Genomic DNA, 144179 nt, shown 5'->3' with positions numbered 1-144179 from the left:
ATGACTCAGGCATATTCCTAGCTATCTCTCACATCTTAAACTAACACGTATCTATTAATCTATGCATCATCATGACACTGTGGCTTACCGGTAATGTTCTGGCGTGTTTCTCCTTTGTCAGCTACATGGCGTCTCCTTGACTCTGCCTATTCTCTCTATATTTCTGTTTGGATGTCCTGCCTGCCTTTACTTTGCTAAGCCATTGACCAAAACAGCTTTATTCATCAACCAATAAAAGCACCGTATACACTGAAAGACATCCCACATCGGATACAATGCAGTGCTGGTTCTGAGAACCAAATCCTTCAACCTGTATCTCAATAACAGGCTTGAATGCTACATGAATGTTTCCAAAAACCAGTGATCTGGTTTCTAATAAACACAACATAATTAGATAACTCACTTTCTATTTCTGCTTTTAGAAATTCAGGTAATTCATCTGAGTTGTCCAATATAATAGCCTGGTAAGGAATGTGGACTAATAGTTTCTATTTGAAAACATTATTTTTCTCCTCTTGACTGACACTTATAAAAGTAAGTTAGAGACCTGGACTAGTGTGATGGATCAGCTTTATCTTAGCCATGCAAGCCTGACAACCCAAGTTCAACCCCAGAGTCCATGTAGAAAAAAAAAAAAAATGCAGGACCCACCTCAGCAAGGTGGAAAAAAGAACCAGTTTCTGAAAGCTGCACACGAACACGGCTCACTCTCAGAACATAAATAAACAATTTCAAAAGAGGATGGAGGAGCCAGGAATAGTGGCGTGAACCTTTAATCCCAGTACCCAGGACATAGAAGCAGGCAGATCTCTGTGAACTCTAGACCAGCCTGATCCACAGAGCAACTCTTAGGCCAACCACAGATACAAGACCCTTCTTTAAAAAAAAAAAAATCTTTTGGCCTGGAGATAGTAATTTAAAACTCAGCAATTAAGATCACTTGTTGATTTTGCTGGGGACCTGGGTGTGGATCACAGTGTAAACAAAGTAAAAATCTTTATTTATTTTTTTTTCCAAGAAAGAGTTTCCAAGAAAGAGTATCCCTGACCATCCTGGAACTATCTCCATAAGCCAGGCTGGCCTCAAACTCACAGAGATCTGTCCGGTTCTGCTTCTTTAGTGCTGGGATTAAAGGTTGCACCACCACTGCCTGGCAAAATCTTTTAAAATTTTTAAAAGAAAATCTTATGGGATGTAATATAGTGATATTTCATTTGTGCTTTAATAAATAAAGCTTGCCTGGAGATCAGAGTAAAACAGCCACCCTGGTCAGTCTTACAGAAACACACCTTTATTCCCAATAGCCACACTAGTTGTCATAGAAACCGAGGCGGAGTGGTGCATGCCTTTAAACCCAGCCCTAGAGAGGAATATAAAACAGAAGAAGACAGCTCTCACACACAGTGTCGTTTTGAGGATTTCTGGAGGCAGGATCGCCATTTTGGACTGAGGTAGAAGTAAGAAACAGTGGCTGGCTGGGTTGCTTTTCTGATCTTCAGGTTGAACCCCAATATCTGTCTCTGGGTTTTTATTAATCGTGCTACAATGGGGTGGTGGCTCAAGGGTTAAATATGAAACATTTGTCACTTTTCAATCCTCAGAAACCAAATGAAAGCCAGGCACGGAAGCACACATCTGTAATCTCAGTGCTCATACAGCAGGATGGACGGCAGAGATTGCAGGATCCCAGAACCCCCAGGCCAGGCAGACCAACATCCATAGCCAGCAACAGTAATAAACAACATAGAAGAGAAGGCCTGACCCCAGGAGTTACCCTCTGTCTTCCATAAGTGCCATGGAAGGTGTGTCCACACTCACACACAGGAACATGCACACACACACATGCAAATATATACATCATACACATAACAAAAAAAAATTTTAACAGGGAGACTTCAGGGCTGAAATACAGCTCACTGGTAGAACATTTTTTTCTAGCATGCCCAAGGCCCTGAGTTTGATGTACAAGACAGGAATAAAATAAAATAATAGTGGTAATAGCAAATACAGTTAACTAAATAAAAACAGCAGGCCTTCAAGAATGTCCAAGCAAATAAAACCAGCTAAATTTAACTTTAGCCAAGTAAGTACCGGCATTTTTAAGAATTAAATACCTACAGCCACACAACTCCACTTTCTAATCAAGCCAACTGCACAATTGCCACCAGCTGAATGTTATCTTCACTTTATCTCTGTCCTTGACTTTCCTGTGTTGGAGCAAAGGATCTATTTCTGGTTTGGAGTCCCCCATTATGGAAAGCATTGTTTGCCCAAATAAACGCTAATAAATTAACCTTTACTGCACCTTGCTTTATTTTTTAAACACACTGAAAAAGTTTTTTAAGTTAAAATATTTTAAAGATTTTTTTCTTTTTTGTAATTTCGCTGGGATGGCTGGATATTACTCACATGTAATCCTAGCATTCATTCCAGTGGTTGCGGCAGGAGGATCACCACAAACTCCAGGTCAGCCTGGGCTGTGTTAGGCACGACCTTGTCTCAAAAACCATCAGGCGCTAGAGAGACAGCTAAGTGGTCGAGACTGCTTACTATGAGCATGACCTGAGTTCAGACTCCAGCACTGACTTAGCAGGCTAGGAATGGTCTTGTAGGCACCCGAAAACCCAGAACTGTGGAGGATAGAAACAACTGAGTCACAGTGGCTTGCTGGCCCCCAACCTTGTCAAAAATCAAGCTCTAGTCTCAGGATGAGACTTTGCCTTACAGGAAGCACGCACATACATACATACATACATACATACATACACATACATAACACACACACATACACATATATAATCCATATGAAGACTGACCGTCGGTTTAAAAAAGAAAAAAAAAACGTATACACATAAAACAGCTTAATTAATTCGCAGCAAATAAAAGCAAAGGAATTTTAAATCATGGATACTTGAGTTCAGCTTGGATTAAATTCAAGCTAAAACCTCATTAGGCAAAGGATTCCAAAGGGAACTGAAATTGCTGGAACACTTGGTTCTGAGCAGGCAGCGGCTGGGAGAGTCACCGCTAGGAGCTGCAGGAGCAGGACGAGGAAGGCGTGCAGGACGAGGAAGGCGTGACCCTTACTTAGTTACCTACTTTCCTAAACTCAGAGTCTCCACCAGTTGGCTAGGAGAGCGGCTCCCTCCTGATGTTCAAATTGTGTATTCTGGGCATATGGATTAGCAGCGAGTTTCATTAACTATGTTCTGGGTATTGCTGACCCAGGACATCATTTGGTTTATGGAAACTAATATTTGTTTTAGAGAGCTGTATTTGTTTGCTTATGGTATGAATGGTGTTTGCCCAAGAGGTTGAAGTCCCTCATCAGTCTTGTGATCTGTGACTTCATTGATCCTGTCATAGCTAACTTGGCCAACTGAAGATAAAGGTTTGAGTCATTCAGGACAGAGTGTCCTGAGCTCTTACTCTATAATACATTGGTTTGCAAGTTCCGCATACACAGAGCTTCTTCTAAGCACAGGTTGGCTGGTCTTGTCTCATTCATCCAGTGTGTATGTGTATGTGTAGGTACCTTCAGAGGCTAAAAGAGGGCTTTTAGTCCCTTGAAGCTGGAGTTTTACAGACATCTGTGGGCCAGCTGGCATGAGTGTGGGGATCAAATCTAGTTCTCATGGCTGGTCAGCAAGTCCTCTTGACTAATGAGTTACTTCTTTAGGCCCATGCAAACTTTCAGAATACCCAATATTTCAAAAAGAGTTGTGACATTTTCAGTATCAGCATGGGGTTTTGGAAGTCCCTCTCCAACTAAATCCTTCAACACCATCAATCACAGGAGCACCCAAGGCATAGTCTATTCAAATCCCAGTCTAGTTTTAACTTTCAACAGCTTCAGAAGAATGAGGTCATAAATAAACACAAATCATTTGCAAACTTGAATTAATGATACTGCATCCTTCCTGTGTACTTAGATTAATTATAATACACGACTTCTTGTCCTTCACTTTGGTCTTGGCAGATGCGGTCCTGATGCAGATGCTCAGAGGAGCCCCCTCCTCCCAGTCCTCCCCATCCTCTAGGAACTCATTCTGTCTGTGCAGACCAGGGACCCGCTAGTTCTTGGGAACTCCTTCCAGTTTTTCCTTCCATCCCATCTCCAGCTCTCTATGACTCTGTCCGCCCATAGAACTTTATTCTAGCAAGGATTACATCAGGGTAAAGGAATGAAAAAAAAATGGTATTCCAAGCAAATGGACCCCAGAAGCAAGCAGGTGTAGCCATTCAACTGACAAAACAGACTTCAAACCAAAACTAATCAGGAGAGGTGGTCATTAAAGTAAACACCGTGGAGTAAAGCTTTATATTAAATACAACAACAGAAAACATACAAACTCGTGGAAACTGAACAACTCATTACTATGAAAATTAGGTCCAGAGGGAAACCAACAAGAAAATTAAAAACTCTTTAGAACTGAATGCAAATGAAAATACAGTGTACCAAACTCATGAGACGCAATGAAGGCAAGTCCATAGCACTAAGCGCCTACACTAAAAATAGGAGAAATCCCATAGTAATAATGTGATAACACACTTGAAAACTCTAAAATAAAATAAGAAAAAAATAATATTCAGAGTAGAGAAGAAGAAATTCACAATCCCAGAGAACCTAGACAACAAAGAGAGCCCTAAGACCTAATCTACTTGGGAAGTAGAAAAAGACAAGATCACCTGAGTAAATTGGGAACATGGAGACCATGGGAGAGGGTAGAAAGGGAAGGGAGGGAAAGGGTGGGGAGCAGAGACAAATATTTAGCTCAATAAACAATAAAAAAAAGAAAAAGAAAAAAATGTGCTTGTGTGGCTGCCAGATTGTTCCCCTGTCAACGGATAAAACTCAGCTCTGAATTTCTCTGGAGTGTAAATGAGTATCCAAAAATACCAGCGTTCCCCTGGCTTTTGATCTCACTGGAGTCCCCATTAGCTGGCAGCTACAGGCAGAGTCAGAGAACTAAAGAGCGTTCAGAACGAAGCAGCTACCGCGTGCAATGGTCGCAGCTCCGAAAGGTTAAGCGGTTCGTTTCCTTCCTGGAAATCATATGGATGCTCTGAGTGGGACATGAATAATTAAGTAGCAACGTTTAATTAAGGCTTTGTAGTGAAAGGAGTTTTGTGCAAAATTAAGTGCTTTTTAATAACTAGCTTCCAAACTGCCCTTTCAGCCTGAGTTTGTCATCCGGGGAAACTGAACAAATGGTTAATTTTAGCAGCTTTGCTCTCCCATGACGCACAGGACTCAGTTCCTTCTTGCAAACGAACGCTTTACACGAGCTGTAGGAATTTGCTGACGTTGCCATTACTTCTCACCTCGGGGAGATAATGGCTTTTGCTATTTTTTCTCGTGGCTGTGACAAAATATTTGAAAGAAACAACTTACAGAAATTTCTGTGCTCACCGGTTAGGGATTTTGGCTATTGTGGAGAGGAACACGTGCTGGCAAGAGCAGCTCCAGCTCTCGTGGCAGGAGCGTGAGGCAGCTGCTCCGCCAGAAAGCCAAGGGATGAAGGCTTTCTCCTTTTTCCCTTCTTAATTAGTCCATCCCGTGGAGTGGTGTCACCTACATTGGGGTGCATCTCTTCCCAGTTAAGACTCTCCCATCGACAAACTCAGAAGAATGTCTCCTAGGTGATTCTAAACTCAAGCAGACTGACAATGTAGATCAACCATCTGTTCTACACACCTCTTTTTATTTTATAGCTGGTAAAGTTTAAGAGGGTTATCGGGATTTAATTACGCACCCTACCTATCCATATAGTGAAGTCTTAGCCCCAATTCGTACAATGTGATTATTTGGAAGGAGTCGTAGATGTTGAGACAAGATGGTAGTAGACTACAGTGAGCTTCTACCCCAAGGTAACTACAAGGGGAACTCTCGGTGGTTCTGAGGGCAGAGACTGGAGTGTTGCAGCAGAGTTAAGGAACACTAACGAAAAACAAAAGTGGTGTGGAACAGATTGTCCCCTGTACCCTTCCTTAGCAACCATCTCTAAGGATCTGTTAATTCTAGACCTCCAGATTCTATAATTACAATATAATAAATTTATGTTGTTTGAATTTCTTAATCTGTGGTGCATTGTCATGCCAACCCTAGTCAAGTATTATGGGGTGCATGCTTGTGTCGCTCTGAAATCAATCTCTTGATATTCCAACAAGGTGATGGTACTTGGAGGTAGGGCCTTTGAGCAGAATTAGATTTAGACCCTATGTGGGGTGACTCTTCTTTTAAGGTAGCAAGAAATCCATTATGGCAAACAAGGGAAAGAGCCCCTACCATGGCCGAATCACATTGGCATCCTGCTCTTTAACTTCCCAGCTTCCAAAGCTGTGAGTGATGCATGTTGCTGTTCAGGTTACCCAGGATACGGTTTGTTGTCATAGCAACGTGAGGGAAGAAATCAGTTAGGAGACTGTGTACCTCTAAGGGAATTCAATGATGAACAACGGGCACAAAGAGCTCTCTTCTGGTTGCTAAAGTTAAATTTACCAAAAAAAAAAATGTATTTCAAATATTCAAGATAATTTTGATTACATGTCTAATTTGCAAGCATTCTAAAGCTGATCACAAATTGTTCTTGCAGGCAGATGAATAGATTAAGAACGACTGCGGTAGTTTGAATGACAAATGTCCCCGTAGGCTCTGGTTTTTGAATACTTGATCCCCAGTCAGTGATATTTAGGAAAGTTTAGGCAACAAAACCTTGCTGGGGGAAGTATGCCCTGGGGGTGGGCCTTGAGAGTGCATAGCCTCGCTGTGATGGAGTCTTGTCCCCCTGGAACCGTAAGCCAAAACAAGCTCTTTCTTCCAGAAGATGCTTTGAGTCGCGCGATGTTTTATCAGAACAACAGAAAGCAATTAGTACAACTGCTAAATACGCACTGTCTGCCCAGAGAGCTGGATCACCAGGTCAAGCTGTTCGCCACTACGACAGATGATCTGATTCAGTCCCTGGGACCTGCTGTCCTCTGGCCTCCACATATGTGATGTGGCCTGTGCATGCCCTCTCCCACACACAAAATAAAAAATAATAAAACAATTTAAAAATAACATCAAGCCCAAGAATGTCTCAGTTTTCCTGGGCATGGTTGCTTGGGCTTATAATCCCAGCACTCAGGGTTCTACAGGTTTCACCAGTTGTGTTGAGGCTAATAAGGGCTACTTGGTAAAACCTTTTCTCGAACAGGGGAAGGGGGGAATGTGTTAGCATCGTGACTCATGCACTCAGATCTATTTTAACTACTTGCCATATTTAAAAGATAATAATCAAATAAATACACAGATTTCTGTGTAACTTGACAGATACAATTTTCGTTTCAGCAATTATTCTTAATTTTCTCTGGCAAACAAAAGAAATACAATTTTTTTATTGTAAATATGAGCTTGTAGAGCAAGCAATAATTGGGCTTCACTACTAACGGTGCTTCTGGCAGAGCTGAGTCTCTCATGTTTTATCAGTAACAAGTCACAGAAGCCTGACTTTCAGGCCTCTTACATGCTCCAGTGCCCTTAATCAAAGCACATAATTTCAGTACAAATTCTGAGCTTGTTTGTCATATAATAATATTGTTTCAATATTTTAAAAATATTTTGTGTGTGTGTGTGGAAAGCAGAGTACAGATAATTTGTGGGCCCAAGGATTGAACTCAGGTAATCTAGCCTGGCTCCTCTACCTGTTCAACCATCTCTCTAGGCCTAGTAAAATGTTTTAAAACGAATGTCCTTGGAATGTACTACCACTGAATGTTAACTCTGCTTTGTATGTGACTATACTAAAGTACACTTAAATATGTTAGCTCAGTGGGATTTTTTTTTATTTAAGTAGATAAAGACAAAATATGAACTCAGTAGAAATCTTGTTTCCTTGGGCTTGTAAAATAATTAAGATCTGTCTCCGAATTTTCTATCTAGTATTTGGCAAATTATATTAATTGTAATTATTAACATGTTTTACAAAGTATAGATTAGTACTGATTATGGCGATTCAGTAGACTATTGGTGTTGAGGCTGAAGCCTGTAATCTTGTGTTAGGTTGGAGTTCTGTCTTTCCCTACCAATTTCATTGGAACATGTTCTTCCCCTTTCAAAAAAATTTATTTTAAAAATTGTATGTATGTGCGTACATCTGTGTAGGAGTGGGTGCATGCGTAGAGTCGAGAAGAGAGCATCTGATCCCCCGGAGCGGGAGTTGCAGGGGTTTGGAAGCCACCTGACTTGGGTGCTAGGACCAGACTCTGAAGAGGAAAATGAGCGTCTTCTTAACCACTGAGTCATCTCTCCAGCTCTCTTCTGCTCTGAATGAATCTTAAATACAACTTCCACAGTCCTTCCTTTTCCATAAATGTTCCCAGAGCCTCTGTGGTGGTTTGAATAAGAATGGTCGCCATAAAGTAATATTTGAATTTTTATGGAGGACATGGGAGGTGTGGCCTTGTTGGAGTAGGTCTGTCCTTGCTGGAGAAAGTGTATCACTGGGGGTGGATTTTGGGGTTTCAAATGCCCAAGCCAGGACATAGAATTCTCAGCTATTTCTCTGGCACCATGTCTGCCTGCCTGCTACCAGACTTCCCACCATTAAGATAAGGCACTAAATCTCTGAACTGTAAGTCAGCCCCAATTAAATGTTTTCCTTTAATGAGAATTGCCATGGTCATGGAGTCTCTTCACAACAACAAAACCCTACCTAAGACTTTTACTGTATAAAGTCTTCATTAAAAACTCATTAATTTCTCATAGGGTTGTTGGCACAGTTCAATGGGATGGTTAAAGTTACTTCAGAGCACAGGTTATCTCTTGTGCATATACAACTTACTTGGCCTCTCTACAACTTACTTGGCTCTTCCTGAACCACAATGCTGGTCTCTGTGGTGAATGACTCTTTGGGCGGACCACTCTGAAACTACTTGCTGTGAAATAATTGCTAAATGACTACATTTCACTAATGGTGGGTCGTACCTGGAAGCCTAGACATAGGGGCAGTAGGGGGAGGATTGTTGTAGGTGTACATAGCGAATCTCAAAATCGTAAAAGAAACACAAACAACAAAGGCCATGGTATTACAACTAGTAGGCCCTCAGACCTTAGCACAACTAGATACTGTGATGAACAGACCTTAGAACCCATCACATAGGCAGGAACCCTGCTAAAATGAGAGCAAAGACCTAGTCCATCAAAGTCCATAGCTCTAGGAAAGTTCCAAGATGTACTAACCTGACCCTTTGGCTCTGTAGTTACATTTCTGGCTAACTGTTCCTGTTAACTGAAGTATGTCAACCCAAGACACAGTTTCTGTGCTTAAGAGCTCACCCTGAGAAAGGCTTGGGACTGCACATGGGTCCCAACACCCAGTGTAGTTGTCAACTAGTAAAGTCATTTTATTGACTTGGTCCTGAGTCTGAGTGGTCTTCCTTGGTGGGTACTTCACAACAATATTCAATGTCTGGATGGATGAGTGTTATAAATCGGCATGAGTCTTTCTCATGTTTGTAGCACTGTTTGGGAACTCTAGAGCCTAGTTAACCATGCCATTGTCAAAAGGCTGCACCCAGAGATGCAGGCAACCTGTCTGTCCTGCTCCTCTCCTCTGGGTACTGTGGTTTCACTACTCTTTTCATTGACTGCCTTAAACAGTTGTTTGTTGACTGTGCTGGAAATCAAACTGAGGACTTTGTAGGTGCTTTACCTGTGGCTTGTGCACAGGTAAAATTATCCACAGATAATTTTTATTGGTGTCTCTGTCGCTGAATTATTCAAAACAAAACAAAACAAAACAAAAACATTGCCACAAGTACAAGAGGTTACTCAACAATGAAGAATAGATCGCTCTTTGTTCTGTTTTGTTTTGTTGGTTTTTTGAGACAGAGTATATACATATATATATATATATATATATATAATTTAGAAATGACTGTATGATGTGCAGTAACTATTGCTCAGATTGTGAAGCTATTCAAGGACCTGGGGACTGAACAGGAGGTTTCCAGTGCTAGAAATCTAAGATTTACTAGTGTTAATGATTGACTTTTATTGTTACCCAGTAAATTGAAGTTTCCTTTGGTAGGTCCTTAGTTTAATTAATAAAAGGTATTAAAACAGATTCAGACGGTAACTTGAGGACAATGTTATTAGCGTTTGAGAGAAATACAGTTGGGCAGGCAACTTATCAGTCTCAGTAACTGCTGAGAGGAGGGAGATGGAAAGGAAGAGAGGAAACCTTGGGGGGGCACTTGTTAGTTCCTGGCTGCTCAGCCCCGAAATAATCACACAGAAACTATATTATTTAAATCACTGCTTGGCCAATCACTTAAGCGTATTGCTAGCTAGCTCTTATATCTTTGGTTAACACATTTCTATTAACCTGTGTATCGTCACGTAGCTATGGCTTACTAGCAAGTTTCAGGCACATCTCTCTCAGATGGCAGGCTACATGGCTTCTCATTGACTCCAGCTTCTTTCTCCCAGCATTCAGTTTAGTTTTCCCCACCTTGCTCTATTTTGCCCTGTCTATAGCTCAAAGCATCTTCTTTATTAACCAATGGTATTCACAGTATACAGAGGGAAATCCCACATCAGAGTTAGCATTCAAGAAAGCAAGCATGTTCAGCAATAGAGGTCAGCCATTCCCTGTATAATAAGAAAGGGGGGGGGGTGGGTGTGTTTGGAGAGAAAGAGAGAGAGCCCAGCCAGTGTGATAAGGAAAGTGTGCTTAGGTGTTTGACCATTATCTGAAAGAGAAAGAGATGGAAAGAAGGAAAAAGCAACTTTAAACTTTGTGAGTTAATCAAGCAGGCTTATCACTGCTGGACTGTGGAATCTACGAGGAGCTTCACTGGGGGAGGGGCTTCTGAAAGGATAAACACGTTATCTAATTATAGAGATAATTATTCCTCTCATCTCCTTAATTTGTCTTCCAGTGAATTTTATTTGCTGTGGGATGTTCTATTGGCTAGGTAATTGACAGACCAAGATGGATTAACTCTTATTTTGTATTTTTAAGTTAATTCTTTTATGTTTACTAGTGTTATGTCTTCATGTTTGTATGTGCATCCTGCGTGTGCTTGGAACTGAATCTGGACCATTTGCAACAGCAACAAGGGCTCTTACCTGCTGAGCCACCATTCTAGCCCCTGGGTTAACTCTGAAGGGAAGAGACAACAAAGATCAGAATGCCATTTCTGTACCAAGAGCCAGATGTATTTCATCCGTTTAACCAGGAGACCCGAGGAAGGGCAGTTGTGATTCTTGGCGTTAAATGGAATGTGAGGTCTACACCTGAGCTTGAAGAAATGTGCTATTCAATGTCCTCCAAGGCTACCTTACAAACATTCCCTCCTCAAGAGCTGAGACTGCAAAATCATTTAGGTGATGTGCTAAAATTGGAGCATAGCAGGGCTTAGGATTTCCAGCACTGTTGACACTCAGCCTTAAAGGGCGATCACAAGGACCCAGACAGAAAGAATTAGATCAAAGAAAGGCACATTCTACAGAGGCTAGCCCCAGAAAGAGATCAGAAGGGCGTGGCCTGTCCCCCTCCTCCTTCACGGTCTGAAAGAAGTTATTTCCTACTGGGTTGGCTCCCAAGGCTTTTCAAGGGCAACCAGTCAAAACTAAAGCTAAAGAATTTAGGATTAGTCTTTAATCAGTAAATTAGCAACTCAAAGGTCAAAGATCGTAGTCTTCCCAGAAGGCTCCTACGTCTCTGTAGCTGTCTTAGCTCAGGTTTCGCTTTCTGGTTCTTTCTTTCCCACCTTTCAGCCCTGGTAACTCTACCCACCTCTGGACCCCTACAGATTTAAGAACACGTTGTTTCTTTGTCTTGGGCATCATTCTGGGATTGCCTTTTCTCATTTTCTCTGCCAGTTCACCCACCCTGCCTTCTAGTACTCCCTATAAACAAACGTTTATTTAATTTTTAGTTTGTTTGGCTCTGTGACAAGTCCTGGATCTCAAACAGAAAATAAAAAGTATGATCCTTAGACCCATATGCATATCTGTAAGGTGGCTGAATTTCCTGTCCTCACTAGCCTGTCTGGTACTTCTCTTTCACTTTCTTTTTATTTGTTTGATCTCTGCTAAATGGGAATAATATTGAATTAAATTTCTAAAAAGATCCCTCACACACAAATGTATGAATGCTAAGTTTAACTCATATCATTCTCCTCACATTTGAATGATTTTTTTTCTTCGAAATTCTAACCAAGACAATAACCCAGCAAACTAGTAGGTGGATGTGCAGATTGCCAATGCTTCCCAGTATTGAGATACTCAGCCGTCCTCATCACCTCCACGAAACCCAGTATGGACAAGTTCAACAGAGCCACCGTCTACGGGCTGCCCATGCGTGCTTCGGCATTGCCAGGGCATAAACTTCATTCAAATTTCATAATGAAGTGACCTATGGTAGTACATTCTTAGGTCTGGGAAGAGCCAGCTTCACGTGTTGACGTATGTGCTTGGGATCTTATGACTAGAACATTGGCATGATGCTATCAACCGGAAAATCTCCACAGTCACCAGCTCTGATGTGTTTCTTTTTCTCCTTGGCTTTTGCTATTGACTTAGAACATTTCTTTTTTTTCTCCTTTCCCAGATTCTTAAAGGACGGTTGCCCATCTTCAATCTCTGACTCATGTAACAATATTCAAGAATTAAAAATACTACTTTCATGAGTGACACCTAACAAATGCCCGGACCCAGTAGCAAATCTGGGACAAGATGCCCAACATATTATCTGACACAGAAAAGAAGAGTTAATTTACCACGGACAGAAAACTAACATGAGCCAAACAGAGTATGCTAGGGGAGAATTAGCACGAACTGGATGTTATCTTTGGAGCGTGGTTGATATTACACATTGTGTGTTGTTGTGGAAACAGATTTTAAAATAAAATCTTTTCTGAAATCTCCGCAAAGGTAACAGGCAAAGGGGGGAAACTGCTGAGAAAGAATTGTCCAGGGCTGGAGAGATGGCTCAGCGGTTAAGAGCATTGCGTGTTCTTCCAGAGGACCCGAGTTCAATTCCCAGCATCCACATGGTGGCTCACAACCATCTGTAATGAGGTCTGGTGCCCTCTTCTAGCAGGCATATATGCAAACAGAATATTGTATCCAAAATAACATAAATAAATAAATAAATATTAAAAAAAAAGAATTGTCCAGAATGTAGCACACAGCACAGGCCGTCCACTAAGAGAACACAAAGACAAAACCAAATTCTCTACAGCTACTATATAGCCTCTCCGTGTTTACCTTGTTGTTACTATAAATACTTGAATATATGATATATTTTTATATAGCTAGCTAATATAAATACTAGGTTTTTTTTCCCCAGGGGATTAAGAAACTGTTTTTCTCTGAGTAGGGCATCAAGCTGGCAAAATATCAATCTATTTTTCAAAAAAAAAATTATATGCATTTCCAACAGAAAAGAAAGTATTGCCCATTACAAGCTTAAAGTAAATGCTATTTACTTACAAATGGAGAGGAAGGAAATTGCTTTCTGATTGTAGCAGAGAGTTTTTAGTTGAATTTGTCCACATACAAGGCATACAGTTTGCTTTTAGAGACCAAGAAAATAATTTAAGTGAAATTTCAATCAACCAATACTTCCAAGCTGATTTACTCTTTAAATAATTAATTGATTGATTGATTATTTATTTATTTAATTGACTGTTTATTTACTTACTTGTTTATTTTGGTTTTTCAAGACAGGGTTTCCCTGTGTAACAGCTCTGGCTATCCTGGAACTTACGGAGATCCGCCTGCCTCTGCCTCCTGAGCACAGGGATTAAAGTGCACCACCACTGCCTAGCTTGCTATGTAATTTATTAAGATGTCTTTGATGACACCTAGGAGAACACTTGACTCAAGGGCCTTAGGAAGAGACTTGGTTGTCTGCTTACAAGGACACAGAAGCAACCCATTCACAGTCCCAGCATGAGTGACACGGGAATTCACAGGGCCCTGGCTCTAGCTGAGTTTCATAATTCCTTCAGGCTGTTAGCAGTTGGTGGCTGCTGGGGAAAGGCCAGCCAATTTCCTTCAGGGGCATGGCCCCCAAGAGGCTGCTCATGTTCAAGTGGATGGCCCCACAGGTGTGGGCATACAGGCAGCACCGATTAGACTCAGTGAATTATGATTTATTTTTGAGGACATGAACTTGAGTATAGTAGTACATGCCTTTAATCCCAGCACCCAGGGTGCTGGGGTACATAGGGTTCTGTGAGTTTAAGGCCTGGTGGTCTACATAGTGAGATCCAGGAGAGCCACAGTTCCACCATGAAATCTGGGGCAAACAAAAAAGGTCGTGAAGTTAGGAAGTTGGGAGAAGAACACAGTGAGTGGGAAAGAGGCCTGGAAGGAGCTGGAAGTGGACAGCGGGGGTGGATATGATCAAATATATTATATACACGTGCGAAGTCCTCAAAGAATAAATATATATAAAAAGAATTTAAACACAAAGACCACTACCTAAAGAAAGGGCACACATTCAACAATCAGGGACAGACAGTTATCTGTTTCTAGGGCTCTCCCCCCAGTGGCGTCCCGGTGGGATACACTTAATTCTCCTAGAAATGATATGTGGCAACTCCTGCAAAATACAGGCGTTCATAAATGTTCATCCCGGCTGTGAGAGCCAGCATTTTGCCGGAGGTCACACATGTATCCTGGCAGCAGTCGTATAGTAGTAACGGCAGCTGTTCAGATTCTTATCCATCCCCTTCAGCTCTCCCCAGAGCGGTAGGCATCCTCCAGAAATACAGCGTGGCCCAAGACTTCAGGCATGCAAAGCACTTCACACTTGTCTGTGTAGAGGACTCCAAAGGAGCTGGCCCACTGCCCCCACCTCAAGACTGGCCTTCCTCCGGAATGTGTAGAGTTCTAGAGACTCAAAGGCCTGCTGAGACAGTGAAAGGGAGCTGGCCTGAGAATTCAGCCGTTCTGCTGGGCAGCCAGTGATAAAGATTCTGAGCCCCCAGCCTCAGTTTCACCATCTTTAAAGCAGAGTTAGCAATGTAAGAAACCACACCATTCTCATCAAGGAAGAATAAAAAATGGGTAGTCAGTAGTCAGGGTGGGACACGCCTGTAACTCTCGCACCTGGGAAGACGAGACCGGAAGATGATCTTCATTCCGTGGCCAGTCTGGGCTATTCATCTAAGCCCTGTCAAAATCGAAGCAAACCCCAAACTTCTTTGGCCATAGCTCAGTGGTAGACCCCAGCGTAATAAAACAGAACAAATGAAGGAGAAAGGAAAGGAAAGGAAAGGAAAGGAAAGGAAAGGAAAGGAAAGGAAAGGAAAGGAAAGGAAAGGCTATAGATAACCTTTATGGTTTACTCAGATGGTTATGGTAAGCTGAAGCCGAGTGTTGTAACCACATCTGCCAATTTCAATATTGTATTTATTTGTTCATTCAGTAAACATCCATTAGCTACTTAAACCTTGATGGGGACTGGAAGGGAACAAAATGTTTAAGTGTGCAAATATAGTTTCATCCTGTGGAATTTTCTATATACTAGTAAATGGTGAAAGCCCAGGGAAATAGGTGTGTCAGGGTGGAAGAGAGATTGGTAGGTGCAGTGAGGAGCTGGGTGTGACCACCAGGTCATTACCCATTTTTCCAGCCAACTTGGTGTTCTTTGTTTGTTTGCTTTTGTTTTGTGGTGGTGGTGTTTGTTTTATCAATGCCAGGTCTCACTGTGTAACCCAGTCTTGTCTCGCACTTCCCTGTATGGGCCAGGCTGGTTTGAACTGCCCCATGTCCTGCTAGTCCAGCTTCCTGAGGACCAGGACTACGTTTGTGCTCACCACACTGTGTTGATCCATTTGACTCATTCTAGCCAATGATCAGAAGCTGCATAGATCTAATTTCTTTCCAGCGTTTAGGGTCGAACCCAGAGCCTTATAGATGCTACATAATGACTAACCACTGAGCATACTCCAGCCCTCAGGGACAGTTCTGAGCGGAGGGTTGAGAGCGTGTTCCCCAGGTACACTCCACCTCCTGGTGAAATAGAAGCTACTTGGGTTGCTGGCTAGCACACAGCGGACAGCTGCCCAGACTCAATGCTCCGCTTGCTCGAATAAACATTCGCACTATTTCAATTATGCAACCTCAGAATCAAATTTCCTACTAAAGTACGGTTTGCCTTGTCTGCCCGGCACACTGCCTGCACGGACCTCAACGTTGGCAAGGATCAGATGAGAAGATATCAGGATCAAAGAGCAGCAGAAGGTCAATAGGAAGAGAATTTGAACTTTGGAAAGAGTTAGATCACAGTAAGGAACATTTAGGATGGCAAATGCTGTTGAGGATAGAACGGCAATCAGGTTGCATTTATACTTTAAAGTGGCCAGTTCTGATCCTGGATAGGGAATAGAGAGGAGGGATTAAAATCTTGCCTAAGGGACGTAGCTACAGAGGCTGGAGGTAGAGGGCCGCTGGCAGAGTATTATCAGGTAGGTCTCTTACAAGGTCTTGGAGGAATTCTACAAGTGTGTTTCCGTCGTCCAATGTTTTTGTGAAAATCTGCAAATATCAGGGTGTGTCTGTGTGTCTGTGTGTGTGTGTGTGTGTGTGTGTGTGGTGTATAAGCATGTGTGGAAGCCACAATCAGGAAGTCGAGTTCTGCTCTGTCACCCCCTGTGTCTCCTGGTTCTCACAGTCCTTTCTCCTTCCCTTCCATCTGTGCTGGCTGTTGATTGGATAATTGGGTGACGTCATGGAGCTCTTTAGAACACGTGATGCTGAGAAAGCAAGATACCACTTAGTGAGCTCAATCCCATGGTCTCGCTGAGCTGGGAGGAAGCTTAAGTCATCAAACGCCAACCTTTCCCAACTGTTTTAGCCATCCTGGTTGAGGCTTCGGGAGAATGTGAGGAAGCTGTCTTGTAAGGGGAGCCTCGAGAGTCAGTCTTCACGCCTCCAATCCTAGCCTCTTTCCCAGTGCTGCAGTTTTAACTGTGCGGGGCTGGTTCACTAGGTAGCAATGAAGGACTGGAATAGAGTAATCGTGGAGTTAATGATAGTAGCCACAAACCAGCGAGAGGTGGGTTCTTATGAGAAGGTACCATAGTTGCACTGAGAGGCTGAAAAGGAAAGATCACAAGTTCAAGGTCAGGCTAGTCTATGTAACACAACCTTGTCTCAAAAAAGAGAGGGACTAGGACATAATGAAAAGGCGGGAGTTTAAGTCGCTCTGTAAGTAAGCATTTTTGCCTGGCATATATATGGCCCATGTTCCAGCCTGAGCATCTGCAGTCATAAATAGTTGTGCAGTTCAGTGGGTGAGTACTTACCCAGCACACACAGACTCTGGGTTTGATGCCTAGTACTACTAAATAAATAACACGTCATTTTCTTTTTCTTTCTTTTTTTTTTTTTTAAAAATTTGGTCTGTCTATCCTGGAATGTGGGCATTGGGAGAGGTGGCGGGCTGTTGTAGTTTAGCGTTGCGTGAGAATGCAGGAGTTTATTGATGGGCTGGGGAGGCTGAAAGAGAAAGTCCTGCTGGTTAAGGGGGAAAAGAAAGTGAGGCGAAGAGAGCCGGAATTGATGGAGCTCACTTTTAAAGGAGCCTTGGCACACAGCCTTACAGCAGCAACGCATGACACAGGGACATTCGGCCATAGGCTGGCTAGACCTTTGTCTGATTACGGACAAGCGTGTGTAAGGCCGTGGGATCCTGGCTCTGGCTAGGCATTTGCTTAAACACTGACAGGTGCATCTTACGAGGAGACGGGGGCCGGCCAGCACAATGCCTGAATGCTTACACGGGGGTCCACTGGAGACACAGTTCCCACTCCACAGCTGATGCCAGAGACCCCCACTCAGACCTCACTGCAGAGGAATTTCAGGATGAGGCAGTGTGAAGCAAAGCTTAGGCTTATGAAAGTGGATTTTATTTATTTATTTTTATTTTTTTATGATTCAAATACAATTTAATTTAAGGGAAAAAGGAGAAAATAGAAAGCAGATAAAGACTCAGTCTGAGAAAGGAAATAAAAGGGGGAGAGGAGAAGAAAGGAAAAGAATAAGAAAGCTGGCAATAAGGATTTTAGCATCAACTTAGACACGAGGGTTAATAGAAAGAGAAGCGTTCAGGGAAAGATTAAGACACACCCGAGAGAAGACGGATGTGGGCTCCCTGGTGTCATTGTCTTTACAACAGCCTTGGTTAGAACTATGGGAGGCGCTGAAGTTACTATCGTTAAAGTGTTGCTAAGAAGTTCACAGGTGATCACAAGCCAGCTCCTGAGGTGGACCAAGTAGGGTTACAGTTGGTGAGGTAATTCCCTAGGTCACAAGACTTGCAGGGAAAGTTAAGCTGCTTTCATTGTAAACAAAAGCTGATAGTCTTGTTGAAGTGATCTGGAAAAAGGTGGAAGGCCACAGTGAATGTCACACATACTCAGCCTTAAGCGTGGATCATTTCCAATTTGACGTTTTTATTTGAAAGTGTCTTTATATGAAACGGATATGGCTTCAATGCAGGCAGTCCTCGCGGCAAACACTAGTTGTGCTAAAATTCTTGATCCTTGGTTGGCAAAAGGCTTCCCCCAGACTTTGGAGTAAAGGGTTCCTTTTCTTTCCCTGTCCTTAGCATTTTCTGTATTTTTCCATCTTGACTCACGATGGCTCCTCTGTCTTTATCTATCGTATTTTCCATCTGGGGCAATCCTAGCAATGGCCAGTCTCCGGCTAGAAAAGGAAAGCCTTCAGAGCCCTTTCTGTCCCTCTGCATTGAATTCTGCCTTGCAGCTCCCCCAGCCTCTAAGTGGATACCAGGCTCTGGCTCTCTCAGAGCTCACTCTGCAGGTTGTTCCTCAAACAAAGGACTGAACTGCCGGAAGTCGCCGGGTCCCTTGTTTGTCTTCCCTTCTTGCACAGAGGTCCTGAGAATACATGGAAGACCAGAACATTGTGATGGCTCCCTGCAGGTGAGGTTGGCCCCCCCAGGAAACAGAGCAACAAGACAGTCACGTCTGGCTGAAAATTGAGAGCCATAATAGAGTGGTTGCTGCCTGAAGCTGTGAAATTTGGAGATCATTGTAATGGATAAGTGATGGAGACTTCCCAAATGTATATGACATCATCTATAGAGATGCAGCTCCAAATTGTAAGGGCAGAAAGACGCTAACCTAAGTTATTGATAAGAATTAAAGGGATTTGATGTATTTCAGTGGCAGAGGACATATGCAGACTCCTAGGTTTAACCGCTAATACTCTAATAATAATAATAATAATAATTGTTAGCCACACGTGGTAGCATGTATTTGCAGTCCCAGTACGTGTGTGTGTGTATGTGTGTGTGTGTGTACAGTGGGGGGGTGAGGCAAAAGACCATCAAATTAGCATGTGCGTTCCAGGAAGGAATAGCAGCTCAGGCCAGGAAAGTAGCTGTTGCAACATGCAGTCCAACATGCAATGCAGGGTTGCAACAGCCAGTCAGAAAGGAAACGTTTTGATTTGAAAAACAGAAACCAACAGCAACAACGAAACACCCTGTATCACATTCTTCAGGGCTTTTGAAGATTTATAGTTTTTAATCACTCACTTGCAAAAATTTCTTGTTTGTTGTTATTGTTTTTTCATTTAAGTATTTACAGTTGTGCCCAATCTTGTTTGGTACATCATAAAGAGTTTCTAAAAAATTCCAGTATTTTCAGTCAAAGACGAGGTTGTAAGCTTCCAATAGAGAAGACAATAAATTGACAAAACAGAGTCTCAGCCATCACAATACCTTTGAGTTGATAAACAAGAAGGCTGCCAGTTCCTAAGAGATAATTTTCAACCTAGAAGCTGGGTATACTGCAGAATTCACAGGGAAACGAGGAGGAGGCTAAATATAGTTAAAACTTCTGCCATGCACTGGGTTTGGAGACAGTAATAAACAATGCGTTCTAGTACATTTGAGGTTAGAATGTTTCATTTGTTCAGAGATAAAAGGCAGAAAGATACATTTTTAAAATTTCTTTTAAAAATATATCTTTCTTAAATTTTGAAAAAAATTCTTTAAGAAATTTTAAGTGTCTAATCATTTTTTAACAAGTGCCAGGCTTACTTAAACAGGACCGCACATGGATCAACTTGATTGCATTTCCCCCTCATTTTCCTTTTAAAGGCAGTGAGAGTCTCCTGTAGCCCAGACTGGCCTGGAATGCACCGAGGAGCCAGGGATGACGTCTTAGCATTTCCATGGCTGTGATGAACACCATGACCAAAAAGTAAGAGGGGGAGGAAAGGGTCTTTTTGGCACACATGTCCATTTCGATGTTCATCACTGAAGCAAGTCAGGACAGGAACTCCAACAGGCAGGAACCTGGAAGTGGGGGCTGATGCATGGGCCATGGAGGGGTGTTGCTTACTGGCTTGCTCCCCATACCATGCTCAGCCTGCTTCCTTATAGAACACAGAACCATTCCTCCAGGCACAGAACAGCTCACAATAAGCTGGACTCTCTGCCATCAATAACTCCTTTCAGAGACCTTTAGTTTGTGTGTCAGGCTGACACAAGACTAGTCGGCACAAATGACTTTGAGGTTTTACATCCTTCTGCTTCTGCCTCCAGAAGGCTGGAATTACAGGCTTGCACTATGACACTTGGTTTATGTGGCGCTGAAGACTGAACTTAGGACCTTGTACATGCTAAGCATACATTCTATCACAGAGCCACATACCCAATTCCAAATAATGTTTTATTTCTCTCTGATATATGTGAATGAAGCTTGTGATTAAAGAATCTAGGTATTTTCTGAAATTTCTATCGGATAAAGGAATTTAATAAATATTATCTTACACATGGTACATGCCTGTAATCCTAGTACTCAGGAGACAGAATACAAGAAGATTTCTAAGAGTTTGAAGCTAGCCTGGTCTATAGAGCGAGTTCCAGGCAAGTGTTGGGGATGGAGCCAGTGGTAGAACATTTGCCTAGCATACATGAGGCCCAAGACTCAGTTCCTAGAAACATAATAAGTTAAGAAAACAAATCAACAAATGGAAACAGACTTAGGTCTCAGGATTCAAATGCGGTAGGTTTGTAGGAAATATTGAGAATATTTCCAGTTCACTCTAGCTAGTAATCTCATGAGTGCACTGTTGGCAAGAACAGAGAAGAACCTCCGTTTGGGAAGGGACGATGCAGAGACGAGATAAAAGTACACAAGGATTTACCTGTTTGATATTCAGGCTACTCCCCTCATCAGTGGATCAGCCAGATCAGTGACCTGGCTGCCTTTGTCTGTTCATGAAGCTCCACTTGCCCACTGATCCCTTAAATTGCAAGTAATGCTTCAGCAGTTAGGATGCCACTAAAACTTCCCACCCCCAAATTCAGAAGTGAGATGTTCATGCTGACACCACACAGCAAGATAGTCATACATAATGGATTTAGTTCCACTGGCAAAAAGAGAGCCATTTACATATGACAAATTGTGCAAGAAGAAAGAAAAAAAAACCTTGACATTTAATTTGTGCTTGGAAGAAAACCATTTTTAAAAACAAAGTTCTGGACTGAAGCATTCTGGCATGAATGGTGAGCCATCTTGTTTGGCAGCAGGAGAGAGAACGCTGTTGTAGGGATGGGGTAGTCCACATCTAATTGCTGAAACTGGTACACGTCAGAAAGAATAGGCTGCTGGACTGGAGAGAGAGCTCAGTGGGCAAGAGTACTCTCTGCTCTGTAGAAGACCAGAGTAAGATCCCCAGTACCCATGAGGCTGGAGAGATGGCTCAGCAGTAAGAACATGTGTTGCTCTTGCAGAGGACCTGGGTTTGAGTCTCCGCACCCACATGGTGCTCAAAACCGTCTGCACCTCCAATTCTAAGGGATCCCATGTATGGATGAGTTCTAGCATTCCTACACATACAATGAAATAAAGCACACTTAACTAATAAATAAGATTCCAAGTACCCACATCTGGTGGCTCATAAACTCCTGTTACGCCAGCTACGGAGAATGCAATGCTTTCTTCTGGATTTTTAAGTCATCGTACACAGGCACAACTATAAATAAAAATAAGACAAACCTTAAAAAAAAAAAGGAGAGATAGGATACCTGAAATTAGACGAGATGTGGGAGGAGGCGGCTGCTGCTGGTTAGGTTTGTGCTTCAGTGTTGGGCAAGAAAGTCCCCACTGGTGTTTCATTCAGTATGCAAGCAGTTGGGTGGTGGCACACACCTTTAATCCCAGCACTTGGGAGGCAGAGACAGACAGGTCTCTGTGAGTTCAAGGCCAGCCTGTACAGGGTGAGTTCCAGGACAGTTGGGGTCACCCCCCAAAAAAACAGCAATAAAATGAATGAATGAATGAATGAATGAATAAAAGAGAGAGGGAGAAAGGAAGAAAGAGAAAAAGAAAGAAAGCTTGCAAGGTTTCATATTCTCTTTTGTTTGCTTAATAGGCTATCAGAGGAATAATGGCCTCCAAATTGTAATGAAGTTGTTATTAGAAATAATTTAACTGTATCAATTGTACTTAAAACATTGAAAGTGTAAAGATTGGTAATTGACATATTAATAATATTTTATGGGTTATGGAACTAGCACACTGGGATTAGGCTTAGCACAATAGACTTTAGGTGAAACAATCTGGAGTTACTTATGCATTGACACCTTGTGTGACTACAAACTGTGTGTGAATAATTTTATGCTTACCTAATTTGTGTTGAGACTGAGAAGCCTAGAAAGCATTGCTGTGTCATGGGTACCACTGCTGGAGGGGTCTGTGGGTGCTGTTTTCTTACCATCTATTTATTAACTAAAGTGTGTGTGTGTGTGTGTGTGTGTGTGTGTGTGTGTGCATGTACTTGTGTACGCACGTGGAAGTCGGGGGTCTCCCTCCATAGTGTGGGTCCTGGGGGACTGCACTCAGCTCATCACTGGAGGCAGGCACCTTTACCCACTGAGACATCTCACTGGCTCTTCCTAGGACAAACTGAGCATAAATAAATTTTGGGGCTGAATTCTTTAAAACAAACTGTGTAAAAGCTGGAGAGATGGCTCAGGCAACCAACCAAATGAAATGTTTACCTTAAGCTCAAATAATAATTATTAAAATATTTTGTGATCACGTCAGGCTAAATCTAAACGATGAAAAGCTTTAGGTAAGGACTACTGACTTCTGAATTACCCAAGATCACGGGATCCTTCCCTCATAAAAGCGCAGTGACAAAAAGGAATGAAAGTCTGAAATGTGGCCATGTTTGCAGTGTATGCACATGATAACACGACCTTATTTTTCTAGAAAATGAACTCCTTAGACCCGTGTGGGTAGGCTGAGGAGATGGACCAATGCTCTGACTTGAAGTTAGTTATAGACAGCACTGGCTTACTCACTGCAGAGAGGTGCATGGGATTGTGGAGGCGACATTCTGTTGGCCTTGGTAGTCATTCATTCTCTGTACCAGTCACATGATGCCATAGACTGGGTGAGTTTTAGCAGACGAGTTTACTTTGATAATTTCATGTATGTACATAAAGTATATAATGCATTCTGGTCATCCCCTTCCCCGTACTGTCTCCCTCCCCGCCCGCCGTTCCCACTTCTCCTGCTGAGCCCCTCATTTCTTTAAACAAGTCCCCTCCTACATTCATGTCTTTTTTGTTGCTGAAGTTGTGCCCACTGAGTTCATTTTATTTGTTATAATTATTATTTATTTTGTTTCAGTTGCCTTTAATTTAGAGTTGCTTGCACAAGCATGAGCAGTGTGTGCGTGTTTACTGGATCAAGGCATTTGCCATTGAATATTATGATTTTCCCTCCCCCAGCAACTATTAACTGCCAATAGCTCCATAGAGAGCCCTCTCCCACCCGTGGAGGAATGTTGATGGGGCCCCACTTGAGCATGTCACAGCCGCTGTTGCGAGTGAGTGCTAGAGCCGTGTTATATCCAGATATCGGTGTTTTGCAGCACCACCCGCCATCTTCTGGCTCTTACATTCTTTCTGCCCCCTCTTCTGTGACATTCTCTGAGCCTAGAAGTGGGTGACATGTTTTCCTTTAGGGCTGAGAACTCAACTGTCACTTCTTCTCACACCTTCGACCAGTTATCAATCTCTGCAGTAACTGTCAAGCGCAGCAGAAAGCAGCTTCTCTGACCAACCTTAGAGCGGCGTGCTCTATGGGTATCAACTGAGAAGGCATTCGGTCTCGTGTCCATTTCACGAAGCTACAGCTGCAGGGCATCTCCCCTTCAGGGCCTATGATCTCCACAGCCTCAGGTATATAATACAAGGCACATATTCCCTCCTATGGAGAGTGGGCCCCAAATCCACAACGCAGAGTACTAACCACTATACGATCACGGCAGGGCCCCAAATCCAAACAGAACGTCGTCGTTTTCTTCCACAACAGTCATGCCACTATTACACCTGTGGATACACGGACCATCTTGCCTGGCATATTGGTCACATAGCTCACAGGGTTCACAGTTGTGTAAGATCGCTGATGCCTTTTCTTCCCCAGGAACCAGCAGAGCACTTTCTGGCTCCATGGAAGCTATCCAGCAGAAAGATTCCTGGTCCATTGAACTTGAGTTCTTTATGTCCTGCAACCAAAGTGCCTCACTCTTTTAATAATACCATCAAGGTACAAGCACGGGGGCTCCACCGCAGTGATGCTATCTAATCTGAATCATATCCCAAAGGTGACGTCACATTATGTTTCTGACTTCTTCATACCTCACAATGGAGAGTCGGTTTAAATGCACGACATCTTGGGGAGACGCGAAAGTGTATTCAAATTGCAGCAGGCTCTGCAGATCTTCAACTTGTGTCACACTCAGACGGCTTTCTTTCTCTCTGGCCTTTCTGCCCCTCCCCCTCTTCTCCCTGCTCTTGCACAGGCTCACTTGCCTGGGTGGTCGACTAGAATCTCCAGACTCCTCTCGCTTCCTGGGTCCCACACTGAGGTTTTCTCCTCCCATGAACATCCTGCACGTTTAACTCACTCGGTCCTGGCATTTAGACTCTTAGGAGGTCTGGAAAGAGTCACAAGACTTTGTCTTTGCCATGGCTTAGAATTACATCACAAACAGCTGGGTATTGTGGCCCATGTCTGCATTTGCAACACCTGGAAGCTGAGGCAGGCTGATCCAGCATGGAGTTAGCTTGGGCAAGATGTGTATTGTGTGTTTATACACGGAGAGATAAACATACATACACATCTCTCTCCCTTTGTCTCTATCTCCTCTCTATATATTCTGTTAGAAAAACAATAACAATAATGACAAAAACTAGACAGGAAGGAAGAACAAAGAGGAGGTATATGGCAAAGAAGAAAGTGAGGAAGGAAATGGGGCAGGAAGGAGGCAGAGGAGAGCAGAGAGAGCGTAGAAGTGAGTTCAGCAATCTCAATTGTTTGTCTTCTTTTTATTCTGTTAACAAAACGGTTATCTTTTAAAAATACTTCCTACCAGTTCTGATTCTGTAAGAGACTAAGCCGAGCCATGCTACAGAAGGATATCTGGGATCAGATCTATGGGACAGGGGCTCTGCCACCACAGGTTTTCACTGCTCTACTGAGAGCGGCATATTCACGTCTTCATGAAAGGCTCGTGTGCTTCCTACCAAAACACATTTTCAAAGCCTGCCTTCAGTTTCGCTTAACAACTCACTGACATAAAACATGCCAGTTTTAAACAGTAGCCAAACAATGACTTAAAACAGGTTTTCTTTTTTGTGTATGTGTACTTCTGTGTGAGCGTGCATGCACGGTGGTGTGCTGGAGCATGCGCGTGTGCAGGTGCTCACGCACAAGTGGGCATGCACGTGGAGGCCAGAGGACAACCTCAGGTATACTCCTCGGTCACCATCCATCTCCTTAGACTTAGTGACCTCATTTACTATGCGGGCAGACTGGCTGACTCGTGAGCCCCAGGAATCCATCTGCCTGTCTCTACCTGCCAAGTGCCAAGGTGAATTTCCTTTTAGTACACTTTTGTTTGATCTGTGCTATTTTTAGCTATGTGATCGTGTGTATGTATAAGCATGTGCACTTGAACGCAGGTGTCCACGGAAGCCAGAGGCAATGGATCCCTGGAGCTGGAGTTACAGGTGGTTATGAGTGCTGGGAACCTGATCCTGTCCTCTGCAAGAGTCGTGTGCACTCTTCACTGCTGAGTCAACCTCTTCTTTCTTTTTTGGAGATCGATTCTGTTACTTAGGATAGTCTCCAAGTCATAATGCGCCTGACTTTGCTTCCCCAGAGCTGAGATTACAGGTATGTACTACCAAGACTGGCTTCTAAATACAAATCTTTCCAAATTTTTAAATTATGTGTGAAATATGTAGAGAAGGTTGAGACTGAAGTAGATATTTACTTCTAGAAAATTGTTTACCCTTCATTTTGATTGGTATCTCAGATTTTCTTGATACTTCTTTGCAAACTTCTGGATTCTATCTATCTATCTATCTATCTATCTATCTATCTATCATCTATCTATCTATCTATCTATCATCTATCTATCTATCTATCTATCTATCTATCTTCTATCTATCTATCTATCTTTTTTTTTTTTATCTATCTATCTATCATCTATCTATCTATCATCTATCTATCTATCATCTATCTATCATCTATCATCTATCTATCTATCATCTATCTTCTATCAGAAGACGAGGAACCCATGAGGTTTGTGTGTGAGGCCGAAGGACGTGTGAAGACGCTAGAAGAGAGAGCAGAGGGAAGCTATTTTCATTAACTTGTTTAAATCAATGTTTTTTGACCCATACATTCATGTAATGGTGTGAAGCTTTAGGCTCAAAATATACAGTAAATTTGAAAATATTTCATTTTTATATTTATTGGAGGATTTTATGTTTGAGTGTTTTGTCTGCATGTGTGTGTGTGTACCACGAGCACGCCTGATGCCCGCTGAGGTCAAAAGAGGGCATTGGATTCCCTGGGACTGGAGTTACAGCTGGGAGTGATATTTGGGTGCTGGGGTCCCTGCAAGAGCAGTAGGTGCCGCTCTTAACCGCTGAGCCAACTCTTAAGGCCCTTGAAAGTCTCTTTATGAAATCCTCTCTTGGCAGAAAGCGCTATGAAATAGCCAAGCCTTTACTACCAGCTACGTTAACAGCGAGAACACAGCAGCGGCGCTTAAAACACATTAGCTGTGAACCGAGAGCATCTGACGTGACATTTTATTCTGTGCAATGGTCTGTCAAAAAGTGCTTGCTATACTTCTCATATTCTAGTTAGAGGCAAGGAACCAGAATTCTAGATGCTGCAAATAACGTGAAAATAAACGAACTGCATCTGTTATTGAAAGCCTTCCGCAGCTCTTATTTATGCAAAACGCATTTTAAAATTCAGGACGCTACCGCACGAATAGCGAATGATTCTCGATTGCTTTTGCACATATGTATTCATAAGGCTTATTATGGTTTCTCAGATCCCTAGAAGAATAAGTCCTCTTGACCTGAAATCTGTCACAGTTCTAGGCCACATTTCTTACCTACGTTGAGAGAAACAGGTTTTTGTTTGTTCCTTTTAGACTTCCACTTATTTTTTTTTCCCTCTCATTGCTTCACCCTCATTCTCTGTAAATCTTTCATTCTTGCCCTCTTTTTTCATTCAAACGACGCCAGGTGCTTCGGTTTTTGTTTTTTTTTTTAATTATCTCATTCAAAATGGTGCCACGTCACCCACCGGGCAAGCGTGGAGAGAGGTGCTGTCATTTCTCCTGCCAGCGTGGAGCCCCGCCCTCTGCTGCTCACCTGCTCCGGGGTGGAAAAGACACAGAGGCCACTGTCACGAGCCCGGGGCCCGGTTCCCTGCGGGACGGTCCAGACCCCCTCCCCCTCCGCAGAGCTGCCCCGCCCCTCCCGGATCCGGGTCGGCCGAGCGCATTGATTTGCATATTTCTACCTTTGTTCCCGGGCTCTGGCCAATCAGAGTGTGGGACGAGGCGGGGCGGAGAGGCGGGGCGTACGCTCGGCGGAGCTGCGGCGGCCCGCAGGTTGCAGAGTGGGTGGGAGCCGCTGCGGGCGCGGCACTGCAGCCCCAATCCTGAACCCCGAACCCCGAGCCCAGCACCCAGCCCCGGCCGCAGGCCCCGGAGGCTAGGATCCAGCGGGTACCTTCCCGGCCCAGCCGAGGACGTTTCGACCCCCAAGGCGCCCACCAACCCACGCGCCACGATGGTGTGCGGGGGCTTCTCGTGCTCCAAGAACTGCCTGTGCGCGCTCAACCTGCTGTACACCGTGAGTAGCCCCGCGCCCGGGTGGCACCTGCGGGGCCCGCCAGCCTCCTCCCGGCCAGGCTGGCCAACTGCACCCCATCCCTCGCCCCTTGCAGGCTTCCCACGCCCACAGGCTCGCCCGCGCCCCCCCTCTCCCCCGCCCAGGACCCCGATCCCTGCTTGTCGCAGTCTCCGCCCGTCCTTCATTGTGGCGCTCGCCCCTCGCCCGACTCTCTGCAGCCCTTCCCGCTCACGCATCTCTCCCCAGGATCCCATCCCCATCCCTCCAACCGCACGCTCCCGGCTGGCTATGCCATCTGGAAGCGTGATCGGAGGCTGGAGAACAGCCCGAGCTTGGAGGACAGTTTGGGGGGTGGGATAACGTGGCCTGGGGTGGAGCAGGCGGCCTGTGGATGGCGCGCTTCTGGCTCAGCTCTGAGCGCTGTGGTTTGAATGGAGGCTGCCAAGGGGGTTCACAGGATATCCGTGGCTTCCGAAGTTTGTTTCGTGCTTACATAAAGTCTCTTTGTTGATGTTCCTGCCAGTGAGGTTCCAGCTTGATGCTTTTCCCATGCCTTCTTCCCATCTCCCTCTTTATCAATATTCAAACTCCATTTCAGGCGAAGTCCTTTAGCACACACACACACACACACACACACACACGCACGCACACTCACACTCCACCACGTAAGTCGTTTGTTCTTTTTTTTTTCTCCCTGCTTATTAGCGCATACCTCCCAGTTTTCACGTTGAAAGCTCGTTTTGATTTTTGAGGCGTAATTTTAGCTGAACAGGAGGAAGACGAGGTGACGTTTATTGAAACCCGTCTACACCCCAGCCTTCTCCATGTACGTTTGCCATTCTGTTATTTTTCTGTGTCTACGTTTTCTAACGGTAAAGACCAAAATATATTTTCATAGCTGGTAGTCGGTGGGTCTGGAGTGGAACCGAGCTGTGGAATCTCGATTTTCCCATAAGCTGTCTCCACTGCGTGGACGAAACTTCCTCTCGGCCATCTCACGCCGTCGCAGACTTGCTGCTCCCTTCTATAAATACACCTGGTGCTTGCAGCACCCACTCTGAAAACAAACCCGGCTCCCCTGTGTTAGCTGAGCCAGGCCATCTGGGGCAGCTTAGGTTACATCTATGGGCAAGAGAGGCTGACTGCTTGGGCTTAAGAGCAGACACAACCGTTCATTTTTCCCTTTCTTCTTTTGGTGTGTGTCTGAACATGATGTCAGGGCTTTGAAGGTAGGCCAGAAATAGACATCAATGGCGTAAGCTTTTCTGGCTAGCTCTGAGGCATCTAGACAACGCGTTCAGAAATGGTGGACTCGGCAGAAAGGGTCTAGAACAGGGGGTGATACAGCTCCTTGTAATTGGAGCTTCATGTCAAGGCGCGCATCGAAATCCACAAGTCTCACGCGAGGCATGCTTACCATGTTGCTAATTAAGTAAATTCCCATCCGTTCTTCCACCGTTTTCTCCGCTTAGCATGGACGACATGCGTCACATTCTATTTTGTGCCCCACCCCCTCCTGCTTCGGTGATTCAGTCATGTGTTTACCTGCTTCTCCATCTTCCTGTGCCTGCGTACACACAGTGCAGTGGCCGCTTCTGTGCTGCCCTGGCTGCCTGTGTGCATCAGTGTGCATTATATACGTTTTTTAAAGCAGGAAGGGTTTTTCAATGCCAAGTGCCGCTGCTTTCAGGATGCACTGTTTTAGCTGTCACGTCATGAACGCCAGGAGAATGAAAAGCTAACCAGAAAGGGATATGTTACGATTATTTAATATATGTCTTAAACTATTGACCTCCAAAATGTGTTTTATTGAATTTTTTAACAGGTGTGCAGTAAAATTTAATTAATTGGAATTCATAGGACTATAAATGTGGTTAGCGTTTTAAAATCCTAACTATTTTAAACAAAGAGACAGTTCTTAAAATAAATTATTATCTGCCTGTCTCGTAGACATTGCAAATAGGTTATAATACAGTAAGTTCAAGGGGAGGTGAATGAGAGGGAGAGAGGGGCGAGATCTTAACCAGTAGAAAAACCTCCTGCAGCTATCGGTTAAGTTCTGTGTCCTCAGCAGCTCCCTCCACATTTTAAGAAGTTAAAAAAAAATGTGGTAGCCATGGAGTTGAGCTTGGTCTCTGGGAGGTGTTTTTTTTTTTTTAGGGCAGGAATAAAAAGATCCTTTGTAGGTTCGCCTCCGGCCCTGGTAACTGCCTCTAAGGTCTGCTCAATGCTGCGGGATTAAATATGAGGTCATTTCTCCAAGTGTTCGAACCAGGCCTGCCGGTGGGAGTGGCAGGTGGAAGGTTCCTGGCTGTGTTAGCCGTCACTGCCTCACTGCTGTTGTTCTGAAGCATTTCCTGAGGAACCTGGGGTCTAGCAAAGCCGTGTGTATCCTCAAGGGATCCAGCTAGCCAGACCTCGGTCACTATGGCCACTTCAGAAAGAGAAAGCTGGTCCCTAAAACAACTTGGAAGGAACATCGCCTCATTTGCCTCGGGAATTCAGTGACCCTCTGGAGGCTAATGGTGGGTTTTTGTGCCTTTCTGCCGGTTCCTCAGTGCTGGAACAACCAAGGGTTAATGTGCTGTATGTAAACAACCTGTAGTGTTGATGAAAAGGGGAAGCCCAGCCGTGTTGTAAGGCGAGGGCCCCTTGCAGCAGGACTTCCTGTAAGTAAAGATGACCAGCTTCTGTATCCACAGTGTTGCTGTGTGTTGTCATTAGCCCGGAAATGCGGTGGCCAACAAAATAGGGCTCTCCAGTAAGGATGCTTTAGTGAAGACTGTGTTTCACTTTCTGCGTACGGTTGAGGACGGCAAATGGATCTAGAAGCCCTGTGTGAATACGTACTTGCCCTGTATGAAGGCTCGATTTGGGCATGTCACATGGTGTGTAAGAGCCGAGACACCTTAAACTTTAGGACCGAGTGAAGTCTTGCTGAGCTAGGAATCAAGAAGGGGTGTTTGAACTGAGGAAACGAAAAAGTAGCTTGCGAGTCTCTTTCATTTCTTCAGGACATACATATAAATTAAAATTAGTTTGGGAAATTAATTGCTTTATTTATTTATTTTGAGACAGAGTACTGACCAGTCTGGTCTTGATCTATGTAGCTCCGGCTGCCCTCAAACTTGGAGTCTTCCTGCCTCAGCTTCTTTTTCCATTCAAATTATTTAGCCGTTTATGAAATAGTTAATCAAATACATAACCTCCTACTAATGCAGAATTCCAAAAGTTCAAGGGTGGCAGGGTAAGTTTTGCTTTCGGTTATGAAACAGTTATGAATCGCTTATTTTATCTCATTCAAATGACTGTCTCCAGGTTCCCTTGCAAGACCAGGAGAGGTTTCAGATATTTATGTATGATGTTGGCCGTTCAGAATACCCACTGAAAAGCACAATTTCAGATTCCCTAGAATCTAAAGTTCCTGATGCTTCATTTTGGGGCAATGAATCTCACTTGAACCTCACTGAAACCCTCACTCCAATGCTTGTGTTCAAAACCACTGACTCGGGTTCTGGAGTGCCAGGGTAGAAATCTACAGCCACGCTCTAAAATAGGATGCATTTTTACATTCATGAATTTATTTATTTACTTTTATGTGTCTGAGTGTTTCTGGGCATGTATGTCTGTGTATCATGTATGTGCTCAGTGCCTGAAGAGGCACGGGGTCCCCTGGAACCGCAGTTGCACATGGTTGGAGCCACCATGTTGGGTGCTGGGAATTGAACCTGGATCCTCTGCAAGAGGAGCCAGTGCCTTCAACCACTAAGCCATCTCTCTAGCCTCTGAATATGTTATAGCTGAAAATATTTTGATAAGTGTTGAAAAACAGTCTCTAAAAAATACACATTGTTATTTGTGGGAAATTGTAAGAAAGGTGAAGTGACTGTATTAAAATACATAATATATTGGAAATTTTTCCCCACGGTACTGGCAACTAATTCCAGGGCTTAAAACATTAAGTAATTGGATAGATGATTTTGTAAAATAGAATCAAACAGAAAAATATGACAGAAAGTGTTTTTATTATACTCTGGCCTTTCAGAGATGCCCTACTGTGCTGACAAGATGCCTCAGCAGATAAAGGAAGGCACCTGACGGTCAGAGCTTGATCCCCGGAACCCACGTGGTGGACGGAACTCCTATAGTCTATAGGAGTGGTGTAGTATCGTTAGTAATCATATTGTGGTTGAAATTATAGGTGGCATGGTTTGATATATAATATAAATGGTTTAATATATATGGGTTTTAACTTCAGAAAGTAGCATGAAGTTAAAATCAGAAAGAAATTTTGTAAGTTGTGTGTGTGTGTGCGCGCACGCGTGTGTGCGTGTGTGTTCTTCTAAAATCTTCCCAGGTTTTTCTCTTTTACCGTTTCTTAATTTGCGAGTCTTGACTGCTTAGCTCAGGGTGGCCTTGCAACTGGCCGCCATCCCCCTGCCTCAGCCTCCCGTGGGATTGCCACCGTTCCTTGCCATGCCCAGGTGAGTTCTTTTACTTACTTTCCTTGGTAAGTAGCCCACTTCACAGTTTTCCCTTCTACGTCTTTGCTTGTTTAGAGAAGAGTTCCCCTGACATATCAGACAGTATACTGGTTGTCGTAGCATGTCTAACATGAGTGCTGGCTTAGCAGAGCCCGAGGACCTGAGTGTGGTCCCTGGGACGCTGGCCCTGGAGCGAGAGAACCCATTCCTGCCCGTTGTCCTCTTCTGACCTCCTCCGACCTCCACGTGTGCTCCGCGGCACGTGTGCACTCTGTCCGCCCCACACAATGGATGGATGAATGAATAGATGTAATTAAGAAATAAAATTGAGATCTATCTTATAATAGAATGGAAAAAGTTCGTAAACGGGAGGAGAAAAGTGTTACCTGGTTTATTTAGGAGGCCAGCTCGTCCAGCGCTACCCTAAACCACACAGCTTTTTTGTTTTATTTTTTGTTGTTTTATCTGCAGCCTCTTCATTTGCAAATTGATGATGATTTCGTTCTTCGCTCACGGAACTGTGACGGTAAAATAGCGTAGACCGTGTGAAACACTTAGTCGTGGTAAAGAAATAGAACTAAGTCCTTACAGCTTCCAGAATGAAAGGTGAATTATTCAAAACTTTTGAACTATAGACCTGTGCGCTATAACGAAGGATTTTTCAAGGCATTGGGTTTTGACACATAAGTCAGTGTGCTCCAGGGAAGCAATTCATAGCCTCAAATAAAAACAAGGGTCTTTTACTTGTAAGAAGATAACGGCTGGTATGTGTTGGCTATAAACATAGAATTACACTTTGTAGATTATTTTTTTTCTTTAAATGTGTATTATGTGCGCCTCATGTTTGCAAGGCAAGTATTCTACCAGCTGAGCTCTACCCCCAGCTTTTGGGGTTTATATTTAGCTATATTTAATTAAACATATATTTAAATATTTAATATAAACTTATATTTAATATAAAATATACCTAGATATATTTTACATTTAGTATAGATTTTAGTGCCATTCTAGTAATTAGAATTCTGGCAAATGGTAGTTTTTATTTCCAAGTAAAATTATTACTTCAGCTAAGGAGAGTCTTAACTGAAATTGCTTTGAAATGTTTGCATTTAGCATTTTTCAAAATTCCGATCATTTAAAAAATGACTCTAATTTGTTTATTTTGCTTTGCGTATTTATTTTTTTCAAAATATTTATTTATTTATTTATTTATTTATTATGTATACAATATTCTGTCTGTGTGTATGTCTGCAGGCCAGAAGAGGGCACCAGACCTCATTACAGATGGTTGTGAGCCACCATGTGGTTGCCAGGAATTGAATTCAGGACCTTTGGAAGAGCAGGCAATGCTCTCAACCACTGAGCCATCTCTCCAGCCCTGCTAATTTATTTATTTATTTATTTAGAGACCAGGTCTCACTGTGCAGTCTTGGCTGGCCTACAACTCATTATGTAGAGCAAGGTGGCTTCCAGCTCAGAGTTGCCTGCCTCTGACTCCCCAGTGCTGGGATTAAAGGTGTGAGCCACCACCATACCCAGCCTCAATTTTCACTTATGAATCAGGGTCTTGAGCCATTCAAATTTAATTTTTTCTGGCTTCTGCTGTTCATGCTGATTTATAGGCATGTGATACCACACTTGGCTCTTCAGATTACTCTGATATTTTGATTTATGATTAGGTGTGTGTAATAATACCCTATTATTCAAGCCACTATAGGCCCACCTGGTCCTTGACACTCACCAATGAGAAGTTCAGAGTGAAGCAAAGTTACTCTGTTCATTAAATTGCAAAGACAAGATGTACTCGACAAGAGTCAAGTGTGAGTGAGGAGAGGGCTGTACCTAAGTGCATTACCTGTACGTGATTCGGGGCTTTGAAGCCACGGAGTCTGCCACTAAGTTCAGTTTGTTCTTTTGGACTCATTTTCCTTACCCACACAATTCTGTTCTTGAGGAGTTTTAGGTATTTTGTTAGGCTTACACACAAAAGATCTAGGAAGATAGTTCATTTATCCTTAGGTCACAAGGACATTGGACTTCAGGCATAGGCCATTAGTCATTGTAACTGTCTTGTTTGTGTAGTTTCTGAAAAAGGGGAGTGCAATTCTTTTGTAGTATTCTGGTTAGAGATGCCAGAATTCCTGGCTGTCAGCCAGCCAGAAACAGCAATCAGAATCAGGAGAGGAACAGAGAGGGTTTTTCTTTTCTCATGGCCACCTGCTTCCGAACCAGTAGTCTCCTCAGAGTAAAATGGGTACAGTTGTGCCTGCAGAAGCACTGAGGGTCTCCTCAGAGTGAAACAGGGTACAGATGTGTACACAGAAGACCGAGGGTCTCCTCAGAGTGAAACAGGGTACAGATGTGTACACAAGCACACCGAGGGTCTCCTCTGAGTGAAACAGGTTACAGATGTGCACGCAGAAGCACACAGGGTCTCCTCAGAGTGAAACAGGTTACAGATGTGTACACAGAAGCACACAGGGTCTCCTCAGTGTGAAAGAGGTTACAGATGTGCATGCAGAAGCGCTGAGGGTCTCCTCAGAGTGAAACAGGTTACAGATGTGCACACAGAGGCACCGAGGGTCTCCTCAGAGTGAAACAGGTTACAGATGTGCACGCAAAAGCACGGAGGAAATTCACAAAGCTATTGCTGAAACAGAAGCTTGGGATAAACATGTTTTCAGCCAAAGTGAAAGAATAAATTCTGGGCATGCTTTGAGGGTGGGGCCAAGATGATTTCTCATGGATTGACAGTGGGGTACCAGAGAATGAGGCAAGTGACAGAGGCCAAGTGGTTGTGGCCCAGACCCTGCCAAGATGGCATTGGGTTGGCAGGACCAGAGAAGGTTCAGTATTAGGTGTGAGGTCAGAGATTCTCAGGCAGTTGTTAACGAGCCTTTGAGACTCAGCACCGGACTCAGCGGAGAGGGCTACCAGGAGGTACCCCTTAAGGTACCATGAGCATCAGAGTGGCCTTAGCAGAGCCGCCATGGGATGAAGGCAGTCAAGTGGGTGGACTCTGGGAAGGAGCCGGGAAAGGAAGAGCTGGAGGAGACTGTGGTGGAGTTAGTCACTGGAGAGGCCGAGAGGCGTGCTTGAGCCTGTGTGTCAGGTGGTGCTGATAAGGAATTAAACCTAAATTAGCTGTCATTTTGTGCCTTCCTGACACCCTTGGATGACTTGGTGCTGGGGATTGAGCCTGGGGCTGGCTGTGTCTGAACTGTGGTGCATGCTAGACAGCTCCTCTCCCAACTGTGCTCTGCCCCGGGCACTAATTATTGTATTTAACACGAAGAAGTCATCCCCTCCTTCTCTTACAATAACAACAGTAAGCCCACGTGGCCACCATTTCTTAGCTGACCGCACAGTGCAGCCCAGCATTAGTTACGGATCACAGAGGTCAACAAGGGGCTGTTTTGCCAGTATCCCCACCTCTGTTTTGTAACCGCTGCGGAAGAAAAAAAGGGGATGGAGTTTCGTTGGCAGCTGAAGGTGCCATTTCAAAATAATTGGCCTTAGAGAATGATTAAGCCAGGATCCCTTACTTTTGGTTCTTTCATATCCTTTCATTAGAGGAGTCAAGTGCGTTGTGTTTTGTACCTTAGAGCCCTACAGATGTGTGCAGGGACACTTCAGTTTTGTGTCACGTAAGGAATCACAATGAAGAAAGCGCTGTAAGTTCATAGCAAAATGCTTGAAGCATTTAGCGAAAGGTGGTTTAAGGCCTATGTATGTTGTAATAGGAGCGGCGGGGCTGCGTCCCCAGCACCCCGGCCGCCTGGCTAGCTTATGCCCCGAAATAACAACACACAAACTGCATTCATTTAAACACTGCTTGGCCCATTTCTATCTAGCCTCTTCTAGGCTAATTTTCACATATTAATTTAGCCCATTTCTAATCATCTGTGTAGCACCGCTAGTTGCGCTTACTGGGAAGATTCTAGCCTATGTCCATCCTGGGTCGGAGCTGCCTGGGAGAGAGGAGCCTGGCATCTCTGCTCCAGAGAGCAGAGCTGTCAAGTCTGAGCTCACTTCCTCTTCCTCCCAGCATTCTGTTCTGTTTACTCCTCCCACCTGTGTTTTAACCTATCAGGGCCAAGCAGTTTCTTTATTGCTTAACCAATGAAATCAACAGATTGATATATGACACTCCCACATCATATGTATACATCAATCTCTTTGTATGGTGCTGATGGAGTACGGTCCTATGCTCTCATAATAATATTTTAAGTTTTCTTGCCTGCTACTTCAGTTCACAAAGAACTGTTGCTTTTTGTTTATTATGAGACAAAGTCTCACTGTAGCTCTGGCTGGCTTGGGCAGGTTGGATTAAAGGTCATAGAGATACCTGCCTTTGCCTCCTGAGTGCTGGGATTGAAGGTATGTGCCACACCAAGCCAGCTGAGGAGCCAGCCATCCTTTGTTCTATCCTTCCCTCTCTTCCTCCTTCCTTCTCTCCCTCCCTCCTTCCCTCCATCCCTTTGTATTGTGTGTGTTGTGTGTGTGTGTGTGTGTGTGTGTACCTCCTGTGTGCAGGAGTATATGGAGGGCAGAAGGTCTCAGATCCCCTAGAACGGGAGCTGCAGATGGTTGTGAACCACCATGTGGGTGCTGGAAATCAAACCCGGATCCTCTGGAAGAACAACACATGTTCTTAACCAGCGAGCCACGTCTCCAGCTCTACTTTTTAATTTTTTGATTGTTTTTATTTTCTGTGTCTTGGTGTTTTGCCCCCATATATGGCTGTGTGTCATGGGCATGCCTGCTGTCTGAGGCGGAGGTTGGGAAAGGACATCAGAGTCCCTGGTCCTGGAATTACAGATGGTCCTGACCCTTCAGGTGGGGTTATTGGGAACCAAATCTGGTCCTCTGAAAGAGCAGCAAGTTTCTTTAATCCCTGAGCCATCTCTCCAGCCTCTTGTTTGTTCTGAGACAGAGCTTTCGTATGTAATGCTGGATGGCCTGGAATTCAATAGGTAGGCCAGGCTAGCATCAATTACATGGTACTTGCCTTGCCTCTGTCTTTGAAATGCTGGGGTTACAGGTACATACATGTCACCATGCCTGGCCATCAGAATATCCCTTTTATTTTAGAGCTAACAAGACATTTTGAATAATAGCAACAGCTAATCTATTTCTGATGATCAAAAGAAGTAGCTGACTTAGAAATACTCTTAATCTCGTCTTCATCTTATTCTTGAACTGGGTGGGTATTTGATGAAAGAATGTACAAGAATAATCTGGAACATGGCTGGACTGAGTTTCTTTCCCTTCAGTAGTGTATAGATTGAAGAATAAGCATTTCCTAGTACACTGATGAGGAGCAGTGAGAACCCCATCATCTAGCAGTTTGCTCTGCCACCTCTTCTGCTCTAGGCATTTAGCCAAGTGCTGGGAATATAAAGTGCATGTGTATATATATAATCATATATAAAACATATGCTTTGACTGCAGGCCACCTGAAGTGTTTAGGGCACCTTTAAAGACGCCAAAGCTGGCTGGGGCTGGAGAGCGGAAGGTAATGACTAACCTCCAGAGGTAGTCACACCTATTGCATCTCCGGATTTAGAGCGCATAGGAGTACAGACTTAATATTAAGTCAAGATAGGCACGATGCCGGCATGGGAATGACCTATTCTGCCTGCCTGTGTCTGTGGTGGTTTCAATGAGAATGGCCCCCATAGATTCATATATTTGAATGCCTTGTCCCCAGTTGGCGGAACTGTTTGGGAGGGACTTGGAGGTGTGGCCTCGTTGGAGAAGGCATGCCATTGGGGTGAGCATTGAGGGTCCAAACGCCGCTGGCTGTTCCCAGTTAGTGTTTCTCTCTCTCTCTCTCTCTCTCTCTCTCTCTCTCTCTCTCTCTCTTTCTCTCTGTCTCTCTCCTTCCTACTTTATGATAAGGATGTAAGCTCTCAGCCTGCCTGTCTGCTGTCATGCTCTCCGCCATGATGTTCACTAACCCTCTGACACTGTAAGCCCTCCATAGACTCTTTCTTCTAGAGGCTGCCTTGGTCCCAGTGTCTCTTCATAACAAGAGAAAAGTAGCTGTGATGGGGTCTTAGTCCATTTTCTGTGGCTGTAATAGAATATAACGGACTAGGCAATCAATAAAGAAAAAAGGGCTCCTCACAGCTTCTAAAGGGTTACCTACATCTTCTAATCCATCATCGAGGCCCTACCTTCAGGACCATGCCTATCCTGAATCACTTTCCGAAAGCCCCTTTTCCAGTGTTGGTCAGACGTGTTGGTGCTGTTCTCTGGGCTGTGCTGTCTTGAGCTTCCGCTGACGACATTTCCCTTAGGGTGCAGTGGTGGCACCTGGGGATCCTCCTCTGGGGATTTGTTAGGGGAAGCTGTGCTAGATTTAGACACCTTCCTAGTCTTGCTGCTGTGACCCTTTCCCATCACAGCCCATTTAACTCCCTTTAAAGCTCTCTTTGTATATCAAATTTTCTTTGTTTTAAAGGGAAAACAGGAAAGGTTGGTGCTTCCTGCTCATAAAAACAGCACCATCAAGGAGTTAACGGGGCCGTAATCTGTTTTTATCGGCATTTCATCTCCCAGAGGAAGGAATCTATTTGTCACGGCTCTAAATTTACTTTGTGCTACAATTGCTTTCATAAGAAAACCGTTATTATTCTTGAACAAGTGTCTTTGTAGTTGCTTTGTCTCCCAAGGTACGGTGACAGGCTTGGATTTTTTAATTATGCAGCTACTGTTAATTTCACTTGAAGCTGTAATTTTTAGATTACTAACTTGGACTCGTAACCTCATTCCCCTGAAACTGTAAGCCAATGGTAACGTTTAATTATCACGGCTGAGAGAGATAAGTCGTTTCATTATTATATGAAAAAGGCTCCTTTTTCATAAAAGTTAAACAGTGAAAATCTATCTTAGAAGTCCATTAAATATCTTTAAGTGCTGTTTCTATCCTGAGAAATTAATTGTGACTGTTAGGTGGGTTTTAGTTTTGATATGTCAGAAACACCGCTCACAAGCCAATACGTCCTTTTCAGATTGTTTATATTATAGGTCTTTCATTTGTGTGGGGGTTTTGTTTTGCTATCCTATTTTTCGTTTCTTTTTTTAAAAAAACTTTTTTTGGATTTTTCAGACAGGATTTCTCTGTGTAACAGCTCTAGCTATGTAGACCAGGCTGGAACTCACTCTGTAGACCAGGCTGGCCTCAACCTCACAAAGATCCACCTGCTTCTGTCTCCCAAGAGCTGGGATTAAAGGCATACAGCACCACTACCCGGCTCTTTTACTACTATTTTTGAAGATTTATTTTTATTTTTAATTATATGGATGTGACAGTGTCTGAGTGTGAATTTGAACAAATTCATGTAGAGCCCATGGAGGTCAGAAGAAGATATTGGATCCTCTAGGGTGTGAGCTGCCTAACGGTGCTGCAAACTGAACGTGGGTCTTCGGAAAGAGCAGTGTTGACTCTTAACTTCTCAGCCATCTCTTCAGCTGCTGCTGCTTCTTTTCTTCTTCTTCTTCTTCTTCTTCTTCTTCTTCTTCTTCTTCTTCTTCTTCTTCTTCTTCTTCTTCTTCTTCTTCTTCTTTTATTCTTATTTTATGTGTCTGAGTGTTTTGTCTGCAGTATGTATGTGGCTCCACCTGTGACCTCCAGAAGAGGGTGTTGATTCTTTGGAACTGAAGTTATGATGTGACAGTTGTGAACTGTCATGTGGGAACCAAACCCGAGCCCTCTGCAAGAACAACAATACTCTTCCTTATCTGCTGAGCCGTTTCTCCAGCACCTATTCTTGTGTTTTAATCAGAGAAGGTGATTAGTTCAAATAAGTTCATGGTCATGCTGTCTCATGTGAAGAGTCGGTTTGGCATTCGAGGATTGAATCTGCATTTTTTTGCCTTTGGGAATAATCCCTTACAAACGATGATTTCTGTCTGTGTGTTTGTGCTTGAGGGTGCAGGAGAGGGGACGAGGGTGTGTCTGGTTCACATTTCAGACTGTTCAGGTATGATGGACCTGGAGATCTCATTTGTTATCTCTGTGCTGACAACCTAACTTAGGCCCTACGTGTACAAGGCAAGCACCGCTACTGGGCGGTCAGGAAGTTATTGCCGGTGGCCTTCTGGAACATGTCTCTTTTGTTCGTTTCCTTTTCCTCAGTGGCAGTGACATGTGGAAGGAATCCGGATGGCACTGGACGAGTCCCAGGTGGGGATCAGCAGCTGTACGGATGAGGCAGGATGCTCTGATTGATAGGAAGAAGCAAAGCGGAAGGATTTTGAGTTGGTGCACATATAAGAAAGTTTCATAGTTTATTAACTAGGCGGCTTCATAGACACAGACGATAGCATGATTAAGTCCTGTGAACTTGATAGCTGGACTTTAGAGGTGCCCAGTGTTCTGCCACGACATCTTCGATGTCATGTTGTGATGTTAGCGGAACCGACAGTCACTCCGCACCCCTTTTACCTACCCCGTTTCTGTAAGCAGGCGCTGTCTTGAAATCCACCCCTGGCATGGCATGCCCGTTTATTGACTTAGACGACAGCTCTTAAGCCGCAGGAAATTGTGTTGCTAGTTTGTGTTTGGAAATGGACATATTTCAGCAAGATTTCTATAATACTTGATTTATCTTTGGTTTTCGAAGTTTATTGATTGCACTGGAAGAGATTCAGATCACTTGTATTCTGTTGTGTGATGACACAGGGTTTTGGATGCCCAGTCGTAGGTGTGGGGTTGAGTCCATTGGTTTCCTGGTTTACACAAGGGTGTAGCGGTGTCCTGTGAGGGTCTAGTGGGCAAAATGAGTCTCGAGGATTAACCTGAATGCAGAATTGCTAGGCTGGTGAGAGATCCAGGGCTCCTGCCAAATTCCGACTTTTCCCTCCTGCCTGGAGGTCAATTTCGGAATTTAGTATGTGTGAGATTGTGTTTGTTCTAATATTTATGATTTTGTTTGTTGATTGGCTTTCCATCAGCCTCTTGGGAGCTCTATTACTGTGTCTTCCCCATAGACTCATAGATTTCTTTTATCTTAGGTCATTTGAGAATTTTGACTGATAAAAAGCTTCTCTTTTTAAGATCCGGGCTGTTTGGGGGTTGGGATCTGCCCCTGTCTCTCATGAGTCACTTTGGTTTGCTTCTCTGAGGTTTTCCTCGCCCCTCGGTCATTCCAGCTGGTGATTAGCTTCCATCTGAACCATTTGGCAGGCGGGTTCCTGCACGCATGGGGTTGGGTGCATTTCAAGGCCTAGAGGATGGCCTGTTTTGTTTCACGACTTTTGAAGATATCCAGAGGTCTTTGCAGTCTCCCTTTCCAGTACTTTACCTTGAGAAAATAGCGTTCTGCATCACAGCTGTGCGTGGGAACTGGTTTCACTTCCCAGTTCGGCTTGGCCTGAACCCAGAATCTCCTTTAGACTCTGCCGTTCTCGGACCCCACGCCCCAGTGGGTTGCTCTCCACCAGCTGGGCCAGGGCAGCGAAGACTTTCAGTTCTTGCTTTGAGGGTCTATGGGGCTTCGTGTAGTGTCTCTGTGTATGTTAAAAACCCTTTTCATTTGTTTGAAATATAGCTCGGCAGGAAGGATTGCTGTTTTATTTTAATTAATCAGTCAGTTAGCTTACATGTCTTTGTAATGAGTGGATGGGTGTGGGCCAGAGCCACTGTGCTGTGGGGACTTGTTCTCGCCTTCACCGTGACTCCCAAGGGAGGCTAGGGAGTAAGCTCAGGCTTGAGCAAGCAAGGGCTTAGGACTGCTGAGCAAGCCCACACCTACTGTCCCCTCTAAAAAAGGTTTTAAAATTTTTATTTGTTTTTTGAGACAGGGTTTCGCTGTAGCTATCAAGCCTGTCCTGGCACTAGCTCTTGTAGACCAGGCTGGCTCGAACTCACAGGGATTCACCTGCCTCTGCCTTCCGAGTGCTGGGATTAAAGGCGTGCGCCACCACCGCCCAGCAAAATTTTTATTTATGTCGCACGTGTTTTGTCCTGTGTGTGTGTACCACATATGTGCACTAGGTGCCCCTAAAAGGCACCTGAGGGCATTGGGGCTCCTGGCACTGGAGCTACAGGTTGTGATCTGTCTTGTGGGTGCTGTGAGTGGAACCAGGGTCCTCTGAAGAGCCGCCAGTCCTGAGTGGCTGAGCCATCCCACCATCCCCATCCCCTGCAACCCCTCAAGAGGTAGGGTCTTATAATCGAGGTCTGACTGTTAGCTTGACGCTTGTTATGTAGTCTGATTGGTCTTGAACTCTTGGAACGCCTCCTACCTCAGTTTCCCTAGTTCTGGGATTGCAACTGTGGCCATCATGCCCCATAGGAAGGATTCATGGTATTTCAGAACTGCCTGTGGTAAGCCGAGTAAGGCTTGTCCTCAAAGGCCCTGTGTAATCCTGGGTTCAGATGTGTCAGGAATACGCTTCTCAGGCTTTTCCCATTGTTCTGATCAGGCAAACGTTCAAGACCACTGCAGGTTTCCTGTTGTTGACAAACCACTGCACCTGTAGCGGCCTGCAACAACAGGATGTATTCTCCGCACCAGACATCAGAAGTCGCTGCAGATCGCGGAATCTGCTTCCTAAAGTCTAGTCCTTGCTTACCTTAGCCTAGAACGCTTCCTCTGCCTTCAACGCTAGCAGCATGCCATCCCGAGCCTCCCAGACTGCACTCTGCTTCCCTCAGCAAAGTCCTCTCTGACGTGAACCCTCCTCCTGCCTCCTCCAAGGACTCTGGAACTATTTAAGTCTTATTTAGATAATCCAGACTAACCCTATCTTGAGATGTCAATTGAATCCTGTCTTCAAAGTCCTCTTGGCCAATCTCCTCATGCTGTGGACATTGGCCTTTGGAGCCGGGCATCATGGTGTATTCCTGTAGTCACAGAGGATTGCTTGAGTCTGGGAGGGACGTGGGAGCCAGCTGGGACGTCAAGGGAACACCTCATCTCATAAAGAGGAACGTGCTTTAATGTACTTTTTTTTGTCTGCATTCTTTGGCTTATTATGTTCACCTAGGTGTGCGTGTTTTTTAATCTATAGTGTGACACACTTTATAAAAACCTCTAACAGCAATTATTTGTCCTCTTGTGAACTTTCATTTTCCTACTGACTTCTAGAGCAAAAGTCAGTGAATGACAGCCTGCAAACACCTTAATTCAGGCACACATGGCATTTTTATTGTAATGGTATTTTATCTATAAATATCATTACAATACAATTATATTTATTCATTTTAACAGTTTGTTTCATATGTGTCTCTCTCTGTGTGTATAGCATGATTAATAAGAACCCAGAGACAGATATTAGGATTCAACCTGAAGGTCAGAAAAGCAAAACAGCCAGCCACTGGCTTTTCTACCTCAGTCTGAAATGGCGATCCTGCCTCCATGAATCTCAGAATGAGGCTGTGTCTGAGAGCTGTCTCCTCCCGTTTTATATTCCTCTCTAGGGCTGGGATTAAGGGTGTGCACCACTACCCCTGGTTTCTGCTGGTCTGTAAGGCTGACCCGTGGGGCTGTTTCACTCTCTGATCTTCAGGCAAGCTTTATTTATTAAAATACAAATGAAACATCACTACATTTGTGTTTGTGTGTGTGTGTGTGTGTGCACGTGCATTCCAACACGTACCTACAGTTCAGAGACCAGTTTCCAGGACGCAGGAGTTCTCTCTCCCCACTGTGGGAGCCTGGCAATGACCTCAGGTTGTCCGGCGTGGCAGCAGTCACCCTGACGGGCCGAGTCATCGTCTTGTTGGTCTGGATTCACATTTTTAAATAATTTGAAAAAAAAAATAATCAAAGGGAGAAAAATACTTTGATACATGAAAATTCATGGACAGTCTGAGAAGAAGGTGTTGATGGTTGAGCTGGCACCAACATGTCATCTCAGTTCGTGGGAAGCCAGGGCAAGAGAACCCTGATTTTGAGGCTAGCCTGAGCTACCCGACCTTACCCCTGCCTTTCTAAAATCCTTCCAACAAAAATGAAGCCAAACCTAAGCAGACAGCAACAAAACTCCTAAACAAAACAAAACAAAACCTCAGAACCCCAGTTAAATGAAACTAAAAGATGGGTTGCTGTCAACACGGCCCTGCTCTTCTGTCTGTACTGTATGCCTCGGTACTTGTACCATGTTGGAACTGAATGATCACGGCAGGGCTGTGATCTGCACAACCAGGCCATGGAACAGAAAATTTCCAACTTCTGTCATATGCCCCATCTTTAAGTCTTTCACTTATTTTTTAGTTTAATGCTTAAGAATACTTAACTTTTAATATTCTTGATTTTTAAAAATCCCGTTAACATACTAGTGATTTGGCATGATCTTGGAAGGATCACGTGCATACATGTATACCATCCAGGGTATGTGTGGAGCTCAGAGGGCAGCTTCTGGATTGTCCTAGCCTTCCTCCTGGCTGAGGTCATGTCTCTTTGGTTTCTGTTGCTGGGCTGTGTATTCCATGCTGTGTGGCCCTAGTGCTTCCATTTGACTCTCTTGTGTCCCTTCCGGGCAGTGCTCACAGGGGTGCTGTTACATTTGTCATTGTCTGTCCAGGAGCAGTCTTGGGTGTCAGGCTCATGTGGCAAGTGCTTTTACCTGCTGAACCACGTTCCTCGCCCAGAATTTTTTTTTTGTTTTTAATGTTGAATGAAGCGCAGATTGGTCTTCTTGTCCCCTGAGTTATTGAATTAGTAAACCAGACTCCCTCTCCATAACTTGGTGTTAGCAGAGGGGCTGGGGATGGAGAGGAGTCAGTATTACCATGGACACAGGCTGTGGTGCCCAACTGTTGGTCAAACGCTAATCTAGGCACTGCCATAAGAATATCTTGTAACTATGACCAGAATTTATAGTCGGTTGATTAAATGAATCAGACCACCCTCCAGAGTGTGGGTGTGAATCAGACCACCCTCCAGAGTGTGGGTGTGAAGTCTTTACATCAACTGGTGTTTCCCAAGGAATAAAGGTGCCCTGTCCAGATTTCTGCCTGGTCAGTCACAGATGTGTGGACCAGATGTTTCAAACCTCTCCTGTCTTAGCCTCCCTTTCTTCTGATACATAGAAACAGATGCGTAGATTAGAGAGCTACTCCGATGTGTGTGCTTGTGGAATGCTTGCCCCATCCTGAGATACAGCGATGATGCTAAGCCAGGAAGAAGTGAGGCCCTTCCTCACACCTTCCTGACGTGCCTGCTTTTACTGGCTGTGAAAGGAAGTGTGCTGATTTGGGCGTTCCAAAGTCAGAAAGAAGATCCCTTGTGAAGGGGCAAAGGGCCTTTTCTCAGCTCTCCATCGTTTAAAATTGTGAGGTGACTGTGAGAAGCTACGTAACAGAACTGCCAAGGAGCAGCAGCTGAGGAGGGAGGTGGGACTTGAAGGAATGCTTGCCTTGTTCTCTGTGTACTAGCCACGGTGATGGAGGCCGTGAGTTCCCTGCCACCGGACACTGGTTCTGTGGTCCTACAGATGATTTCCTTTGTTCTTATGTTTTGGCTCTTTAACCAAGATTCTAGAAAGAAAATGTTTTGGATAAAAATACAAATAGATGAACACTATCAGTTTCGTTTGTATCTCTACGTATGTAAATATCTTTTTTAAAACCATTTCATATAAAGTATTGTTTAACCCATAAACAATGATACATATTAGCAGAAAAATTCAAGTGATAATTTGTGTATTGATAAACAGAGTTTACCAAGTCTTTTAGTAATATGATGCTAGAAAAATCTAGTTTTGAATTTTGATTTTTCCTAAGTGGGCATTACACTGCCACATTAGCCCAGGAGACGAGTGACCGCACGTGTACAAACGTTCTCTACCCCGCTCTACAAACCCGCTCCACCCTTCTCTGAAACCCGCTCAAGCTAGCTGTGCCTCCTGTGGGTTAATTATAATCCCTGTGTAGTTTACCATTTATTTGTTTTGTTTTTAAGTGATTGTAGCTGTGAGTTTTGTAATCCCTGTTACACACGAGTGTGCTCGCCCTTCTGATTGTGTTCCACAAACCTGTAAATAAAATGACTGAGTATGTCATGCTTTCTTCTTGCCCAGATGGCTTTCCCTTTTAAATAGCTAAGCTCTCCTGCCCTGTTTTCATCTGGATGGCTTTAATAGCCTCTTGTGCCTCCGTATTTTAACATACTTGATGTTGACTGCAATGAACTTCCAGAGTAGTTCTGCAAACAGTTTTCACGTGTTCTCCAGGGCAGGCCTGTAAGTTCCAAGGGAGGTGGGAGCACAGGAGTCCTTCCTTGCTCCTGGAGAGACCGATGTGGGAAGATGGTAGAGTGAGGAAGGAAACAATAGCTTCCTATTCCAGGAACATAGCTTGCTGGGAAGGGAGGACTGGCTGAGTTGTTTGGGGAGGAGTGGGAGGACAGAGGGGGCTGCAGGCCCACCAGGGTGTGAAGGAAAAGAAAAATAATTTTCATACGAATAGTTCAGAATCACGGGCTGCCAGTTGCTCACATGCAAGCCTTGTAATCACGTGACCTCTGAGACACCTTCGTTGCCTTCTGGGTTAGTGTTAGTCTTTTTTAAAAAGCATAATTGAGGGCCAGATTAAATTAATTAATACAACAGTATCCATGGAGGCTTGTGTGTTTCCGTCAGCTTTCTGTATCTAAGGGTTTCACATTCATGGGTTCAGTCACCTGGATCAAAAATTGCTCCGTGAGCACAGGTTTTCTTGTGGCTGTTCCTCTGACAGTTTGGTAATGTCTCTTAGTCTTGACACTGCTTTAGCGACTCTTGAGTCACCCAGAGGTGGTTTGATGCTTGCAGGAGGATGTTACAAGTTATACACTGTGATGACTTTTTCTATGAAGCTTGAATTTGCTGTATGTGGTGGCGGGTTCTGGAACCAGCACCCTGGGGATCCTGAGGGACGCCTGCCCTGCTACAAACGTGACTAAGATGTAGACGCCTGACAGTGCTGGCGCTGTACAACTAAACCTCCGTGTCTCCTCAGCTGGTCAGCCTGCTGCTCATCGGGATTGCCGCTTGGGGCATTGGCTTTGGGCTAATCTCCAGTCTCCGGGTGGTGGGCGTGGTCATCGCCGTGGGCATCTTCCTGTTCCTGATTGCCCTGGTGGGGCTGATTGGCGCTGTGAAACATCATCAGGTGTTGCTGTTTTTTGTATCCTTTTTAAAAACCAGGATTTTTACCTCCATCAGGTGACGTTCTCACTCATTATTGGTTATATTTCAATGGTTGCTACTAATTAATATCATTAGGGAATTCATTGCTACGAAGCCACCCTGAGGACAATGTAGGACTATGTGTAAGGAAAAGGCCTTGTGTTTAGTTATCCTCACCCTTCCCCATCACATCATTCTGAGTTCTACTAGCTGGGCATAATTCTGATTTTCCTGCACATGTTCAGAGTTGAACTGAACTCATTTCGTTACTTCTAGGCCTTCCTAACACGTTAATCTTTGGTTGAGAACTTTACAGTATTTTATTCTCTAGATAGTTGTCTGTATCTGTTTTTTTTTTATTTTAGAGGTTTCAGAATTTGTATTTCATTTTGAATCTGAGTTTTTCAAAATCTAATTCTCCTCTTTCTTTTTGAGACAGGCTCTCTGTAGACTGGACTGACCTCTGGCTTGGACAGTCCTCCTGTCTCTGCTCCTTAGGCCCTGGGATTGCAAGTGTATCCCACCATGCCTGCTGTATGTAATTATTCATCTCTGTCTAATGAATTGGTAGTTATAGTGTATTAGGAAAATGATACAGTGTATCACTTTGAACTTTAGTAACACCGTTCTAGTTTCTAGGTGAATTGCTTAGAGTGGACTGTCAACATGCCTGCTGTATGATCTTACACAGCATTTACAGTGTCGCTAGCAGCAGGTAAAGGCACCTGCTGCCAAATCTGAGGACCAGACTTCAATCCCCGGGACCCGCGCGGTGGTCAGAGAGAACTGACTCCTGCAAGTTTTCCTCTGCTGAACAGTGTGGCACAGGCAGATATACCGTGTGTATGCCCCTGCCACACTCACACGCCTGATGAAGAGATAAGGGTAATAACAAAAGATAAATTAAAATAAGATAGTCCTTAACTTGTAACTCTCAGTATATGATCATTCTCCTGCTCGTATTTATTGTTCAGTTCTCCGTGTCTTGTGCTTGCCTAGCGCTGAATCAGGACCAACAGGTAAGTAAAGATTTTTTTTTTTCTTTTTCTTGTTGAGACAGGGTCTCACTGTGTAGCTTTGACTGTCCTAGAACTATAGACCAGGTTGGCCTCAAACTCACAGAGATCTGCCTACCTCTGCCTCCTGAGTGCTGGTATCAAAGGTTTGCATCATTGCTCCCAACGGAGTAAAGTTTTCATTTTATTTTACTTTATTATGCAACAATAGCACAAATATGAAAAAGATGGGAGGAAATGATTGGAGAATAAACATTTCTTTGTAGCACGATTAATAAAATCCCAGAGACAGAAATTGGGGTTCAACCTGAAGGTCAGAAAAACAAAACAGCCAGCCACTGGCTCTTACCTCTACCTCAGTCTGAAATGGCCATCCTGTCTCCAGGAATGTCAGAATGAGACTGAGAGCTGTCTCCTCCCTCCTTATACTCCTCTCTAGGGCTGGGATTAAGGGGGTGCACCACTACTGCCTGGTATCTATGACAACTAGTGTGGCTACAGGGATTAAAGGTGTGTGCTGCCAGTGCCTGGTCTGTAAGGCTGACCAGTGCAGCTGTTTTACTCTCTGAACTTCGGGCAAGCTTTATTTATTAAAATACAAATGAAATATCACTACATTTCTTCTTGCCAACCTTGCCATTTTACCCCCGCTCCCTAACTTTCTTGCTCCTGCATGGCTAGTGGAAATGGTTGCTGGGGCGGTGCTCTCAGGTCTTGGTGATCTCTGCCCTTAAAGAAGACTTAACCCTCACTGGGTGGAGACTGCTGTTCTCAAAAGGTGGCTCCTCTTCCCCAGGGGCTCCAAAGTGTCCATGGTTTCCTTGTAGCAGTTACTCTTTTAAAACTCTTTTTGTAGAGAAAAAAAAATGGGTTTCTGAGTTGGAGCAAGGGAAACTTTGTATTGTTACACTTAGAGACTTAGGCCTTTGAAGCAAGTACTGTTCTAAATTGCTTGTAAAAGCCCAGGGCCTTTTCATTCGTAGAAGTATTGCCTTAAGTGTTTTGCAAACCTAGGGATGCGATTTTGAAAAGGTGTGCTAGTTTTGTAGAAACTGTTCTATGCCTGCTCTACTTCCACCCGCAGGCTCTTGGTGTCTGTGTTCTGTGCCGGGATAATGTGTTTTCATGCATCTGTGAACTGTTTTAGGGCCAGCTGCTGGAGGTCGGATGGAACAATACGGCAAGTGCTCGAAATGACCTCCAGAGGAACTTGAACTGCTGTGGCTTCCGAAGCTACAACCCAAATGTCACCTGCCCGGCTGTAAGTCAGTTCTGTTTGTTTTCCTTGAATGTGTTCCCTACAGTTTACTAGGGATTCGCAGAGAAGAAAAGGCCTCTCGATGCTGCATCATCTTCCAGGACTGTCTGGCTAATGCCTCTGCTCCACTTTTCATAGGTCCCATTGTCACACTTGCCCATCCCGTGTATGGTGAGACTCGCCACATTTATTTTCTTGCTTGTAATTCTTCCTCATTCAGTTCCTGTAACAAGTTGTGAGGGAGACATGATCGGTCTCGGGGATTTTTGTTTTTGCAGTTTATAAGAGAAGGGTCTGTATTAAATCGCTCTCTTAACTAGCCCAACACCTCCAAGGTAGAAGACCCATTGAACCACCCTCCCCACTTTCCCTTCCTCCGCCTCACAATTTCTCACTCTTTCTGTTTGGGTTTGAGCTACTTACTGATGGACCAACGGGATCCATCCTTCTGTTTCCTACTAGACGGGTCTACCTAACTCAACCCCAGCCCTGTAGGATAGGCTCAGGGCTTGGCTCGTCTAGAACATTCATATTTTGGGGCAACTCCTCTTACAAACTGTCTAAGGCCTAAGCCGTATGTCTCTCTTCATGGAGGCCTTTGTGAGACTGTTTCTCTGTATGGGTCTGTATCCATTGCTATGAAACATGTGATCACAAAACTTATGGCCTAAGACAGCTGTCTGTTTATCCTCTCCGCTTTCCATCTCCGGCTCAGAGGTCTTAGTTTGTTCTCCAGATGCTGTGATAAAAACCTGCCGAAAGCAGCTCAAGGGAGAATGGGATTAATCTCGCTTGTAGTTCCAGGTTCCGTTCTGTCATTGTGGGAACATCACACAGCAGGAGCTTGGGGAGCTGGTCCCTGGCAACCACTATTAGGTGGGGAGAACAAGGAACGCATGCGCGCTCCTGCTCTGTTCACGTTCTCCCCTCCCCTGACTAGGGAGAATGGTTGCATCCCCGACGAAGGTGGTTCCTGCCACATTTTAACATGTTCATGTTCATAGCATATTCAAGACAACTCCTGGCAGGTGATTCTAGCTGTCTTGTTGACTGTTAACACTGGATGCTCACGGTGCTGAAGTGAGGTGACGGTGGCGACTGGAATTCACGCGAGACTCGGTGTCCTCGCCTTGCTCAGGGGACGTCTGTAGGCTCATTGTTCTCGCAGGATTGTCCTGTTTGTTGGTGGCTGTCAGCCGGGGTCTTAGTCACCACTGTGAAGGGGCACTATGACCAAGAGAGCCGTACTAGAGAAAGTGTTTAGTTGGGGGCTTGCTTACAGTTTCAGAGGCTTATTCCATTATCACCGTGGAGGGGGATAATGTGGTTTACAGGCATGGTGCTGGAAAAGGAGGTGAGAAGGAAATCTGATCTGTAGGTGTGTGTGCGCGTGTGCATGCGTGTGTGTGTGTGTGTGTGTGTGTGTGTGTGTGTGTGTACATATATACAGAGACAGATAACTGGGCTTAGCATGGTTCCAAACCCACCCCTAATGACACACTTCCTCCTAATCTCCATATCCTTTCAAACAGTTCCACTCCCTGGTGACCAAGCATTCTGATGTATGAGCCTATGGGGGACATACTTATCTGAGCCACCACAGCTGGGTATCTGACCACGCATGCAAGTCAGTGTGAGGACCTCTGAGCTGGTGGAATGGAGTCATACACAGTGCAGTCTTGACATCTACCCATCCCACTTACAGTTCCCAGAATGGGGTGGAGCCTACAGAGCACGTGCAGACTAGATGTCCACCCATCCCATTTATAGTTCCCAGAAGGGAGTGGAACCTACAAAGCATGTGCAGTCTAGACGTCTACCCATCCCACTTACAGTTCCCAGAATGGGATGGAGCCTACAGAGCATGTGCAGGAAATGGCCACCTTGGAAATCTATACACAATTTAAAATCCATCCTCAGACTGGATGCAGCGCCCTAGCCCTGAAGCTTGTTCGTGAGCAGTGTTAGTTCTTGCGTGTTTTATTTCCTATACGCGCACTATGAAGTAACAGGTCCTGTCTTTTCTTTTGGCAGAGCTGTGCTAAAATGACCCACAAGTGCTTACCGTGCGCCCCCATCATCGAAGCGTATGCTGGAGAGGTTTTGAGATTTGTTGGCGGCATTGGCCTCTTCTTCAGCTTCACAGAGGTTGGTCCTCCCCCTTGGTCGTAGGGAGTTCTGGTTTGTATTTAGGACACAGCATTGCACTTCAGCATAACATCTGACACTAGATAGTTCCCTTTCCCTGAGGTCACACAGTGTGGACGGAACACCCCCAGCTTGGAATCAGACATCTGGCAAACCCAGCGTGGGCTCTGTGATGGGTGCCATTCTTGACCTGCTTACCCCTGTAAACAGTTAAAAAAAATGAAGAAATTAGGCTGGGTGGCTCTGGGCTTTCTTCTCTTTCTAGACTTACACGATAAATTATGGTTTAATTTCATCATAAGCAGAACATTAGTGTTATTTAATACATGTTAATATATAATATTATAATCCACACATATGCATATATGCATGTAACGATTTGCTTTTAATTATTGCCTCTGTTGCTGGGTAGTGGTGGTGCACGCCTTTAACCCCAGCACTTGAGAGACAGAGACAGGCAGATCTCTGAGTTCAAGGTCAACCTGGTGCACAGAGTGAGTTCCAAAACAGCCAGGGCTGTACAGGAAAACCCTGTCTCCGGGAAAAAACAAAACAAAACAAAACTGGAAGAAATCTGGGAATAGGAGTTGTGAGACAATCTCTCCCGGAGAAGAGCTCACTGGTGGGTTATCCAGTACCAAGTGGTCAGCCCTGAAAACATACGTAGAATAGCATACATGGACTGAGAAGGTTATGTTTAGGAATACGCGCGCATGCACTCATGCACGCACGCACACACGAGCGCGCGTGCGCGTGTGCACACACACACAAGAACAACTAATGAAAGAAGAGGCATGAATCTGAAGGAAAACAGACAGGGAAAGATATATGGGAAGGTTTGGAGAGAAGAAAGGAAGGGAGAAATGTAATTGTATTATAGTCTCAAAAGTAAAAATATATAAAAATTGTGTTACTTTCAACTTAAAAAAAATGCCTCTGAAACTGAAAGGATAAAAGGCGGCAGAAAGTGGTCCCTGTGATGGGCCCTGCCAATGTGCGCTGCTGAGAAATTACACCCAGAAACAGATCTAATGCAAGAGGTTTATTGGGTGAGGGGAGAGAGAGAGAAAGAGTGAAAGGCCATCTCAGAGTCTAATCTCTCTCCTCTTGTCTGATCTCTGCTCCCTCACCTTGCCCACCTCGGCTCCCTCTTATCAGGGCTACAGTGACTGCACCCTGGAGCCCACCTGGAAGATCCCTCATAGCGTAATGAGACCGTCAAAGGTCCCTTTACTTCAGAACATGTTCTGGGCAGCACGTAGTCCACCACAGGTCTCCTATTTCAGTGTGATTAGGGCCTGCCCTTTAATTTGTCTGAAGTCTCTCCTCTGAGCAAAAAGCAAGCAAAAGTGGTTCAGAAGTTTCAGTTATTCTGTTGATTAACTCAATCTATAGAGCACTTAGTTTTTCTTCTTTTAATTCCAGATCCTGGGTGTTTGGCTGACCTACAGGTACAGAAACCAGAAAGACCCTCGCGCCAACCCCAGTGCTTTCCTTTGAGGAGAAAACAAGGAAGAGTTTCCCCGTGTTGATCTTGCTCCCTTTCTCTAATCTTAAGTTAAGCTTCTTTGTTCACTGATAGAGCAAACAGTATCTGAAAACTACATTATCAACAGTGGAATTAAATATTTTCACTCTTAACGTTTCTCTAAACGTGTTTTGTTGACATTGCTGAAATTCATTGTGTCCCCGACCCTCAGTGGTCCCTGTAATCTGCTGTTCTTGGTGTCTGGCACTGCCCACTGTGGCCTTTCCTGCTGTAAAACTGTATCTGGCACCCCTGGGGAAGTGGCCCTGCACCCCGACATCTCGGTCTCCCCGGGATAACTGCAGGGAGTGCCGCGCTGTGCAGGTAGCTCCCGCGGAAGACAGCTGAAGCTGATGGAGCCGGCGAGGCAGAGGGTCTGTTGTGTTCAGTTCCATAGGCGACATCTGAGTTCCCAGTACCTTTTGTCTTTTCAGGAAAGCTGCACTGTAGAGACAAGTGTTATCATAGAAGTGATCGTTTAGTTCTCGTAGTCCATCACGATACATCTGTGTAGTCTAGAAGTAGCCGTGTCTTTAGGAAACTGAAGTTTAGTTTTTGACTTTTATACTCAAAGGCAAAGGAGGTGACCCCGTTTGGGAAATGCTCTGGTGTGTGACAGTTATCGTCAGCCTTCGAAATGGGATGAGCTTGAGGAAGATAGTGTATATATGCATAATCTGACACCCTTTTGTTTTAAATAACTTGAAGTTTAAAACACTGTATTTGTAAGCAACTTGCAATCGCTACGTTGGCCCATGTAACAAAAAGATATTTGGTTATCTTAAATAACCTTGTCTTGATATTTCTTGGTATTGTGACAGTGAATTGTCAAATGCAAACATATTTAAATGTGCTACCTCCCATAAGTTGAGAGAAAAATGGTGTTTGTGGCTTGTATGTTACATTAAAAATTAAAAGCTGGAACCCTTTCTTGGTGTTTGGGTTTTGAATCAAAAGAAGGTACTGGGAGCACTGATAAACAAGGTAAGTCAGTGTCCTCCGTGTCTCTCTGATGGCTTCTACCGTACCCCAAAATGGTGTTTAACCAAGGTCAGTCAGTGTCCTCCGTCTGCTCTCTGATGGCCAAAATAGTGTTTGATGGAGCCTTGGGAACCCCCAGTAACGATGTCTGTTGACAGCTATCCTCGAATCCTTTCTTAGGTTAAAAAAAGAATATTGTACATGTGTGTGTGTGTGTGTGTGTTTAGGTCAGAGGACAGTTGGTAAGAATTGGTTCTCTCCTACCTAGGGGTCTAGGGATCGTACTTGGTCATCAGTCTGGGTGGCAAGCACTGTTACTGCTGAACAACCTCCGGGTCCCTGAATGCTTTACTGAACTCTTTAATTGATTAATATTATCTGCATGATGAGAAAGGTGCTTTTACTTATTTGAAACCAACGAGCGGCCTCCTCCAACAGAAGTCACTGGTATTTATATGGGAAGAGTACACACATTTATGTCCCATTAGTGACAGTTAATTCCTGTCTTGGTTTGAACTAGCATGTGATACGTTGTTGGTGATATCTCTCTCTCTCTCTCTCTCTCTCTCTCTCTCTCTCTCTCNTCTCTCTCCCTCCCTCCCTCCCTCCCTCCCTCCCTCCCTCTCTCTCTCTCTCTCTCTCTCTCTCTCTCTCTCTCTTTCTCTCTGTCTGGATAAGTTTCAGACCAAGAAGGCTCTCAAGGGCTGACACGCAGATTAATGCACCTTAGAGCACTTTGTCACTCTGCCTCTTCTGTGATACTCCAGTTCCAGCAAGTCCTGTACAGAAGTAGACCGCGCTGTCTCTCGGGTGTCATTGCTGAGCACTGTGGCCACCTAGGCTGAGCTGCTTGTGCCATAAGATGGGGGATGTGATCATGAAATGAGCGTGTTGAATTGTTTTCGTTTTCAATCATCCTGTAATTTTTTCTGTTTCCTCAGCTGCAGTTTAAAATATCTGACAAGGTTCTGGACCCTAGGATACTTGTCTTGGTGTAAACGGTTGCAGATGGGAAGGCTGTTGCACAGAGAACCATACAGCTTGCCTACGCCTTGGTTTGTGCTCTAATTGCAATGCATTTATTGTAGTCAGACAGTTACAAAAACAGGATCTGTTCCCCACACCCGTATTAGTGACTCACAGTGGTTTGTAACTCCAGTAGCTTCAGGGGGGATCTGATGCCTTGGACCCTTTAGGCACCTGCATATATGCACATACCACAGCATACACACCAGCACACAAAATGAGAAAAATATTTTTTTAAAAAGATTTATTTATTTATTTAGTATACAGTATTCTGTCTGCATGTATGTCTGCAGGCCAGAGGAGGGCACCAGGACCTTTGGAAGAGTAGGCAATGCTCTTAACCGCTGAGCCATCTCTCCAGCCTCTAAATTTTTTGTTTTCTAAATCAGGGTCTGGCCCTGGTGAGTATTTCTGTTTATTATGGATTTTGTCTTTTGACACAGGGTCTTTCTATATATCTCAGACAGTTTTTGAATTGTCTCTGTAGCCCAGTATCCCTAAATATTTGTTTAAACCCTGCTTTGGTTAATTCATCACTTTGTAAATACTTTAAATATGTGAAGCTATTTGGCTTTTTAGCTGAGAAAATCCTGAGACCAGAGCACATTAGACACACTGTAGCTGTATAGACTCGACTGCTTATGTAGGGATGGTTTTATTGGGGGTGATATCAACATTAAAGAGCAACTTTACGAGGCTTCTAGCTAGTGAGGGGGTTTATGCAGGCAGTGTTTGATGGGAAGAGATGGGAGAGGATGAGGCTAGTGCTATTTTGATTTTCCTTTTAACTTTTGAAGTTAGTTTTTAATTATGTGTCTATGTGTTTGTGTGTGGGCTATGTGCATGTCAGTACAGAGCCCATGCAAGCCAGGAGAGGGTGTTGGATCCCCTGGATCTGGAGTCACAGACAATTCTGAACTGCCTGTTGTGAGTGCTGGAAACTGAACTTGGATCCTCTTGAAGAGCAGCAAGTACTCTCAGCTACCATGGCATTTCCCCAGCCCCATGCTGCAGTTTTTTCTGGAATGTCCTGTCATACCTGGGCACAGTAGTCCTTGAGACGGTTGGAAAGGGGAAAGTCAGACTCCCCGGCTTTGAACCCGGCTGCTGTCATTACTTTCCTTAGGGACAACTATCATGGAGATTCATTCTTGAATGAGTCCTTGAGGGAGTCGCCACAGGTAAAGTATGTGTCACAGGATGGACTTTGCCTTCTGTGGAGGGCAAAACTGCTTGCCTTACTTCAGTATCTCATTCTTTTGGAAGAGATGAGGTCATAACTTGGCAAGGGGCCGTCTACTAAGCCAACGTGATCACAGCTTCTTAAACTGAATGAGGAGAATTCTGGTCTTGCACAGAACTTTTTCTGCCCTTCCTGCTCCGTCTCCAATTCTTAGGAGTGATGATGGAAAAACCCCAGCAGCTACACAAAATGACTGATGGTGAGGGGAAAACAAAAACAAACCCAAGTCAAAGCAGATTAGATGATTGTTCGAGCGGGATTGCTTCTGCAGCAGGTGACAGTGGCTTATCCCAGTGTGTTTACTTAATGGCTGATCTATGCTAGCAACATTTGTTTTTAAGCCGGAACTTTCTATGTAGTCCCGGCTACCTTGCAACTCACTATATAGAGCAGGCTGACCTCCTGCTCCCAAAGATTTGCTTGCTTCTGCTCCCCATGGGCTGAATTAAAGGTTCGCCCTCAGTCAGTTAAAGCCAGCTTTCTGCCTCTCTCACCTGCGGGGTCTAAGGTAAAACACACACATATATAAATTCATCATTTTAATTGTTATAAACATACAGTTACATGGCATTAAGTGCATTTTTATTTCACAACTCTCACTATCTGGTTTATTTACTTTTTAAAAATTATGTTTTTTATATGAGTACTCTGCATATATACCTGTAAGCCAGAAGACGACATCAGATCCTATTACAGATGGTTGTGAGCCACCATGTGGTTGCTGCTAACTGAACCCCAGTCCTCTGGAAGATCAGCCATCTCTTAACCACCGAGCCATCTCTCTAGCCCCTTATTTACTTTCTTGTTCCCGTGAAGAGATGCCGTGGCCAAGGTGACATATAAAAGAAAGCATTTATTTAGGGCTTTGCTTACAGTTTCAGAGGATGGTTCCATGTCCGTCATGGTGGAGGGCAAGGCACCAGACAGACAGACACGGTCCAGCAACGCAGAACTCACATCTTCTCCACAAGCCCGAGACAGAGAGGGACTGGACCTGGCCTGGGCTTCTGAAACCTCGAAGCCCACCTGCAGTGACACTCCTCCCCCCACAAGGCCACACAGCCTAATGTTAGAGACCGGACATTCACACTAGCTGATAAGGCCAGTCTCATTTGTCTTGCAAACTGGAATGCCACATCCACTAGGCAGTAAAAGCACCCCTTTGTTCCCCCTTCCCCGGCCTTTAATGACCAGATTTGCTCTTCTGCACAGTAACACAGGCCAGGATTTCCGCCCTGCTCACCCAGCAGTCCCCACGGCACCTCTGAGCTGCAGCTTGTCTCCCCCTCTGTCCACTGACAGACGCGTGGGTCGCGTCCACCTGTACCTGCTGGGAATAGTGCAGAGCATGGGCACACGCACGTGTCCTGCCTTCAGTTTTGAGCACACACACACACACATGCATTGCCGACCTGGGTTCTCACTTCACGCTTACAGTTTGAGGCACCACTGGCCTGGTTTTCATACCCTTTTATGTCCCCATGGTTACTGACATTTTTCTTCAGCCTTTAGACATAAAACTCTCCGCGCTCAGCCCCAGGCTTGTGATTATGTGTCAAATAAATACTCTAGGTACATTTTGACCTTAACTTTAAGCACAAATAGAAGATTATGAATGCTGGGAGTTGGATTTGGTGGGAAGAGTGGCCTTGCTCATGTTGCCATGAGCGAGTTCTACAACACGTGCCCTCAGAGTGGCATCCCCAGCTCTTTTAGGTGTTGGCTGCACAGATTTCATATTTCCTGTGGTTACAAATGTAAGATAGGACTCTTCAGTTCTTTCTGTATTATCTCTTCCAGTTTTCCATGCTCATTATGTTTAAAAGAATTTTAAAGATTTATTTCTTTTACCTTATGTGTGTGTTTTGCCTGTATGTATGTATGTATGTATGTATGTATGTGTGTATGTGTGTGTGTATGTATGTATGTATGTGTGTATATGTATGTATGTATGTGTGTATGTATGTATGTATGGGCACCACATGCATGCTCAGTGCCCAGAGAGACCAAAAGAGTGTGTGAGATCTTAGAACTGGAATCATAGGCACTTGTGAGCCACCTTATGGGTACTGGGAACCGAACCTGGGTCTTCTGCAGTAGCAGTAAGTCTTCTTAACCTCTGAGCCACTTCTCTAGTCCTAAACATTTCTTTATTTGTTTGTTGGGTGTGTCTGTGTGTGCACACACACACACGTGCATGCCACGGCTCACATGTGGAGGTCAGGGCACAACTTGCAGGAGCTGTTTTTACCTTTCCCTATGTGGATCTGGGAATTGAAGTTAGACCCTTAGTGGCAGGTGCTCTCACCTGCTGAGCCATCTTTGCCTGCCTCTCTGGAGCTTCCTAAATGCAATAATTTCACTTTTTCAGCACATGTACGCCTCCTGCTTGTGAGAGGTGGGAGAGCACTCTGGGAAAATCAACAAGGCCAATCATTGTTCAGAAAAGGAACTCTGCAGTGATGTTAACCACCTTGAGCACATCAGGTGTGTGTGTGTGTGTGGGGGGGGGTGGTGACGGGCAGGAAGTCCCCATGACTATGTGAGATTCAGTGTGGCCAGCCAGGTGAGAGTGAAGCCAGATAAAGCTGGCTCACTGCCTGATGCTCCACCTCCCTTCTCCAGACAGTAGTGACCTCTGACCTCAACCTCACCCGCTGACTCTCACTGCCCTTTGCTTCCTCCTGGTGACAGGCAGAGGAGCTGAGGCAATCAGTCTGAGCCCTCTCAAGACCTGGTTTCTGGCTCCTCCAGATGGCACCTGTTCAAGGGCACGAGGGCACGTCTTGGCTTCTCTAAGGTGTTCTCAGTGTGCGGGCTAAGAACAGGTCCACTAATGACTGTTCTAGTGGGAGAGGCTCCTGGAGACAGCATCTGATTTGCTGGAGGCTTTATCTGAGATCACCAAGTGGAGAAAAAGCTGCCTATAATCAAGTTACTAAGTGTGTCCTAGGGGTTTTTAGCTAAGAAGAGCTTAGCCACGGGCTGCTGTGCCAGGCTGGTCCAGATAGCTTTTCTATGAAAAACTAAAACAACCCTCTGGTTGGAGTACTCACAAGACTTTATTTTTTAGAAAACCATGCTCACTGTAGTAGATAAGAATATCTTCCCATATATGGGTGTTTAAAAAATATGTCTGTCGTAACATTCAGCTGTGATGTGGCCAGCAGTTCACAGTGCTTCCTTCCGCATTCCCGCCGCTGGGCGCCCTGCACAGCTGTCTCTACAATTCTGTCTTCAGCAGCTTGAGCGCTTTCTTCATGTTGTCCAGCACTGGGGGATGGAAAAGCAGACAAGCAAGTGACCATTAAAAAGGGCATTGCGGTTCAAACGAGTGTGGCCCCCATCGGCTCAAATATTTGAATGCTTGGTCCCCAGTTGGTGAAACTGTTTCGGGAAGGACTAGGAGGTGTGGCCTTGTTGGAGGCTTGTCACTGGGGGTAGGCAGGCTTTGAGTTACAAAATCCCACGCAGCATGTCGGTGATGACTAGGGTTTGGATAGGAAGATTCTAGGAGCCCCTGCCAGTGACTAGGACTAGTCCTGGGACGAAATCCAATTTCTTCCCAGAAGAACCAGTCAGGTGTCACAGTTCTTGAATTGTCGGCCTCATCTGCCATAAATCAGCCTCTTTCCCTCTCCCTCATCTCTCCCCGCCCCTCCCTAGTGACAACCGACACAGTGAATAAGCCACTCTCCCAATTATTTGCCCATGATCTCAAGTTGGACCTGAGTTTCACCACCGCAACACGGACTAAATGATTTCCCTTTTCATTGTTTGGGGGGATGGGATTGAAGAAACCCTCTTGTGACTTCTTCCACGTCAGGTCTGTGACAGAGGGGTTCGTGTGCAGACAGCGTGCTGCTACGGTCTCCTGGAGGAGCCGGTACTGAGACCGAATGATTTATCCTTCATCGAGATGTTTACAAAGTGGGCAGTGGAGTGGGGCATGTGGTTTGCCGAAGGGGAAAAGTTTGGGTCGTACTGATTCTCTGGCACCCCTGGGCAGAGGTCTAGCCCACCTCAGTCGGGGCCTCTCCCCGGCACTACAGCAACAGGGATCTCGGACTTACACAGAGCTGTGTCAGAAGGTTCGTAGGCGTAGAGACGGTTTGAGTATCTTCCAGTGATGTCTGCCCTCACTGTCAGGGATGGGTCTGTGGAGATAAAGAACAAGGATATTTGAAAGTGAGAGCTGGAATAAAGCCTGCGGTTTGCTGGGGAGGCGGTGGTGCTGATGGGAATGCAAAAGGTTAACCTGGATCAGATTGATTCTCTTTTTGTTTGTTTATTTTCATTAATTTTTTTTTGCTTGTTTGTTTTGGACAAAGTCTCACTCTGTAGCCCAGGCTGGCAAGAAATCCACTATGTACACCAGGTTGGCCCTGGCCTCAGCCTCCCGAGTGCTGGAATTTTGGTCTGTGTCACCATGCACAGTTTATACAATGAAACCCAAGGCTTGTGCTCCTGGATAAGCACCTGCCTACTGCACTGCATCCCCAGTCCTTTTCCTTCTTTAGACAAAATAATGACAGTCCCTAAGTACGGCAGGGTCAGATAACCACACATCGCTCCTTCTTTCATTTTCTTTTAATACTTTGTGGTTAATCAGCTGCATATTTAAAATAGAGGCATGAATTTTCCCTTTTATCTCTCTTTAAACACTCCCCCAGGTTTAAATCCATCTATCACACTGAGCATGGTGGTGCATGCCAGTAATCCCAGCACTTGGAGCCCTGAGGTAGGAGGATCAGGGACTCAAGGCTATTCTTGGCCAGGTAGAGAGTTTGAGGCTAGCCTGGACTATATGAAACCGTCTCAAAAAAAGACAACAAGGAACCCCCAAACAAATTCAGCCATTCTGTCACTCTTTCATGTAAGTTGAAACTATGTAACTAACGAGAAAAGACACTTTAAAGGTATGGTCCATCCAATCCGGAAGAACGGAAAGGGAGTGTGCAGAGGTAGAGGCAGCAGCTTTTAAAAGGGGTGGCTGAGGGGTGGGGCTGGGCTCGATGGTAGAGCATTTGCCAGGTGTGCACAGGGCACTAAGCTGGATGCCTACGATTGAGAAAAGAGAGGTGACGAAATGAATGTCCTAAAATAGGGGAGACGGCATGTGAGAACCAGCTGGATGTTTGCAGTCCATCTCATCCCGGAGCGGACTGTCTTTGTCTCTTCAGAATGCTGGACCAGGACCAACAGATAATGAATTACCAGAAGCAGAGATTTACTTGTTTGGAGGAAAGAAGTCATTTGTGGAGATAGTAGTTCACTGACACTTTCTGGCGAGAGTGTAGTATTGCGAGACGTAGAGCTATCCTGCCCAGAATGCTACGCTCCTTGATGGAGGTTGGTGACCTTGCTTCTAATGAAGTGACTGGTAAGATTGGGGACATGGATGGGGAGGTCTGATGTGGGGGAAAGAGGATGTGGCTGCAGTTGCATAATCTTCAGTGTGTCTTATGTCACTGGGACCCCCACTTACCCACAAACAGAATTCTGGGAACATACTGGCCATCAGGAGAGAGGTGCTTGTCTGTCGTTTCATACTGAGGTCAAAAAACAAAACAAAACACAGCTGCTTGTTTATTCTTTAGGTATTTTAGAATTTGCCAATGCAAAAATGTGTTGGTTAGGTTTTCCTGGAGTTAGAAAGGGCACTGTGAGCAGTGAAACAATTATTAAGAGAGGCCTGGGGCCAGGGCTGGAAAAGGGTTATAGAATAGATAAACAGAAGGGGGGCTTTAGGGATGAGCCAAGGGGCTCGCGAGGGTGGGGGCACAAACACAGACTGCATATGGAAATGTCACAGTGGAATCCATGACTTTTAAAACTATTTTAAAAAACTAATTGGGAAATTAGTTTGGTGTCTTGGTGCACCATGGGCCTGAGGCACTGCCGGGCACTTTCTTCTCCAAAGATTCCACAACAAGCTAGAAGAAGCATCACAGAGTAGAATGAGCAGTATGTGTGTGGTACAGGACCCGAGGCAGGCAGCAAACAGATGTGCTGCTCAGAGAACACAGCAAGCCTAGGAGGAAGACACAGAGGAGCTGTGACTGGACAGGTAGGAGTCCATTGTTACAGAGGAGGAGCGTGGCTAAGGCAGGAGGGCTGGTGAGGAGGAAATGAGACGGGAGGAATGGAGCTGACGCCCGGGACCCGTGGGTAGATCTGGACAACCAGAGCTCTCTCCCGTGGAGAGAAAGAGGTGACAGGAACCAGTGAGCCAGGCCTGGAGAAGATGGGCAGAACAGAAAAACCAGTTACTAAAAGCCAGCCCAGAAATCCTGGACCATTGAGTACTTTTTCAGATAAGATTATTAATTACCACGTTAAAACATAAGTGTGTCACACTAAGAAACAGGTTGCAGACGTGGCTCAGTGGTAGAACATTCCTCAGCACGTGCCAGGTGCTGGCCTTAATTCCAGCAAAGCAAAGGTTTCAAAAAAAGATTATTCACAAAGTAGAGGATCCTAGGTTTCTCATCCAGGAGATAGGTACTTGGAGGAGATGCTCGTTAATGCCACAAGACTGAGATGCACGGGAAAAGTGAATCAGACACGGGACCCAGAGATGCAGGTGGTGGTGAGGGGACACTTACAACCAGGTTGAGGAGAACAAACTGGTCTGCCAATTTCTGTATTTCCTTATTTTCAGCAAACACTTTCTTTAAAGCTGTAATATAAGAAGAAGAAGAAAAAAAAAGGGTCCTTGAGCATTTATCTCGGTTTTGGTTAGAGCCCTTACTTTCTGTTGTCTTTTAATGTGGATAGTGTTTTTAATTCAATACCGACGTTGTCCCTCCAGCACATGATGTGTGATGTTATTGAATAACTACATTGTAGCAGGCAGGATTTTATATACCAGGGAAAATACCTTGAGTGGAAAAGCACACGTGACTTCCAGAGCTCAGATGCTTATGTAGGAATCACAGCATGAACCGGTGTGTACCATATATGTAATTTTCATGTATGGATTCATACACAGGGGAAACGAAGTGAAACAAAGGCTTGAAGAGCTGCTCATTTTTCGTGGCAGATCTCTTCCAGGAGGCGATAGATACTGAGGTCACAGAGTGGTTTATTTGGGGTGCAGGTTGCCCAGACTATCGGAGAGAGGTCACTGCCAGCAGAGGGCGCTGTACGAGCAACAGCCTTGGTGAATAGGGATGAACTGCATGTAGTGTGGGAATGTGTGATCCCGACAGGACAGGAAAACCATGCCCTGACCAGATGGGGTCCAGCCTCGAAGGCCACAGCCAGGAACCGGCTTTCATTTTGTTTGTGACGAGAAGCCACTGGACCACATGAGGGAAGCATCTGATTCTGTGTAGAAGGCAGACTGGTGTGGGCAGCTGTAGTCTTGTGGACAAGGTGTGATGCGGGCTTGGACTAAGGTGGTAGCAGGGAGGCAATGCGGAGTGGCTGGAATTGGGCAAGAAGGGCTTCCTAATACCCAGAGACCGGTGGAGCATGACCCAAGGAGCCCTCTGTGCTAGGAGCATTAGGTGAAGACTGTGATGCGCTTCTCACACCAGATGTGGGGAACCTGTACAACCAGGCAGTCTCTCTGTGTGTGAAGATGTCTGGAGATCAATTTAATAGGAAACCCATGGGTGTTTGTTGATGTATCGGATGGAAAAAGATGGAAGAAGTTGAGCATGAACCCCAGAATTTCTTACTCAAAATACGCACTAGTAGTTAGTTCAAAACATGGGAACATTCACATTTCTCTTTAAATATTCTTTCTTGTTTTAAAGTATTTAAAAATCTTCTTCCTTGTTCAGCGGTGCTAGGCTCTAGGAATGTAAAGATGAACGGCCCGAACCCTGACCTGACATAAAAGCCCCTAGAGAAAATGAAGAAGAGCAGATTACCTTGACTGTGTGGGCATTCGTCCAGGTGGTGAATTATCATCAAGGGCCTGTTGCTGAGAGAGAGACGGAGATGGGATGTTTAATAGGATGCCGTGAACATCTGATAGTCATCACTAGATGGCGCTCACGAGAGCCTCGAGGGTGCTCCATGCAACCTGCCGCCTTACCTCGTCTTGGATTTGTATAGGGCTTCTTCATAAGTCTGAGTCCAGATGAGTTGATCGCCCCAACCTAGAACAAGAGGAGTTGGTATCTTTAAATCCATTACAATTTCAGGCCCAAATCTTCTGAAAATAATGGTAAAGACCTGGATAAAATGTCCTTAGTACTAAAGAATAAAGACCTCCGGAGCAAGGAGAGATTATTAACTATGCTAAATCTAGAAAGAAAAAAAAAACAGTCCCCACTTATCTTCAGTGTACACATTTAATACCATGAGTCAGAGAGTCTTTAGGACTTAAATTGCAGGTGGAAGGCAACAAAAAAATAGACTTGTACCTCTGGAGAGGGTCTGGGGCAGTTTGGGCTTCGAGTCCTTTTTGGCTCCAGCTTTGACGGTGGTGTCTTTGGCCAGAGTAGAGGAGAGGGCCACAAGAAGCAGAAATGCTGACACTGAAATTTTCTCCATGGCAAATCTGCGCGGGAACGAAACAGAAAGGAGCTGGAATCTGCATAGCGTCTCACAGCAGTGGACAGCGCTGGGAACCAAGCTAAGACTTGAGACCGGAGTGGAAAGCAGGAGCTTCCGGGGAAACTTACCGTGGTGTCTACCCATCTAGTGTCTATCCGCCACCAGTCTCCACTTTCCAGATCAGTGGGTGTACAATATTTGTTGTATCTTATCTTATAATAGAATAATATATAGATTTTTAAGAAAATATATAACTAGTTAGATGTATATACTTTGCAGCTGAGGAAATCCACGTTTAAAGTCATACTAAAAAAAGCATATTACTGGTGGGTAATTTGGTGGTACCTCTGCTTCCCCCTCCCCTGATTTCTCACTGTGTAGATGAAGACTCTAAAGTTCAGAGAGATGAGAAGATTTGGGGGATGAGTTCAGAGCGGAGTGCCAGCTCCCATCTCCCCTCCCTGAAACAGGCACCTGAAGCATAGGCATCTTTGTCCTTCTGAGGAAGTGGGCACATTGTTCTAGAAGAATGGATATGAATGACGTGGTTCCATTCTTACTTCGTTTAGAGCATGCTAGCTTTGCTGCTTCTCAGAAGACTCATTCCTTTCCCTGCTAGGGATCTGCTCAAATGGTATTTGTTATGAACAAACTAAGACTCATACAATAAACATTCTCTGCTGTTGTCTGGGCCTGTGTGGCAGGGGAGGGCATACACGCCAGTGCACGGATGTGCTCTGTGACGTGCACGGCACAGAGAATAAAACCCAGGCTTTCTTAAATTCCCCTTCCTCTCCTTCTGCTATCTGACAGTTAACTACTAGGAAAAGCTGCCGCAGATGATCCCAAACAGGGCTTTCAATGAGCAGACACAGTGCAAGAGAGGAGGAAGGAAGGCCATGTAGGTTGTTTTTCACTCAAAGTACCTACGGGCCATACCATGGCCCACAGCAGCAGACTTCAACTCTAGAAAATTTTGATGCTAAAGTTTCCCCAGAAAGCAATGCAGAGCTTCAGAACCCCTTGCTAGCATCTGGATAGTTCTTGATGAAGTCCAATAGACACAACAAAGAAAGCAGGGTAGACGGTCATGGTTTAACCGCTAAGAGGGAAGATCCCTATCACTCGTGAACTTGACCAGAAACTTTTGCTAGACACCTGATGATTAAAAAAAAAACGTCCCTGTTACCAACCCAAGTGATGCCTTAAATTAAACTGGCCAACGGTTATCTGAGCCATAGTGTGCAGACACACAGCAGCTCAGAAAAGATACGAGCTAAAGCAGGGATACCAGGTCATAAACTTCTACATTCCTCAGGATTCAGGAATGCTAATAGCAACTTTTGTCTCCCGCAATTCTGCAATCGCAACTCAAGCATACTAGAAGGTAGTGGTGCCCGGCAGCTCTCTTAGAATTGTGTCTTCTGGTCAATATTTAAAAATGGATGAGGTGCCTCATGTGAGGATTATTGCATTTCTGGAATACAAGCTGATTCAGAAGTATAGATGAACTTCTTTGACGCTATCAACAAATATGGAATATATGTTGTTTGTATAAGCATTTGCATATATCAAAAATATAAAGTAAATCGGTGGCCAAATGCTGCATTTAATCCATTGACAATTCTTGCTGTGCAAATGTCTCATAGGACTCCCTGCAATAGCCGTGCAGATCACGGGCTGGCACTAGGGATGTCACGTGTGTTTTATGACAGGATGCTTCAAGGAAGGCTAACATAACTGCTGTACAAACATCCCACTCTGAGATGGCTTTCTGGGATCCACTCTACTGAGCTCTCATGATGAAAATGTTCTGTTCTGCAAAGACTCTACTCTACAAACATCTGTATAAGTTCCTCAAAGCCCACAGAGCCTGATGCTTGAAGTCTTTGCAAAGTTTTGATAATTCGCGGTCCTCCCCACAAGTGGACTACTGATTCTCTGGAACTGGTGTCTTTCACCGCAGCTCTGTCCCCATCTTGTGTTATTGAATGTCCTTGGTGGAGGTTCCCATGATTCTGTCTCTGTTACTTCTGAAAGTGCCCAGCTCTTCCCTCTGACAGTCTTAAAAACTGCAGAAGTAAAGAAAAGCCATTTTCTGCTTTGCAATAATATATTCCCAGGAGGGGAATCTGAGCTGAGTCTTCAGAGTGGAGGAGCCTGTGGCCTTTGCGTTACGTAGTGGGAGCGGAGCAGGGATTGGCACAGGATGTCCTGCACCCTAACACAGGTTAGAAAACTCTTCAGTTCACCCACCCACCCACCCACAAACCTCCAGTTTCCTGACGGGCAAGGCGCCACCCTGAGCCTAGGCAGGAACGCAATACTCCGCTACTTTTGGCCAAAGAAAGGCCTCAGCAAGCCTCTGTGGCTTGGGTGATACTCCTTCCAAAGCCTGCTTCCTGCCCTGGGAACCTTGCTCGGATCTTGTCGGTTGACTGCCTGCATCTGTGCACAGCAATCAGGCCGTAGCTTACTCTAGCAGGTGCGCTGCCAAAGCCATTGTCAATTGTCTTACCTGGGCTCCCCACCCTCCTGTGATGTGTGAGCTGCCCGGGTTGCCGTCCAAGCTTCTGAGTGTGCCAGCGGAGCCCTGAGCCTCTATTTATGGGCAGGGCACACTCCAATCCCACCCACTAATCCTGTTTCCACAAGCTGCTAACTCAGAAGCAAACTTTCCTTCTCCTAAGCAATTGTCTTTTCTGGTAAAAAGTTCCTTGCTTAAAAAGTATTCATAGCACAAGCTTTTTTCTTTCTTTCTCTTCTTTTTCTTTTTTGTAAGCATACTGTTAGTGAAAGTATTATTATCAGTAGTTTTGGAGAAGCTGGGCAGTGTGCCAAGTCCAGGTAAGCACTAAATGAAGACGTCTGATTTGTCTGAAGGTTGATTTGTCTGTATGTGATTGGATGGAAGTTGGGGTTTATAGATATTCATTTCCTCCCTCTTGGGCAGACGGCATTTATTGAGCTTAAAAATGATGATTCACAATTCCAACCCTGCTTACAAAGAGCTGGCCGTACTCGGTTACCACACAGACTATTTTCCACAGTGTACCTGCCTCTTTCAAAGAATGCTTTAACTACAGGTGAAAGAAACACAAATCATCTACCCATGGACTAGCTCAGATTTTAAGAGGTTATTGAAGAGAAAAGGATAGGTTAACACTGTGAGCTAATTGACCTGCTGATGAGTGTGTGTGTGTGTGTGTGTGTGTGTGTGTGTGTGTGTGTGCATGCAATGTTTCCTCCAAGGAGTTTAAAGATACTCCAGAGATATTTTTTTTATTTAGTGGTAAACTTTTCGGTTAGGCAGACAAACAGGAAACCACTTACCTCATTTTTTCATACAAATGTCCAGAGTTCACCCCCTCTTTGAATATCTAATTACCGAGAAATTAAAAACTGGAATTCAAGTCTTCTCTTAGAAAAATTCAGTTCTGAGCTTCGCTCACAAATCCACATACAATTCTTTAAAACCTCAGAACAGAGGGATCTTCAGCGGGAAAGAGCCGGGATGAACTGTCTGCAGAGTAATTGTTGAAATGAATTAACTTTCCCATGCCTAAAAATATTTCAGCAGAGGCTTGGATTCTGTGGGCTAGCCACTCTCAAAATAATTGTCTTTGCCTCTGATTTTTACAAAAGTCTACATAGACCATTTTTTAAAGTTTGATTTAAAAAACTGATTTGCGCTATAGCCTTGAGACTAGAATTGCTCTCACGCAGGCTCTTACTACTTAGCCCTTAGTTCAGTTCACACCTCCATGTTACAGATTTTACAATGAAGACACCAAGCAAGCAAGCAAGCAAGCAAGCAAGGGCTTTCTGGAGGCCCTGTCACCAGTTGTGGGCACAGCTCGGAGCAAAGCCAGGGCTTGTCGATTCCATCATCCTGGAAATTGGAAGGTGGATGGGATTGAGCAGCGAGTTGCAGTCAGCACCCTGCTTCCGCTCACTGGTTGTTGATGTCAGAGACGGCACTGAACGCCTCTGGAATTACACTCTGTGTGTCTGCAGTGGGGGAGCACACCCATCTGAGTGACATACACAAGGTGAGTGGAGAGTGGACTAGGGAGGAGAAGGGACTTGGCATGTTGGACTCTTAGGATTGCCTCCACAGGAACCGTCCAGCCCTGGAGGCTGATGCACCAGAGATTCTCACGGTTCTAGAGACTCCCTGTCACCGTTGGTGTGTCAGTAGGGTTAGGGTCTTCTAAGACTTCTGTCCTTATCCTGTAGACGAAATCTTCATGTGCCTGTACCCGGTCTTCCCTCTGTCCCCATCTGTGACCTAATTTTCAGTCATATTTGATCTGAACCCAGTCTAATGACCTGTTTCAAGTCAATTGTTAGTACTTTATTTACTTACTGTGGTACTTAGGCTCAAACTGAGAACCTCGCCCAAGCGAGTGTTCCTCTGCAGAACCACACCGTGAGAGCTTAGCCTAACTCCTCTCTAAGACCCCTCTATGTACAGTCACTTTCTGAGGTTCTGAGGACTTCAACACATGGATTCTTCTGAGACACATCTAGGTCAAATCCCTTGACAGTTAAAGGCATCTCAGATTTGATAAAATTCTCTAACAGTGGCTAATCTCATGCTAGTAAAGAACCTCTGTTTGCTGTGGCAGCGATGGTACAGGAAGGAGGAAGTGATTATTATGACATCCTGTATACCCTGTGGCATCCTTGGGGCAGCCATCCCGAAGTGCAGCAAATGTCTATGGTAGCTTTGAGATGGGCAGGGGAGGGTTGTTCTTTTATGCTAAGGCATAGTTGTGTGGCCACCCTTTGTCATCGCCTGACGTTGTAAAAGTAAGCTATCACTTCGTACATAGTTTTGATAATAACTGAGTGATATCAGGATTTCTATGAGTAGTACTTGATGATTCCAAATATGTAGAACTACGGTTGATAACAATGATGCTTAGGGCTACCGCAATGAGGGTGCTTATGTCTGAAATGTTTGTGCTGTCAGTTTAAAGACTTTTATAAACCATATCTTTCTCTTTTTTTCAAGAAAGGACTTTATAATTTTTAAACTTTCTTTTCACTTATTCTTTGTGTCTTATCATGTAACCTGATCCCATTCATTTCCCCATCCTTTCATATCCCCCTTCTGCCCTTGCAACCGCACCCCAAAATAAAATAAAAAAAATGAAATTTAAGAGATAAAAAAGAAGAAAAAAGGAAAACTTGGTCTCATCTGGAAGCTCTAGTGTGGGACAGCGAGCCATGCAGCAAACCCCTTTATCCATATTTCTTTACGTGCAAGTGTTCACTGCCAAGAATCTTTGACCTTGTTTGAGGTCTCTGGTTTCTGCTATGCTATCCTACGCTCTTGCTGCTGGGCCCCACTGGGACTCCTCCTGGATATCTTGTTCTACCCCGTGTCAGGGTCCTGCAGCTTTGGTTCCAGGACTGGCGCCTTCACATGCTCCAGCAGATCACAGATGGGGTGGCACATCTCATAACCCTGGTTCTGGGCCATGAGGGGCATCTCTCCCCTGTCAACCTGTTGCATCCACACCCCAGTCAGTAGGGTCAACCCTACTGTGCTACCCAGGCAAGGGTCCACTTTCCCGAGGCTGCAGTTGGTGAGGGAAAAGGTCATATTCCTCACCCACAATCGTATTTCTGAGTAAGTTATTTCTTATTTTGGATAAAATCTGGAAGCACATAACAAGCAGCCATTATTGTCTAGTGTATTGTTTCATTTGTTATTTATTGTATGTGTGTGTCAAGGCTTGTGGAGAGGCCTCCTCCCCCTCTACTTTATTTGAAGTAAGGCCTGTCTTGTTCATGGCTGAATAAACTAGGGAATCCCCCTGCCTCTACCCCCGTCTGGTTTTAGATGATCTGGATTACAGGCATCTGTGGAACAGCCTCAGCTTCTGTGCAGGTTCTGGAAACTCAAGTGTTAGGCTTGTGTGACCAACGTCTGATCCACTAACCCATCATCCCAGCCTACGTTTTAGCCTTCATCGTAGAGTCAATGATACTAAGCAGCAAATTCTATGCTAGACATTAAAATATATAAGTGGAGAAGTTATGGTCTGTTAGGGAGTTAGACAGGAACAGGCGTAGATAGTTGAAATTCAGGGGATTCCACCAGCATGTCTTGGGGAGAGAAAATGGAAGCTCATGATATTGCCCCTGCCTTCAGCTACTAAGAATTAATCTGACTGAAGGAAAAGGACAGAACCACACAAAATATTAACCATCCACATAAGACGGGCATGAAGAAGGACCAGGAAGTGGTGCAGACTTCAGCAATTACCTCTCAGAGGATGTAAAGTCTTCTATCAGGATGCTCAAATTAGTGGTAAAGACCAAGATTTGTCTATGAAATGGTGGTGAAAATTTGCATGGGATATTTACTGGATGAGTCTGGCTGGAAAGAGTCCATCTGAGTAGCTCAGACAGAAAGATGTCTTAGGGCTGTTTGCCTGAGTGAGACCTTTTACTATATTATATTTGTTCATATTGCTATATTATTCAGACTTCCCTTCACGAGGAATTGTGTGGTGGTTGAAAAGCAAGCTGTCAGTGTGATTTGATTGGAGTTCAGACCTAGCTGGATGGCATCGCACACCTTGGTAACCGAGGGGCATGATGGAATCTCTGTGCTTTGACCATCCGGTCTGGGAAATGCGCTAGCAGGTCATACTTTATAGGATATGAAAAGGTTGTAAAGAGATAAATTTGGTGCTGCACGCATGGCTCAGACTTTAACAGCATTTGCTGCACACGGCAGCTCCCGACCATCTGCAATTTCAGTTCCAGGAGATCCAACGTCCTCTTCCAGCCTCCATTGGCACCAGGCACATACGTGGGACACAGTCATACACACAAGAAAAGCATCCATACAAATACAATGAAATAAAGACATGTTTATGAAAAGAAATAAAGTCAATAGCATACAGTAGGTAATCAATATATTATTTATTAATAAATAATGTATAATTCGCCTCCAGACTGTCAGCTCCAGGACTCAAGAATCTTAATTACTTTAAACATAATTACTAGTATTATTGTGTTACTACTAGCATTATTGTGTTACTACTAGTATTATTGTGTTACTACCAGTATTGCTGTTGTTGGTTGGTTGAGTGTGTGTGAATGTGTGGGTGTTTTCAGACGCTGGAAGAGAGTATTGGATCTCTTGGAACCAGAGATACAGCCAGCCAGTCATGAGCCGCCAGATGTGGGTGCTGGGAACTGAACTTGGAACCGCTGGAAAAGCAGCAAGAGCTCTCTTAATCCAAGAGCTTCCCATGTAGACTCTCAGCGACTTTAGGGTTGAGGCGTGTCTCAAGGCTTAAATGTTCAACACGTAATTATTTGCCACAGTAACGACTTCGCTAGACTTCATAATTTTCCTAAAAATAAAGTTAATCAGATAATGAGTCACAAGTAGGCCAAAGGCATAGCTAACAAGTGGAGAGAGGATCCACAACTCCCTGTCGCTGCTGCTGAGAAACCCCATGTTTCTTTCAGTCCATCCAGCCACCTTTCAATGCCAGGACTGTAGATGCGTTGAAGTTACTGCAATGTTTTCAAAGCTTAGTAGGACACCCGATTTACAGATGCAATGTCACCCACCATCCCTTTCACACCTGTGACAATCTAGAGAGGACAGGGTTACTTCTGGGTTGAGTCAAGGTTCCTTGATTTGGACGTGACCTTCTTCTTGACCCCCAGTAATATACTGCTCCACGCACTGTTATGATTTGGGATAATGACAGTCAGTGGCTGACATTCATGTCACACAACCAGATGAGTTTCTTGTGGCTGAATGTGGAACAGGAGGTCCGGCGTTAAACTGTGGCAGTGACCCCTCACTCGAGGGGCAGAGAAAGGGGCTATTTCCAGAGCACCATTATAGGAATGGGACAGAAAGACCACAGAATGTGCTATGGCTCCAAGTCCCAGCTTCAAAGGACTGGAGAGGCACAGAGCAGGAACCGGTGAGATGCAGGGATGGGTAGCTCAATGCCAGACACGAGAACATCGACTTTCTTTCCGAAAAGTACCATGATTTCAACAATAAATAATATAGTCTTGATCAAATATGTAAACTTAAGCTATTTATGCATTGTGGTATGTGTGCAGAAGCGTGTATTACGACATGACCTTGGAGGTCAGAAGAGTCTGTTCTCTTTCCACCATGTGCATTCCAAGGGTCAAACTCAGGTTTTTAGACTTGGCAGCAAACACATTTACCCGAACACTCCACCTTGCTGGCCTGAAATCTGTAGACTTGTTAGGAGAACTGTCCTTATTTTTGTAGAAAGATGGTTTAACAATTATCCCACTGGGTTCTGTCCCTTTCTGAATCCAGTCCGGGATTCCTGCCATGTCCGTGGTTCCCAGGTTAGCAACTCTTGTTCTCATGTTGAAGTTCTCAGGGAGGCCACAACGTTAGAGTTTGACACTCAGTTCTCTTCTCTTGACTTATAGGATAATCTAATATTTATTCTTGGCTATCCCAGAACTTTTACGCCTTGTCCTGAGCTGGAAGGGACCCTCTTCTCACTGCTTCCCAAGTCTCTGAGCATTTATAAGACAGACAGGTAGTATCTTTTAGAATTTGAAAGCATCCCAGCAGATGCTTGGAATTCCCACCAGAGTGCTGTGCTCCTAATGAAGCCCAGCAGGTTTGAATCTGGGTCTATTAATGACCTTGGCTGCATATGAGAGGTAGCACAGTGCACATTAAGGCAACGTGTCCTTAGCAGTTGGAGTCTGCCCTGGAGTTGACATTGTTAGCAGACAAATACACTCCTTAGGGTGGGGCGCTGAACAAGCAGAGCTGCTGTCAGGGACTGTGGGAAGACCAGTACTGCCTGCGTTGTAGCCCTGCTTTGACTTTAGTTTTATGAGGTTTCCCACCTATCTATCCATTTGTCTGCCTGTCTGTCCGTCCGTCCATCCATCCATCCATCCATCCATCCACCTTGCTTCTTTAAAAGATGTCATAATTTTCCTATCTAGTATCATGAGATTGTTTTGTGGTTATGACTGATGTTTTCTGTATTATCTTCCAGCCCCGTATAGTAAAATGCCATGTACCATCAAATATTGGTAAACGAATACCAACATAGTATGGAAATGACAGGTATATCATATATCAATGCTACCTGGACAAATATAACATACGAAATGTTATGTAGTATATATTTGTGGTTTGAAGTCTTTTTTTTTTCTTCTTTTTGAGACAGGGTCTTATGTAACCCATGCTAATGTCAAACTTACCATGTAGCACAGGGTGACCTTGAATTACTTATCCCTGTTGCATCTACTTCCCAAGGTGGTAAAGGTGTGTAACACCATGCCATGCGTGGAAGTATTTTTTGTTGTCTGTGAAACGGGTATAAGTAATTTTTTAAGACCTCAATATCTGTGTGCATATTTCTTAGAAGATCAAACTAACTTTTCAGCAACCCAAGACCCTAAATTTGTTTGCATGGCATGTATTCATGTTTACCTCTGATTCTGTTTTTCTGATATGTTTATCTCTGCTGATTCTGCAAGTGAGAGAACTAGCTTAAAAAAATTGAGCTTGGATGACTTTTGGATTAAATGGCTAGCGATAACAACAACAAAAATCGCAAGGTTGACCAATGGGTAATAGGTATTAGCTGCTTTTTAAAAATTAATATTTTACCGTGTGTGCGTGCGTGCATGTGCATGTGTGTGCTCATGCTGTGGTATGCTTGTGGAGCTAATAGCACAGCTTATGGGAATCTCTTTTCTCTTCCCACTATGTGGGTCCTCAGACTTGACCACAAGCACCTTTACCTACTGAACCAGTATAACAGGGTGCAATTAGGTCTGGTGTGCTCAGCGATCTATAGTGACCCCACTGGTAAGTGTATCAAAAAAACTAGAAGAAAGAATTTTGAATGTTGCTGTCATAAGTAATAAATACTTAAGATAGATATTCAATCTGATTGTATGCATATACCCAAAACATCACATGGTAGGTACCATATATGTGTGTATGTGTGTGATTTTTATGTATCAGTTAAATTAATTTTAAAAGAAATATACTCCTTTATTCACAAGTTGATCCTTTCAGAACTCTTTTTCTGTCCAAGTTTTGTATTTTATCCCCGATGTTGAATACCAATGAAAGAGTAACACGTCTGTGTTTCTCAGCGTGCTCCTGTTTGCCTGTTTCCGTGAGTCACCCTGTAATAGCCTTGCTCTGTCCTCAGCAGTTGGCCAGCCCAGAAAGCAAACAGAACTTCTCACATTTACTTTCTTTAAGACCTCGTCATCATTTCAAGCCTGAGCTTTCTGTTCACTGTATAGGAAAAGGTTCCATTTGCTTATTACCCTTGTCCTCTAGACTGCATGATGGAGGAAAAAGAGTCTCCACCAGGGGACATTTAGGATGTCATGATGGAGGAAAAGGAGTCTGAACCAGGGACATTTAGGACGTCATTTTAGAAGTGTCCTCTAGACTGCATGATGGAGGAAAAGGAGTCTCCACCAGGGACATTTAGGATGTCATGATGGAGGAAAAGGAGTCTCCACCAGGGACATTTAGGACGTCATGATGGAGGAAAAGGAGTCTCCACCAGGGACATTTAGGATGTCATGATGGAGGAAAAGGAGTCTTCACCAGGGACATTTAGGACGTCATTTTAGAAGTGGCTCTTCATTACAGTTAACGTCAGTTTTCCATTGTTCCCATCTTACGTTGTGTTGCCAGATGAAAGGCAAGTAATTCTACTAATTACTGTAAATGCTAAAAAATTTGTCGAATTTGATAGCTTTCTAAGACCACCCAATATAACTGATTACTTCAACGGCACAAAATGTAGATTTTCTATAAAAATTTTCCATATGAAATAATTGAGCTCTTTTAAAAATAAAAGAATGAGCACTAGCAACATGATTTCTGTTATTTTAATCAACAAACTATTAGCAGGAGATTTGATTTTAATATTCTAAACAAATACACAGATTTTTATCTACTTCCCTGTTACATGTACTTCAGTACTTTCTCTGCTTCCTACATCCTGTTAGATCTCATCTTTGCCTCTCATGATCCCTAACTCCATGACTGACAACCATACACATGTAAGAACACACATCTGTGCTATGTGTGTGTGCATGCATATATATGCATATATGCAAAGCTTTAAATTTAGATTCTGTGTGTAAGAGAAAACATTCGTAGTATTCATCTTCCTGAGTCTGCCTTATTTTGCTTAATGTAATGACCTCCAGTTGCATCAGTTTACCTAAAAATCACGATTTCAGTTTTCCTATGGCTGTGTAGAATTCCATCGTCTATCTGTACTCTGTTTTCTTTGTCATCCCAGGTTCTCAATGTTTAAAGTCTGCACTCAGATTTCTTTAGGAAACTGGGCCTAATGACTTCCAGGTGACAGGGAAAGGAAATTAAACTGTGAAAGCTGCTGAGGATTTCTGAAAGCAAGTATCCAATGTTTCAGATTATCCTCAAAATCTATAGCTATTTCCATGCTTGTGACAGTAAGGCAAGACAACTGTAACTTCTGGGCTGGCTTGGGCTGCACCGTAAGACCCAGGCTTCAGACAAACATAAAACAGATATGGAAGAACTGAAGCCGTGATTTCTGTGTTTGTGCTACTGCTGGGGATGGAACCTAGGACCTCGCGCATGGTAGGCAGATGTTTAACAACCACTCTCTCTCTCTCTCTCTTACACACACACACACACACACACACAATCCTGTGGGGATTGGTTTTTTGAATGAGAGCATTCTCTTTGTTTTGCAGCTCGGCTGCCCTGCTCAGGGCCTTTCAGTACTATTTTTTCACCGTTGTTTAACATAAATTTCTTCACAAGCATTTGCCCATTGAAGTCACATAGAAAATTAACCATAACCATAGCATGGAGAGCGGATGAAACAATTTCTAAATCAAGGTATGAATTTCAAGGGAGAATTTCTTCATCTAAAGAATTGTGGTTAGAAGCGAAAGTAGAACCCGTGTTTTGCGGTGTGTGCTGTGCCCTTCCTAAACCTTTTGAACAGTACTTGCAACTGCACTTTGGCAAGACCGCTGCCCTTTGTAGACTGACTACATGTTCTGAGACAGAACAAACTGGTAGCCATGTCTAAAGTCAGTTAATATTTACTCAGGCAAGCGTGATCCAAGACAGAGCAAACTTCAGGACGAATCCTTACTGAACATGATACAAGAACAATAGTACACGCTGTCACATCTTGTTACTTCGAAACACCACAAGTTTCAGGGAGACTAAAGACCAAAACGAGGGCACAGTTTTGGAGAAGGAGCCTTTCCCCGGGAGCTGTGCATGCCATTCTGAGGCTCTGATTTGTAGCTGCCTCCCTTTCGCAAGGTACCATGCAGGAACATTTCAGACTAGGCAACAATGCCGCAAAGATTTATCAAGCCCAGAAAGAGGAAGCTATCACTTTGAAAGAGTGTCCACAGGGGCAATTTCTGCCAACATTCTGGGTGCTGGCTGAGTCTGAGGTGTTTTGTAATCATTTCCAACCGCAGTTCAGCAGCAGCGACAAGGGCACAGAAGTACAATGCTCTGTCTGTCTTGACACCGGAAGTGCAAGAGAGCAGTTCCAGGGAGTACAAGAGAGAAGTTCCAGGATCGGTCATGAACTCAGCGCTTAATTCAAAAGGAAAAGAAATAAGACGGGGCTTCCAACAGCTACCGTGACCTAATGAGACCCCTTGACCATCTTTGCCTGCAGCATCTCAGATAGACAGCATGTCTTGGAAGTTTGTCTGGAAGCTGGCTGCCTTGTGAGGAAGGAGCTATTTAAGCAGCCCCCCAGGCTGGTCGTCTGTGAGCACACTGCCCAGGAACTCTGGAGAGAACTCTTGCACCTTGCCATTGACAGAATCTGGGCAGGATGTTGTCCTTCTAATATCCCAGGGTTCCCTTTCATTAGATGAAAAATGTCCTCCTGGTGTCTCAGGATTATTTTCCACTTCCCACCCAGACCCCTGTTTACTTCAACATATTTAAAATTTAGTTTTCACTTCTAGACGTTTTATTGGATTTGTTCTCAATCCACCTGCCTATTAGAATCTTTTTTACAAGGAGCTGTTCCTTATAAATGTTTCCTTCGTGAATTATTTGTTAGTAGTAGTACTGCTTAAGAAGCTCATTGCCTTTGCTGTTTTGCTTTCCATGGTAGACACATTTCATGCAGCATGCTATGCTTTTTGTCTGCGAGCTCATCTAGAGGATTATCTTCTGTGGGAGTGCAGTATGTGGGGTTGCAGACAAGTTTCTAGAGGGCCTTTGGGCATTTCTTTTTTAGCAGTAGTGGGGATTGAACCGATACCTCATGCACCCAAGGCAAGAGCTCTACCACTGAACCACATCACAGCCCTGTACAGAGCCTTTGTTCTAGTCCCAGGCAGATATCTGAATGGTATCTCTGGCCCATAGCAATTTATTTGCCAGTTTCTGTAGGAGATTCCCCATTAGGAAGGACCTGGAAGAACCGTTTTTATATGTGCACCAAGGACAGACTGAAAACTTTTCTGACCTTTCATAAGAATATATCTTACTGCATATTTATTGCATTTACAAGTTTCTACAAAGGACATGTTTCTTGGCCAGTAGGTGGTATTTTCCAGACTCCGTCTCTCATACAGAATTTCAGTAGAGATGAAGTTAATTTTAATGTCTTTACATCCGCCAGAATCATGCTAACTCCCTTGCTCTTGATTTGGACAGGATGGGAGTTGGGACTGGTGAGGGATGGTGTTGGGTCTGTATTTAGGCCGTCGTCTCTCCTTTCGAGCAAACCCCTTGTCCTTCATTGACAGTTCTGAGTAGTTTCTGGAACTGTCCGTTGGAGTAGATCAGATCATAAACACAGCTGCCTGAATTGATTTGTGTGAGAGCAACTCCCGATGCCATTGCCTTAACTATTTGTTCCCTTCCAGGGAAGAAGCAGATAGATGGCAGGAAGAGTGAGTGCTGTCTGAGGAGTGATTATTTCCATGGTGACATGGGAGTGGCTTTGTTTGGAGTCTTGGTGGGGACAGCCCTGCCTGGTCTTTGCTCACAGCGGCCTTGGAAAGGAAGACTAGGTGGGGAGTAGATAAGCGGGGTGGGGGGGCAGTGGGAAAGCCTGAGCAAGTCAGGTGGTGATGTCAAAGCTGTAGAGCGGCAGATGGGTGCCAAGGCAGAGGCTTGGTCCAGGGTGGGTGGAATGCAACAGCACCCCGTTCTTCCTGTGTTAGTTTCCTGCTTTTATGTGTTTCCCTTGAAATGAGACATGATAACATTCATGATATGTTTGCACTACTGTAAACATTGAGGAAGAGAAAGGCCAGTGATGCAGATGGTAAGTTATATAGCTCAGGATGTCTTATCTTGATTTCAGAAAAACTCATTGTCTGAAACTTGGCATTTTTTTAAATATGCCCATTACAGCACCCAATGTGTGTGCATGAATATGTGGGTATGGTATACCTAATGCTTCTGTATTGCTGGCGATGAATATTTGGTAAGGTGAGGGGAATCTCACTCCCTCACAAAGCGGTTAGGGTGCCTGCTGTTTCAGGTACTTTCCTAGTCATAGGGCATTCGGCCATGAAGAAGCTGTAAAGTCCACGGCCTTACAGAACGTTCATCTCAGGAAGAGAGAAGGACGGTGAAACGGGCTTATAATGGCTTGTGGGGGAGACAAGCAAGGCAGAGAAAGACAAGTGAGTCGGGGTGGGGGCGATGTCATGGGTGGAAAGCATCTGTAATTTATTTTCTAATTTTATTTTCAAAAACATCACAAAATAAAATATAGTTAGATAAAACTAAAACTACCACATCGAAGTTGGTCAGACAATACAACAGAGGGAAAAGAGCCCAAGAGAAGACACAAGAATCAGAGACCTACTCACTCTCACCCTCAGGAATCCCATAAAAACACGAGGCTGGAAGCCGGAGTATATATGCTGTGAACTGGTGCAGACCGGTGTGTGCTCTGGGCATCCTCAGTTTCTGTGAGTTCATGGAGCTTTGCTAATGCTGATTTAGAGGGCCAGCTTTCTTGGTGTCCTCCATCCCTTCTGGCTTTTATCTTCTTTCTGCCTCTTGGGGGTGGGCTCCCTGAGCTCTGAGTGGAGGGATTTGATGGAGGTGTTCCAAGGTTGAGTGTTCCAAGGTCTCTCATTCTCTCCATGTCTGGTTGTGAGTCCCTGTGTCTATAATTCTGAGTGCTTTGGGAAGGATTCATGTAAAAGAAGAGGTTGTCAGAAGGGCAGAGGAAGGAGCACCAAGAAGCAGCAATGGATGTCCATGGAGCTGGGCACTGGGTTGAAGCCATATAGCTGGAAACCAGGAGAGCAGGAGCACAACCAGAGAACTGGAATGGCTTTAAATGCCCCTGTCTAACAGAAAACACACATTGGAATCTCCACGCTCTTGAACACCTGGGCAACAGTGCTGTAGTATTTGGATAAACTAGTACTTAGAACTGAAGGGGTAGAGCATGACCATAGGTAGGTGTACCCAGTGTTACCTCTGGGAGTGACAGAGCCTAGAAAATTTTTCCTTTAAACCTGTCCCATCTTGTTCTATAGCAAACCTAGTATTTCCTGTATCCCAGTAAACACCCCTGCAGAATCCTCGGCTTCTGTCCTGTATCCCTGCAGCACCCCGGAAGCATTTTCAGAGCCTGTCCTATATCTGCAACATCCCTGTATCATCCTTGTAGCCTGTTCTGTACCCCAGCAGGACTCTACAGCATTCTTGGAACCTGTCCTGCATCCCAATCACACACCTACAACATCCACCTGGGAAGCCCCTGGGCCATCTGAAAAGCTAGTTCTTGTACAAAACATGGCTGACTGATTTATGATAGTCACCCACATTGTGTATCTAAGATGCTTGAAGATACACTTCATTTAAGATGCAAACTTAATTTGATTCCTGGCACACAGAAGATTATTTTTGCCATTAAGTGTGGCACTGTGCTAGGTACCTCAGGAAGTTATAAAGATGATTGACATATCAGGGAACTTAATATACAAGAGAGGGGAGGGGAGGATGGGCACAAAGCATCACTAAACTTCTCTAAAGAGTGAGTTCCAGGCATAGGTACTGTCTTCATTGCTTCACTAAAGAGTGAGCTCCAGACACGGGCACTGTCTTCCTTGCTCTTTCCCCTACTGTGACAAAGCACCCTTGGACAGCACCCTGGGAAAAGAGCTTCTGCTCCCGGTTTGGAAGGACAGTACACAGTGGTGGAGAAGCCAGGGTTTCGTGCAGCAGAGACACCAGTGCCCTGCTGGGCAGTGTGATAAAAGTTTCTGCGCCTGATTTCGAGCTTGGCTGTTAGCCAAGGACCCTCTTGCTACATTGCCTTTCTCCTTAGCTCATCTTTCTTATGGGCACATGAAGTAGTGGATAATGTGCTAAGTGTTTCAGAAGAACATCTAAATGAACATTTACAGTTTCTTAAGAATGGTGCATGAAACCCATACCAATAGCTTCCAGATATTTGCCTAATGCTCAGAAGAAATTTTTTCACAGGAAATCCACAGTGTTAAACTCATAGAGAAGGAACTATTCTATGTAGGAGTTGAGCTACCTAGCTTACCTCTTTTTGACAGTATTGTCTGAGATTCTCTAAAAATGGTTTGGGCATCCTTAATTTGCAAATATACAGTCATTTATCAGTATCCTCCAGAGATGGTTTTGGAACCCATACCAACACCCAAATCTGGGAGTGTTGACACAGGTTTCTGTCCCTCCTGGTCCTGTAGCTATTCAGTCCCAAAGAAACACACAGAGATCTACATTAATTATAAACCGGTTGGTCTATTAGCTCAGGCTTCTTATTAACTCGTATCTTACATCTTAACCCATAATTCTTGTTTGTGTTAGCCATGTGACTTGGTACCTTTATCAGCAAGGCATGTCATCTTGCTTCCTCTGCATCTGGGTGACTGCTGCAGATTCAGCCTTTTCTTTTCCCAGAATTCTCCTGTTCTGGTCACCCTACCTCTACTTCCTGACTGGTCACCCTGTCTATACTTCTTACCTGGCTAATGGCCAATCAGCATTTTATTAAAATAAAAGTGACAAATCTTTACAAAGTACAAGACCATTGTCCCACAGCATGGGAGTGCTTAAGTCTCTTACAAAGAATCATATAATCTTTGAATGTGACCTGTGTGTAAACTCCCTTTGACTCTAAGTCATTTTTAGGTACCTCGTAATACTTAATACTATGCATGGAACTGCAACTGGTGGTTATACTGTGGTTACTGTGTATGGACTCTGCAGATGGGGGTTACACTGGTGTGATTATTCATGGACTCTGCAGATGGGGGTTACACTGGTGTGATTATTCATGGACTCTGCAGATGGGGGTTACACTGGGTGACCATGCATGTGCTCTGCAGATGGGGGTTACCCTGGGGTGACCATGCATGGGCTCTGCAGGTGGCAGTTACACTGGGTGACCATGCAGGTGGTGGTTACACTGGGGTTTATACAACAATGGCAAAAAAAAAAGTTTGCACATGCTCAGTATAGTTTTTTTTTTCAAATATTTTCTATCTGTGGTTGTCTGACTTGTAAAAGCAGAGTCTGTGAAGGCTTCTTTGAAACACACACAGAGACACACCCACAGACACATAGACAGACAGACACACAGACCCACAGATTCACAGACAGAAAGACCCACAGACCCAAAGACACAAACACACACATACACACAGACACATAGACACACTGACACAGACACACAGAGACACACACACACAGACAAACAGACACACACATGACACACACGCAGACACACACATACAGACATACACACTATAGTATCCCATAAGTTTCCCAAATTTTGGCCAAAAGTTTTTGTGCTCTGTCCTCCCTATGCTCCTACATAGAAGCGGAGCCAAACTTCGATAGCAGCTACAAGTTTCCTATTTAAACTCGGGCATGGTGTGGGTATGAACTGTGAGTCACCTTTTTCTCAGATTACAGATGTTAGGTATACGTGGACAAGCCTGTAATAATAGCATAAGTTATTAAGAAATGAAAGACTTTGATTCCTCTTGTGACCTATGTTATAGTTTTTAAAGCCCTAGAAAGGCTTAAAAATTCTATATAGATGCAGGTGACATTAGAATATACACTTCAATTTTGAATACCTAGACAGCACAGTTTTTAAATATGCAACCATTGTCTTGCTTTTAATTATTCCTAGTTCTTAAATATTCTATAAAAGGGAAGATAGATTGGAAGATTTCTAAGTAGCGTAGAGGCTGCCCCCGCTCCAGGACATATAGGCTCTCTCCGTCCATTGAAAAGCTAGGTGGGCCAAAGCTTTGTATTGTCAGTTCTCCAGTCACAGTTGTGAAATTGTGTACTGAGAAAGGCCAGCCAGGGCAGGAAGCCAAGCCACTGGTTGAAATAACAGGTAACTTTTTTAGTTCTTAGTGGGTTCCGTGCACTGTTTGTAGGATAATTCAAATGTTTACCCACTTACTCTTCTAAACATTCACTACATTACCCATGATTCCACCTCCCATTTACCCACGAGAGAGAAAAGCTACAGAGAAGGCAGCCGTGTGTAGGGGAGAAAAGAACAAAAACTAAGTAGGCTTACTATGAGCGAAGCATGGGGAGACTCAGTTGCTGGCGCAATGAGTTCGTAAAGGTGGCAGGAAAGAGTTAGGAGCGGTGGGGATGCAGGGGAAGAATAGGCTGGAAGGGGTTTCCTTAATGAGAAGGTAGACTGAGTCTCCTCGGACAGCAGAAAGACATTTGGAGGAGGGAGAGGGAGGGCGATGCAATTCACTAAGGTGGATGTTCATCTCTACAAGTGAAAGTGATTATATTGTAAGTAGAAATTGGGCATTGGCAAAAGAAGACTTAGGATGATAGTAGCCAATGACCGTAGTGATGGGGAGGGACTCAGTCAACGAGAGCCAATGACTGTAGTGATGGGGGGGGCAGTCAACGCGAACCAATGACCATTCAGCTCCTCTGTGGGCCGGAGATCACGATTCTGAGATGACCCCAGGCAGCCGGGGCTTACGACCTTTCTTCAGCAAACCAAATTGGTCTTGAGTTTACATGAGTCATATACGAACTGGTCTTCACTTACTGACGTCCTCCATTTTTCAAAAGTTAAGGATTTTAGTTGACTGTGGTATTTACTTATGTAATTCGTATTAGTGTGAGAAAAGATGACAGCCAATTATTTTCATAATTTAGCAAAGAGTAATGATGAGACTTTAGCAGGAATAAGAGGGGAAGGATACTGGAGAAAGACAAAGGAAAACTTTAGTATTACTATAGGGATGTTTTTCATTGTGTCCTGGTGGTAGATTCAAAGTCATTACTTATTCACATTAATTAATTAATTTGGAGCCATCATTTTTTTTAAGTTTCCACAGGGTCAATTATGTTTGGAGGACAATTCTGTTTAAATATTAAAACTTTATTCGACTTAATGGCTGACTTGTCATTTGACCAAAACTGCAAGGACAGATTGGTGGTGGCCCTTCATCGCTGGTGTACATGTTGGGGCCTCAGCTTCTTCCTCTCCGAAGAGTGTGATGGTAACACAAAGAGTGTGATGGTGACAAGCCACACAGGGTTGCTAAGGGGAAAATAAACAGTGAGCTTGTAAAGGGTTGGCTAAATATTAAAAGCTCCACAAATACCTTTAGTGCCACCGTACAGGAAGGACCCATGACCTTTCAGATAATGTTTTTAAGTTTCCGAGAGAGGAGAATGAACGGCCAACAAAGCAGGCATTGCCACCGGGAATCAGGCCCCGATACACTATCACTGAGCAGGCTGGGTTTCAGTGAGTCTTTCCTTTTGAGGAAACACAAACTCTTTAGAACTTACCAATAGCCCTAGCCTCCTGAAGCGGACGGCCACTTACAAACAAAGGGCTATTGAGCAAGGGCTCGCTATGACTTAATAAGGATCGGCAACATGGTAGGTGAGAGAGGAAGCGGCCATTAACATATATCCAGTTCATTGGTAGTGAGTTTCATGACACACGATTCAGCCAGACCAGCTGAACTCAAGCTCTTGGGCATCTAGAAGATGTTCTTGCGCATTGGTTGCTTCAGTGAATGTTTCTGATATGTTCTATTGTGCTATCACGGGCCTACCAGTGAGTGTGAAACTCTCTGGTTTCCTCTGCATCCAAAGACGACCATGAGCCTCGTGTGAATTTGGAGATGAAGACTGAGATTTTGAGCCCATAACCCACAAGCAGAATAAGAGGTGTGCCTAGTGGAGTGACAGCATCTTTTCTAAGTGCCACAGATTGCATTCACGGAGCATTTTTAGGTTCATTTCTCTCAGCCGGCTCAATACAGTAGGTGTTTCTTTCTTTTCTGAAGGATAAGCTGAAAGTTCAGAAGTTCTCCCTTACCTGACATACTACTATTAGGATTCTGCAAAGATGTCCAGAAGTGAGGCCAACCAGCTCAGAGTTTCCTGTTCTTTTCTTTCTTGAGAATGGTCCTCTGAGGATGCAGCTCAGTGAGGAGTGTGTGCTTAGCATGCCCAAAGCCCCAGGTTCGATTCCAGCACTGCATGTGTGGTGTTGCATGCCTATAACCCCAGCAGGAGACCATTCTTGACTGCCACATGGTGAATTTCAGGCCAGCCTGGGCTACATGAAACCTCTTCTCAAAAAAGAGAAAGTTTGCTACAAAAACAGATGAATACACAAGCAAAACGTGAGGATAACCCTTCTTTTAAAACTGAGTCACAGTGGCAAGAGCCCGTGTCAAACATAAATTTGAGAAAGATTATGCCATATGAACTAGAATAATAGCAATGGCCGGCTCTCACTGTGGACCAGGCCTTCACCATCAAATCAACCACTCAGATAGGGTAAGAAAAATTGGGAAGTGATGAACATTTAATTCAGTTTGGTTCCTGACTTTCAGATAATGAGCAAGGGGAATTTCGATAACTAGAGTTTGCTGAGTTATTGAGTTACTAAAGTTTTATAGTGAGTGTGCTTATAGCTTTGTTTTATTTTATACTGGAGCAAACTGAAGCCCAGAGAAGTAAGTTCACTTTTCCGGGGGCCAAACAGCTGGTCGGTTTTAGATACTGGCCGTGGCTTCTACCCAGGAAATCTGGCTCCCAAAAAAGTTCTTATTTGTTTTCCTATCCTGTCTTTCATTAAAATCTCCAATTATTTACCAAGAAATTTAGAGCCTTCACTTTAAAATAGAAAGGAAAAGAAACCATCAAAGCCCTAGCCTCTAGAATATGGAAGCGAGACACGAGACTGGCCTGATGACGTGTGTGGGTGAATTTCGTTAGACAGAATGGCATTCACCTGCCTAATGCTTTTACTTGAAAATCTGGGAGCCAAAGATGTGTATTCTCTAATGTATCTGCTGCCCAGAAGCCCTGTTTATTTTAGCGTTGTTAGGAAAGTACTTAGCCCAGCTGGATTCCGTGTTTACTATCGTACCTCCATTCCTTGTGTCTGGAATTGCAGCTCTGGGGTGCAGATTGAACAGCTTCCGCTTCATTCAGCAAGTTAAGCAGAAGAAAACAGCTTATTATTGCTGTGCCCCCTAAACGGTACTTGCTAGACATTATTGCCCTCTGGAGACTGGTTCTACGGCTGGATAAGCCTGGAAATCACTGTATAATGGTGTGCCTGCAGAGGATTGGACATTAGCATATCAAAAGCCCTTTGAAGTTCTGCAAGAAGAAAGTCTGTTTAATTTTGCCTAGCCAAGCTTTCTTTTAGGTGATTTCAATGAAAGGTGTTTGTAAGGGTTTTCATCAACATTTACTAAACCACCTAGCATCATCTTGTAGGGACAGAAGCATTCCAGGGGACAAACTTCAGGAGCTCTTGAATTGAGAACTACAGTATAGCACCAACAGAGATCTATCACAGAAAGCAACCGCTGCTTTGTTGCTATGGTAACCAGTTCTCAGAAGGCGGAGCTGCACACTTCAGGGTGCACTCATTTTCTCAGTACACATTGTATCGGTTTGCTCTCAAGACCACTGTTGGGGTAGGTTGTGACACTATCATTTCTCATAGACGTCACATAAAGGAAAAAGTAGCTTCAAAAGACAATGTCATCCTGGCTCCTCAGACATCCAGAGCTGTGCTGGCTGACGAGTCTGTGTTATCCCACCCTGCAAGGAAAGGCTGTGATTAGTGAAAGGGTCTGGGTATTCACAAGTCGGGGCTACAATGCTCCTGGCATACAAATATTTGAAGAATGTTCCAGAAAGTGAACAGAAACTCAACCACTGCACCCAAATCTACCTATAAAACTTGATTCTTCAGTTAAAGATATTTTTGTATACAAAATTGCTTAATCCCTCCACAAATCCCAATGCATGAATGGTTCCTACTCAAGCATCTCATTAGAATCTTCCTGTACAATATTTGAACTTAGTTTCTGGCTAGTGTGACCTTCCTGCTCCTATTTCAGGATAGGGAGACAGAGTTCTGTTCAGTTCTGCTTTTGCTAGCCATTGATTTGACCTATTCTCTCAGCCACACATCCTGATCTCTTTGGGTTGCCTAGAACGCTGTCTTAATTGGTTTTCTATTGTCTTAGTTCGTTAGTTTTCTATTGCTTTGGCAAAGACATGACCAAAAGGTTTATTTGGCTTACATATCTGGGGTCACAGACCATTGAGGAAAGCCAGTGCAGGAACCTGGATGCCGGAACTGAAGCAGAGGGCATGGAGGAATATGACTTACAATCCAGCTCTCCATGGCTCGCTCAGCCTGCTTTCTTTTCCTACACAAGACCCTTGCCCTGGGTCCTCCCACATGATGTGTCAGTCAGGAAAATGGACTGCCGTCTTGTCCACGTGTCAGTCTGATGAAGGTGCTTTCTCAATTGAAGCTACCTCTTACAACTGACCTTGGCTTGCGTCGGGCTGACAAAACCAAGACAAACAGCAACGAGAAAACAACCCAGTCAGCACCACTGCCTAGTCTTGGCATTCTAATTCCTGTTAGCAATGGTTTTGTCTTGAACTTGGAATTTCCTCTGTGACCAACTTTTCTCCTTTTAATAGAACACTGTGGAAAAAAATCTTGCAATGCAATTCTCTGCATAGTCATAATCTGCCATATTCTGGGTGTGTGGGGCCAGTCAGAGACAGTCTTACCCTTTGGCACAGACACTTACAGGTGAGGTAATAGCTGCCTTGCAGGGCTTGTTTTAAGGATTAATGATTGTTTATTTACAAGATGTCTGCTCTGTAACAGGTACCCAATAAATGAACGATATTAACATTATTAGTGTTAATAATAGGCGTATGACCATCGCTTTGGAAAGTCTTCACATTACCGCAGCTGGCAGCTTTCTGCCAAAGCATGACGTAATATCGACTGCGCATATGGGAGAGGGCAGGTTGCACACAAGCCAACAGGATTCAAGAACCTCAGCTCTCGCTTGATCCAGGGCCATAGACTCTGAAAGAATTGGTCTCTTGTTTCCAAAGCCAATCTTTTAAGGGTGTGAACAACCAGTTATCTTAAGTTGCTTTTGCTGAAGAATGGTGTCTCCATTTCGTTTTAATTCTGTGTTTTTGCTTTTGTTTTTAAATAATGTATTTATTTTTGTTTTATTTGTATTGAAACGTATGTCTTTGAGGGTGACAGATCTTGGAGTTAGAGACAGTTGTTAGCTTCCAGGTGGGTGCTGGGAATCGAACCCCAGTCTTCTGGAAGAGCAGCACATTGTGCCTAGATGCTGAGCCATCTCTCCAGCCTTGTTTGTTTTAAGACAGGATTTTCCAATATAACCTGATGGTGTGTGTGTGTGTGTGTGTGTGTGTGTGTGTGTGTGTGAAAATAATGATCCTGCTGCCTCATCTTCTTGACTGTCTGGCTTTTTAAAAATTGTTTTCCTTTTGATGACCTTGGTTGAAGGGGAAGGGAGAGGCAGGGAGGCGAGCAGAGAAAAATGTAGAGCTCAATAAAAATCAATAAAAAAGGAAAAAATTTAAAAAAATTAAATAGGAAAAGTGCTTAGAAATCAAAAATAACTAAAATAATGAGCACCTAAAAAAAAGTAAAGAAAACAGTGAGAAAATGGAATTAAAGCATTGTCAAGTGTCAGATCAGGAGAGGGAAAAGACAATTTTGAGCTGAACACTTTTAATAATACCTGTTAAAATTTAAATGCTACATTGTTGTTGTTGTTGTTTGAATCTATGACCCTCAAGCATACAAATCAAGTGCTTTACCACTGAACTACAGAGAGCCTCAGCCCCCTTTACTTCCTGTTTTGATGAAAGGTTCCCTAAGCTTCCTAGGCTGGTGCTGAACTCTCTCTGTGTCCGAGGCATGCTTTGAACTTGTGATCCATGATTCTCCTGCCTCAGTCTTTTTAGGGGATTTTAGGACTGTGTTACCAGGCTCAGCTGCTGCATGTTGTACCCACCCTCCTTTAGAAACAGTGGGTTTTTTGTTTGTTTGTTTGTATTGCTATGAAGGAGCCTTACCAACATTAACTTGGAGTTTATGATAATACACAGCTGGCTAGTGGACATTAAGCTTTGATAGGCCATTGGAAAAGTGAGTCCTTGATAATCCATGACGCAAATAAGAGTTCAGCCAGTCAGAGACACCAAACTAATAAACACTTGAACGGTTTAATAGAAAAATAAATATCAGTGGTTGAGATAAGTGTGTCATAGGTAATTTATCATATATACTAAAAGACCACTGAAGACACTTTATGGTGGGAAGACGTTATGGAAGTTTTGTAAACTTTTTTCAGCTGTGGAATTTAAAGATACACTGTTCCTTTGTGTGTAGTCTACTTACTGCTAATTTCTGCAGTGGCTGACATGTTCGCTGGGAGATCTGGGGGAGCTGCAGATCTGGTAATCAATCTACCAAGGTCTTAGCACTTAACTGGCTTTGTTATGAGCATCTGTGAGGTGAAGCTGGGGTAATGGGTAGCAGTGGAGTGGAACGGGCAAACTCAGAAGGCAGCCACCATGACACATATGCATGCAGACACACACATAGACACACACACATACATACACAGACAAACACAACACACAGACACACCCACATCTTTTGTATAGTGAGTAGATTGGAAAGCCTGGGATCAGGTGACTTACCTGAGGCTCTTCCCAGCAGATGGTGGGGGGTTGACCAGTTGTCTTCCTCTCAGTTCCCACTTGTACCAAATCAGAGCTTGATAAGGTGGCTTATATTACTTCCACTCAGAAATGTCATTATATATAATGTTTTGTTTTTTAAATGAAGTCTCCTGCGTAGTCCTGGCCTCAAATGCATAGTCTTCCTGCCTCAGGTTCTGAAGACTTGGGATAATAGTCTGACTCACTATATCTGGTTTCAACAGTACTTACAGAAAATAATTTATGTTCATTTCCCATAAACAGCATTTTCTGCATTTTTTGAAGTCAATCGAAGAAAATAAGGGGATTTTAGTTGTAAGCTGCAGGAGGTGAATGTTTACAGAACATTAGAGTCTGGAGCTATTTCCCCTTTCACGGATAAGGCTGGAGCAGCCATCATGTTTACATAAACCAGGTAGCAGCCATTAATGCCAGGTGGTCTTGTTCAGGTTCATCCACCTAGAGCAAGAGGAGCTACAGAGATAAGTTACGCAGATCTGAAAATACATTAGGACTGCAGAAACACATTTCTACTGTGGCTCATATAACTAATTCTAAGGCAAAATGATGTGTGTGTGTGTGCACTGTGTGTGTTGTGTGTGTTATGTGTGTACATACTGCACACACTCACAAAGGCCAGGGAGGGCTGTAGGATGCCCTACTCTATGATATAGGGTCTCTCACCTCAGCTAGTCACTTCTGTTTCCGTTCTCTGTGAGGTCAGGGTTACAGGTTTGTTCACATGCCTGGCTTTTCTTTTTCTTAATAAATTCTGGGGACCCGAACTCAGGTGCCCAAATTTAAGCGGCAAACATTGTTATCCACTGAGCCACCTCTCCAAGGCAAGAATCTCTTCTTAGCCAAATACTCTTAATTCTGAAAATACCTTTTAATAAACCAGTGTGCGGTGTGTATGTGTTTGTTGATTAGGAAAGGGTTTAAATCACAGGTGAATTGATTAGGCAGTGAAAATACGCAAGCAGGAGTGATGCCCCCGCGCACTCTCGTTTCTAACTTTACCTTGTGTCTGTATGAGCTCACATACATTCAAAATTATTCTCTTGAGGAAGCTTCCAAATTTGTTCAATTAGAAATTTTGTTTCTAAAATTAGCCAGAAAGGGCCTCATTTACTGGGTGTGGCGGTGTGAGGACAGCCTGATTAGGGACACCGCACAGTAGAAGAACGTTGGCCTCATAAGTACAAGACCCTGCGTTCTATTGAAGGGGGAGGATAGGGAGGAAGATGAAGTATAAAAACCTATTTTAATTTCAACAAGAACTATTTCTGGAACCAAGGAGCTATGAATGACTGAATATGAGTTTGATTACCAAGCTTTGTTTTAGCACTGTCTTCTACCCCTCGATGCACGTTTGTCAATCTCTCACCAGCTTGGAAAGCGAGAGTGCTTTTTTAGGATTGGTTGTCTGTCATAGACGAGTCTTTGCTTCAATTTGTTTCTCATGTCAGTTTATCTGGGGATGATAGAAAGCTGAGCTATTAGAAGGGTCTTGTAAAATAATTCCACCACGCTTTCTCTTTATGTTTTCATATCTATACATTGAAGACAAAATTTTGTGGATGAAGCATCAAAATTAAGCAAGATAGCCGAGCAAAGGACTGATTCTAATTCACAGCACTCGGGTATCCTAGCTCCCCTGTCCACAAAGGACATTTAAAACCTTCTCATTTTATTTTTTGCATTTCCCAAAGAACACTAACGGGCATCCACGGTCCAGCCCTCAACCTCGCTGCTGCGCGTGTTCCTTCTCTTGAAGGTGCTGCAGGACATGGGGTGAGCCGCATACCTTTGTGGGGATATGTGAATCCATTAGTTTCTCTCCGTAACATCCTCAGCATCTCTCAGTTCCCATACCTAATTTACTCTGGGTCCCACCTTCTTCCACAAATCCCCACATTTTCTTTCCTTTGAGACTTCTGAAACTCTTGTCCCAGCATCAGCCACCTGAGGCCATTCTCGAATTAAAAAATTCAATTCTTGTGCTTCTCCGGACCCCCTTGCTGGGAGAACAAGGAGCACTGCGGAAACTGCGTTTCTTATCCCACTCTTAAGAAATTTCCCATCCAGTGAAGCTCAGATGAATCTAATTGTCTTCTACCTTAAATTTAAATTTCCAGCCTTGCTGGATGAGTTTATTATAATTCAAGCGACTTCCTTTTTGGAGAGTATCTTAAATGTGTTCAAACCCGTCAGTTTTCCGAAGTCAAAGTGTCTTAGAGGAATAAGAACCACCCCTGAGTCTATGAAATGCGTTTTTATTCCAGGGACTAAATATTGCTTTTCTTTTGCTGCTATTTTAGTAAGTCCCTCTGTTTCCTGTGGTTTCCCCTCACCCGTGCGTCGTGTGGGTCCCCACAACTCCACACATGTGCTGACATCCACGTTTCACAGCCCCGCAGTGGGCAACTTGTTAACAGAGAAGCTGGGTCAAGTGCAGGCACCCACCCTTCTTACCAGGTGCACTGGGAACAAAAACAAGAAAAATCGAGCCAGGAAAGACAGGCCCACAAACCCCTGCTCTAAAGGTGTAAGGGGAAACCGAAATTCTCGTAAAGCCGCTAAACAGTTTACTCAAGTTTCCTGAGCAGCGTATTCATATCCAGGGGAAAGTGAGCGCTGTCCTACCGTGGAAAGAAACAGCAGGAAGTATTAAGTGAGGGAAACCCAACAAGACACATTTGTGGGTACAGCTGGTAGTGTAACTTACATATTTTCTTTTCTTAGCACCAAGGTGCTTCTACTGTCCATTTTTTCAGATATCTCTGAATGGAGGGAACACATTGATTCTCAAACACACCTCGCTATGTTTGTGCCTTCCAAATGTTTGCTTTTATCGTCAGGACAGGTTTTAGGTCTAAGCAACAGGAAGGGCAGGGTTTGGGGCTCGTTCACTCACTTCCTTCAGGCCTCTGAATGCTGAGCTGTCCTACACTTCAGGCATTCTTTGAAAGCTTAGCTCAGGGAGGTTTTTTTTTCTTCTTTCTTCCACACTATTTACTCTGGTCCAATGCAAATATTTGTCTATTAAGAAATATACAGCATACTGAAGTCATAAACCCACCATCTGCTTAGGACGAGCCAACACCCCTGTACGGAGCCGGATCCAGGCGGGAAGCCTGCTTCTCCCCATCGCAGGAAAAGGCAATTGACGATGGGGCCGGGCCGTGGGGCCCTGCTCTGTTTAAGCTGCCCCATGCTAAGATTGCCGGATAAAATGTCCGCAAGGGTGTGTGTTTGTCACCACCCATAAAGACCGCTTTCAGGTTCTCTGGCACAAATCTTTTTACCGGAGCGGAGTCAGAAAGAGGTTGCGCGGCCATCAGCTGTAGGAAAATGGATGCCTTTGTGGGTGCCCTGTTCTGATGAATAAAGGAATAAAGAGGGGAACAAGAAACCATTTGGCTCGTTGCCATTGCCCTGAGCATGCCAGCAGGGCTGGCGACTCTAGGAAGGAGATCTTCATGGCTCCATTCCTAAGAAGGACGGAGGAGATGAGAGAGGAAACAAAGCAAAACAGAAGTCACAGCGGAGCGTAGCACTAAAATGATTTAGTAACCCCTTCTTTCAGGCAGAGGATGTTTAGCTGAACTTGATCTTACTGCTCTCCCTGAACGGTTTGCTCTGGGACTTAAGAGTGAGTTGACCCTGGAACTGGAAAGTGATTCTGGTTTGGAGAGTTCTGTTCCTTGAAGCAGCCAAATTTGTTTCTGAAAGACGCCTATAGGGGACACAGCCTTCAGCGCTCTATGTCATACCGACGATCACTCTGAAGGCTTGCCTCTGGCATGGATCTTCTATGGGAAAATTCATATACAAGATGAAGGTAGAAAACTGACTGTGTTCTAGAACTCGAAAGTTTGGAAACAAGCAGTAAAGGGATTTTTATTATACCAAGATGTTAGACAATGGGATAAAGGAAATAGGCTTTCAAAATGGTACCAGACCCATGTGAAGGCAGACAGCAGAGTCTGAGGGATAGCTGAAGGCCCCAACTTTATTCTCCTGTGGAGCAGGTCTGTGGAGGGGAGAGGCTCTTGGAAAAGATCTGTGCGGAAGTGAAGAGGGGCCGGAGAGAGCCTCCCCTGGTTAACAGTAGTCTCCCATCCACCTCAGGCATGTCACAGCACCTTCTAAGGCCAGGTCCAGTGGACACAGCGCCCTCCTCTGGCCGATACAGTCAATTGCACACGTGTACACACAGGACACCAGTTTAATTTATCTTATGTTCTTCACATCACACAAATCAAAAGGAGAAGACTATAAAGTTGGGTCCGGTAGTCAGAATATATTACATGAAAACCATCTATTTTTAACAAAGGAGAAAAGTTATACCTTTTATTTTTTGAGATTCTAATATAATTACACCATCTCCCCTTCTCTTTCTTCCCTCCAAACCCTCCCATATACCCCTTCCTGTTTTCCCTAAAATTCGTGGCCTCTAGTTTTCATTAATTGTTGTCACATACATATGTATATATATATATATATATACACATACATATATTCCTACATACATAAGTGCAACCTGCACAGTATGCACAGTGTTTTTCTATTTATGTGTTCAGGGCTGAATAGTTGGTTTTGGCTAGCCACTGATGCTCTCTCACCTGGGGAAGACTCCTGCCCTCAGCTTTCCTTAGATGTCTGTAGTTCTTTATGTAGGCTGGAGAGCTCATGGGCTTTCCCCTTCAAGCTGGGCATGCTTACTGTCCTTGTTCAACTCTTGTTTTGGCATTCATGTTGGTGAGACTTTATGGGTGTAGTTTCTGACATTCCTAGGAGACATAATCTCACAGCAAACTCTCTGATCCTTTGACTATTACAACATTTCTACCCCCTCTTCTGCAAGGATTCCTGAGCTTTTAGGTGTAGGAGTAGCTCTGTAGATGTATCCATTGGAAGGGCAGCTTATCTAAATTTAACCCGGGTGACTATACCTCAGTATACAACAGTGTGGTTATCAATTGGGATGTTTAACTTTTTGACTATCATATCTCTTGGTAGTGCAGATGAATTTTGAAAGGTCCTGTATACAAATTCCACTCACAAAGCATTGCACATCAAAGAGCTGATATTGGTATCTATTATAATTGTTTCTTAATGTATGCCAGGAAATAGTAATTTTTGGAAGTTATAGACATAAATTATTGGAAAGAGGTTTTGCATGCACCTTCCTCCAGCGTCCCACCCCCAGATGCTAATGTGTAGTTCTAACCCTATGTAGGAGCAAATGTAGTGGTTGGATCAAAGGAATTCATCTTGTGAAGTGACGATGTTAAGCAGAAACATTGACTAGACTACAGAGTTTAAAAATTAAAGGAGTTTAGAGGAAATAAAAGATTCTAAAACTATATTTACTAGTATAATTACTACAAAATAATAATATATATATTTACTAAAACTAAGGTGTCAATGCATCTCTTCTGTAGGTCACAGCAAATGACTACTGACATTTTCTCACTCTTTCCTGTGTATTTAGCAATGGAATCAATGATATTAATTTAATCTTTATCTATTGAAAAAATATTAAGTATCTCATCTTTATTTTACTTCTTAATTTTAATTTTATATTAAATTCAAATTAGTACTTAAACAATGTTTAAATAAATTCTAATATTAAAATGCACTGGTCTTCTCTGATTTGGGGGAGTGTATTTATATTCATATGTTACATGGATATGTAGTGCCAAAAGTCATGCAACCTATTTATATCCAAGTAAATCAGTTTGTTAAAGGTTTTTTAAAACCAATAGGATGAGGACCAAATGACACAGCAATCTTTCTCTGACTCATCAAATTTGGGGACAACCAGGCATGTGTACCAGACAGTGTATATCTAGCCCACACATACTTTTTTTTTTTTTGTCTTAAGAGACCTTTGAAATACAATCAGAGTCTGTGGGTTAGGAACATTACCTATCCAGATATGTCCTGCCTCCCAATAATTGCTCCTTTGTGGCCATAGGGTTCCTTTTGGCAGAAATTTTCTTGTTATTCAAAAGATCAGGCAAAAAAAGAAGGAAAAAGATCATGCAACATTTTATTGACCTTCTGGCATATTCTGAAAAGAACTGGATTAAAAATGGGTCATCTGATAATTTCAGGAGGTTATATTATCCTTCCTTTATTTGGAGAAATTCTTTAACATTGTTGAGACAATTTCGCTTTTCTTAAAACATTAAGAACCTATGCAATAACTAAGGAGAAGATGTAATTAAATTTTAAAATGCTCTCTAAGTTTATTTAAATCAGTTTTCATATGCCTAGCTTAAGGTGGAAAACGAGTAAGTGCTTAACTCTGAAATATTCCGCTGAATGTCCAAATACGTTTCAAGCAAATCATTTATCCTTCAGAGCAGCAGATTTGATATACTATTGAGGACAGATGGAAAATTAGATGGTGGACAAAGTGAACAAGAGCTGAGGAAGTAGAGGTCATCAGCCACTTCTCACACACTTCCTCCACTAGGGCCATGTTAGTTACTTTCTCCAGTAACCAAAGTGTCTGACGTCAACGGTATTAGGGAGGGAGACTGCTCTGCTCAGGGTTTCAGAGGGTCCATGGTCAATGGGGCCCATGTACTTGGGCAGAACAAGTTGTAGGGGCGAATGTGTGGCAGGGTCTCCTCTTCTTGGTCCGTATGAAGTAGAGAACAAGATAAAAAGGCAGCGGGGACAAAATTCCCTCAGTGAGCTACCAGCATGGTTTATAATCTCTAGCTGCACCCCACATTTTACAGAACTTCTTTCTTCTATGAGAACCAAGTCTTCAAAGCATGAGGCAGTGGAGATATTTCATATGCAGAGTGTAGTAACCCTGAGCTCAGGGCAAACCATTGTGGCTAGTGGTATCAGTAAACACCAAACTACAGCAACATCACACATCTTGCCATTTATTAAAATTCAAGTTTACCTCCATAAACTATCACAGATATGTCACCAATCTTAATAGCAATGCTACAAAATCCATGTGCTTGAACATTGCCTTTGCCAGAGAGCCGGAGGTTTTTGTCACACGTTGGACCTCTTAGAGCTGAAGCATCTTCCATCGTTCCTCACAGTTCTGACTGGATGAGTCTCAGTGCTTTTTTCATGTTGTCTATTACTGAAATAAGAGGGAACACATGTTGTGCCCTTAGTAAGTGAAAGTGGGGGATGCTATAATCTAAATTGTAACATGTCAAGTTGGATTGTTTCATTTTTGTCTTAGTTGGCTCATTAGCATACTGTATTCTATGCTAATATTTGTAAATTCAGTGATTACACCAATCAGTAGTGGCTCATCAAATTCACTTATAATAAGCAGTTCTATTACGGGAACTTTGAAAGGGTTTTATTTTTAGTTAGCTATTGAATTTATCCAGTATTGCTGGATCTGAGACCAATACTATTTTCTTAAATATGGCTGATAATAAATGCTATGGTTAAGGTCTTAGTAAATTCGTACCTCATTATTAAGGTCATTTAAGACTGCCAAATTTCCATTATTGTTATCTGAGAAGAGCGCGTGGGGTCTTTGACACCTGGAGATAGTTATTTATCTCTGGTAATGTTTATGTCATTTTGATTTGTGCGAAGTTCTTATTGAGCTCATGATTCGGTGATCATAGGAAGTTCTGGTTTTTTTTTTCTTGTTTTTTGTATTTTTTTTTTTTTGTGAGTCCTGAGAGTCTGCAATTTAAACACCATACCCAGATTCTCAGCACCACAGATTGAATTGTGGACAGCACTGATAAGAGCCACTCTTGACCCTTGGTAGTCAGAGTCTACCGGGGTAATTTATGAATACTCACACAAAGGTAAGTCCTGGGGTTCATATGTGTAGAGTCTGTTAGCGTATCTTCCAGTTATATCAGCTCTGACAGTCAAAGAAGGGTCTGTTAAAAAAAACCAACCCCAAACAAAGTCACTCAAACATTACTTAGCAAGTTCTTAAAGCTGTTTCTTCTCTCTGCTCTAAAACTAAGGTCAGCAAATTTATAAGCCAAGTTAGTGTTCATCATGTGAATTCGTGATGTCTTAGCTCAAAGTTCCTGTTTGGAAATTCATGGATCTCTTTTAATTTATTCTGAGTTATATTAAGAGGAAATCTCAATTCTGAACATCTATGCCCCAAATACAAGGGCACCTTCATATGTAAAAGAAACACTTCTAAAGCTTAAATCATACATTAACCCCACACACCAATAGTAGGAGACTTCGACACTCCACTCTCACCACTGGACAGGTCAGTCAGACAAAAATCTACAGATTCAATGCAATGCTCATCAAAATCCCAGCGAAATTCTTCACAGACCTTGAATGAATGGTACTCAACTTCATATGGAAAAGCAAAAAACTCAGTATAGCCAAAACAATCCTGTACAATAAAAGAACTTCTGGAGTCATCACAATCTCTGATTTCAAACTCTACTACAGAGCTACAGTACTGAAAACAGCCTGGTATTGGCATAAAAACAGACAGGAGAAACAATTGAATTGAATTGAACTGAAAACCCAGATATTAATCTACACACTTTCAAACACCTGATTTTTGACAAAGAAGCAAAAAGTATAAAATGGAAAAAAGAAAACATATTTAGCAAATGATGCTGGCATAACTGCATATCAACATGTAGAAGAATGAAAATAGATCCATATCTATCACCATGCACAAAACTCAAGCCCAAGTGGATCAAAGACCTCACCATAAAGCCAGCCACACTGAACCTCATAGAAGAGAAAGTAGGAAGTACACTTGAATGCATTGGCACAGGAGACCACTTCTTAAATATAACTCCAGTAGCACGGACACTGAGAAAAACAAATGGGACCTACTGAAATTGAGAAGCTTTTTGTAAAGCAAAGGACATGGTCAACAAAACAAAACTACAGCCTACAGAATGGGAACAGAACTTCACCATCCCCATATCAGACAGAGGTCTAATCTCCAAAATATACAAAGAACTCAAGAAATTAGTCATCAAAAGAACAAATAATCTAATAAAAAATGGAGTACAGACTTAGACAGAAAACTCTCACCAGAGTAATCTAAAAAGGCTGAAAAACACTTAAGGAAATACTCAATATCCTTAGTCATCAGAAAAATGCAAATCAAAACAACTCTGAGATTCCATCTTACACCTGTAACAATGGCCAAGATAAAAAACACTAATTACAGTTTATGCTGGAGAGGTTGTGGGGTAAAGAGAACACTCCTGCATTGCTGATGGGAGTGTGGTGATTTCTCAGAAAATTAGGAAACAACCTTCCTCAAGACCCAGCAATACCACTTTTGGGTATATACCCAAAGGATACTCAATTGTACCACAAGGACCTGTGCTCAACTATGTTCATCGTAGCCAGAACCTGAAAACAACCTAAATGCCCCTCAACTGAAGAATGGATAAGGAAAATGTGGTACATTTACACAATGGAGTACTACACAGCAGAAAAAATAATGACATCTTGAAATTTGCAGACAAGTGGATGGATCTAGAAAATATCATATTGAGTGAGGTAAGCCAGACCCTAAAAGACAACTATCATATGTACTCACTTATAAGTAGCTTTTAGACATAAAGCAAAGAAAATCAGCCTAAAAAATCACAATTCTAGAGAACCCAGACAACAATGACGACCCTAAGAGAGACAGACATGGATCTAATCTACATGGGAAGCAGAAGAAGACAAGATCTCCTGAGTAAATTAGGAGCATGGGGACCATGGAGAGGGTTGAAGGGAAGGAGAGGGAAAAGGAAAGGAACAGAGAAAAATGTATAGCTCAATAAAATCAATAAAAATATTGCTTAAGTTAGAGCCTCCAAGAAAGCCAAATGAAAGCAAGAACATGAAGATTCCTGCTGGTTTTGCAAAACTGACAGACGAAGTTGCACACGTACCGACAAACATGATCCTTGGCACATACTGCCCATCAGGAGATAAGTTCTTGTCCGTGGTCTCATGCTGGAAGCAGATGAAATTAATGAACAATATTGGACTGTGGAGTATTCTGTATGGAAGCTAAATTTTCTGAAAATTATACATCAGGGTTTTTTTTTTAAATTCTGTAGTAACTAATACTTGACCCTGAATGTTTGGAATAAAGAAGAGTTAAAAATTCCTGTGAAGTTATGATATTAAAAAACACTGTGGACTTCACGTACCATGAGATTCAGCATGATAAAGCTATTCTGAGCCATTTCTTGTATTTCTTCATTTTTGGCAAATTCCTTTTTTAGTGCTGTGAAGGAGAACAAAATGTCAGTTAGTTTAAAGGGTCAAGACATTGTCAATATGGTATCAAAATTAGTATGTTTTTCCTCTTGTTTACATCAATGTCATGGGTGTAAATGGTTTGCTGTCTTTTTACCATTCAGTTCCTCTCTGGGAAGCAATGGACTAGAGGATGTCCAAGGAGACGTCAAGGGACAGTGATATTTGTGAACACACTGATTTTATTACTTATGTTTCTGAGTAGCTCATTGGTTAGAACAATTTCTGCCAGCAAGTTGTCATAATCACTTTGATTCTCTTAAGAAGTGGGTATCAGAGTCCAAAGAGCATATCATAATTTCACATTCCACACATATGAACAATTGTAATCTTTGGTCTGGACTGTGTTTCACTGTAGCTGAGCCGGGGTTTACCTCTGACTCACAATCCCGCTGCAGTTACCAGAGTGCGCCCCTAGGTGGCTCTCACTGGGTCTTTAAGCATATTCGTAGAATGGTGCTACTCTGGGAATGACATTTCTAAAATGGGGTTTGCCTGTGTGCCTTCTGAACAGTTCTCACGAGCTCGCTTCTACCTTGTGCTGGCTACGGAGGAAGATCCCAGTAGCTACAGTTACCTTGACAGTACTGGCAGTCTTCCAGGTGGAGAATAACCATCAGCGGCTTGTTACTAGACAGAGGGATCACAGAGCGACGTTAAGAGGTTAATGCTGCATAACATTATAGAAGAAGGTTAGTTTTAAATTTTTGCTACTCTTGGTACTATTGACAATATTAAATAAAAATTCCAGACTCATACTTCATGGGAATGAAGCCTACATTAGGTAGTGTCAGATAGTATGTGGCCCTAGATCTTACCATATTATAAACATCAGCTCACAGGCTTCATAACGCACCGAGTCAGAATCTGAGTGGGGTTCAGGAACTATACTGAGAGTGGCAAGTGGTACTTACGTCCTCCATAGCATGTGTAGATATCTAGAGAACAATGCTACCCCAGGGCCCAAGGGACGCTATACATAAAATTTGTGTGTAATGAAACATGATATATGATTTTAGGACAGTCAACCTAAAATATTCCCGGTTTATCGCCTAAGTTTTTACAAGATCGCCTTATTTGATCAGTATCCTAGCCCTTCATTCATGTGCTAACCTAAATTAACAAATAACTCGAGTGAAACCCCCAGCAATATATTTTCAGGATCATTTTGATTTCAACTGTGAATTAGTTAGTTATACTAACTCATTTGCGTCTAAGTCTAGTCTGAGAGTAAAGCGAGCACAGTGACTACAGAGGGTAAAATGATTACAACATGGATATTCGTATGGTTTAGGCTTCACCTTTACTCCGAAGGTTCTTGAGGTAGAAGCAGGGTCCCAGTGGGATGACCAGACAGTGGAAAGTTTAAGGGTAGAAAGGTGGATAATGACTCTGTAGATATAACAAGGGTAGAGAATGGCTCTCTCCTCAAGACTATCAATGTGTCTCCTGGGAGAGGACCTGGTCTCCTGGCACTGGACTAGTTTCCTCAAGAATGCATTGTGGCAATGCTGGAAGCGTTTAATCCTCTTTGCAGACAATCACAACCTGCGATGCCATCTGTCATGAGGCCTCTTCAGAGCCAGGCAGATATTAATGTCCGTGCTCTCGAATTTCCAGAGCTAAGTAAACCTCTTGGTTTCACAAATTACCCAGTCTCATATATTTTTATTATAGCGACAGAAAATTGACCAACACAGATATATAGATCATTTTTTCAAATGTGGCTTTAATAATAAGATAGTCATGGGCATCAAAAGCGAGTGATTTTAAGACATATCTATTCAACAAAAATTGTTATGTATTAGCTGATTAATTTGGTGATGCTGTTAACCAATCTTTGGATATGCTGTGCAAACACTCTATTAGTTGGCTACATTCCTAGGCCAGCATAAATCTTTTCAAAAGCAGTTACCAAATATAAGTATATAAATTCAGTGATTGCATAAATCTATGCTGTATCCAACAATTTTTAGTCTTGGTAAATGTTAAACACAAACATTAAATGATTAATTTTATTTACTTCCCCAACTTGGATTAGAAGTACATTTTAATAAGACCTTTCCAACTTACCTTTAGGATTTATGAGCTCATTAGAAAGCTACCATTTGCCAGCATCAGACATTAGAAAAGCTGCAGATTTGAGCTACAATGAACAAAATGTCACACCCAATTCTTTGTGAGCAGCAAGCTAAGCCTAAAGGTATTCAATGAGGCTTACACAGGCAGGTCAAGCTGGAGTCAGCCCACTTACGCTGAACATGATTAATGACACTCTCACAGGCAGGCCTATACTCAACCTTGTACACATCAGCTGGGTAAGTTTTCTATATAGATAGCTCTTCTGATGGAGTGTCAGCGAGAGTAGGCGTCCTGAGGCAGCGCAGGCAGGGGCATGGGCACTCTGCTTTCCTGATTGGCTGCCACTTCTTCCCAGCACCTACAAGACATCTTGAAGGGGCAGCAGTGATGTGGGACTCCCCTCTGTATGCTGTGAATATGTTCTATTATCGTTGGTTAATAAAGAATCTGCTTTGGCCCGTGGCAGAGCAGAATAGAGCTAGGCAGGAAAGCTAAACTGAATGTTGGGAGAAAGAAGGCAGAGTCAGGGAGACGTCATGTAGCTGCCAAAGGAGACAGACACTGCCAGAACCTTACCAGTAAACTACAAGCCTCTTGGTAAAATATAAAACAATAGAAATGGGTTAATTTAGGATCTAAGAGCTAGCTAGAAATGTGCTTAAGCTATTGGCCAAACAGTGTAACAGTATAGTTTCTGTGTCTTAATTTTGGGTCTGGGAGGCTGGGAACTAACCAATAGCCTCTACTTAACACAGCTGCACTTCTGGAAGGTGCTTGAGGGAAGTCTGGGGAAATCCACCCCCAGCATCAGATCACAGCAATTAGAATCCAAGGGAAAACGTACATCAGTTACGTGGAAGACTTACTCTTAAGAGTTCACAAATGAGCTGCTATTCCTTTGGAATAAAAGCAGAGAGACTATGGCAGAAATTGAAGTAGCTACATTCTAAAACAAGGCTTCAAATTATTGTTTGGTTGTGTTTCTCCGGTAGAAGAGAATAAATATCTGAGGGTTTGTGGCCACATTTTCATTCACAGGACTTAACTATGTCATTATCATGTAGAAGAAGCTAAAAGCAGGATGTGGGGGTGGGGTGGGGAAGGAGGTTTTTTTTTTCTTTCTTTCATTTGTTGTAAACAAAGACTGGTGCTTTCATTTCCCAGCCGCCTAGACCTGAATAATCACACAAAAACTATATTCATTGCAGCACTTTTTGGACAACAGCTCAGGCATATTCCTAGCTAGTTCTTCTATCTTAAATTAACCCATTTTTATTAATTTGTGTATCACCGTGAGGCTGTGGCTTACCAAGGTCCTGGTATCTTTCTCCTTTGGCAGCTACATAGCGTCTGCTTGACTTCACCTTCTTTCTCCCTGTATTCTGTTTAGTTTTCCCACCTACCTGTATTCTACCCTGCTATAGGCCAAAGCAGCTTCTTTATTAACCAATGGTAATAAAACATAATCATAGAATACAGAGGGGAATCCCACATCAATTTGTGAACACTAAAATGTGAGTCAGCAGTTTAAAATTATTTCCCCCAGTGTGCAAGAGATCACTGCCTTTTTACCTTCACATGCAGTAGCGCTCCGCCTCTGTTCCAGGTGAAACCATTTGTTCCCGGCTATTATATCCCTCACTCATTTCTTTGTGTTGACTTGAGATTTCTTTTTTGATTTTAAAGAAGACTTCGTGTCAGAGAAATTTACTCTTGTGACATATGCTCCCTCCCTCCCCACTCCTTGGTCCTTGTCCTTTCTCATTGCATATGTCTCTTGGTTAGGCAGAAAAGCAACGCAATCAGAAATATAGGTGTCTTGTGTTTACTTACCTATTCATCTTTATGACCACTATACCTGAGATCTTTTATGAGCTCTAACAGCCCTGGGGACTTTCTATGTATGCAATCATTTCCCGTGCACATTTCTACCTTTCTCATGCGGGTTCTACCTTTTACGTTTCTGCCTTGCTTGGCTAGGCTGCTCAGTTCGTCCCCAGGTACCGTGTGGAAAGAGAAGCGGTGAGAGTGGCTCTCCCGTCCTTTCTCAGAGGAAAGCTTCCAACCTGTCTCCACTGGGCACGTGACCTGAGGTCATACGGTTCTCGTGCCGAGGGCCGGCCTTCTGGAGTTAGTTTGCTGTGCATGGATGCTAAGCTCTGACAGATGCTTCTCAGTAGCTATTGAGAGATCATGTGATTTTTTCATTCTGCTATTATGGGGTACCATACTTATTAACAAATATTGATTAATCCTACATTCTAGGATTAAGTCCTATTCAACCATGGTTAATGATGCTATTTAACATGCTGTTGGATTCTACTTGCTAGGATGTTGTTAAGGGTCTTTCCACTTGTTCATCAAGGGTGTCTTAGTCAATTTTCTATTGCTGTGAAGAGACACCATGGCGACTCTTTTCAAATAAACCGTTTAATTGTGGCTGACTTGTAGATTCAGAGGTTTAGTCCGTTATCACCATGGAGGGAAACATGGTGGCACTCAGGAGACACGATGCAGGAGAGGTAGCTGAGACTTCTACACCTGGGTCCACAGGCAGCAGAAAGAGACACTGGGCCTGGCTTTAGCATTTAAAACCTCAAAGCCCATTGCCAGTGACACACTTCCTCCAACAAGACCATGTGTCCTAATCCTTTCAAATAGTGCTACTCCCTATGGGGGCATTTTAATTCAGACTACCAAAAGGGTCTTTTCTTGTAGTTTCTACCTGACTTTGTTACCAGGGTAATTCAAGCCTTATTAACAAAATCTAAATACATTATTTTCTATTTATTTTTAGATAAATTGGTTCTCTAACAGCTTATCAGGCAGCAGGGAGTGTTAGCATGCAGCTGTAAAACCAGTGTATGGGGAGCTCAGGCAGAAGCACAGCTCGAGGGCAGCTGGGATGCAGGTGATGTCGTCTCAAAAACAAACAAAACTTTAGAACCATCAGAGACTGGCCTTTGCTTTTTAAATTATGAATAAAAGTTCCTCACTGGTCTGTTCACATTTTCTATTCACGATTAAATCTTGATGGTTTTATGTATATAGGAAGTGTGGAAATTTATGTTTCTGCTAGAATATTTATTGACTTAATAGCTGTTCAAATAGTCTCTGGTGACCATTTCAGTGATAACATTTTGTTTGTCTGGTTGTGTTTTTCTTATTTATTTTTGCTTTTGTGTGTGTGCACATGTGTGCACATGTGTGCACGTGTGTGCATGCAGGTACCTAAAGAGGCCAGGAGGAGGTGCTGGATCCCATAGAGCTGAAGTTACAGGCACATGGGGGCTCGCAATTGAACTCTGGTCTTCTGGAAGAGCAGCAAGTGCTCTTACCTATGGAATCATCTCTCCAGCCCCTGGGATACCATTGTCATGTCTACCTTTCATTCTGATTTTATTAGAATTCTTTTGTTTTCTTTTTGGTTTATTTACTACTATGTTGGGTTTTTCTCTTCCAAAACAGTAAAAAGTAAAAAAAAAAAAAAAAGCTTTTATTTGTATGGTGCTGTTCATCGTTGTCTTGCTTACTGTTTGCTTATGTTTGCTCTTCCTAATACTAACTTTGACCTTAGTTTCTTTCTTTGGGGGTGGGGGATGAACGGTATCTTTAAAGTAAAATATTAGATTATTTGGAACTTTTTTTCAAATAAGAAAGATAAAGATATTTATTCAGAAAATTTCATCCTTTGAGCTGTTTATAGTACATTTCATGAGTTTAAGTATATTGACTTTCCACGTTAATTTGCCTCAAAATATTAAAAACTTCCCTCTTAATATCCTCTGTGATACACTTGACAGACAAATTCGTGTGTTGTACGTGTATGTGGTGCATTCTCTACGTGAGTGTTGTGTGCGGTATGTGTATGTGCAAGAGGCCAGAGCAGGACATTATGGTCATCCTTCAACAAGGCTCCACCTTGTTTTCGTGGACTGGGTCTCTCACTGGACAGGAAGTGTGCTTAGTCTGCCTGTCCAGTGAGCTCCTGGGGTCCGCCTGCCTCCACTAAGTCTCGTGGGTTTCAGACCAGCTTTAAACTTGCCGCATAGCTAGGGATAACCTTGCACTGTCCTCTTGCACCTGCCTCCAGAGTCCTGGCATCATAGGTGTGCCCTGTCACACTCATTTGTGTGGCTATGGGGATTAACTCGGGGCTTTTGCCTGCTCTGCGAGAACCCTGGCAGCGGGGCTACAGCCCCAGCCCTAAATACTGACTTCTTTAATAGATGAATTCTTAGTCTTTGATCTTCCTAGAGTTTCCAGATGAACTCTTACTCTATCTGGGTGGGTTCTTTACATGTCCTGGGGATATAATTTGTCATATGTGGTTTCTTACACTCATATTTGGAAGTGAGATTTTTTTGGTAATAGTTATTCAGTTTTGAGAGCATTTAACTCAATTTTCATTTAATATCCTGTATTTTTCACTTTAATGGGAAAATTGAAAGTGAACATTCATCAATCAGATATTGATAAGTTCCCCAGGAGATTTAGTAGGTCTTTAAGGATAAAAATGATGCCACATTTGGTCATTGAGCCTGGGCCAGTGCCTGGCATACCAGATGATGCTCAGCTAGGACTTGGCTGATTAACCGTGAAGATGAGATCTGCACTCATCCTAAAGCTCCCCAAGGTGTCTGGCTGACCGGACCGGCTGGAGGACTGTTGCTGTAAACTGCTTTCTGTGTAAGCTTGCATAGTGTCCAGTGAGTGGCCCCTCTTGCTCATACATCTTGCATTTAATCACCCATATTGCCTGGGTAATACAGAAATGCACACAGAGGTATTTAGAGCTTTTGCAGCTAGAGAATACCATTTACCATGTTCCGAATGTGACTTGTTCCACATGGGCTTCTTTGTTTGAATAATTGCTCCCCAGCTTGCGGGACAGTTTTGTGAAGATGTGATACAATTAGAAGGTAGGGACAGTGGGGGCTGGGGAGCAGTCCCCATAGGTTACATCTGGCCTGCATCTGGCCTGCATCTCTGGCCCCACCCTGTTTCCTGACTGCCCGTGTGATGTAACCTGCTTCCAAAGATTAATTCATTCCCTGAATTCTGACCCAGGATAAATCCTTCCTCCTTTAAATTGCTTCTGGCCAGGGGTCTGATTACAATGATGAGAACAGTAGCTAAAACACTGCCCTGATAGCAACTGCGATGTCACACAGCATACCACAACGGAGCAGCTCATGCGACTGTGTCTGGGTCTTCCATGAGGCATGAGACACAGCACGTGAACGGCAACTGAGAGGAACTTTACCTTTTGTGAGCGTGAAAGAGCCCTTCTTCGTAAGTTTGTACCCAAGTGATGTCATCTCCCCACCCTGAAGAAGAGAGAAAATCAGTGCATTATTCCAGGGTTACCGGTCTCCGTCTGATGAGCAAATGTCAACCTGCAGACGTAGGACAGCTGCAAAGCTGCCGGCTGGCACGCAGTGTAAACGGTAGTAAGTTATATCTGGATACAAAGCAGTGCCCTACCAAAGTGTACTCGGGTAGATTTGGGAGAGAACATCGAAGCTCGACCCAGCTTTGAACCTACAAAGTACTGATCAGTGCTGGATGATGGCTGAAGGTGGCTGAGAAGACATCTCTGGCCCTGCAAAAGCTCCAGCTTTCAGAATATATGTGAAATAACAGCTAGCATACTTCTAAAAAATTGCCAAGAGTCCTTCGGACTATACTACAAAGTGCCCTTTGTATCTTGGGTACCAAAGGATGCTGGCTGCTTCTATGACAGTGCACATTGACAGGAAGGAGTTCCGAATTCTACTTTGACTTTTCACTGGAAAAACAATCAAGGATGAGAATTTCACATTTGAACCACACACACACACACACACACACACACACATTCAAAGAGTAGAAGAGAGGGAAAGAGAAAGCCGTGACTACAGTAGAGACTCCACTGACCTTAGAAAGGAGACAAAAGCAGTTGTGAATTCGTAGCAGAGATTAAAGGATAAAGCCCTCAAGAAGTAGAAGGTATAGAGCATCCAGGAATATTGCGGAGTGTTTAGGACTTGCCTGAAATACGGATGAGAAAGACTGAATTATCATGAAAGGAATGTCTAAGGGCTAGTTCGGCTCAAGGTTTCCTGTGTTCAGATGTCAGACTGTGGTCCTAACTCAAGTGTGTAATAGCAATAATCAAAGGCAGAATCATGAAGTAAGAGAAAAACAATTCTGTGTTTCTTCTTGTTTTCTTTTTTTGTCCTCTGGTAACAACTTTATTGATATATTATCTACATATGATTCAACTCACCCATAGAAAGTACACATTCTTTGTAGTATATTCCCAGAGTCATGAGACCAGCACTACTATCAATTTTAGAACATTCTCACCACCTCAGAGTAAACTCTGCTTTTAAAAAAACTAATTACATCTTTTTATCTATTTATTTTTGCGTAGGAGGGCACAATGGGCCTTGGCACAAGTGTAGAGCTCAGAGGACAACTCGAGGTGTGGACTCTTTCCTTCCAGTGTGAGGATTCTAGGGATTGAGTTCAGGTCACCATCCTTGGCAGTAAGGACTTGTCCATGCTGAGCCTTCTAGGTAGTCCTAAACCCTATATTTTGTAGGAGTCTTCCACCCTCTGTTTTCTAGATCTGCACAAGTTCTAAGAAACCCCCAAACTAGTCCCCCGCTCATACTTTGCCTATCTGGACATTTCATGTAAGTGGAAATATCTGGTATGTAGTCTTTCTGATTGAATTATTTCACTCAGCATGTTTTCAAACTTCATCTGTGTTCTGTCATGTATTAGTACTTAATGACCTTTCTATGGCTTAACATTATCCTATGATATGGAAAGACACTTAGGCGGCGAAGGAAGATAGAACCAGGAGTGGGGTGTGCTGTGACAGACCTGACCCTGTTGCTTTGGGGATGATCGTGGAAGGACTTTGGAACGTTGGGTCAGAAAGACACTGAATGTTGAGGGCTCAGCGAACTGTTCTGTAGGAACTTGGAAGATAAGAAAGCTGAGATCAGTGTATACAAGGGAGACCTGGCTTCCTGGCTTGTGAAATTTCAGAGGGAAGCACAGCCTCTGCTGTGTTGTGTGTGTGTGTGTGTGTGTGTGTGTGTGTGTGTGTGTGTGTGTGAAGAATCTGTGGTTTTGGTTAGCAGGGCCTGCATAATCAGCTGTGACTAGCAAGATAACAGAACTTCTAAAATGGAATCTTTACTTTTCTGGGATACTTGATGCTGGTTGATTGGAGTTGAGAAATTAGCAGTGATTAAGAAGACACCAGCATCACTGAGTTGAAATCTTCTAGGAAGTGTTTCCTGTGGCTGTATTTCAGCCAAAGGTGTACCTTGTGTTAGTGGCTGGACTTGGTCATGTGGAAGAGTCACTCAGGTGATACTGGCTTTGAAGGCATGAGGAGTCATGGAGAGAGGAGGCTTGGCACACAGAGAGGGCAGGAGATGCCCTTGGTAAAGGTACAGCCTCAGTGGCAGTTGAAGACCAAGGATTGAAAAGCCGAGAGGGGCCAGGCAGAAAGCTTGAGGCTTGGCACCATGAAGAGAGTCCATGAGAGGCTATTGGTGAAAGTGCATCCCAGTTGCAGCAGAAGACTCCAGTATTTTGGAGATGCTAGCACCATGGGATGACTTCCAGGAGCAGTAGCAGCAGTGGAGAGGAGATTGGTGGAGCCTGGAAGACAAGCTCTGTGTGCTACAGAAGGCAGAGTCGGAGAAGTGACCCCAGCCTTTGGAGGAGCCCAGAAGACCATGAGTGGATGGACCACAGATATTAGACATTGACTTATTTATACTGTGGGAATTTGTTTTGCTTTGTTCTGATCTTGACCATGCCCTCATTCTTCCCTCTTGAAGTAAGGAAGTATTTCATTAATTTTTATTTTACAAAAGCCCACAGTTGAGAGACTGAATTAAAAAAAAAGACTTTTAGGTTTTAAAAGAAACAGGATTTTTTAAAAAGAGACTGAATTTATTTTAAAGTGAATTTGTAAAGACTGTGGAACTTTCAAGGTCTGTGACCCTGTTTTATTGGGCTGTTGGTAATAGTGTGAAATCCTGGGGATGAACAAGGAGTGCTTATGGCTTACCAGAGATGTGTTTCTGTGTCACGCTGGCAAGGGTGTGAGTCAACTTGACACAGGCTAGAATCATCCAAAAGGAGGGAATCTCAATTGAGAAAATGCTTCCATAAGATTCAGCTGTCGGGCATTTTCTTAATTAGTGATTGATAGGGGAAGGCCCAGCTCATCATGGGTGGTGCCCTGGCTGTTGGTCCTGGTTCTATGGGAAAGCAGGCTGAGCAAGCCATGCTAAGCAAGTCAGTAAACAGCATCCTCCATGGCCTCCCCATCAACTCCTGCCTCCAGGATCCTGTCGTTTGAGTTTCTGCCCTGACTTCTTTCAACGGTGAACAGTGATACAGGAGTGTAAGCTGAATAAACCTTTTCTTTCAAGTTTCTCTGGTCATGGTGTTTTATCACAGCAGTAGTAACCCTAACTAGGCAGCCTCTTTTTATATACCCATCAGCTGATGGGCATTTGAGTTCTTTGCTGCAGGGAGCAGATGAGAATGTGCGTACATTTCAGTTGTTTGGGGATTCTAGGGAGATGTGGAATTGCTGAGCTAAATGGTAACTGTATTTTAACTTTTTTCTTTTCTGAGACAGGATCTCTGTATGTAGTTTTGAGTCTCCTGGAGTCAGGGTGGCCTTGAACTCACAAGTGCTGGGATTAAAGGTGCTACCACAGCTGGCATGTCTTTTAATTTTCCGAGGAGTTGTTGGTGTGTTCTACAGAGGCACTGTGCTGTTCTACAGCAACGAGAGAGGAGGTTTGCTTGTGCTAGACCGCATGTCTTTACCTTGGAAGACATCTTTGCTGTTTTGGCTCACCCTGCCTGGAGTCTTCTCCATATGATCCTGGAAGTTGAGTGGGTGTTGCTTTTAGCACAGTTCATAGTAACTTACTCTAGAAATATGTCAGCAGCCCCTTGGTTAGTTTCCCTTTTTTTTTTTTGCTTGTATTTGGTTGTTAGATTTATTTGTATTTTTAAAGTTTTTTGTTTATGGGTACTTTGCTCGCAGGTGTGTAGATATATACACACACACCCCAAGTGTGCTTCATGCTCATGGAGGTCAGACTTAGATTCCCTAGAACTGAAGTTATAGAGGATTGTGAACTGCCCTGTGGTTGCTGAGACTTGAACCCAGGTCCCCTGGAAGAGCAGCCAGTGCTGTTAACAGCTGAGCCATGTCTCTAGCTCCTCTCACCTATTAAAATTGTCACTCAGATACTAAAGCATCAGCAATGGAAACATTTCAGTTCTCATTTCCTGATCACTTTTGTCCCACAGACATTAATGAACCATCTGTTCTGTTTTAATCCACTGGTCCCCAGGAATAAAAAGAATATAGCTTCCTAAATATCCTTAGAGCCGCAGGGGAACATATTGTATCATAACCGTTTCCGTACCGTCTAGGTCATAATTACTATGGACCAAATGCGACAGAATTTAAATTCACTTGCAGGTTGGATTCATGACTATGCTTTCGTTTCTAGCTTTGATGATGCTATTGGGTCCTCAGTGATCTTGTTCATTCTATTACTGTGCATTTATTGAGCAGTCACTGGACCAGGTCCTGAGCATTCTTTGGTTAAAAGGACATTAGGAAACCTTGGTCTCCATATGTGTGTGTGTGTTTTCAACCCTAGTCCTTTCTTCACTACCTTCTGTTTTCTCCACGCTCGTCTCTGCCCTGAACCGTTTGGCCCCGTCTCTGCTGCACTCTGCACATGGTTCTCCCTCCTTCCACCCACTCCCGCCTTTCCTTCTCACTCTCTCTGCCATTTCTAACAGAAATAGATCTCCAAAGGACCGACAGACATAGCCCAGCTCTCAGCACACAGACTCCCAGCACTAACTAGTAGTCATGTTTTCTATAAAACAGTGTCTTAATAACTGAAGTAGTAGAACCAGGCTGTTCAAAATAAGCTGTATGTACTCCAATTGGCCTTCATAAAAATTGCCAAAAAGGAGGCCAGCAAGATGGCTTAGCAGGGACAGGCTCTTATTGCCAAAATTGATGACTGGAGCTTGAACCCTGAAACTCAAATGGAGGAAGGAGAGAATAGAGTCAGCATGTTCAAGGAGTTGTCTTATGACCTTGACACATGAATAAACCAACCAAGCAACAAACATAAAACCTTGCTGCAGTGCTGTTGATCAACATATAAATGGGCTCCCAGGAAAGCCACATCTTTGGCGAAAGCTATAGCAACACCAAGCAGCTCCACTACAGGACTTGAAGGGCAGTGAGTAGTTTGGTCCTGAGTTGTTCAAGGTCACTAAGCTTCTTATTTTATAACTCTTAGTTTGGATGGAGAGCTACATGGTGAATTATACCCAGGGCAATGTCTTCGTCCTTTATTTATTTTGCAGTAGATATTGCCTTTCTCCACATACAGCTTGTGATTGCTAGGCTAAAGCTGCATTAATTCACTTAGGTAAACAACACAGACACACAGCTGGTGTTCTGTCGATCCAAAGAAGCTAATGGTGTGGAAGACACCTGCAGGATGGGGCCACTCTTCCCTCTGCTCAGAGCACCATTCCAAAGAGCCGTCAAGCACTGCATGGCTATCCCGATTATTTGAATCAATCGCGTGTGGGCAAATAATTTTTCTCCTCCCTGGAAATATAAAAACTAATTTTGAGAACTGTTTCTTCATCATGCTTCTGGATAGGAAGGTTTATTTGTTTCCTAGACCAAAGTAAAACTGTAAGTATAAAAAAGTGGAATTTCTGGAGTCAAAGCAAAAGGCAAGTGTCTACAGTCAATCAAAGCTGTAGACACCAAGCCAGTTCTTTATAATATCTACAAAAGATGCAGCAAAATGCTGTTATTGAGCCAGACATAATGGTGCACACCTGCAATCCCAATGCTTGGGAGAGAGGTGCAGGCAGATCTCTACGAGTTTTAGGCCAGCCTGGTCGACTTAACAAGTTCCAAGCCAGTCAAATCACAAGGTTTGAAAACAGATTAAACAAACAAAACAAATCTCCAAACCCAAGGGTTTGTTATTTCTTTGAAATTTAGTTATTTACTATCTAAAATAGATGACCCCCTTTAGAAACATCTGTTTTAAAGTCACACATAGCAAATATCTAGATTTTTGCTTATAATCAAACTATAGCTAGATGTATTGGATATTTTGAGAACAGTTGAATTGACCGAGTTTAGAAACTCCAGTGGGAATGTCCTACCTCTTGAGAGTGTCTGGGGAGGTCTCTTCTCTTTTTTGATAGCAATGGCAAGGTTGGTAGAAACTGTGATCAGCAAGAGGCAGAGGGACAAAGTGGAACAGAGCATCGTGTCTTCCAGAAAGTCACTCAGAGGCAGCTAGATGGCAGAAAATAATTTTCAGAATCTGGTCATCTTCAACAGTCTGCTATTAAAAGATATTTGGACAAACCCCTTGCTGACAGGTTCTTCTTTTGATTTCACGTTAGATAAACTCTGGGGATCATTTTAAAAGTATTTAGAGACATTGAACCATCTTAATAGATATTAAATTAGTGAAGGTTCTGGATATCACAGCACAGGAGACATTCAAGAGCAGGTTGAAGACACCCAACTGCCCCTGAGGTCACTGCGATGTGCTTCGCTCCGCAGTGGAACTCAAGCACAATCCCGTTCATTCATCACCTCCACAATGCAATATGAAGGCAAAGTTGGCCCTTAGCATGTACAAAGACCCCTTGTCTTTTCATCTTTCTGGGCCTAATAGCTGAAAACAACATTTTAATTCTATAGCAAAGTGAGATTAGCTATAAAAAAAAAACCCACTGCTTCAGCTCCAAACAAGAAGCAGAGTAGAACCAGGAGGAGCCCTAATTTTCAGAGCTCCATCTTCACAGAGCTTCCTCATGCTTCCCGGCAGCCGGGGAGCCTTTCCTTTCAGATTACAACTTCTTCCCTTTAAGAACTGCCATGCATTGTCACATCGCTAAAATAAACACGTAACCAGAGAAGTAAATGTGCGGACAATCTTCATGTTTGTTGAAAAATTCTCAAAGCATTTTTGCTGTAGATATGTGCAATCTGGCAGTGAATTTCACCATAATAATGAAATTTCCTAGCCCAAAGTTAAGAAATGGTTGTTTACTGATTCTGCTTGAGTTGGCTATAGTTAGCTCTTCTATGAATTGTGAGAAATGGAAAGATTAGCAAGATACAAATTTGGTCCCAGCAAAACACCTGGTGACTAACAGTTAATGTAGGGTAGTGTCGAGATCTTGGGGACAAAAGCTCGGTGGAGGTTTCTAGACCCTGGTTTCCCTAGATGCTTCCTTATCCCTCTCTTTGGAGCATGCTCTCATTCTCGGTGATGTCTCTTCTGGGTCACCTCTGAACTGATGGAGCTTGCCATCCCAGGTTAGTCTTACTGAATGACTTCCACCACAATCACCAGCACAACAATTTATTACTGTTCTTGTATTCGGGCCCCAAAGCTCCTGTTAAACAGTAACCATGTCTGATAACACTATTCCTTTCAGTTCTTATGCTTATCAATCATAAAAAACATTTTAGAATGTCATCTTGTTCCCTGCAGGTCTGGGCATCTTGTACCTAGAAGATGGAATGAGAGCTATGGTTTTAGCGGGGGAACAGGGGTAGCCTAGGGCAACAAACAAAACTTGGGCAGGCCAGCTTCAGGCAGGCTGAATTTACAGTAGAGAAGTTGAAAAGCCGCCTACACTAGAATTCTGTGCTCATCTGCAGACCTTCCAGAAGCTGATGGGACTCCCAAAAGGCCTGCAGATGAGCTACAGGTGCAAAATAAAATTAAAAAAAAAACAAATTAAAAAACTCTGAGATTGTCTGTGAAGTCGCACCTCCTTGAGAAGGTTAAACAATGCTTCAGATTCTTCTGGCATCTTAGAAGGAAGAGACAAGAAAAGTTAAGCTGGAGAAAGTGTTTGGAAAGTCCTTGATGTTAGGGACAGAGATGAACAGGTGGAATCTACCTCAAGAAACAAGAGAAACATGCAACTTCGCTGTCTGTGCTATTTTAGGTCTAAGTTCAGAATGGAGACAGAATCTGTAATTCCTCATTTCAAGTATTTATATACTTATTACACATTTATGTACTAGTACCAAGCACCTTCTTATATTCAAAATTATAAACCTTTGTTAGATGTTGCAAAAAAGATACAGACTGTATTCAGAACAACACAACTTGTGTATAGTTGTTTGGGAATGAGTGATACTTTCAGCATCAATGGTCAGCATTTGACTTGCTGAGAGTCTTTAAGTTCTGGCTGCCAGGGCAGACATTTGGAGGGATTTAGGCGATTGTTCCATTGCAGCAGCATCTGTTACCCGGGAACCACCACCCCTCATGACTACCAATAGGCTTAATCAACATTGGGCAGTTAGCATTTTCTGGCACTGGGCTTGTGCTTTAGAAGAGTGATTAATGTAAGCCATTTACTTCAGTACTGAACATTTCTATATTTTAAAATAAAAACTTTGCGGGCTGGAGAGAGGTAAAGAGTACTGGTTGCCATACCACAGGACATTTGTTCAACTATGTTCATAGCAGCATCCTTTGTCATAGCCAGAACATGGAAACAACCTAGATGCCCCTCAACCGAAGAATGGATAAAGAAAATGTGGTACATATACACAATGGAGTACTACTCAGAGGTAAAAAGCAATGACGTCTTGAAATTTGCATACAAAAGGAGGATCTAGAAAAAAAAAACTATATTGAATGAGGTAACCCAGACCCAGAAAAACAAATATAATATGTACTCACTCATAAGTGGCTTTTAGACATAAAGCAAAGAAAAAGCAGCCTATAGTCCACAATCTCAGAGAACCTAGACAACAACAACAACAACAACAACAACAGAAAACCATAAGAGAGACATAGATGGATCTACATAGGAAGGAGAAAAAAACTAAAATCTCCTTAGTAAATTGGGAGTGCAGGAGTCGCAGGTAGAAGGGAGAGGGGAGGGAGGAAGGGGAACGGATTGAAATGCATAGCTCAATAAAAACAATAAAAACAACAAGAGGACAGGTTGCTGTTCCTGAAAACCCAAGTTGAATTCCCAGCCCAGCAGTTCACAAGTGTCTGTCATTCCAGTTCCAGGACTTCTGACACCCTCACACAGACATGCGTGCAGGCAAGACATCATGCACATGAAATGAAATTAAATGAAAGCCAAGTTATTTTAAAAAACAAAACAAAAAAGGAAGCAATATAGCCAGCACCCAGATATTATTTTTAGAAGTCATTTTAGGTTAATTCTTACTTATTCTACTATTAATATGAATTGAGAGTGAAATTATGAAGCCGGTACAGGAAACCAGGTCAGTAGCAGCAGCAGCAAAATATAGTTTCATTTCATGTGTCCCACTTTTAACCAAGAGACTCACTTTTAAGTAGCAGAACGGTGAATTGATCACTTAAATGTAGCAGAGGTTGAGAGACTGAACACCAACTGGTCTGGGAGTTTGGCTTGCTTACCTGAGCTGCCCAGCGATCTTGTTAGAAACGACCTCGTTCAGGATGTTTCCCGTTTCAAAGGGGTGTGGATTTATAGACACTCACATACCCGGCCTACAACTTCACCTGCATGGCAACAAGAGCGCTGTCACCTGTGTGCTGACAAACACAGGTCGGTCCAGAGAGCTTGGCTTCCCCTCAGTTCCCATGCTTTGCAAGGAGACCGCTCTCCTCGCTCTAAAGTAAGATCGCATGTCCTCTTGAAATGACACCAAAGGCCTCGTGCTTCTTTTCTCCTCTACCGTTTTCTTTCCAAGGTAATTGGACATTTGGCTAGATTTCAACACTGTAAGAAAAAAGGAAAGAAAACGGAGAGGGGGGGAGGGTAGGGGTGGAGGATGAATGTAGAAACTGTGTGTACACCATTGTTCCCAGTGGGAGAGGGAGGTCAGCGAGTTTTTTCCGGATTAGACACAAAGCAAGCAGAAAATCTTCTAGGTGACTCAGATTACAGGAACATAATAAAGAGCTAAAGAAATCAGGCTTTCTTCCTTCTCTTTGAGGAGGGGGAAGAGAGGGAGAGAGAAATAAAACTGCTTTAAACATCTTACTATTTTCATGATTTGGTTATTCTTTGCAATCTCTTGTTTGTTTGTTTTGGGTATTGTTATATACTGGTTTTGCACCTAGTTTCTGAGTTTCTCTCATTTAGTTTTAGAGAATGGTTGTGTCTCAGTGACTTGCAGTGAAGTTCCTGAGCTCCCCAATGATGTCCATGCCTCCACCTCTAGTAGGATGGCACTGTCCACCTTCGAACCTTGGCAACTGGACCAGGAAGTCTTGGATGAGCTGGGCTTTCTCCTGGGCTATTGGGGATGAAGCTTCCAGTTCAGTTCTAGCTTGATTCTCCATGTCCTGTAACCATTGCATGTGGTATTTTCAGCAATAGGGTTTCACTGTCTAGTTCTAGAGGACAACCAAGAGCCATGGCAATAGCCTATTTTGCGTGGGAAGCCACTGGGGCCTCACTGGTTAACTACTGGACAGAGGGTAGAAGCTCCCCACCAATAAATTTCAGAGCTTGAAATGTCCATAGTGCTGAGGTAAGAAAACCAAAATCTGTTTTAACTTAGTCATGGGGTTACTTCTAGTGTTAATTTAAGTATACACATAGGACATAATTTTTGTAAATTAATTATGAGGGAATATCTAGGAAAGCTTTTTATTATTAGACACCAACAAATATAAAGAAAATAGTCCATTTTATCTACCCAATAGAGTGGTGTCTGTATGGAACGTGTGGAATTCTGGTGGCCATCTAGGTTTCATGAGGGAGTCTAAGAAAACAAAGATGGTTTAGTTGAGAGAGAAGTGTGGAGGTTTTAAAGGAAAAAAATTCTCTCTCTCTCTCTCTTTTTTTTAATTGAAAATAGATTCTTCTCTCATATGGTACAACCTGACCACAATTTCCCCTACCTCTATTCCAGCTCTTCACCACCTCCCCTCAATCGCTCATCAGAAAAGAGCAGGCCTCCAAGAGACAACAACCAAACAGGACAAAACAAAATACAATCAGACAAGACAAGAGCCCTCACACTGAAGTTGGACAAAGCAGCCCAACAGGAGTAATCGGGTCCCAGAAGCAGGCTAGAAGAGTCAGCCACACATACACTCCAATCATCAGGAGCCCCATAAAAACACCAAGCTAACAGCCATAACATACACAGAAGACCTAGTGCAGACCCATGTGGGCTCCACACTTGCATTTCAGTCTCTGAGAACCCGTATGTAGCCTGTAGTTGATTCAGTGGGCCATGTTCTCCTGATGTCCCCACCCTCCCTGACTCTTACACTCTTCCGCAGGAGTCCCTGAGCTTCGAGGGGAGGGACCCAATGGGGACCTCTGATTTTAGACTCTCTCTCCACATAACCTTTGTCTGGGGGCCTCTGTACTTGCTTCATCTCTGATGACAACTAGACAAGGCACTGATTTATGAATATAGCAGAATATCATTAGGAATCATTTGATTGATTTGTTATTATGTTTTTAAAGACTAGATCTCTTTGGTTGTACCCCAAGTCTCTGGACTCTCTAGTCTTAGGTTCCTGGCCTTCCAGGCAGTGTGAGGCATGGCCTTCCTCTCATGGAGTAGGCCTCAAGTTAGATCAGACCTTGGTTGGCCACTCCCACAAGTTCTGCACCACCACAGCCCACCTTGCAGGCAGGACAGATTGTTGGTCAAAGGTGTCTGGGTTGATGTCCACATTTCTCTTTTGATAGCCTGAAGTGTACCTTCCCATACCAAAGAGACGAGAATGTGGGGATGAAGGTTCCTTGCAGATGCCAGCCTGACCTTTCTACATTCAATGAGCTGTGTGGATGTTGTCCTCAGCAATGGGATCAGTTTACATCATGTGACCGTCTGTCCTAACATTGTACATTGTTGTAAGGGGGCTGCTTGTTTGTTTTTTGGCCGCCAGTTTCAGCCATCTGTCCCCAACACTCTCTCCCTCCATCCCATCCCCCCACCTGACCCCTCCTACTTCCATCCCCAACTGTCCCCAGTCTACCCTCATAATCTATTCTATTTCCACTTTCCAGGCCGAAGCAAGCACACACACCCCAGACACCACCTCTTTCCCTAACTTCTCTCTATGGATTATAGCTTGGTTATTATTTACTTAATGAAAGCCTTAATGGTTTACTTAGTTGCTAATATTCACATATAAGTAAATATACACCATGTTTGTATTTCTGGGTCTGGGTTACCTCACTCTGGATTATTTTTCATAGTTTCATATATATGCCTACAAATTTCATTATGTCATATTTTTAAACAACTAATTAATACTCCATTGTGTAACTGTACCACATTTTCTTCATTCATTCTTCAGTTGAGGGACCTCCAGGATTTTCCAGTTTCTGGTGCGATGAACAGAGTTAAGCAAGAGTTCTTGTGGTACGATAAAGAGACCTTTGGATATATACTCAACAGTGCTATAGCTGGGTCTTGAGGTAGATCAATTTCATTTTTTCTCAGGAACCGCCATATTGATTTCCATAGTGGCTGTACAAGATTGCACTCCCAATAGAAACAGAGGGGTGTTCCCCTTGCTCCACATCTTCCCCCCCGAATGAGCTGTCAATTGTGTTTTTGATCTTAGCCGTTCTGACAGGTGTAAGATGGAATCACAAAGTAGTTTTGATTTTCATTTCCCTGACGACTAAAGATGATGTGGGACATTTCTGTGTTTCTCAACCATTTGAGATTCCTCTACTGAGAACTCTCTGTTTAGATCTATACCCCACTTTTTAATTGGAGTTATTTGTTGGATCATTTGTTTTTTTTTGATATCTAGTTTCTTGAATAGCTCTTCAGGAAAGGCATTTCTCACCCAACTTCCATGCCTCATTTCCTCTCCTCCTTATCCAGCCTCCACTTCCTGTAGAGAGCGCGCAACTGACTAGGAAGTAGAAGGAGATAGGAGGAAGTTCCAGATAAACTTACACATCCAGCTGTAAGGTTTTGATGTTTGCTTAAAGGAAGAATTTGATTTATAGTTTGGGCTAAATGCGTTAATATTTGAAGTTAGGCTATGTGTTAACTACACAGAAATCCCAGGGTCTGCTGTTCAGGGCAAATGGAGGATGATGTCTGGTGATTCCATTTGTCATCCAGAATTTTCAGGAAGCTAACAACTACTTACTCAGAGAAGCAAAAGCAGTGCTTTGAAGGTGAGTTCTACTTGGTTGCCATGCCAGAAAGGATGTTAATGGGAAGGAAGATACAGACAATGGAGGGCAGACACTGAGTGGAAGGGGTGAGCGGGAAGCTGTGCTCCTGCTCCAGGGACTCTTGGGCTAGCCTTGTCCTTACGCTCATTCAAAAGTGCTTATGAGACGCCGTCCCTGTCCCAGGACAGCCTGAGGTGCTTTTCTCTCCTGGACTCTGTCCTGATTTCCCACAGAAGAGGTAAGATGTTCTAGTTTTATTGCTGCTTCTCTGATAAATACCTTGACAACCCGCAGCTTAGGGGAGCCTGGGTTTATTTCAGCTCTCGGTCTGGGATACAGTCCATGCTGTGGAGGAGGTCAGAGCAGCTGGTCAGGTCATACCCAGAGCAGACCATCAACAGCAGAGAGAAGAGACTCCTGCTTGTTTGCTCACGCTCAGCTAGCTCTCTCCTCTCTTCTACTGTGGGGACCCTGCCTACGGAATGTTGCCCCTGCAATTGGCTCGGTGAATTAACAGCTCCCCCTGACTCCTGACATGAGCCAGCAAGCCAACCTGATCTGGACAGTCCTTGTTAAAAACCTCTTCCCGGGTGAATCCAGATTGTCACCTGGACAGTTTAGCTGGCACAGGTGCCAGAGACCGATGTTCAGGCGTGACTGTGGAGAGCCTTTGCCAGAGGAACAGCATGAAGCCATCCAGCTCACTACTGCCCATCCTAAGTGCCTGGAATATAAACTATGCAACTGACTGGAACACTGTCCATGTGCTCAGTGTCCCTTCTCTCAGTTAAAGTGATGGCTCAGTTCACAGTGGGGGACCACAGTGCCAGCTAGCCTTCCGACACAGCTAACAGTTGCCCTTAGAAAGAAAAGGGGAATGTCTCATAGCCCCTTTAAAAAAACAAAAAACTAGATAACCTTAAGAATTCATTGCATTTGGATCTGTGTATCAGATCTAGAGTGCCTGGTGCTCCTACTCCACACACACGCTCCAAATGTATATTCTGTATTTGCTTTTGACAGCTCAGAATAGGATCCGAGTGAGCAAAGTACTGACTATTCTATTTCATAGTGCGGGAAGTTATCCGAGGACAAATAGGTCAAATTCTAGATATGTAAATGGCCTAGCTCTTTCACTGCTGGCAGCCCAGCTCATGGCTCGAGAGTCCCCTTTCCGCCGCCAATGGCCTCTGATGGTTCCTGCAGAGTGTGGGAGTGTGGCTAACTTCTGGATATCACTTTTCACCTTAAACTTTCCCCAGAGAGAAAAAAAGGTCAGACTTGTTTTAGTTTTAAACAATTACTGGGATGTGTAGTTTCGAGGTGAATGAATTAACATTTTAAATGCCCTGCTTGTAGGGCGATCTCCCTAGATGTCCACTGAGGAGCCCAGATTTTGAAATGCTCTCACCCAGTGACATAGCCATGGTCCATCACCCGAGAGCTGGGCCTGATTTTGAAACTTGATTCTTTTTTGTCAGTGAGGTGTGTGGCTGGGGTAAAGAATGGAATCGTGTGAGACCCAGTTTTCTCTTTGAGAAGTGGGATAATAAGCGCTGGGTTTGCCAGGACTGAGTAGGAAGCTGTGTGTGAATACGTACTCAAGAGTGATCTACAGGAGAACAACCCCGTCCTTGTTGGTTAGGCTTACCAAGAACATCTTCAAAAGCTGTTTCTATGAAGTAACTGAGTCAACATTTGGGGGGATTTTGGAATTTTAGGAGTATCTAATGTCAATAATGTGACTTTTTTTAAAAAAAATTAAAACCAATCATTTCAAGTGTTCTACATCATTGAGGGATTAAAGAAAAAAGCCTTTGGACTTCTGATTTCAAATCTATGTTCACAGTGCCACCTGCTGGTCAAGAGGAAGAGCCATCTCTGGGCTATTTCAATAAGCAAAAATAAATAGAATACGAGGATTATTTTCTTTGATATCTTTTTCAGTACAGACAGCAAGCCATTCTGTCACTTGTTCTAGGAATTGACATTATTTTTCAGCGCTCTGTGATGTTCTTCTGAAGTACCAATAGCAGTATATCGATCTCTTTACTGACTGACCCCGTCATTGGATCAGTTTAGATGATCAGTGTTACACTGAACTAGTGACGGGGAAGGGCAGGTGATCCGCACGGAGCGCTCTTTTCACTCACAGGCTGGGGCTGACAGACACATGCTAAGCCCTGGCTTTTACACCACATAGAAAACATACTCCAAGCTCCAGCCGACCACAGAGTTCATGTGAAGTTCAGGCCTGTCTCTGAGAGACCACACAAAGAATCTGACTGTTGTTCACCCCAGACTGGACCTTGTGGGACAAGAACAGCCCTGGTCCCAAACACACAGCCAAATGGGAGGTGCCAACTGGGTCTGTAGCAAAACTGCAAGTTGGAGTGATTATTATGGCGATTATTATAACCAAGGCTATATAAATCTTCTGAACTATAGATAATTGTACAGTATATTACAAATTATGGGCATGGTTATTATATATGCATCTACACATACACCACTTAAATATGTATTACTACGAGAATACAATGGGTATGTGCATATGCATGTGTGTGTATATGCTTCACTTATCATTTCGATTTATGTTTATACTAGCACATAGGCATGCATGTGTGCATACACATGTCAGTATATAAGCAAATAAATGAACAACTCTCATGAAGTACATTTCCTATACACTTTTTTAAATTTATAAAATTCATGTAACATAAAATACTTCATCCTAAGCACTTAGAGGAGTACCGTTGTGCATTTAGTACTCAATAGTGTTGTGCAGCTGTATCTGTGTGCAGTTGTGCATTTAGTACTCAATAGTGTTGCGCAGTTGTATCTGTGTGCAGTAGTGCATTTAGTATCTAAGAGTGTTGTGCAGCTGTATCTGTGTGCAGTAGTGCATTTAGTACCTAAGAGTGTTGTGCAGCTGTATCTGTGTGCAGTAGTGCATTTAGTACCTAAGAGTGTTGTGCAGCTGCATCTGTGTGCAGTTTTGCATTTAGTATCTAAGAGGACTGTGCAGCTATATCCATGACCTATTTCTGGAATGTTTTGCCACTACAAAAGTAAAACACATAGCATGGACAGCTGCTCCCCATTTCTGTCCTTTCCTTTGGCTAATGCTGGTTTTCACCTCCGTGTCTCTGTAAATGTGCCCATTGCTGGTGTTCCATGGAAGTGGATTGCACACCACTGTGTGGCCTCCTGTGGCTGGTTTCTTTCCTATAGCAGTGTTAAGGTTCATTCCTTTGGCAATGTGTATCAGTTTCCGTCTTTTCACAGTTAAGTCCCGTTCCATTGTATGACTCTGCCGAAACCTGTCTGCGCATTTGCGGGTGTTTGGTTGCTTGCACTTTATGGGAGTGTGAATAGCAGTGCTGGTGTTGCACAGGTTCTGTTTGAACACCTCTTCTGTAACCCTCTGGGTACACACGTAGGTGTAAACTTTGTGGCCATACGCTGCTCTATTCTAACTATGCTATTCTGTCAAAGTCTAAATTACTGGCAATTGCCAAAATTGGTGCCTATACCATTTTGTTAACAGATTATATGCATATCCAATATATGTAATTCTAATGTCTTTTGAGTGTAGCTCTCTCTCCTGGGAGTGTGTGTATGGGACTCTCTCAACTGTACTTATGGTTTTTATTGCCTTAATATCCAATTACACCGGACATACTTTCCTGAAATTGTTGGCCATTTGCATATTCCTATATTGGAATTTCTATCCCAGTCCTTTGCCATTAATGATTTCTAAAAGGACACAATAGGATGAAACTTGGGTTGAGAAACCAGGATTGGGCCCCTTTCTAAGGTTGTCAGGAGCAGAATCTACCAAGTAAATAAGACGGGGGGGGGGGGGGGGGGGGGGGGGAGGCAGGGTTCATCTCAGCAGCTGCTCTGAGTCTCGGGAAGGCCTGAAATGCAGCTGACTATTGTGCATCCATTCAGGGGTCACCTGAGGTCTGGGTGGGGTCACTGTTGCCATGGGAACCACAGGGCAGTGTGGGGGCGTGGTCTCAGGAAGTAGCGGCTCACTGCTTCTTTTCCTCCTGTTTCGTTTGTCTCCATTTTTCTGCCTTCCCGCTCTGTCTGTCTCCACCCTGAGCTCTGTCCCCTGCATCTCTGCAGCCATCCTGGGGTCGCACACTCCGGGGGAGGGGATGCTCTCTTCCCTTGGTCCTAGCCAGTATGGGAGGAGCTAACAGAGCTCCTATCTGGGAGGAGCTGGGAGGTGGCGAGGGTGAGGCAAGCACGGAGTGTCTTTTGCTGGCTGTTTACTGCAATGTTCGAAGCCTTCATAATGCGCACACGTGTCTCTTTTGATATGGTGACAAATGGTGCTGTAGTCACTGGTTAAAACCAGCACAGTCATCGCACAATTTTGAAGGTCGGCAATCCGACCTGGATCCCGGTTCACAGAAAGCAGTGGGCTGCTTTGTCTCCTTCCTGACTCTCCAGGGACGAGGTCCTGTCCCCCAGCGTTCAACTGTCCTCTTTTTTATGTACTGTGCCACTCCAGCCCATCGTGTGGCTTCTCTGTTGCTGGAGATCTCCATGTTGTTTTTCACATGGTCCTTGTGGTACAAGCCTCCACCTGGATATCTAGGAAAGTTTGCCTGACCTGGGAGCCTACTCATACTGCAAAATTGAACTATGTGTAAGGCAGCACCATGGCTCTGAGATCCACGGTTCAAGAACCTGTGAATGTTCTTGAAGAGACTCATTTGTCTGCCCACCACAAGGTCCACATGAGGAAGAAACTAGACAGGCAGGATTTCAGTCTTCAAGCACATTGTGGAACAACTCAGAAAAGGTGTGCAGTTGGAAGTTTCTAGTGCCCCTTTCCCCGTCTTATGTGGTGGTCTGTAGTGTATAAGGAGCTCTGTTGCCTCAATATCAACATGCTGGAAACGAGGCGTGAAGAGTCAGTCTAACACAGACTAAGTACTCTTTGGCCAAGTTCATGAAGCAGATTTCTCACAGAAATCAAGCAGTTCTAAAAGTAATTAGGCCACGCTCGGGGTCTCTACAGCTGCTGCGTTCACTAATACCTGAGAGATTGCAGTGGAAAGCATGCTGAGGTCCTCCAGACAAAGGGTGAGTGGCTGGCCCACCTCTTGCTCCTAAGGAGCCACAGGGTCCTGGCTCTCAGAGTCCTTTATGCTGGGTTCTTTGTTTCTCAATCAACTCACCTCTCATGAGATTTGTCTTTCCCTGATGTGGGTCATGTCCCCAAGACACTGGAGATGGAGTCAAATGGTACACCAGTACAGAGGGGCTAGGTAGGTTAGGCTCTAGAGACAAACCGTGTTGAAAAAAAAAATGGAAAAAATAGGGTGGAGTGTTACCACTACAGAGAGGCTATAACACCCCTGGGGTTTTGTTTGTCTTAAATATTTGTCCAGGGAGTAGACAGGAAGTAAGGCTTATTTGAAATGTTTTGTAAGTTCAAAGTATTTCTCTGGTGAAAAGTTTGATTTTTTATTTCTGCTCAAATACTGTTGTAGCTTTATTCCTAGGATCTATGAGAGTCAGACTCAGTGTAAAATGCTCGTGTGCATGTGCTCTCTCTCTCTCTCTCTCTCTCTCTCTCTCTCACACACACACACACACACACACACACACACACACACACACACACCCCTCCAGTTAATATAGGTAGAGGATAACTCTCATGTGCTCATGTTTTGAGTTAAGTGGAGACATAACAGGGACAAACAGGACCTGGAAGCTGGGTAGAACAGCGTGTGTTTTGCACCCTGATGCTAATCTACAAGACAAAACACAGCCAGGTCACCTAGGTCTGCCCATGCTCTGTGACCTCGCTGTAAAGCCACCATCTTCCTCTTGCTCAGCTGGGACTCTTTTCTCCAAGAAGCACTTACACTCACAACTCCTCATTTCACCCAAGGCAGCCCTAGCTGGTTTTCAGAGAATACAGCTGGGTAGTAGACATCTGTCCCAAAGAAAAATTCAGATTCCCGTTTCCCGTGAGAAAGGCTTTCCTTTCCCAGCCTTTTCTACCTTTCGATCTCTCCGTGTTCAGCTGGAGTTTGTAGGCTGACTTCTCGTCCAGGGCTGTGTCATGTGTTGGCGCTCTGCGTCATCTGCCTTTCTCCACCTCCCTCATCGGGAAGAGGTGATGGAGCGTGATGATTGCTGAGGATGTCTGCTGGAGCATGGCCTCCAGAGCCCGCCCCCACCTACTCACAGTGCCTTAGCTCTGACGTGTCAGAAGTTGGCCTCCAACTAAACATCATGGCACAAATCCCACACTCAGGCTTGGCTGTGGACCAGTATGAATCAGTTTGGGATTGCCATCTCCTTTAAATATCTCTGCTCCTAAATACACAGTCTTCAGGCAAGTCACCTTTGTGCTCATAATATGTCTTCTTCTTATTTCATAATTCCAAAGAAGAAGAAGAAGAAGAAGAAGAAGAAGAAGAAGAAGAAGAAGAAGAAGAAGAGTAATGCGCAGAGTCTGATTCTAATTTATTTGATTGTTGACCGTTAGCTTCAGAAACCGTCATTCCTCACATTATTGCTTCCAACTCCAGAGGCCTTACAGATGTTATTTTCTTTAGAGTCTGACTTTTGTGTACATCTTTTCATTTGTTCTCCTGAAGATTAGATGCAAACAAAGATTAAATGTAGAAGATCTTTCCAGAGCTCATTTGTTGCGGGAGGTCCTTCCGCCCCTCCAACCAATAGCTGCTGTGATACCAGCCCATTGGGGCGTGGTCTCTCTCCCTTTAAAAAAGCGGCTATTTCCTCTGCTAGCTCTCTTCACTTCCTGCTCCGCCGGAGACTAGACTCCCTTCCTGGTTGTGCAGATGGCTGTTGTCTGGGACAGTGAGCTGTAAGTTTTCCCCTTTAAATAAATAACACCCTATTAATCATAACTCCAAACTGGTGTGGCCTTGTTCGTGACTTACGCCTTCACTCATTTTTTTTTCTCTGAAAATTTATCTTGCTTTGTCTTCTTTATCAAACCCCTGAGCAACTTTGGCCTTGGATTTCATAGTAGGTGGCTTGGAGGATGCAGAAGGTGGCAGCAGACCACAGCAGGAGGGCAGCTTGGTTGGAGTTCAGAGACACAACCACACTGTTATGCTCCAGCCTGCCGAGTTCAGTCAGACCACTCTTCCCTTTGAGGCCACGCCCGCCACTTAGGAAGGACTCTGCATTTATTCATTTTGTAGCTGCTACAGGAAACAGTGAGCTGAAGAGTCAGTAGGTTTGTGGTCAAGAAATCTGACACCAATGATTCTTTAGAAGGGAGCTTCATCAGGAGAGAGAGCCTAGCAACCATGGGGGCCATGATTAAGCCTTAAGGTAAGAGGGCATTTAGGAGGCCATAGCATCTTGTCAGAGAAAGCGTGATGGGATCTTAAAGAGAGGCTTCCTTTAAAATCTGGAATGGAGCTTCATGGAGAGAGATAGCTTAGAGTGAAGTGGGGAGAGAGTTGGATAGCTGCCAAGGATGAAGTGAAGAGCAGTGGGGGCTGAAGGGAGGGAAAGGCAGAGCAAGAGTGGGGAGGGAGAGGGGAAGAGGGAGAGAAAGAGAGAAAGAAGGAGAGGGAGCAAGTGTTTCAGAGAAGTCCTTCACTCATGTCTTTCCCTACAATGTGGGAAAGGGCTCCCTGCCCTTATCTCAAAGGCATTTGCTTGGGGGGCCACAGTGATAAGGAGCAGGGGTTTGCAAGTTTCTGCTACATCCCGTGGGAGGGTGTGCTGCCTTCTAAGAGAACTTTGCACTCTCCCGGATCCTTGCAACTGCTTCACTTCTTTTAGTGTGTGCAGGGCACTTTCTTCCATTGCTACACGGAGGCCAGAGTTCTGCCAGTGTTCGTTTCTGCAGACCGTCAGGGGAATAAGGGTCTGGATTGATGGGAAAAGGCTGCAGCATAGGATCTGCTGGAGGTTTGAAGAGAGATTCGTTTTCCTTTAAGTGTGCATGTGTCTCAGGGTATGGATGGCGTGTGTATGCAGTACCTAAAGTGTCATGTCCTCTGGAGCTGGAGTTACATGTAGTCGTGAGACATATGACTTGGGTGCTGGGAATTGAACTCGAATCCTCAGAAAGATCAGCAAGGGCTCTTAACAGTTGAGCAATCTTCCAGGCCATAAGTTTTGTGATTTCTACCAACAGTCCTGTATTATCTTAGACATAGAAACTAAACACAATGTATTCTTTGCTAGGCTAACTAGCTAAGTAACTAATGAATAACTAAAAGTAACTGTCATTCATTACTGACTCGTCTAGGCAGTCAACGAGTGCTGTTTCCTCAAAGAACACAGCCACATTGTGTTTCTCTGTAGGCGAAGAGGCAAGAGATGGTTTCTGCTGCGGAATAAGAAGAAGCAACTGAGACCACAATCTCAGGGTTAGAAGATCGTAGAGTAATATTAAGCTTCTAAAGTTAAAGTTAAAAATAAAACGAGATGAAAAATGAGCGTAAAGGGTGCCGGGTCCCCAAACCCCAGCTTTCTTTCGGGACCTCTCATCCTGGGCTGCTCTCTACCTCATCGAGATGAGGTCTAAGCACAGTGCACATGTGACGCGCCAGTGTTTCCAATCGGCCCCTGATGGGGACACAGCCAACAACGAAGAAGCCTAACCCGTTTTCTTGAGGACCCTTCTCCGTGTTTTTATCCGAGGCCACAATCTTCACGCGATCTCACTGTGCCATTTTTCTGAGGTGCACAGCTGAGCAGGTAGACCCGGCCTTGCAGAGGTTTAGGTCAGAACGTGGAAATCACTGTTGGCCTTAAACACCCACAGGGAGGGTGTGGAGTGCGGTGCGTATGCAACTCTTGGTTGTTTGGGGGTGCGCAGACTTACTTCCTCTGTGCCATTCCCTCTTCCCACACCCTTTGTGTTCTCGTCAAGCTGCTTCCCTTTTCAAGACTCTGCTTCTTCTTCCTTTTGGTTTCTTCCCAGGTTGCTCCTCCCTTTCCCCATCCTTTTGCGACTATTTCTTCTTCCTACCTCCACACCCCACCCAGAAGAGACTCAACCCGTACTCACCCTGGAAACTATTCTTTTTGTTTTTCACGGTCCCACTGTTTGAAAAGAACACCGAAGTTGTTTATAGGCTGTGTTTGGAAACTAAGGAGGCCGCTCACTAGTGTTAGCTCCCACTGTGAGACAATCTGCTCACATTTTTCCTGCACCGGAGGAGACGCTTGCAGGGCTCACTGCCTGCACAAGGTGGCGCTGTGTGCTTACTGACCATGCAGTCTAATAGCACAGTCTTTATCAAAACAAAGATCTTTGTTCCTTAAGGAAGAAAGTTAACATCCCCATATAGACACAAAATGTCAATGTTTATTGTTCTCTGAATTTTCCCAGCTTGTTTATAGCTAATTACTGCTTTTTGAATGCGGGTTTGTAGTCCTGTTTGTAAGATATGAAGAGAAATCAGTTTGCTGGGTATGGTTGTACCTTTAATCTCCACACTTGAGAGGGAAAGGCAGAGGCAGGCAGATCTCTCTAAGTTCGAAGACAGCCTGGTTTATATAAGGAATTACAGGCCAGCAAGGCTACAAAGTGAAACCCAGCCTCAAGAAAAGGAAAAGTAGAGGTGATTGCCTTTTTTCTGATTTTTGTTTATATAAAGGTCAAATTATAAATGCCCACAATTGCTCTTTCTTTAGAAACTTCTGAGATGACTGCTGATTGACAGGGTTTCTCACTCTGCAGCTGCTAACAGCTTCTGGGCCCTTAGACTCCACAGTGGCAATCCCCTCAAGGGATGAACTGTTACAGTGTTGCCTGCTTATCTTCCCACAGCATACATAACCACTCAGGTCTTTCTCTCTCGCAGCACTTAATTCTACACAAAGATGGAAGGACGGCTATATCACATGGGGATTATGGGAGTGTATTTGCCCTGGAAACCCATTTTCAACAGTTAGGGTTTGAAAAGGGGCCCAGAAAATGATTGCCATGTGCCCCTGGTTGTGTAACTCATAGATTCTAGTTCGTGAAACTTTGACTTGGTAAAGAAAATTAAAAAATAAAAACCATCAGATTTCCCAGGGGTCCAAGAGTAAACAAAGTAATAAAGATATACATTTGTAATAACAGTATATCATAGTCATAATAATGCATATGTTAGAGTTTATGTAAGTAAAGCAATAAATTCATATGTAAGTCACAACAACGCCAAACAAGCTTGTGCAAACATTTCCCTGATAAAAACCAGGAGCAGTCCCCAGGGGGCTCTGATAAATGGGACTTCCCCATGGGGTCTAACTGAGGCATGCGAATCCCACCTGTGTGAAGGCCTGGCCTTGCCATGCAGTTTCCAGGGTCATTGCCCACAGATACTGATGTCTTCACACTACGCTATCCTGTGCTGTAGTGTTCTGAGGTGCAGGAAGCAGGAAGGGAAACCTTCAGGCTGATAAGAGAGTATGCAGATTTGCTTACTTGCAATGAGACAATTGAATTAGACAGTAGACAACATATGAGCAAGGATTAGCAGAGAGAGGGAACCAGGATTGTGTGGGGTGTTTAAGACAATTTAGCCTTCGTGTGTCCCATTCCTCTTCTCTGACTTCTGCTTCCCCTCGTGTCTACTTTAGGGCCCTGTCAGGTTTCTCTTTCATTTACCACCAGCCGTTCTGGATAGAATTCCATGCACCCAGGGGAATGTGCTTTTCACATTCTTTGTTTCTTTCTCTTTCCCATTGTTGTGTTCAGAAAACAAGTCTCTCCATTTTAAGAAAAAAAGAGAAAAGTTATCTTTAAGCTCACCAGGTCACAAAACAAGCAAACAAACAGAAAAAGAAATTTAAAGTAAGGATATTAAAATAGAAGGGAGTAGTTGGGAATAGGAAAAGTATCAGTGAGAGAGGTGGGGGCAAGAATGTGACAGAGGACCAATATGGTCAGAGCATCTTATATAAACACGTGAAAAGATGACAGCAAAGCCCATTATTATGTACAATATACTCATAAAAACTTGGTGGAAATTAAGATTCCCAGGATGAATCTCCATGGCAGCCCTCTCCCCCATTCCACCATTTGAAACCTTTCTCACCTAAAGAATGTTTGCCCACTGAAGACACGAAGCCAGTCCCGCTCATGAACACAGGCTTCTCTCCCAGATCACTACTGAGCATTGGTAAAATATGCACATGCTTGTACGCTTCAGTGAAAGGCAGGGGAAACGTTAGCCATTTGGAGAATGCGGTCTAGAACCTCATTCCCACAATTGGAAGTCATCTGAGAGTGATGGAGGAAAGAGATAGCATGAGAGAAAATTGGAAAGGAACAGGGGTAGATTCTACTAGAGGAGATGGGTTGGTAAGCAGAGAGTATCGTAACACTAACAATGGCAGTACCACACAGACACCAGGGGTGTCAAAGGCTCGGAGCAAACCTGCCCTTTACTAAAGCACTGTCTCACAGGAGAGTCTGAAGGCTGTCTGAGAAAACTGCCTAGAAATTAGAGCGATGATGGAATCAGTGAAAGCTTGGAACCCTTTCAAGTCCATTGTTTTCCCAACTGGAGAGAGAAAAACAAAACCAACACTCTGCGAGTTACAGCGCAAGAGGTCCAGAAATGGGGAACAAAGAAAAGCGTGGGTGGACAATTTTAAAATCTAAGAACAGCGTTTCACATAGCTAAGGAAGACCTGTGATGTTTGAGGGAGGAGTGACTGGGGGCTGAAGGAAGAAGAGAAGAGAAGAGAAGAGAAGAGAAGGGAAGGGAAGGGAAGGGAAGGGAAGGGAAGGGAAGGGAAGGGAAGGGAAGGGAAGGGAAGGGAAGAGAAGAGAAGAGAAGAGAAGAGAAGAGAAGAGAAGAGAAGAGAAGAGAAGAGAAGAGAAGAGAAGAGAAGAGAAGAGTTTCTTGTGCTGTCTGAGAGCCAGGAAGATGTCCCCGAGCAATGCTGGGAAGAATCAGAACAGCGTAGACATCTGGATGTTAGGAAGCAGAACGATGCAACAAAAGATCTGAAAACTGTAATGTGCTAGAGCTTTAAATTTCTCTTTTTTTCTTTTTTAATTTTTTGAAACACGATGTTTGTGTAGCTTTGGAACCTGTCCTGGAACTAGCTCTTGTAGACCAGGCTGGCCTCCAAGTCACAGAGATCCGCCTGCCTCTGCCTCCCAAGTGCTGCGCCACCACCGCCTGGCTTTTAATTCTTCCAAGTTGTTAATTGAGTGGTAAAGTAAATTAAAATGCGTCCAGACCGTGGTGACTAAGAGAATGTTGTTCTCACACACCTTAATTCGGAATCATAAAATAAGAAATCCCATCTGAGGTCTTGAAATTGTTTTGCTAATAGTCTCTCTCTCTCTCTCTCTCTCTCTCTCTCTCTCTCTCTCTCTCTCTCTGTGTGTGTGTGTGTGTGTGATGTGTACAGATGTGTGCACCCAGGCACCCATATCAGACCCGAGGAGCTCACTAGGCATCTTTTCTTACAGCTTGCAGCCTTACTCTTTTGAGGCAGGGCCTCTTCCTGAACCTAGAACTCGTGTTTTTCAGCTAATCTGATAACCAGCAAAGCCCACTGACTCCTCTTGTCCCTGTCCCCACAGCCCTGGGTATCCAGCAAAGCCCACTGACTCCTCTTGTCCCTGTCCCCACAGCCCTGGGTACCCAGCAAAGCCCACTGATTCCTCTTGTCCCTGTCCCCACAGCCCTGGGTACCCAGCAAAGCCCACTGATTCCTCTTGTCCCTGTCCCCACAGCCGTGGGGCTGCACATGAATGCCCAAGAGACCCCATCAAGCTTGCTGTATGGGTGCTGGAGTCTGAACTCAGGTTCTCATGGTTATGCTGAAAGCACTCTTAACTACTAGCTAACTCTTCAACACCGAAGAGAAAAATTCTTGTCAAGTGCTTTTGCATGTTAAGGAAAAAAGAAAGGAAGGAAAACATTTACAGATGACTTCAAAGGATACAGTCAACAGCGGCAGTGGTCCAGGAAGGCTGTGGTTAGCCACAGGGTAGCAGTTATGTGAACATACCTGGACAACTTAGTCTCAAAGTTGGTGGTGATGCTTTAATATTTACTTATTTATATTTTCCCCCCAAATTATGCACGTGCATGTGTATCCGTATAGGATAGGCGCACTTGTGCCAATACCCATAGTGTCCACCATGGACAGAGAGAGCATTAGCTTCTCTGGAGCCGGAGTGACAGGTGGTTATAAGCTGACTGTTGAGGGGACTGGGAACTGCGCTCTAATCCTCTGTAGGAGCAGCACACTGTTAACTGCTGAGCTCTCTCCAGCCACCAGGAGGATGTTTTAAACAGCAGTAGAATAGTTAGAGTCATGATGCGGGGAGATATGCAGGATGGGAAGAAGCATGGCTCAGCTTCCTCAACAACAAAGCAGAAAGCTTAGCTCCATTGAGATAGGCTCACACCTCAAGTGTGCTGCCACCATGGAAAGGGCATGATGCTGAGCACATAACACGGATAAAGGGCGTTGCCTGTTCTCATGTAGCGATGCTGAGCACATAACACGGATAAAGGGCGCTGCCTGTTCTCATGTAGCGATGCTGAGCACATAACACGGATAAAGGGCGCTGTCTGTTTTCATGTAGCGATGCTGAGCACATAACACAGATAAAGGGCGCTGTCTGTTTTCATGTAGCGATGCTGAGCAAGTTACACGGATAAAGGGCGCTGTGTTTCTTCCGTGTAGTGATGCTGAGCAAGTTACACGGATAAAGGGCGCTGTGATTCTTCCGTGTAGTGATGCTGAGCAAGTTACACGGATAAAGGGTGCTGTGTTTCATGTAGTAAAGAGGTGTTGCTCTGGGCCTTACTGGGAAGGACTGTGCCCCTAGTGAGGTACTTGGCCTGTCTGCGAACAAAGTGGCTATACACATGCACCAGGCAGGTTTCCCTGTGGAACAAGCTCTAGAAAAACCTCTTTAGGAGAATGGGCTCCAAGGTAGGGGATGAGCTGCTTCCCTGATCATGAAAAAGACTGGAGGCTGGACACCAACGCACAGACTCAGGCCTTTGTTCTCAGATGTCAAGTTGGACCTGGAGGTTGGGAAATCCCTTGGTTAGGGAGAGGATGGTGTGAAAGGTGTATGGAATGATTGCAGAAGCTATGCCTAGGCTCGTGTGTGTGTGTGTGTGTGTGTGTGTGCACATGATGACATTCAGCTGGCTATTGAGAAATCTCAAGACAAGGTGGGCCGAGTGTGCCAGCTGCTGCCTCTGGCAGAAAAGCCCAGCTCCTCTCACTTTCTAGCTTCTAGCGTTTCTCCTGGAGCATCCCATTGGATGACCACTAGATGGATTCTAGAGCTTTCTACCTACACTGTTGTAACCAGTGCCTAGAGAGGCTAGAAAACCACCCCGTTATGAGGGGAGTATGCTGCGTTATTGAGTCTGGAAATGTGGGTTGAGGTAGCCTACTTGGCAGTGGCAGGCAGAGCTCAGAACTGGCAGAATAAATTTATATCAATTTGTTTCCAATAGGCAGAATATGGCGGTTTAAATGTATAGCGGGGTTACAAGTTTTACAGATGTTTAAACTTAATAGAATAACAAAATATCAGAGACTCTTGACAAATGAAAATATAACTAATGAACTAAGATAAAACTAAACCTCATTCCTCTGAATAGGAGTAAATATTTAAGTGTTCTATTAACATTGTGTTATGTGTCAGGGACAACAATAACTGACATACTAACAAGGAAGAGGACTCTGTTACGGTGCCAGATAACCGAGACTCAGGGGAGCAGCAGAAATGGTCTTCCCCAGAGAAGAGCCCCTAACTTGTTATCCAGTACCAAGTGGTCATCCCTGAAACCATATAATACAAGTAACCTAAACAGACTGAGCGGACTGTATTTATATATTTATGATTATGTATTTAGCAATAACCATTAAAGAAAAAGAGGCCATAAATTTGAGAGGAAAGACGTGGGGAAGAACTTGGAGGGGGGGGGGAAATGATGTGATTATTTTTTAGTTTCAAAGAAGAAAAAAAAAGGGATGTGTTATATGCATAGTATTTTGAGGAGAAGAGGGTCCCACCACATGAAATAAAAAGAGAAACAAAAGCAGGAAGTGGTAGCTGGGAGAGGGAATGGGGTGGGTGGAGACGGAGATCATTGCCTTTCATTTTAGGCCCTTAAAAAAAAAGTAGTACACACATTTTATCTTAAAACTTGTTAAAGAAGGCTATTCTTTTACTATGGCCTTTAACAAAACTACTCAAAATATTTTAAAGAATGTATCCATAAAAATGCATGCCGTTGATGAGAACTCCCACTCAAATTATTAAAGTTGTTCGGGTTCGTTTTGGAAAAAGACACCAAGGTTTGGTTTCTTCGTGGTATTGAAAATGGTTTCTAGCTATTTAGCTGCTGCCCACGTGTGCCCAGATGATGGGACTACACACAGTTGGTCCTCGTACATTTTGTCAGCGAGGTCCTCCCAGAACCGGGCATGGTGCTGCAGCCCCCGTAGGTGCAGGGGAGCAGAGCAGGGGCTCAGAGAGGTCCTCCCAGAACCAAACATGGTGCTGCAGCCCCCGTAGGTGCAGGGGAGCAGAGCAGGGGCTCAGAGAGGTCCTCCCAGAACCGGGCATGGTGCTGCAGCCCCCGTAGGTGCAGGGGAGCAGAGCAGGGGCTCAGACAGCATCTGTTCACAGACCAGTTCTTCCTAACTCAGAGCAAAAGCAAGCACAAGGCTACTTCTCGGGATACAGCCTGTAGCCCTCAGTGGCTGCTCGCCGCTCCAGAGAACGGCGACTCTTAGAGCTGAGCAGCAATGAGGCTGTGGCTGTAACATTTGCAGTTCAGGGTGCTATTCCAAGGCAATTCCTTTCTTCTTTTACATTTCATAATACAAAATTTGTCCTTAGCCCAGACCTTAGAAATTTGAACGCTGTTTTCCTTTTTGCTTATTAAGTCCAGCATTTCCAACATTACACTTAGGAGGAGTCGTTATTGCCAACGACAGTACTCTATCTTTGAAGCCTCCGTTAGGAAGACTAAGAGCTCCTCTGAACATAAGCCCTGAACTCCTGTGACAGTCTGTGTTAAACACAAGGGCTCGGGCACTGATAGGTTGATGGAGCTTCTGGTGTAGACACAGCATCAGGGGATGATTCTCATTTGTCATGGAACAGAGTGGAGTGATTGGAGCTTTTACCACCAATTCGAGTGAACACAACTAAAAGCATTATTTTATTCTGTGGTTATTTTTTTTTCTGGTTGTTGCTGGTTTTGGCTTTGGACAGGGTCTTTCCCAGACTGGCCAGGAACGTTACATTAAGTCGTCTTAGCCTTCCAAGTGCGGGCATGTGCCACCACACACAGCTTTTGAGCTTGTATACTGCTTACTCCTAGAACTTCCCCTTGAGTGTTCTTGTAATGCAGGGATAATTGGAACTTCAGACAGCTGAGCCTGAGATAAGGAACTCTACTGCAGCCTGATCCTCAGGCACACGGTCTTAAACTATCTGTGATGAAAATGTCCCCCTTTGTGTAAGATGCCACCCTCTACATTACTTGAGTGAAACTGTATTTATGTTTCACAACGCAAAACAAGTGTTTCCATAAGGGGTTCAATGAAAATACTGACATCACATATTCAAACGTCTCACATATATGACTACCGTATTTATATCATTTACCCACTCTCCTTGTCTTAACCCTTCCTGTGTTCGTCTGTTCCATTCATCCATCCCTCCAATCTATCCTCTTTATTTATCTATTCATCCATTTATCTCAACATCATCATGGTATTACTTATTTTCTTTAGTGTGCTAACACCTTTGGGTAGACTTAGCCTGACATGTGATCTAATTAACTGAATGCAATTTTTAAATAAAATTTCCAGGTAGATTTTTTTTTGATTCTTAATAAACAATGCTGTTATAGCAAGCCCAATTCCTGGGAAGCGGCCTTCCTCTCTCCCTGCCTTCAGACACAACACTATAACTAACATACTCATTGGAATGTCAACATGTCTGTCTATGACATTTTCCAGTGCCATCCTTTAAACAATAAAGTCCTGATGCTATCTGGTCCAGACAGGACTTCCTTTTTGTTCCATGGAGGCTGCATGCAGGAACTCAGGAGTGGGCCCTTGAAGAGCACAGTGAAGAGGTGAAGTGAGAGCTCTCGTGGGCTAGCTCTCGCGGTGACAGCCTTGTCCTCTGAACAGCAGCTCCCCCAAGAGTGCAGAGCTTTGTCCGCTGGCAGCCAGCCTTAGAGCAAAGACAGAGTTGGTGAGCTAACACCCACTGAAGTGTTTCAGTAGATGAGAGGCAGTGACAGAAGCCACTGGTGACTGAGGCTGAGTCCTAGCATGTCCGGGTGTATGGCTAAACTTCTTATGTTGTAGAGAAAGCTATTTGGGGGGAAATGGGTTTCTATTCTTGAACTTCACTTTAGCTTAGAATTTTAGGGTTTATCTTGAAAAAGACAGTTTCAGAAAATGGAGAGTTGGCTCAGTGGTTAAGAGAGTGTAATGTTCTTGTGGAGGACCTGAGTTTGGTTTTCTGCACACACATTGTGCTGGTGATCCCAATCACCTGTGACTTCAGTTTTATGATATCCAACGCCCTCTTCTGGACTCCATGGTACCTACACTCAGGCGTGCATACCCACATACAGAAGAATAGGAATTCTTAGAACAATTTTCAGAAATTTTAGAGTAGTTTCGGAATAATAGACAGTTTTGTAAACTGTTCGATGTGGGTGCTGAGAACAGAACTCAGATCGTCTGGAACTGACATAAGAGCCATCTCTCACACCCCCTTAGACCTTACTTATATGCATTACAATACTCGGGGAAAGCCATTCTACCCCTCCTCTTAAATATGATTCAATTAGGGCTTGAGAAATCACTCATGGGTTAAGAGTACTGGCTGCTCTTCCAGAAAACCTGGATTAATTACCAGCATCCACAAGGTAGCTCACAACTGTCTGTTACTCCAGTGCCAGGGGATCTGATGCCTTCTTCTGATCTCCATGGACACCAGGCACCCACATCCATACAGCCAAAGTATTTATACATATAAAAATAAGTAAATAAAAAATGAAACAGTTCACTCTGGACAGCATAGACCTTGTTAAAAAAATGGTTGAATTATATGAATGCGTATTAGTTTTAAATAGTCTATAAAGTTAAAAGATCAAAAGAATATAGTTACTCAAAGGTTAATTATTGCATTTTATAAATCTAGGGTTTGATTTATTGCTGTATCTAATCTAGGTCTAGTTAATAAATTAATTCTTTTTTTCAGTCTTCCTGTTTATGTCGTTTTGGTTCCTTAGCTAAGATTAAAGTGAAGTCCTGAGCATTCTAAACATATGAATTTGTTTATAAACAGGAAGATTCAAGCAAGAAGGGCCGAGGCCTGGATCTGCTATCAAATTGGCATCTTAGATAAAAGGGAAAACACCAGCAGCTTTGACTAATTGGCCAGAAAGGTCTCTATGATAGAGTTGTCATCCTCGGTTTTCTACTGCGACTGTGAAAGAAGATAAAACACGAACAACGCTCGCAGCTGCATCACACGCTCTCAAGAACAGCGTAGGCTAGAGCTGAGCACACACCTCTGGCCCAAGTGCGGATAAAACCTGCACTTACGCTCTACTTCTACTGGAGCAGCTCTTTGAAAGATTTCCTGCAGGAACCAGAGAGATGGCTCAGCAGTTAAGTGCACTGACTGCTCTTCCTCAGGACCATGGTTCAAGTCCCTGCACCCACCTGACAGCTCCTGTAACCCCAGTCCCATGACCTACAGAATCCTCATCTGAACTATGGGCACCAGGCTCACATGTGGTGTACAGACATGCTTGCATGCAAAATATTCATATCCATAGAATAAAGCTTTAAAATTAAAAAATTTTCCCACAGAGCCAGAAGCAAGAAGGGTGAAAAATTAACAAGAGGAGTTAGCTGGAGTGACCGTATTCCTGAGATTACTAAACACATAGCTTTATGTTTAAGGGGATGATTGACAGCCAGGTCTCCAGCCACATCTATTTTAATTGCTCCATTTTACATATATGCATTGTGACGTCACTGACTTAAGAACTTGGCTCATTGTCCAAGGTTATCACAAATTTTATTTCAGTTGTGTAAGTGGTATTTTTGCCTTATAATTGTTTGCTTCAGTAAAACGAATAGCAATCTGGGAACTCCAAACCAATGTTGTTTGATGAATGCAGAGATGTTTCTTTTTAAAGGGGATGAACGGGATAAAAACTCCCCCCCCCCCCCGATTTTAGGTGGCAGTGACTGTTCTAACTGGCATCACGCTGCTGCGTTTGCGATGCTCATTAAGCTGTAGAATACATTTGCATGAATTACCCTCTTACTAAATGCCAGGGAGCCTTTATAATGCTTTTGTTAAGCACATTATCAAACTTCTCACTTAACTAAACTGAGTTCTTGTGTGTGGCTCTGGTGGGTAGATTGGCTATCTAGCTCAGTGAAAGCCATGTAAGGTGGGGTTCTGGAGGTTCTATTGATTTCTGTTTTCCCATGTGCCCTGGTGTCTCCACTGCTAGCTGTAACACAAGGGGCATCTGTAATGACAAAAGCCCGGCTACTGAGGAGGTTTTCCTCAGTCTTCATTTCAAAGCAACAGTGGGTTCTTTATGTTCCTATATTCTGTCACTAAGGTAAACGATTCTGACTCAAGTTGCTGCCTTAGATATAAACTCCATTTGTCTGGACTGGCTGATGTCTATGGGAAACCTCAATCTACTTTTCAGGTCACGGTCTTAGGTGGCATAATTTTTGTTCATTTGTTTGTTTGCTTTCGCCTGGCTGTCCTGGAACTCGCTTTGTAGACCAGGCTGGCCTTGAACTCACAGACGTCTGCCTGCCTTTGCCTCCTGGGTGCTGGAGAGTGCGCCACCACCACCTGGCTACCCGGCCTAATTTTACAGCCAGAAAACATTCTTTCGATGTCACCTGGAACTATTTTTTCCAGACACGTCCCACTTTCAGCAATCCTTGTGAAAGAAATGTCCTTGACTTATAGGACGGAATGCTATGTGCAGATAGTCAATGCCCAGATTCCTTGTTTTGTAGTTTTTGTTTGTAATTCTGTCTGACCCAGCCTCAAACTCACAGAGACACATCTGGTTATGCCTTCTGAGTGCTGGGCTAGGGGTATGGGCTCTGACTCCCACAAGCTTAGCTGTCCTCTTACTACATTTTAAAAGTGATATACTACAAAACTCCCATCACCCCTGAAAACTGTCTCTTGGTCTGTAACCTAAAGCTAACAGCTGAAGTCGTGAGAAAACAGCATTGTCATGAGTATCATAAAAATTATCTGGCTTTATTACATCATTTATGGGACGTACCGGCTATACACGGGAAGTACACCCAGGTAGCTCTGAGCCTTTCACACATTGTCAGGGATCACTGAATGTTGAGATTGGTTTGCTCCCACACTGGGAGAGTGATGGTGTGTGTGTGTGTGTGTGTGTGTGTGTGTGTGACTCTCTGTGTGTGGAATGAAGAGTGCATAAAATTACCTTGTAGCTAGGCATCTGAATCATGCCAGAAATCCTGATAGCGTGTAAAACTTTTCCTTTTGATTTCCTATCAGAACATGAGCGTGTCCAAAGGGCACAACTGGAAGTCCAGTAGGATTCCAGCAGCGACTCAGTACCTCGCTCAGTGCTCACTGTGTCCGTCAATTGGGAAAGCAAGGCTCTCCTCATCTCCTCTCTGTCTCACTACCATGCAGAAGAAGAGCGAGGTCACAGTGACGTGGGGTAGGGTCAAAGGGCATTATGGGGCAGTATTAGCGAGGCATTGCTATTTTAACCACTTGTATGTGGCATGAAAATCAGAATATTCTTGGTGTTATGGCTTCTTTAACTTGTTGATAAATACCATTTGAGATACGCTTTTCTTCTACATAGTGGGAGAGAATTTCAGGGTCTGCTTCTATTTGGGAGGCTGTAAACCTGGCTGCAGCATGGTAGGCTACTGGTCCTGGCCTGAAATGGGGCTTTCTTTTTCAATATTTTCTTCTTTTTTTGCTTAATCTCATGTTTTGTGGGTTCTCCCTCTCAAAGTTCTACTACCAGTGGGTCTCAGTTGTGTGTGAACTGAGGAAATGTGTCGAGGGAGTCCTTTGGGATCTTCTTGGGGGAGAGGGTGAGGGGCTGAGTGCTCCCTTAGCTTAAGGGGGAGAGGGTGAGGGGCTGAGTGCTCCCTTAGCTTAAGGGGGAGAGGGTGAGGGCCCCTCGGCTGAAGGGAGCACAAGTCATGGGGAGAGTTTCATATGTGTCGGCAGGAAAGCCCATCCTTGGGTCTGCAGAGATGGCTCTGTCCAGCCGATAAAGCGCTTGCCGTGTGAGCATATAAGGACCTGAGGTAGACCCTTCACCCCATGGAAACAAGCTGAGGGCGCATGCTTGTAACCCCAGTGCTGGGATTCTGGGCAGCCAGCTTAGTCTTTTGGTGACTTCCAGGCCAATGATAAACACTTTGTCAAAAAAAAAAAAGTATCCAAGGAATGACATTTAAGGTTTCCTACACACACACACACACACACACACACACACACACACACAGCCTCTCCTTTGGATTCCTGGTGTTCTATTCTTCATGTACACACTTAGAAGACATGAGAGAGTGCAGCACACAACGCCTGTCTGCACTCTATGCACTACCATACAGTTCACGAGCTTCGGGCAAGGGGCTGGAGGTTGAAACACACAAAGACACACAGACAGAGAGACAGAGACACGGACCTCTAGTCCCTGGTAAGAAGCATCCTATTCAATAGCACCATGGAGGCTTATATACTCAACAGTCAGGCTGGCCAACAGGTGAAAACCTCATCCTCTGATCCTCAAGGCAAGGCAACACGTGCTCGTGAAGCAGAGCTGGTAAACAACTTTGACACAGCTTTCAGTAACTCAAATCAGAAGGAAAGTAAAGATCGCTAGCAGGGAAGAGCAGCCGAGGGCCAGGACTCCAAATGGTCCCAACAGGAGAGGCTCAGGGAGAAACCAAGCTATTAATAGCAAGCAGTAGCAGACCCCATAATCCTATCCAGGACTCTCATTCTAAGACATAATACCAGAATTGTTTGACTAGCTGGGTAGGGTGTTGTTTTAGGGAATCCCAGCATTCAGGGGCTCAGGTGGGAAGATGAAGACTCCAGGCCAGTACAGTATAGACTGCATACTGAGTTCCAGGCGCAGTCTCTCTCTCTCTCTCTCTCTCTCTCTCTCTCTCTCTCTCTCTCTCTCTTTCTCATAAAGCTTTGGTCTATGTCACAGAGCACCTTGGCTCCTGGTTCAGTCTTCCATGTGTTCGAATTTTAGTGGATGCCTGTAGATACTGAATCTGTGTCCTGACAACCACTTGCATAAAATTTCTATTATTACAAATTAGAAATATTAGTAAAGACATAAGCTTTTACAACTTCAACCAGTATTTATGCACGAAAACTTTTACTTTAATTAAACTTGATCTACCTAAATACTGTCATGTATTTTGAAAAAAATTCATAAGATCATATCATTCAGATACAGAACATTAAGTACATCTTAAATTTATTGTTAAACATAAGTATGCCTTTTGCTTCAGGAATAAAGCTGGAAACATATTTATAAAAACTTAGACAGAAATTGTTTTCCAAGGAGATAAGTTGTCTTCCTTATGAATTATGACACATCTATGTTTTTAACTATAACAACATTGTAACTCTTCTCAAAACTTAGTTCCCTTCATATAAACAGATTATTTCACCAGAGTAACCTTTAATTGCATTTCTTAAAAGCTAGTTTACACACCAATTTCTGACCTCTTGAAACATTCTGCACCATAGATTGTAATCACTGCAATGAACAATTTCTCAGAGAGGGCTCACAGTGTCAAC

The 144179-nt window shown here is 43.8% G+C and overlaps 3 protein-coding genes across 4 annotated transcripts; 1 reads left to right on the top strand and 2 right to left on the bottom strand.

The window, feature by feature from the left end:
* Positions 1–28001: 28001 nt before the first annotated feature.
* On the top strand, positions 28002–54715 carry Tspan13 (tetraspanin 13). Its single transcript, XM_050158692.1, has 6 exons — positions 28002–28226; positions 47667–47834; positions 48775–48855; positions 50000–50113; positions 52145–52258; positions 53684–54715. Exons 1-6 carry the CDS (start codon positions 28164–28166, stop codon positions 53756–53758), a joined length of 615 nt encoding a protein of 204 aa, XP_050014649.1. The 5' UTR covers positions 28002–28163; the 3' UTR covers positions 53759–54715.
* A 5370-nt stretch (positions 54716–60085) lies between these two features.
* Positions 60086–68212, bottom strand: Agr2 (anterior gradient 2, protein disulphide isomerase family member). The gene is made up of 8 exons (XM_050158723.1): positions 68069–68212; positions 65418–65554; positions 65087–65150; positions 64920–64972; positions 63645–63718; positions 62525–62588; positions 61110–61193; positions 60086–60309 (listed from the first exon to the last, which is right to left on the bottom strand). Exons 2-8 carry the CDS (start codon positions 65545–65547, stop codon positions 60260–60262), a joined length of 519 nt encoding a protein of 172 aa, XP_050014680.1. The 5' UTR covers positions 65548–65554; positions 68069–68212; the 3' UTR covers positions 60086–60259.
* Positions 68213–97603: 29391 nt separating this feature from the next.
* Agr3 (anterior gradient 3, protein disulphide isomerase family member) lies at positions 97604–117878 on the bottom strand. 2 transcript variants are annotated; one of them, XM_050158724.1, is made up of 8 exons: positions 117589–117878; positions 114314–114449; positions 108321–108384; positions 101550–101602; positions 100864–100940; positions 100600–100663; positions 98512–98595; positions 97604–97823 (listed from the first exon to the last, which is right to left on the bottom strand). In XM_050158724.1, exons 2-8 carry the CDS (start codon positions 114417–114419, stop codon positions 97774–97776), a joined length of 498 nt encoding a protein of 165 aa, XP_050014681.1. In that variant the 5' UTR covers positions 114420–114449; positions 117589–117878; the 3' UTR covers positions 97604–97773. The 2 variants fall into 2 exon arrangements, with proteins under 2 accessions (XP_050014681.1, XP_050014682.1); XM_050158725.1 differs by lacking the exon at positions 117589–117878 and adding an exon at positions 117498–117579.
* Positions 117879–144179: the final 26301 nt, after the last annotated feature.

The sequence above is a fragment of the Alexandromys fortis genome, unplaced genomic scaffold (assembly GCF_014885135.2).
Source record: "Alexandromys fortis isolate MF-2015 unplaced genomic scaffold, M_Fortis_MF-2015_v1.1 scaffold_101, whole genome shotgun sequence".
Classification (NCBI taxonomy): domain Eukaryota; kingdom Metazoa; phylum Chordata; class Mammalia; order Rodentia; family Cricetidae; genus Alexandromys; species Alexandromys fortis.
Note: the sequence above shows the minus strand (reverse complement) of the source record. Positions and strands in the feature narration are given on the sequence as shown.

What these genes read in the sequence shown, in the direction of transcription:
- Tspan13 (XM_050158692.1), top strand. Translation starts at nt 28,164, where the DNA reads ATGGTGTGCGGGGGCTTCTCGTGCTCCAAGAACTGCCTGTGCGCGCTC. An exon ending in CGCTGAATCAGGACCAACAG is followed by an intron (nt 48,856 to 49,999) that starts GTAAGTAAAGAT and finishes GAACTGTTTTAG; the next exon opens with GGCCAGCTGCTGGAGGTCGG. An exon ending in TCTTCTTCAGCTTCACAGAG is followed by an intron (nt 52,259 to 53,683) that starts GTTGGTCCTCCC and finishes TTTTAATTCCAG; the next exon opens with ATCCTGGGTGTTTGGCTGAC.
- Agr2 (XM_050158723.1), bottom strand. Translation starts at nt 65,547, where the DNA reads ATGGAGAAAATTTCAGTGTCAGCATTTCTGCTTCTTGTGGCCCTCTCC. An exon ending in CGAATGCCCACACAGTCAAG is followed by an intron (nt 63,719 to 64,919) that starts GTAATCTGCTCT and finishes CTTATATTACAG; the next exon opens with CTTTAAAGAAAGTGTTTGCT. An exon ending in ACCTTCTGACACAGCTCTGT is followed by an intron (nt 60,310 to 61,109) that starts GTAAGTCCGAGA and finishes TCCATCCCCCAG; the next exon opens with TGCTGGACAACATGAAGAAA.
- Agr3 (XM_050158724.1), bottom strand. Translation starts at nt 114,419, where the DNA reads ATGCTCTGTTCCACTTTGTCCCTCTGCCTCTTGCTGATCACAGTTTCT. An exon ending in AGACTGCCAGTACTGTCAAG is followed by an intron (nt 100,941 to 101,549) that starts GTAACTGTAGCT and finishes TCTCCTTCACAG; the next exon opens with CACTAAAAAAGGAATTTGCC. An exon ending in GCCAAGGATCATGTTTGTCG is followed by an intron (nt 98,596 to 100,599) that starts GTACGTGTGCAA and finishes TTTTTTTAACAG; the next exon opens with ACCCTTCTTTGACTGTCAGA.